The sequence below is a fragment of the Miniopterus natalensis genome, chromosome 1, assembly GCF_054644295.1.
Source record: "Miniopterus natalensis isolate mMinNat1 chromosome 1, mMinNat1.hap1, whole genome shotgun sequence".
In the NCBI taxonomy this organism is placed as follows: domain Eukaryota; kingdom Metazoa; phylum Chordata; class Mammalia; order Chiroptera; family Miniopteridae; genus Miniopterus; species Miniopterus natalensis.
The window spans coordinates 81,634,782-81,778,960 of record NC_142081.1 but is presented as its reverse complement, the minus strand read 5'-3'; the positions used below and the strand labels follow the sequence as shown (position 1 = coordinate 81,778,960).

Genomic DNA, 144,179 nt, shown 5'->3' with positions numbered 1-144,179 from the left:
CTGGGGGACTGCAAATTTAATCAACAAAAGACATAAACAGGAGAAAAGGGATATATTATTATAATTATTTTATTTTTTTAAAGTATGTTTTTATTTATTTTAGAGAGAGAGGAAGGGAGAGAGAGAAACATTGATGAGAGAAAAATATTGATCAGTTCCCTCCTCCCTACTGGGGATTAAGCCCAAAACCCAGGCATGTGCCCTGACCAGGAATTGAACTGGAGACCTCTCTGTGCATGGGACAACACTCAACCAACTGAGCCACACTGGCCAGGGAAAAGGATGCATTATTAATATTTATATTTTTTACTTGCATAGGAGTTCTTAGAAAAGAAGTGAAATTCAAAGAGGCAGTTAGACTTGATTTGGGGCTTATACACCATCTTTAACAAAGGAGCGGGGTTTGGGCTTCAAGGATGATAAGTTGTGGAGAAGTCTTTAGAATATAGATGTGAAACTAACAGAAAATAAAGGTGGTTTTAGTAAGGTCTGTTTATGTAAATTCATCCCAGTGACTACTCTCATCTTGATAAGAGTCACTCTCCTGTTCCTAGTACAGGAGGGTCACTTTCACAAGGGAAATTCATGTCCTACTTTTAGGCAGAAAGGGAGAGGGAATAAAACTCTTCTTGAGTCATGTTGATTCTCAGTTGCCTTAACTTTAAAATAATCCTTATGCCGGAATGGCATATTTTTGGATGGCATATCCTGATTCCCTTCCACTTGATCTTCAGAAGGCTAGGCAGCAAGATGTTCTTAGAATGAGTTTGTCAGTCATAACAATTACTTGACTTGTCAGTGCTGTGCTTCCTTACCTCTACGATGCTTTTTGTGTCCTGGTGCCACCCTACATAGCCAGTGCAGGGACAGAATCCAGGGCTTGGAAGCCAGGAGGTGGCCTGAGCCTCCCCAACATAGCCACTTTTAAGCCCAGTTGGTGAGATGCACAGGAAAGTCCCTAGAGGGATGTTTCCAGAATCTGTGATCAGTCCGGTAAGCAAAGGGCCCTATTAGAGGTTTCAGCAAGAGATATGACCTGCCAAACCGGTTTGTAAACCAGCTCCAGCCACCTAGGGGCAACTGCTGTGCTGTCTAGATGAACACAAATCAGGATGCTCAATGTTTGGCTTGATTTTAACTTAAGAAGGGCTTTCACTTTTCTTCCCTTTTTATCTTTTTTGCAGCTGGTTCTTAGATATGCTGCAGGCCAGGTTATTCATCTTGTGAGCTGCAGAAGGACACACACCCCCCTCCCTGTCCCAGGGCTCCTTCCCCATCTGATTACATCTTTCCTTGGTAATGGGGTTTTGACCGGCCTTTTGTATAATGCTAAACCACGATGGGACAAGAATATTCTCTCATTTTTATCAGCGTGTTTATTTCCTGAGTTGTTTTTGTAAGTGTGCCTGTTTCTGATTTTGCTCCTGGTCAGGAAGGGGGCCCGGGATTCAGGAAGATTAGATGCCCTGATGTGGCAATTGGTCTTTAAAAGAAAGAAGACAGAAGTTGGTCACATGCTGAAACTCAGGGCCAATGCAGAGCTGCCTCCCAAGAGACCAATCAATTTCAATTAAGGAGATTAAAAGCCCCGAGCACAGAGAGGCCCTGTCACAGGGTTCTGAATGCTGAGCTCCTCCAGCAGCCTGTAAGCAGGCAGTGGACACCAGAAGCGCTGGATGTTGTCCTCTGAGCCAATATCAAGTGAGGGCTGGCTGAAGGGACTCCGTGATGCTTCACCAGGCTCTACTGGCATTTGGGGCAGCACTGACCTGTCAGTATCCTGAACTCCTGTAGGTCCCAGACCCAAGTACTAGGCCAACCCAATCCTATGCCCCCACACATTTCTTGGGGCAGAACCAGATGCCTGGCAAATAACTCTGATCTGCTCTCTAGGGGTAGGGCAAGCCTTCTATGGTCCCTGGGTGCAGAGCTGGTTCTCCTGGTCTGTACCCTCCCCCTCACCTGACATCACAAAGGGTTCCAGGTCCCCACCTTCCTAACTGCTGGGGTATTCTAGAGCCCAGGCCACCTTGGGGCAAGGGCAGGGTCATAGCAGGAGGCCTGGTGGAGGAAAGGGGCTGTGCCATTACACAGGCCCAGGGCTGAGCCCGAGTCAGCATGTGACCATCCTGTGTTTGTTTCTTTTTTTTTTTAATATATCTTTATTGATTTCAGAGAAAGGAAAGGAGAGGGAGAGAGAGAGAGATAGAAGCATCAATGATGAGAGAGTCATTGATAGAGCCCGCAACCCGGGCATGTGCCCTGATCGGGAATTGAACCCCGATCTCCTGGATCCCAGGTCGATGCTCAACCGCTGAGCCATGCCTGGCTGGGCATGTGTTTGTTTCTTTTTAAGACTGGTCGACACACCAGGGCATCCTGTCCGCACCCAGGCATCCAAGTGAGCCTAGCTTTCCATGTTTACAAAAAGGGAGTTACAACCCGCAACACGGGTTGCCAGGCTCACAGGAGGTATTGTATGTATGTAAAGCCTGTGATGTCCCCTAGCCGCTCCCCTCTGCAGGTGGCCATGCCAATGACAGTGGCACTGGGGAGAGAGTGCAAAAATTACACTCAGCTCCCCAGCTCTGTTGACTTTTGTTCAGGATCCAACAAGTCAACGATATTGTAAGGATTCAATGAACACGCTTTGTCTGCTGTAAATGCTATGTAAATCTTGAGGATGTGTCACAGGATAGGGGCAGGAGAATAGGGCCATAGGAGGAGGGTATGCAGGGATGCAGGAGCTGGGCAGCGCAGGAAGGAGGAAGAGGAAAGGCACTCCAAGAAGGGGAGTAGCCTGGAGCTGACAGAAACCACAGGTACTTGTTGGGCAGGAAAAAGAAGTGGGCTGGGTAGAGGCCAGATGCAGCTTTGTGGACCTCAGCAACTACAATGATAAGTTCAGGGCTTCCTGGCAAACTCCAGGAGGCTGAGGCCACCATTCACTATGCCTGCCCTCGGTGGGGGGGTAGGTGAGGTTCTCTCTAGGGACTGGCTGTTCGTCATGGGGTCTCTTCCTTCTCTCTGTGGCTTATCTTGTGGCTACTTTTCTCTTTAACAGGACAGCCTGGAGAATGAACGAGGCAGAGGGGGAGGCTCAATTCAGGCTATCTGGCTGCTTATCTGGTTACCTATGAGACAGGAGGGGCACTGTTGAAAGTGACTGCATAAGTGTGGGGTCGCCAATGTGGCTCAGTTGATTGAGCATTGTCCCATGCACCAAGAGGTATCCAGTTCAGTTCCTGGTCAGGGTACATACCTAGGTTGCAGGCTCGATCTCAATTAGGGAACAATTGATGTTTTCATCTCTCTCTCCCTCTCTCTCTAAAAAAATCAATACAAACATATTTTAAAAAAATATAGAAGCGTGGGGTCACAGAGAGCTCTAAATCCTATGGAGTCCAGGTGCAGGGTGGTTCATGGACTTGCCCAAGGTTACCTTAGTCAGTGGCAGGGCTAAGCTCTTGCTGTCTTACTATATCCCCAGCCTTGCAGACCTGCTTTCCTTCCTGACCTACTTCTCTCAATATAACTGAGAGGGAAGGACTGGAGCTGCAGGAAAGGTTTGTTGTGATGAGCTGCTATGGCTATTCAATTTTGAAAGCATCTGGACCTTTTTCTAAAACAACAGCAAATGGATTGCATTATATTAAAATGGCCTTTTTCTTGATACAAATTTATTATACAACTATGGAAAAATGGAACTTGTCATTTATATTAAAGAAGAGGAAACTATTGTTATAAGGAACTTTAAATTGCAAAGGAAGGGGTAGAAGACTGTCCAAAAGGAACCTCACCTAGAGATGGGCTCAGCTTCATGGGAGGAAAGGGGACATGAACTCCAGCCCTTCCCTCCAGAGATAGAAACCTGTGGGGTGGCCGGCACAAGAAGGCTCAAGGGCAGGGTGTGGCTACCATGTCAGGAGTGGGAGGAAAATGTGATGTGATGTGCCTTGGGACCTACCTTTAAACATAGCACTGTGTAGGGGCAGGTGTGTGTCTTGGGGAACTGGCTTTGTTCTGTCTTGTCAAGGGAACTGAGGCCAATTTTGATAAAGACCCAAGGGAAGAAATGCTGCCAGTGGAGGTAGCACCAGACAGCAGGAGGCTTTGCCCAAGCCACGGCTCCTTGGGTTGTCAGAAGCAGAGCAAGGTCTCAGTCCTTTCGGCTGCCACAACAGGCTGAGGGGCTTAAACAACAGACATTCATTTCTTACAGCTCTGGAGGCTGGAACTCTGAGATTAAGGTGCTGGATATTCTGATCCTGGTGAGGACTCTATTCCTGGCTTGCAGATGGCCGCCTTCTCATAGTGACTTCACATGATAGAGACAGCTCTGGTCTTTTTTCTCCTTCATTTAATAACACTAATCCCATTATGGGGACCTTACCTTCATGACCTCATCTAAACGTAAGTTCCTCCTAAAGACACCACCTCCAAATTCCATCACACTGAAGGTCAAGGCTTCAACATAGGAATTTTCTTTTGGTGGTGGTGGGGGGCATGTTGGGCAAATATTTAGTCCATAATGCTTGGGCTCTGTTCCTCTCCATTATCTTTATGTCTCCTCAGTCAGTTTGTGCTGGCCTCTGGGCAGCGCTTCTCAAACTATGTGGTGAAGGACAGATTTGTTCTTATTTGTAACAGGGTATGGCGTGTGATGAGAAAAATGAAATTACTGTATAAAAAAGATGTATAAATTCAAGCTCATTTCTTTTTTGATTATTAGTTTCCACCAACATAGCATAGGTGCTAAATTGGCATAGATGCTTCTGAATACTCACTTTCACCTCTGTATTCACCAGTTGACCAGAAAGCTCAAATTTCACATCTTTCATTAAGATTTGCTTGGGAGGCAACCCCAATTGAGTAGAAGACTGAAGCTTCAGGTTCCTCGTTCCTCCAAACTGTCCAAGATAATCATGAGGCTTAGAGCACCAAACACTGGTGTGTCTGAGGTTTCCAGGCTCCAGCACAGCAAGCTTCACAGGCCCCATCATGGGGCAGGGGGCTGCATGTCGGGGACCTGAGCTCTCTGACTCATCATTGATAAAGTGGTGGTGAAGGCCCCTGTATTAGTCCGCTCAGGTGGCCATAACAAAGCCCTGCAGACTGGGCACCTCAAATGACAGGAATTTATTTTCTCACAGTTCTGGTGGCTGGAAATCCAAGATCAAGGTGGGGGTAGAGCTGGTTCCTTCCAAGGACTGTGGGGCAGGGAGCTGTTCCAGGTTTCTCTCCTTGGCTTGTAGGTGGCCATCTTCTCCCTGTGGTTTCACATAGACTTCCTTTTGTACAGTTCTGTGTCCAAATTCCCTCTTCTTATAAGGAGTCATGTTGGATTAGGGCCCAGCCTATTGATCTCATTTTAACTTAATTACATTTTAAAGACCCTATCTCCAAACAAAGTCACTTTCTGAGGTACTAGGACTTAGGGCACCAATATGAATTCCAGGGGAGGTGAGGCGAAAGCAGGCAATTCAGCCTATAATAGCTCTTTACCCATCTGGCCTCAATTTCACCAGCATGGAAATAAGGGTTGAGCCACTACTCCCGAGATTCCTTTTGATTAAGGCTAAGTGTAGAACTGTGCATTAACCTTCCAAATATAGCTGAGTGTGTGACTGAGGCCATGTAATCTTTCTAGGTAAAATTTTATTTATAAAGCAGAGGTAATAAAAAGAACATCTATTTATCTCCCTAGGTGTTAGGAGCCTTCAGTTCTAGTTGCAGTGACGATGCATTGAAAAACCAAACAAATTAGTCCTTAGGACAGACAACCCAGAGGCAAATCAACCAATACCACCACCACAACAAAAAAAGCTTTCAAACCAAGAGAAGACAAGATTATAACGCCTTCTAACAATGTTGCTTTATTGATGTAATGCAAGGAAAACGACATTAGATTCTATTGATTCTCTTTGAGATCTAATAATATGCTTTATTCAGATCCTATTCACATACCACTTTCTCCATGGGTCTTTCTCAGGAGCTGAAATTGGCTAGTTACAAAGAGAATTGATTCTGCGGCACTTTGAAATCACAGAGGTGGACGTGTTTTAGAACACAAAAGATACCAAGCTTTCTTTGGGCAACAAAGCATAGTTGGAAAAAATATCTCCCCTCTAAACAAAATTGAAAGCACTCCTAACTTTAGATTTATTTGATGACAAAGTCTTTCTTGGGGCTAATCAGTTTTAGAATCCATTTCTATCGGCACCAGTGAACCAATAAAAAATCCAGAAGGAGAGAAGCAGTATAACAACAATTCAGAGAAGCAAGGTTGTTCTTTTTTTTTTTTTTTTAAAGCATTGAATTAATGTTTACAATGTTGAATCAGATTATTTATACATATGCTATCAGTTTTGCATCTCCAGAATTTGTTAGCATTCAGAGTATGATAAATTGTACCTGACTTGCTTGTGAAAACTCATCTCGAGAAGAATTTTTTTCCAGTGGGAAAATATGTAGATGATATGGTGGGCTTTATGGAAACTATTCTTCAGGTGCAGCCAGAAAGTCTCAGCAGACGAGAAAGGGGTGGGTTTTGAGATGTCACCGTGGATGGTTCAGAATTTCGGCTTTGGGGCAGTATTATAAGACTCATCAGGTGACTTCACCTTTGAACCTCACTTTGTTCAACTCTAGAATAGGTTCCCAACTCAGGGTTTTCTGTAAATATTCAATGGGATAGTGCATGCAGAAAGAGCTAATGAGTTTTAGAATCCCAGAGTTAAGAATCCAGTAAATGTCAGCTTTTGTATCATTGTTGTTGTTGTTGTGGTTGTTATTAATTTTATTTATTGATTGGAGAGAGAGAAATATCGATTTTTCTGTTCCATTTATTTATTCTTCTTTTTTTAAAAATATATCTTTATTGATTTCAGAGAGAGGAAAGGAGAGGGAGAGAGAGAGATAGAAACATCAATGATGAGAGAGTCATTGATCGGCTGCAGCCCGCAACCTGGGCATATGCCCTGACCCGGAATCGAACCCTGATTGCCTGGATCCTAGGTCGACGCTTAACCACTGAGCCACGCCCGGCCGGGCCATTTATTTATTCTTGTATGCGCCCTGACTAGGAATTAAATCCACAACCTTGGCGTATTGGCATGATACCCGACCAGAGTGATCCTTCCAGACTCTTATGCAAATACATACATCTTTAAAAAATAAATGGGATCATAGAGAATATACTATTTAGTGAAAGCTTTGTTTTCATATTACTATTACTTTTCCTTTCTATATTAAGAAATTGCCTCTCTACACATTGGTGACACCCAACTCGAAGTCTTCTCAAATATCTTGCCTTTCCACACTTCTCTGCCAAGCTATGTTCCTTCTCTTTCCAAAGGTCTTCTCAGGAGGACTTTCAAACAAATCTATTTACCTCAGATCACCAGAGGACTTTCAGTGCCTGCTGTCACCATTTGCCCTATGTTAGAAGATATTTCATTAACATCTATGATTTCAATGGAATGATTTCTAAACCCCTATTTTTAACTTGACCTCCATCCCATAGACTAGTTGTGGATTGTCAAATGCCTACTGGAAATTTCCACTTGGAGCCCTGGCTGGTGTTGCTTGGTGGTTAGAGCATCAGCCTGCACACTGAAGGGTCTTGGGTTTGATTATTGGTTAAGGGCACATACCTGGGTTGCAGGTTGGATCCCTGCCTGGTAGGGGTGTGTGCAGGAGGCAACCAATTGATGTGTTGCTCTCACAATGATGATTTCCTCTCTCTCTCTCTCTTTCTCTCTCTCTCCTTCCCTCCTTCTCTCCTTCCCTCCTTCCCTCCTTCCCTCCTTCCCTCATTCCCTCATTCCCTCCCTTCCACTCTATCAAGAATCAATGGGAAAATATCCCCGGGTGAGAATTAACAAAAAAAATTTCTACTTGGATATTCATCACTGACATTATCATATGACTAAAATCGAACTCATTATACTCTTCAATGCCACAGAGGAGGATGTGCAGAATTTTGAATCTTGAGATGGGAGTTTATGCCCACACTTAGCCCAGCCTTTCTGATTTGTCAAGCTTCTTGGAAGCCATGGAAAGCTACTCAGGCTAGCTTAGAAAAGGCATGTATGGGGGACTGTGGTATAGCTCACACAATAGGCTGGGAGGAAGGCTGGAGAACAAGATTTGGAAAAGAAGCAGTAGGCGTGGAATTCTAGGGGCTACACAGCGGTTTCCATAGCCCGGCCTGAGCGCAGTCTGGGCAGGAGCTGCTGTTGTCCGGGATGCTGATGCTCCTCCTGTTTGTCCTCTCTCTCAAGGGAGGCTGGACCCTGGCCCACTAGTAATCCCCAATAGTGAAAAGAGGAGTTGGCTACCGGGCAGCACCAAGAAAAACAGCACCTGTCCACTACGCTTAGCCTTGGTTTCCTTAGACCAAGAAAAATGGAGATGAGTATTTTCTGACCTACCTCATGGGATTGTAAGGAAGACAGAGCTGGTATTTTGGAAGATATTTTGTAAACCGCAAGTGTAGGTTGTTTCTACTATAAAATGAGGTTTTCCTTTCAATCTCTGTTCTGTTACTGACCATTTGCACCTCTCTTCCTCTCAGCACTCCCATATCCCGTTAGCATCCCCATGTCTCCTCAGGTCCTCCATATTCCAAGCCATATGGTCTTGTTCATTATTCCTCCACCTTTCCCCCCCACCTTTCCCTTCCCATCACCACTGGCACCTCAGAAGTCAGCTGCAACAATGAAACCATTCTCAAACTTGATTATACATTTGACTTACCTGGGGCTGTACCTGGGCTCCAGAGGTATGTTATAAGCCCTCTGAAGCTGTATTCTTACCAAGCTACTAAGGAGATTACAAAAGGAACACACCTACCAACTGGAATCTATAAACTGAGTGTTACCTGGAGCACAAGACTGGAAAAGGGGTTCTGTATTGAATTAAGTTTGGAAAGTGTGGCATACAACATCTGCCACTTGGAGATTCACAATTCAAGAGTTCCTGCAGGACAGAGACCTATGAAACTGTTTAGTCCAAAATGTCTAAGGCCTATGAGGCTGCAAACTCTTTTGTCTTGTGATATATAATAAGAATAAACCATGTTCATGGGTTGGTGGAATTAACATCATTAAAATGTCCATTCTACCCAAAGCAATCTACATTTTCAATGCAATTCTTATTAAAACACGGCATATTTCACAGATCTAGAATAAACCCTCCAAATATTTATATGGAACCAAAAAAGACCCTGAATAGCCACAGCAGTCTTGAGAAAAACAAAACAAAGTTGGAGGGATCATAGTACCAGATAGCAAGTTATATTATAAAGCCACTGTAATCAAAACAGCCTGGTACTGGCACAAGAACAGACATATAGATCAGTGTAACAGGACAGAGAAGAACCCAGAAATCGATCCAAGCCATTACACTCTATTTATACTTGACAAAGGAGGCAAGAGCGTACAGTGGAGTAAAGAAAGTCTCTTCAATGAATGGTGTTGGGAAATTGAACAGGTACATGCAAAAAACTGAAACTAGGCCACCAACTCACACCATACACAAGATTAAACTCAAAATGGATAAAAGACTTAAATGTAAGTCATGAAACTATCAAAATCCTAGGAGAAAACACAGGCAGCAAAATATCAGACATTTCATGGCGTAGAATTTTCATTGATACATCACCTAGGGTAAGAGAAACAAAGGAAAAACTAAAGAAATGGGACTACATTAACTAAAAAGGTTCTGCACAATGAAAGAAACCAGCATCAAAAGGAAAAGGGAACCCACTGTATGGGAGAACATATTTGCCAATGATACATCTAACAAGGGGTTAATTTCCAAAATATATAAAGGACTCATACAACTCAACAAAAGGAAGGCAAACAATCCAATTAAAAAATGAGCAGAAGACCTAAATAGACACTTCTCCAAAGAGGACATACAAATGGCCAAGGGATATATGAAAAAGTGCTCAACATCACTAATCATCAAAGAAATGCAAATTAAAACGACAATGAGGTACCACCTCATGCCTGTCAGAATGGCTATCATTGATAAATCAACAAACAAGTGCTGACAAGGAGGTGAGGAAAAGGGAACCCTAGTACACTGCTGGTGGGAATGCAGACTGGTACAACCACTATGGAAAACAGGGTGGAGTTTCCTCAAAAAATTTAAAATGGAACTGCCATTTGACTCAGTGATCCAACTTCTAGGAATATATCCTAAGAAGCTAAAAATACCTATCAGAAAGAACTTATGCACCCTATGTTCATAGCAGCATTATTTACAATAGCTAAGATCTGGAAACAGCCTACATGCCCATCAGTAAGTGAGTGGACAAAAAAAGCTATGGTACATTTACACCATGGAATACCATGCAGCTGTGAAAAAAAAAAGGATCCCTTACCTTTTGGGACAGCATGAATGGACCTGGAGAATATAATGCTAAGCGAAATAAGCCAGTCAGAAAAAGACAAGTATCACGTGATCTCACTTATATGTGGAATCTAATGAACAAAATAAATTGATGAACAAAAAAGATCCAGAGACATGGAAGCATGCAACAGTCTGAAGTATTTCAGAGGGAAGAGTGGGTGATGGGAAGAGATTAACCAATGAACTTACATGCATATATGCATAGCCCATGGACAGACAATAGTTCAAGGAAGGCCTAGGAAGGGCATGGGAGCAGGGTGGAGGTGGTCAACCTGAGGGAATAAAGGGGACATTTGTAATGTTTCAACAGTAAAGATAAATTTAAAAAAAGAAAAGAAACACAGGCATACCTTGTTTTATTCCGCTTCACATATATTGTGTTTTTACAAATTGAGGTAAGACCCTCCACCAGCAAAAAGGTTACAGCTCACTGAAGGCTCAGGTGGTGGTTAGCATTTTCTAACAAAGTATTTTTTATAGCTTGATGAAATTTTATGTATGTTAAAGTATTTTTAATTAAGGCATGTACTTTTTAGGACATAATGTGTGCTGGCCGATGTGGTTCAATTGGTTGGGTGTCATCCTGTGCACTGAAAGTTTGCCAGTTTGATTCCAGGTCGGGGCACATGCCCGGGTTGTGGACTCTATATCCCAAGAGGGGGCATTAAGGAGGCAGCCTCACATCGATGTTTTTTTCTCTCTCCCTCCCTCTCCCTTCCTCTCTCTCTCAAAATCAATAAAACAAAAAAGACATTGTCCTGGCTGGTGTGGCTAAGAGGTTAGAGTGTCAGCCTGCACACCAAAGGTTCGATTCCTGGTCACGGGCACATACATGGGTTGCAGGTTCTAGCTCCGCCCCCAGTTGGGACATGTGCTGGAGGCAACCAGTCTCTCTCTTTCTCTCTCCCCCTCCCTCCTTGCCTTCCTCTCTTCCACTTTCTCTGAAAAGCAATGGAAAATAATATCCTCAGGTGAGGATTAACAACAACAACAAAAACATACTATTGCACACTTAATAGACTATAGCATAGTGTGACTTTTATATACATTGGGAAACCAAAAAATTTCTGTGACTTGCTTTGTTGTGATATTTGCTTTATTGCGGTCTTCTAGAACTAAACCCACACCATCTCTGAGGTATGCCTGTATATATTTGGTTTTTGCCCAAGTTTCTGGCTCAGTGCTCCCCAAACCCTTTGGAATTTCCTAAATGTTGGGAACCACAAAGGTGTTATGCCAATGAGGTGGATTTTGGAAAGCACTCAGGAGGGGGGCTGTTGCCTGAAGAACCAGCCATGAGACTAGAGGGTTGGAACTTTCAGTCCCATCCCCCCTGACCTCCTGGAAGGGGAGAGGGGCAGGAGAATAAATCAGTCATGGATGGCCAATGATTTAATCAATCATGCGTATGTATGGAAGCTTTCACAAAACCCCAGAAGGACAGGATTTGAAAAGTGAGCTGCTGGATTGAGGAACATGTAGAGATTCGGGGAGGGCAGTATACCTAGGGAGACAATGGAAGCTCCTTACCCTTTCCCCATACCTTACCCTAGGCATCTCTTCCATCTGGCTGTTTCTGAGTTATAATTGGTAATCTAGTAAGTAAAATATTTCTCTGAGGTCTGTGAGTCACTTTAGCACATTAGTTCAATCCAAGGAGGGGGTCTTAGGAATCTCTGACTCATAATTGGCAATCAGGAGCACAGGTGACAATCTAGGCATGTAATTGGCATCTGAAGTGAGGGATGGGGGGAACATTCTTGTAGGTCTGAGCCCTTAATATGTGGAATCTGATGCTATCTCCAGACAGCTATTGTTAGAATTGAGTTGAATGGTGGATGCCCAGCTCATGTCTGAGAATTGCTTGTTGGTTTGCAGAAAACCCTTCTCTGTGTTGGAATTGGTACCAGACTCCATTTAGTTCCATAATATCTATTAAAATTCTACCAAGAGAATATTCTGAGAAATATACTTACACTTTGGAAAACCCTGGCCTATAGAATAAATTTTAGAATTCTATAGTCCAGTTTTCAAGGTTCTTGACCACGTGGCTCCAAGCTTCATCTCCTCCCATTTCTCTACATATACCTACAACTTTGCCAAACTTCCTGCCCTTTGAGATAGCCGACTTCTGAGATCTGCATATGTTGCCCTTTCTCACACCTAGCCTTCTTGTACTGGCTGCTTTGCAGGGGTGACTCCCACCACTCTTCTCAATCTGTGCAAGTTCTCTCCGTCCTCCAAGACTCAGCTTGGGTCCCTCCTGCTCCACAAAGCCTTCCAATGTGTGTCCATCTCTGAACTCCTAATTTTGTTGATTGTCTGGTACATCCTTTTGGCCAGACACCATGTGGTGCCTTGTGGCCTCTTGTACAGTTTCTGGAGCTTGCATTGCCGTTGTAATTGTGGTGGGTTTTCATCTTGTCTCCTCATTGACCCCTTGAAAGCAGTGACCAAATGTAGGTTCTTTTAGTCCTAGTGTAAGGCCTTCTCACAGTAGGTGCCCAGTAAATAGTTATAGGTTTATTTAATGTCTTTTGGATCTTGTGGTTTTTATTTCTTCTGCAGCTGGTGCTGCCTGACCTCCTGGAGTATAATGGCCATGGGACTCAGGGTCCTTCTAGAGGGAGGAGTGCTGATCAAACACTGAGTGGGTTATGTGGCTTTCTAGGGCAACCATACAAAGGAAGATCCAGGAGAACACAACCACTGAGAAGGATTTGGGGAAGGGGGTGACAAGCTGATTGGTGTAAGGGAGTAAGAAAATTCTGGTGTCAATTTCTGCCTCTAATTCCTTTCTGCCCTCTGGGGCCTCAGCCTAGCAGCCAATAAAAAGGGGGCTGTCTCTCAACTTCTCCCCACAGCCAACACCAACTGTCCACGCTCGAACACTTGCCCTACCTCCATGGGTCACTGAATACTGACACTTTCAGTACTTCTGTGATGCCACCCAGTCCCCTCCACTCATAATGTAAGGGGAAGTGATGCTATCACAGGCAAAACTTTGACTCTACTCTGACTCATTAAGGAAGTTGTATGGTAAATGGGAACATGGGCCCCTTCCCATGCTTCAACTCCCCTTCCCACCATGTGGGAAATATAGTGAAGGCTATCTGTAAGCAGATTGTGAGACCTTGGAAACCTGGCCAGCAACTCAATCTAAGAAAGGCCAAAGAGAAACTGCTTCTAAATGTGAACCTGGACTGTAAACAGCTAGTGTTTTGATCTCATACATGTCCCCCTGCCCCTGTATGCCATGTTTTCCTCTGTTTTCTGTACTCTATAAAACCTTCTATTGGGAAAGTCTGGGGTGCAGCAAAACAATAGCAGCTAGCCACCTCCAGTGCCCCCCATCTGCAGGTCAGATGGGACTTAGCAGAACAACTTCACTGGTAGACCACCACCGGTGTGCACATAAGTCCTAATAAACCCATGACTTTCACAGCCAGTTCTCCATGTTATTTCTTTGGAATCCACAAACAATACTCTGAGGTTTTCTGGGACCTCAGCACTTTGCATAATAGGAATGAATTCACACATTGTTCTCATTAGTCACAAGTAACTTCATGGCTCTGAAGTTGGGGCCCTTCCATATCTCCCAGGTGTTCAAGGGCTGTGGATCCCAACCTTTACTGTGCATCAGGACAACCTGCAGAGCTTAAAAGACCTAGGTCCTATCCTAGAGCTTCTGGGTCAGCAGATCCAGGGCAAGGCTAGAGATTTTGCATCTCTAACAAGTTTCCAGGTGGTGCTGATGCTGCCAGTCTGGGGACCACACTTTGAGGACCACTGGTTTTTGGTATCACCTTCTTCCAGCTCCTCTAGACTTGACACCTGCAACTAATACCTCCACAATGAAGTGGGGGGTTCTCAGTGATTTCAATGGCTTTCATCATTCTGTGGATGTTCTGACTTCCATTTAAATCTCTTCTAATTCTTTTGGTGGAATGATAGGCAATGGAAAGTGACAGGAAATCGGGTATAAAAAGATACCAGAGCTGAGTAAATGGTAAAGCCAATATTTAAACTCTTGTCATTCAGATTGCAAAACTCCATCTTTTACCCGCTCTGCTATGTTCTCTTGGAAACCTTTTAATAAAAACCTGTGTCAAGTGGAAGATAACAGCTACTTCCCCATCTCTTTTTGGCAGTGGTTGGGGATATTTCAAATGAGATGATTCAAGTAAAACACTTACAAGGCCTGACATAGAACAAGCATCCAACAAATTCACATGGAAGGACATCCTATTGCACAGAGATTAGAAGCACAGCTTCTAGGTCAGGGTATCTGGGCTTGAGTCCTGGCTCTGTGACATATTTTTAAAAATATGTTTTTATTGATTTTAGAGAGAGGGTAAGAGATAGAGAGATAGAATCATTGATAAGAGAGTAACACCAATCCTCTGCCTCCTGCATGCCCCCTACTGGGGATAGAGCCTGAAACCTGGGCATGTTCCCTGACCAGAGATTGAACCGGTGACCTCTTGGTTCATGGGCCGACATTCAACCACTGTGCCACCCCAACCAGACTCTGTAGCCAGACTTAATAGTCAGACTTAATAGCTATGTGGCTTTGGGCAAGTTAAGCTCTCAGTCTCCTCATCTGTTAAATGGGGCTGATCACAGTGCTTCTAGGGTTATAAAAGGGTTCAATTGAATACCTAAGTGTACAATACTTATGGCAGTTCCTGGCTCATAAGAGGCACTCAATAAGTATGTGCTATGATTCCTGATTCAGTGCTTTTGTGCAAACTAAGTAGAAAGATCCTTGTAAGGCCAAGCAGTCATTGGGGTTATTGTGAACACTTCTCTCCACTGAATGTGGAAGCTGGGGTCATATTTCTTCGGTTCTAATCTTGTCTAAATCTCCCCCTTAGTTATGTAAGCTGAAACAAGTTGCCTCTTTTTCTCATTTGTTAAATGGGGATAATGGTATGTACTTCTTAGGATATTTTGATTATATGGGTTGAACTGTACATTAAGGTGTTAGAACTGTTCCTGGAACATACATGTTCCACACATGTTAGCAGGTGTTCTCAGAGTTGGCACAGCATGTGGGCTTGACGGCCACAGGTCTGTTTCTCAGAAGCACATCACCTGTGAGGTCATAGCAGAATCACACAGGTGAATAAGCCTGTGTGAGAACAGACTATCATCCTGACAGCTGAGGTTCTTGCACTCATTTGTTAGAACAACCCACCCCATGTTTTCTGTTTCTTAGGAAGTAATTTTCTCCAAATTCCAGAGGGCCTGAGAGAATTGTGTTTTGTGTGAACTGATGTGTCAAATGCACTTATATCTCAGATGGGTTTCTTCTTGTCTTGCAACTAATACATTTTTTATAAAGCATCCAGTTTCCTTTCAAGCTGCAGAGAGGATATCCTTTTTCTGCTTTTTCTTTCAAGTTTCAGAATGATTTTTCCCCCCTTCAAAGTAAAGCATTAACCTCCAGAGTCCTGTAAATAGGTTCAAGGTATATATTATTGAAGTGACAAGGAGTTACATGTTATTGGAGTAATGAGGAGGTACATGTTACTGGAGTAACAAGGAGGTAACATGTTATTGAAGTAAGATGAAGTTTTCACTGGCACTTAAGTGATATTTCAGAAGCCTGTATCATAAGACTTTACACTGATATTTCAACGATTTCTTGACTAGGAATCAAACCTGTGACCCTTTAGTCCTCAGGCTGATGCTCTAACCACTGAGCTGAACAGGCCAGAGATATTAGTATTATTTTTTAATAACCACTTTATTGAGATATAATTCACATACTATATACCCTTTTATTATTATTTTTTTAATCCTCACCCAAGGGTATTTTTTCCATTGCTTTTCAGAGAGAGTAGAAGGCAGAGAGAGAGAGAAACACATTGATCTGTTGCCTCCCACACATGGGGCTGGGGATTGAACCCGGGACTCTTCAGCCCGAGGGCCAACAATGTAACCACTGAGCAACACCAGCCAGGGCACTATATACTGATTATTTATTTATTTATTTATTTATTTATTTATTTATTTATTTATTTATTGTTGAAAGTAATACAAATGTTACGTTTTTTCCTCCATTGATCCACTCCACCCTGCACCCCTTCCCCCAGGCCTTCACCACACTATTGTCTGTGTCTATGGGTTATGCATATATGCATATAAATTCTTAGATTAATCTCTCCCACCCACCCCTGCCTTCCCTCTGAGATTCTTCAGTCGGTTCCATGCTTCTATGTCTCTGGATCTGTTTTGTTCATCAGTTTATTTTGTTCATTAGATTCCACATATGAGTAAGATCATGTGATACTTATCTTTCTCTGACTATTTCACTTAGTGTAATACTTTCAGGCTGTCTCAAAGGGTAAGGGATCCTTTGTTTTCGCAGCTGCATAGTATTCCATGGTGTAAATGTCTGAGAAGATGCTTGATATGATTTCAATCTTCATGTACTTGTAGAGACTTGTTTTGTGTCCTAACATGTGGTCTATCTTTGAGAATGTCCCATGTGCACTTGAGGAGAATGAATATTCTGCAGCTTTGGAATGAAATGTTCTGTAAATGTCAATTAAATCCATCTGATCTAGTGTGTCATTTAGAATCACTGTTTCCTTACTGATTTTTTGTCTGGAAGATCTATCCAGTAAAGTCAGTGGGGTGTTAAAAGTCCCTTACTGTGACTGTATTGCTGTTGATCTCTCCCTTAAAGTCCTCCAGAAGTGTTTTGTTTTGTTTTGTTTTGTTTTTTCAGCCTGTGTGAGTCTTTTGTTCTCAGGTGGCTCTCTTGTAGACAACACATATTTGTGTCTTATTTTCTCTCTTTTTCTTTTTTAAAAATATGTCTTTATTGATTTTAGAGAGAGGAAGGGAGAAGGAGAGAGATAGAAACATGATGGAACATTCTCAAAAATAGACCACATGCGAGGGCACAAGACAAGTCTCTACAAACATAAGACGGTTAAAATCATATCAAGCATCTGCTTGGATCACAATGCCATGAAACTAGAAATCAACCACTATAAAAAAACTCAAAAATATTCAAACACATGGAGGCTAAACAGCATGTTATTTAACAATGAATGGGTTACCAATGAGATCAAAGAAGAAATCAAACACTTCATGGAAAGTAACAAAAATTGAACAGACAACAACCCAAAATCTATGGGACACAGCGAAAGCAGTCCTAAGAGGAAAATTCATAGCATTACAGGCCTATCTCAAAAAACGAGAAAGGATCTAATGAACCATCTAACACAACAACCAAAAGAACTAGAATGAGAACAGTAAGAAAAGCCCCGAGGAAGTAGAAGGAAGGAATAATAAAAAACAGAGCAGAAATTAATGACATAGAGACTAAAAAAACAATACAAAAATCAATGAAACCAAGAGCTGGTTCTTTGAAAAGGTAAATAAGATTGATGCACCTTTAGCCAGACTCACGAAGAAACAGAGAGAGGACCCAAATAAATAAAATCAGAAATGAAAGAGGAAATATAACAACTGATGCAACAGAAATACAAAGAATTGTAAGAAAATATTATGAGCAACTATATGCCAACAAATTGGACAACATGGGTGAAATGGACAAATTCCTAGAAGCATACAACCTTCCAAAGCTGAATCAAGAAGAGGCAGAAAGCCTGAATAGGCAGATAACAACTAATGAAATTGAAGCAGTAATCAAAAAACTCACAGCAAACAAAAGTCCTGGACCAGATGGATTTACAGGCGAGTTTTACCAAACATTCAAAGACAAATTAACACCTATTCTATTCAAACTATTCCAGAAAATTCAAGAGGAGGGAAAACTCCCAAACTCTTTTTATGAGGCCAGCAGCATCCTAATCCCAAAACCAGGTAAAGACACTACAAAGAAAGAAAATTATAGGCCAATATCCCTGATGAACATAGATGCTAAAATCCTCACTAAAATACTAGCAAACCGGATCCAGCAATGCATTAAAAAGATCATACATCATGACCAAGTGCGATTTATTCCGGGGATGCAAGGCTGGTATAACATCCGCAAATCAATAAATGTGATACATCACATAAACAAAATGAAGGACAAAAATCACATGATCATATCAATAGATGCAGAAAAAGCATTTGACAAAATTCAGCACCCATTTCTGATAAAAACTCTCAGCAAAGTGGGAATAGAGGGATCATACCTCAAGATAATAAAGGCCATATATGACAGACCTACAGCCAACATCATACTCAATGGGCAAAGCTAAAACCATTTCCACTGAATACAGGGACAAGACAGGGGTGTCCACTTTCACCACTCTTATTCAACATAGTACTGGAAGTCCTAGCCACAGCTGTCAGATAGGAAGAAAACATAAAAGGTATCCAAATTGGAAAGGAGGAAGTAAAACTGTCATTATTTGCAGATGACATGATATTGTACATAGAAAACCCTAAAGACTACATCAAAATATTACCAGATTTGATAAACGAATTTGGCAACGTAGCTGGATACAAAATCAACACCTGGAAATCAATGGCATTCTTATACACCAACAATGAACTTTCAAAGAGAGAAACTAAAAAAGCAATACCATTTACCATTGCAACTAAAAAAATAAGGTACCTAGGAATAAACTTAACCAAGGATGTAAAAGACCTGTACTCAGAAAACTACGTTACACTGAACAAAGAAATAGAGGAAGATTTAAACAAGTGGAAAAATATACCATGCTCATGGATGGGAAGAAGTAATATCATTAAAATGTCCATACTACCCAAAGCAATCTATAAGTTCAATGCAATTCCTATTAAAATACCAACAGCATATTTCACAGATGTAGAAAAAGATTTCTAAAATTTATATGGAACCAAAAAAGACCCTGAATAGCTGCAGCCATCTTGAGAAAAAAGAACAGAGTGGGAGGGATCACATTACTGGATTTCAAACTGTATTACATAGCCATTGTAATCAAAATGGCCTGGGATTGGTACAACAACAGGCATATAGATCAATGGAACAGAACAGAGACCCCAGAAATAGACCCATGCTATTATGATCAGTTAAGATTTGACAAAGGAGGCAAGAGTATCCAATGGAGTAAAGACAATCTCTTCAATAAGTGGTGCTGGGAAAATTGGACAGATACATGCAAAAAATAAAACTAGACCACCAACTTTCACCATACACAAAAATAAACTCAAAATAGATAAAAGACTTAAATGTAAGTCATGAAACCATAAAAATCCTGGAAGAAAACATAGGCAGTAAAGTCATAGATATCCCATGTAGTAGAATTTTCACTGATACATCTCCTAGGGCAAGAGAAACAAAAGAAAAAATAAACATATGGGACTACATCAAACTAAAAGGCTTCTGCACAGCAAAAGAAAACAGCCTCAGAATACAAAGGAATCCCACGATCTGGGAAAACATATTTGCCAGGGATGTATCTTATAAGGGGCTAATTTCCAAAGTGTACAAAGAACTCGTAGCACTCAGCAAGAGGAAGACAAACAACCCAATTAAGAAATGGGCAAAGGACCTGAATAGACACTTCTCCAAAGAGGACATAGGGATGGCCAAGAGACACATGAGAAAATGCTCAACATCGCTAATCATCAGAAAGATGCAAATTAAAACCACAATGAGGTATCACTTCACACCTGTAAGAATGGCTACCATCAACAAATCAACAAAGGACATGTGCTAGTGAGGATGTGGAGAAAGAGGAACCCTAGTACACTGCTGGTGGGAATGCAGACTGGTGCAACCACTATGGAAAACAGTATGGAGGTTCCTCAAAAAATTAAAAATGGAGCTGCTTTTGACCCAGTGATTCTACTCCTAGGAATGTATCCTAAGAATCCTGAAACACTAATCAGAAAGAATATATGTACCCCGATGTTCATAGCAGCACAGTTTACAATAGCTAAGACCTGGGAACAGCCCAAGTGCCCATCAGTAGATGAGTGGATAAAAAAGCTGTGGGACATTTACACCATGGAATACTACGCAGCTGTAAAGAAGAAGAATCTTGTACACTTTGGGATAGTATGGATGGACTTGGAGAAAATTATGCTAAGTGAAATAAGCCAGGCAGAGAAAGACAAACATCACATGATCTCACTTATGTGTGGAATCTAAAGAACTTAATAAACTGATGAACAGAATAGATTCAATGACATGGAAGCATAGATCAGACTGACAAATGTCAGAGGGATGGAGGGGGGCGGGTGGGTGGAGGGGGAGACAGTAACCAAAGAATTTATATGCATATATGCACAACCCAAGGACACGGACAATGGTGGGGAGAGGGTTTGGGGAGGGGGATGGGACGGGGTGGAATGGGTCATTGGGGAGAAAAAGGGACATCTGTAATATTTTAAACAAAAATAAAATTTAAAAAAAAGAAAAAAAAGAAACATCAATGATGAGAGAGTCACTGATCAGCTGCCTCCTGCACGACCCCTGCTGGGGATTGAGCATGCAACCCGGACATGTGCCCTGACTGGGAATCAAACTGCGATCTCCTGGATCATAGGTTGATGCTCAACTGCTGAGCCATGCCAAACAGGCAGGTCATCTTTTCTTATACTTTCAGCAACCCTATGTCCTTTGATTGGAGCAATTAATTCATTTATATTTAAGGTTATTACTGATAGGTACTTATTATCTATTGCTATTTTATTTCTTTATGTCTATGTTTCTCTTTCTCTCTATTTCAACTTATTACAGCAGTCCCTTTAACATTTCTTGCAGTGCTAATTTGGTGCTGATAAACTCCTTTAGCCTTTTTTTGTGTCTGGGAAGCTCTTTATTTCATGATTTATTTTGAATGATAGCCTTGCTGGATAAAGTAGTCTTGGTTTCAGATCCTTGTTTTGCATTACCTTGAATACTTCATGCCATTCCATTCTGGCCTGTAGAGCTTCTGATGAGAAGTCATCTGAAAGCCTAATGGGAGCTCCTTTGTAGGTAACAGATTGCTTTTCTCTTGCTGCCTTTTAGATTCTCTGTTTGTCTTGAATTTTTGACATTTTAATTATGATGTGTCTGGGTGTGGGCTTCTTTGAATTCTTCTTGCTTGGGACTCTCTGTGCCTCCTGAACTTGTGTGACTTTTTCCTTGACCAGGTTAGGGAAGTTTTCTGCCATTATTTCTTCAAACAGGTTCTCTAACCTTTGCTTACTTTCTACATCCCCTGGCATTCTTATGATGTGAATATTGTTATGTTCTATGTTGTCCCACAGCTCCCTTAGACTGTCCTGTTTTTTAATTGTTTTTCTTTTTGGTTTTCTGATTGAGCGATTTTTTCTACACTGTCTTCTAATTCACTGATCTGATCCTGAGCTTCTCCTAATCTGCTGTTTATTCCTTCCAATGTTTTTGTATTTCTATGATGTCATTCTTAATTTCCTTCATAGTTTCCATTTCTTTTCTTATGTTGTTGAGTATCCTTATAATCAGTATTCTGAACTCTATATCTGATAGATTGCTTATCTCCATTTCATTTAACTCTTCTTCTGGAGAGTTCTTTTGTTCTTTCATTTGGGGCTTTTTTTTTTGTCTCCCCATTTTGGCTGCCTGTTTGGATTTGTTTCTATGTATTAGTTAGATCTGCTAGGACTCCCAGTCTTTTTGGAGGGTCTCTGGTGCAGGCCAATGTCAGATTCTGCTTGTGACTGGCCTTGAGTACTGTTTGAAGTTTTCTGCACTGCACAGCTTGTGGTTCCCTCTGCTGGGGCTGGGTGTTTTTAGATAGGACCGAGATGCACACTAATGTCCGCTTTTCCAAGCCCTGGGTCCAGAAGCAGATCAGGCAAAGACTCAAAGCACCAAGAGGCTGGTTGTTATTGTTTCTTAATGAGCCTTAGGCTGTAGTAACTCCACATGGTGGGGGTGGCTGATTGCTATGAGTCCCTTAATAATCCTCAGGTTTTGGAAACTCCACAGGGTAGGGTGAGAGGTTTTCCAGCAAAAAGCTGCTTGGATGGTAAATGTCTGCCTTAGAAAGATGTCCTCTGCCATATAGGGGAATGACTCAGCACAGGAATCCAGATGTGTGCCCTCTGATCTCTATTCCCCAAGCCAGCACCTCTAGATTATCCTCATACAGCTCTAGTCCACTATGCCCTCCCTCTGCCAGTGCCCAAGGTGAGTGACTGCCCATGAAACTTTGTGTGTTGGCCCTTTAAGAAGGTACCTGCATTTCCAGCCCTCTCTCCCTGACAGACAGAAACCTCACTGCTTGTCACAGCCAGATGTTATGTGGGCACCTTTCTCAGTTCTGGTGCTCTGGGCTGGGAAGCCCAGCATGGGGTTTAGACCCTAGAGTTCTCAGTGGGAACCCCCCACAGCTGAGATATCTCTTTAGACCTTCAGCTGCTGCCTGTGACTCAGCCAGCTCTCTTGCACCTCCACACTTCCTACCAGTCTCTACGCTGTCTCTGCTTTATGTCCTTGGTTATGAGGGTGCTTTCTAGCTCATCTTCAGTTGCCGTTGATTATTTAGGATGGCTTTTCTACATTTTAGTTATAATTGCAGTTTAGTTCTGGGAGAGTGTCAGTGTAGCTTCCACTCAGTCTGCTGCCATCTTGGAATCTTCATTGTGATTTTGATTTGCATTCCTCTAATGACTTATGATGCTCAGAATCTTTTCATATGCTTATCAGCCTATTGGCTATTTTTATGTCTTTGAAGAAAAGGCTGTTCCCATCTTTTGCCTACATTTATTTATTTTTAAAGCATCTAACTTAAAAAAAAAAAGATATTAGAGAGAGGACAGAGAGAGTGAAACATCCATCTGTTGCCTCTGGTATGCACTCTGAGCACTCTGACCAGGGATCAAACCCGAAACTCAGGTATGCGCCCTGACTGGGAGTCGAAACTCTGACCTTTTGGTGTATAGGACAACGCTCCAACCAACTAAGCCACACAAGGCCAGGGCTTGCCCACTTTTAAGTTGTTGGGGTTTTTTTTTTTAATTGATTTTAGAGAGGGAGGAAGAGAGAGAAACATCGATGTGAAAGAGATACATCCATTGATTGATTGCCTCCTGTACACACCCTGAAGGGATCAAACCTGCAACCTAGGTATGTGCCCTTACCGGGAATAGAACCTTGACCTTCTGAGCACTGGACAATGCTCCAACCAACTGAGCCACACCAGCCAGGCCATTTGTTTGTTTCTGAGTTGTAAAAGTTCTTTATATATTCTGGCTTTTCTTCTGAACTCAGTCGTTCAAATGATTTCAGACTAATTTGATTCAACTTCTACCACCTCCTCCTTCTCACCTCATAAATTACTATTTTCTAATTAAAAGTCATTCTTGGTCTTTGAGAGTTTTGTTCATTTTCTAAAGCTGTAATGCAAGCCTAGGCATAATCAAGGTGCATTTTTGTTCCTTTTAGTGTGGTCAGCAGCCAGTGTCCAGGAGTCAGTCTGACATTTAAAATACGCCCACTCTGCCCAGCTGGGCATGGCTCAGCGGTTGAGCATCTACCTAGGATCCAGTAGATTGCAGTTCGATTCCCAGTCAGGGTACATGTCCTGGTTGCAGGCTCAATCCCCAGTCGGGGGCACGTAGGAGGTAGCTGATCAGACTCTCTCATCATTGATGTTTCAACTCTTCCTCTCCCTCTTCCTTTTTCTCTCTGAAATCAATAAAGATATATTAAAAAAATAAAAATAAAATAAAATACAGCCACTCCACCATAAGTGGTGAGCCAGTCCCACTGGGACAAAGTAAGGGAAAGACGAGCTGCGGTTATTGCTTCCAGGAATCAGCAACATGGAGGTGGGTAGGACAAACACACTTCAACAAGTACATGACACAAACCATGGAAACAAACACAATCTTAACGATGTAAGTCCATGTTAGAGGGAGTGTCGGTGACGGGTAGGAGTGGAGGAAGGTGGCATTGCTTCACACCAGTGAAACATTTCTCCTAAGGACAGTGCAATGTTACTGTGTCCATCACAAGATGGTGGTGGGGTTAGTGTCGGGGTTGTTAATTGAGTCACTTCTGACTTTCCCTATCCGTTGGTTAGAAATACATCACTTTTGGAGGATGCTTAATTCAGTAATATACAGAGTAAGTGCCACTTATTATAATGTATTCCCTTTCTCCCTTGCTAGAGTACACCAGAAAGTAGTTTTTCTACCAGAATGTGCAATTGGTCCCCCACTTCATTGAACCAATTTAGGAGGCTCGATTTCCTTTATAAAATTGATTTTTCTGTCCATATTTACATTGCCCCCCACATTTTCAATCTGCCTGGCATCATGGTGGAGAGCAGGCTCAACTGGGAGTCAAGAGAGCTGGTTTCTGACTGGCTCCCCCATTGAACACACTTGCAGCAACTTCATATTTGGAAAGTATTTTAAAGGAATCATTTAAACTCACTTAATTTCAAAGTTTAGGTTTAAAATATCCTCCAATTTCTCAGCATTAACAGATAAAAAAAACTGGCAGCCCCCCTGCCCCATTAAAAGAGCCCTTGGGTATGTGTGTCTGGAACATCACACTGTGGGGTTTCCCACCAGGCTCCATACCTAGATCATTCTTTGGCTTTTTCATGTACTCTTTTACATCCTTTCAATTTCACTGATAACAAAATGGACATAAATAACTAATAAATACACATATACATATAATTTATATCTATTTTATGGGGCACTATCAGTTTCATACTTTTGAGGTTACATAATGAGGCATTGATTTGTCATTTCCAAGTGTTGCTTGAAATCGTTAGTTATCAAATTCTCATGGAGCACACCCAGCATCTCTCTGGTGGATCTACTGACACAATTTCACCACCATTTATGAAGAGTGGTGATGTAGGGACAAAGGAAGTACACATGGTCGAAGACCAAGGGAGGGAAGAAGGGAGGTGTGTAGGAACTAGTGCTGCTCATCTGTCCCAGCCCACTCCTGCTGGGGAAGAGGGAGGGGGGAGTCCTGAAAATGTGTTTTCACCAGGGCCTGAAATCTTAATGGCCTTACAGATAAGATCCTTGACATCACGAGGCTTAGATTCCAGAGGAAAAATGGATGATAAAAAACACAGAAGTAGCACGACAATTTCAGAGTGGCAAGGGACACTGTGACTGGATGGTGGAGACTGCTGGTTACTTGTGAGGTGATAGTCACAAATCCCTGTGATGATGAAATTTAGTTGAGACTTGAATTATATGAATGAATAGTGCTTGACATCTTTATTGCCTCTAGTTTGGGGCAAAGCTACCAAGTTTAAATTCCCATTGCTATTCAGGAACACAACGTGCCTTATATGATGGTGTTTCCCCAGGCACAGCCATGAGTGATAGTCAGAATGAGCTCTGACTGCTGTACCCAGCCCCCAGCATAGTGCCATGCACACCCTGGGTGTTCAGCAAATGCTTGTTGAGTGAACGAATGGAGTAACATCTGACCCTGAACTCATGTGTCATCCTCCAAATCGCTCCTCCCAGTGTTCCCAGTCTTAGCCAAATAGCACCCTGGTGTTAGCGACCTGTGTCAGCTCCAGTACTTCCTCCTCCTTCCCTGAAGCTACACTCCCCTCATCCACCCTAAGATGGCCTGCCACCAAGTCCTACTGGGTCTTTCTTTTGCTTGGGCATTTGAGGATTTTTCCTCCTGGGTCCTCTTGATCTATTTCCTAGCTATTCCAACAGCTTAGGGCCTCCTTGCTTAGGCTTGCCCCTCTCCTTCCATACTTCGGCCAGATGGAGCAATACAGCCTGTGAATCCAATTAAACCTCTTAGGATTTTCCAGGGTCCCCCATAACTTCCCAGCTTCTTGGAATGGTTGGCGTGGTTGGGTCCATGCCAACCTCCCCAGCCATGCCTGGCTTTCACTGCCTTCTCTTGCATCCCAGCCCTGGTAAGGACCGGGAGGTGAACGAGGCAGGTGTGTGAGCTGTTACTCCACGAGAACACCTGTCTGGTGGAGCCTCCTGTGGTGGAACTGGGTCCCCTCATGCTGGATGAGAGAGCTCGTTAGGGCTCTCAGCCAGGCGACATACACAGATCCTCACCAGCGTGTGGGAGCAAGGGCATCCCAGGTGCCTTGGGCCACATAACAAATGATTTCATGGCACAAAGGACCACATGAAGCCTGGGAGGCACTGTGGTGGGAAGGGCAGGCTCGTGCCAGGCTCCCAGCTTCCACAGGTGCAGGTACGTGAAAGACGCTGTAGTTCAGATTTTCTATTTTTGCAAGCAAGTCACGCTGTTGCCTCCTCTTCTGCAATTCAGCCGTTTGCTTAGGTAGCTGTTCCTCCCCACCTCCCACCTCCCCCACTCCCGGCAGCCTGGGGGTGCTCTAAGCTGGGGGGCTGGGAAAGCCTGTGGATGTAGGAGGAGCAGGTACCCAGGGAGTAGCGCCCTCCTGTGTTCAGAGAGGAGAATAAAGCAATCAGGTTTTAACAGCCACTCTGCATTAGAGAAGATTGATTTGTCCTTCTGATGTGTTGTTTCCATAGAAGCAGGGCTTAACCTTTTAAGTGAAGATTATAAAGCTACCTCATTCATGTAAAATTAGGCTTCAAGCATATCAGTGCTTAATGCTTAAGTGTTACTGGGGGACTTGCTGCAGCCATTGATCGAGCTGCCAGGCAGAGCCTGTGACTTTCCACGTTTGAAGATGCTCTCTCTGGTAGCAATCTAGTTTATTATTAAAAATTTATCTCCTTCAGAAGGAGATAAAACTTCTTGGGTAAGATCACCAGAGTATTAATAAATACCTTTTATTAATGACTAGCACTGACTCCTCTTCATAATCACGGGAGGACTGGCACACGGGCACGAAACAGGCACTTTCAATTAAAGTAATTTATTGTATTCTTCCAGAATGGACATAAAGAGCATCTTGGGGATGGATATCACAACACGATGTCATACACCATTTTCACAACTAGTCTTGTGTAGAATTTTTTAAAAGAACATAGTAATTTTAAAAAATCTAAATATTTACATATTAATAAAACATATATACAGAAGATTGAGACATTATTCATAGATACGGAATAATTTGTTTTTGCTAAGAAAGCCTATAGAAAGGATTTCTGAATAAAGTCTGAACAGTAGTCACAGTAAGTAAACACAAATACAATTTGAATTTACAAAATATGATTTCACTCTTGCAGTTGTATGATATGTACTTCCAATTTGGGGATCCATTGCACATACTCATGAGCTGAACAGTCCCCTGCTCCTCAAGGGGTGAACACTCCAAGCTGTCGCCCAGTCTTGGAAGGACGTGCTCTGAACGTTCATAGTGTGTATTTAACAGATGCCACAGTGGGAAGATGAAAGTTTCTACCTCTATTAGCAACACAGTCATCGTATTGTAATAAAGTTGAAAGGTCACTAATTAATCTTTTCAATTCCCTTGAGAAATATTTTCTTCTGAGAGGCAGCAGAACGGTTTGAAAATGTATGTTGCAGAAAAACACAAGCCCTGGTTCACAGTATCTCACCAGACACGTGGCAAGCAGAGGGGCTGGTTAAGGGGAGGGGTTACTAGCAGGCCTCCAACGTAAAAGGCTAAGGGTGTGATGGAAACAACCACTCTGAACCTTCCTGGGGAGCTTCAAAAAGACAAACAAAAGACACACATACATGAGATGTAGCTGTCTAGCAGTTGGATGGATGCCACAAGCCACACCTAGCACCAGCTTCCTGTCACCGTTGGTTAATGAGCTGGGCTTCAATAGAAAACTGATTCATCCCAGAGCTCCCCTCCTCACTCAGGCTTAGCTGTTCAGTGTGATGTGGCACAAGTACCTTGGACAGGGGAGTAAGGCATTTAGGTGCTAAGCCTGGCCAGGCCACTGATGGGATACCTGCCCTGGGCAACCATGACCCTCACTCCTCAGCTGCCTCACCTGCAAAACGAGGGGGTGGGACTAAGGGACGTGTGTACAGTAACTCTGAGGTCTAACACTCTCACTTGATAAAATAAGTGCTACCAAAATGTGTTAAACAGTAGCACAGCAATTTTTTCCCCTGGGGTTTGGTGCTTCTAGTCCACATTTCTTTCAAGCCAAGTTTTGGCCTTTGGGTCAAGTGCCAAAGATTCAAGGTAATTTGCTTTATGCAATAAATGAAGTGTAAATGCGGTGTTTCTTAACAAAATGGTATTTTAAATTCACCATCTTATGAGAGAAAGAAATCCAGACCTAAATATTTCTGTAAAACAAATAACCACATGGCATGGTATCTCTAAAATGAATCCAGATTTTCGTTTGTTGGATTTATATAAAGTGGAGTGTAAGTGTACTAGGAAGCAAATAAAATACATAACATTAATGAAATACATGTGTTGCTGGTTGCCAAAACACTGAACCATTCACTCAGCTAAAACCATCTCTCAAAATAGTTGGTAGGTATCACGTAGATAACTGCTTACTTTGACTTTCTCACCTTTCAATGAGTTATTTTGTCACTGTGTCGACAAAACCTCCTGAAACGTTTTTCTTTCCTAAGAATTCATATATCATTTGCCCTTATTCAGTTACAAATGGTTATTTTGGGGGAAGTGATGTCACAAATGATTTCATTTAACAGAGCATGGCTATCCTGTCTCCCAAAATATCTTTTTTATCTTTTAAGCTGACGAAGGTCTAATTAAGTTTGGCCTTAACAACTGTTCCCTCAGTACTGGGAAGTGCCATTCTCCCTTTTACAGCATCTAAGCAACTTATGTTAAATAAATATGCTTCAAAGCTCCACATATTCACATTGAGGTTACGGGAAAAAAACAGGGAAAGAAAGCTGCTGCTTTTTAATGGACAATGAACTAACTGGATCAAGACATTGGACTTAAGGGTGATAAATCAACTCTAGGAATAATTTTTAAAAATCTTATACTCGCCCTAGCTGGTTTGGCTTAGTGGATAGAGTGTCGGCCTGTGGACTGAAGGGTCCTGGGTTAGATTCCGGCCAAGAGCATATACCTCGGTTGCAGGCTCAATCCCTGGCCTGGTCGGGGCTCGTGCAGGAGGCAACCAATTGGTGTGTCTCTCTCACATCGATGTTTCTTTCTCTCCCCCTTCCACTCTCTCGGAAAAGCAATGGAAAAAATATCCTCAGGCGAGGATTAAAAAAAACAACCTTATAGCAAGTTGGAGGCTTGCTTATCACAGATGACAAAGATAGTACATGGAAACTACTCAAACAGGATGGGTAAACTTCACAGAACACACACTCTGCAGTAAACGGAAATGCTAATGTGGATCTTTGAGGAAATTCAAAGGGAAGAGGTGCATACGCTAATGGACACTGCCACTAAATGAGAGTCTAGGCAGTGAAATCTGGCTCTCTGTCTTCCATGTTTTCTCTCCTGGTGTCAGATATATTACCTACAACAGAGACAAGAAAATGAAGGGGGCACTTCTCTAAAGGAGAGGTGTACACTTTCCTATGACATGGCTACAGGTAGGATGGGTATGTGAAGAATGCTCTTGTTGAGGGGTCTGTGTTTCATGTTTAAATAACAAATTTTTAGCCAAGACTTTAGTTGTGCTAAGTGAACAATTTTAGCCATTAGAAATTTGTAATGATTATTTTTGCAAGAAAGTCCTTGAATGTGTGTCACTATTAGAGTATACCTATATGTTGTCCAGTAACAGAAAATGGCCAAATAAAATATGATTTACTTGTAAAATAGAATGCCATACAGCTATTAAAATACATAAAGTATATGAAAAATTGCAATAAAATGGAAAATGCTTATTAGGTTAAAAAATAACTCAGTAAACAGAATTTTATATATTTGATCTCCATTGGGTAAATCAAGTAAATATAGAGAAAAGTCTGGGGCAAAAACACCCAATAAAGATTGTCTCTGGGTAGTAAAATTTACATTTTCTTCCTTATACTTTTCTTAATTTTTACAACTTAGGTAAAGGAATGCCAATTGGTGACAAAGATTGCTAAGCCCAGATGAGCTCTGAACTACTCTATTTCAAATCAGAAGCCTCCTTATTCAATTTTAGAAAGCACTGTTACGATTTTACTTTCTCTCTACCTTTTTTCCCCCCACCACAAATTGTTCCCAAGTCCTGGATGGTTTTTGTCATCATCAGAGAGCTCTCTCCGCACCAGGCTGCTGTGTGTCCTGCCCCTCCTGTCACAGTGGGCGGGGCTCTCTGAGGGCCCTGTTTGTTCACTACAACCTAACACAGTGCTGATTCCTGGAAGCTGCTCAAAAATGCTCACTGACAGGGTTGGGGGAAAAGAAAATGTTTTTCCACTATAAAGTCGTATCCATTTTTGGTAAGACTAGACACAGAAGTTTGCTTCAATGAAATGGACTGAAACAAATGTCATTTGACTGCCTGACCTGCTCGATTCTGGTTCATAGATTTACACCTCTCCCCCACCCTCCTCAATCTACATGAATTTGGAAGGAAAAAAAGACCTAAAGTTAATAAAAGAGTTGTTAAATCTTTAAAAAGGCCCAACTGTTGCCAGATCAGATAAATGCGACAAAGAAGGTCTGGCCAGTGAGCCTCAAGTCCCAGGAAGAAGCTCCTGTACAAGAAAGGTGAAGTTCACCTCCTGGCCGGTCTCCCTGGGGTGCACCAAGGAGGGAGGGATTGGTAGTAGCCTTATGTGCAGAGAAGCCACCAGACTGGGGTTTTACTTCGGTGGCAATCAAGAGACAGGCTACTCTAATCAAGATTATTTAATTTCATTACTGGAAATTTTGGGCACCAATATGGGAATTCTTTTTCTCCTTTTCTAAATGGTAAAGAGTATATATACTTTTTATCATGCTGTTTAGTAGTTTGTGTTAAATATCCATCAAGTCTAGTGAAAAGACCTGCAGGGCCGTTCTACTCCTGTCTTCATTATGACCTCACAGCCTCAGGCAACATTCCAGAAAGAGTTCCATGGGTTTGACACTGCTTCGGACTTCGGGGGACTTACGATGGACATTTTAATTGTGGAGACTGTGAGACACTGAGATGGAATCCTAAAGGGATTAGTACACCCAACAACTCGGGATCTTTAAGAAACATGCAGAGAAAAGCTGGCTTTGGCTTAGGTGTAAGAAAGCTATTCGGTGTAATGGCGGGGAGTCGAGAGGCCTGGGCTCTGGCCAGGCCATCAACCAGCTGTGAGACCTTGAGAAAGTCATTTAGTGTTTCTGGGCCTCAGGCTTTTTTACCTGTAAAATAAAAGGACTGGATAAAAAGAAGGTATGGGACTAGATGATCTCTAATGTTCCTTCGTTCTCAGATTCCTTGAAATACTTTTCAGTTTCATGAAATCGTTCGACCATCCTATGTTCAATTTTCTCATCTGAAACATCTCTCTGCTCCATCTTCACAAAGGAAAATGCAAAGGGGAATGGTTTTCAAGTAATAATTTTTAAAAGCCCACTGTGTCAGATGACAGGTAGGCAGTGCAAATGGGCTGCAGGGAGAGGAACCTTGGACAGCACAACCAGAGCAGCATGGCATTCCTCCAATGGGCCTCCTGAACTGTACAATTTCATTACTATCAGTTGTATTTTGTGAGCCTACTGGGAATGGGCCAGGGGCGATAAGCACACAGCTAATAGGAGTTGTCCTGATATTTGGAGGACAGATGGGAAGGAACAGTAGAGATCATGTATTTCAATTCTCTTGATTCATAAATGTGGAAATATAGTCAAACAAGAAGAGAAATCCCTTTTATATAATGACTAAATGGTAAACCTTGATATAAGAAGGTCCTTTTTTATTTGTCCAGTGATCTGTTGCTTAGCTACTTAATGACAGAAAGCACTATATCATTTACATGGTTGAGCTTTCTCACTGCTCTGAAGTTCACTAACATACATCTGTCCTATACCTGTGAACTCTGCTTTGATTGCCATCTCAGGGTAAGTGCTACCAATGAGCACATGACCGAGTAGACTGCTTACACAGACTAGCTGCTCCATTCACATTTGCTGATTTCCATTTAAAACTTACGAGCCAAAATCTAGAGGAGAAAACACTGCGTTGAACTTTTTCACTTAGAGAGTTTTTTGGGTATCTGGGTTTTGTAGGCAGAAAATCTTCAGGTATTCTTTTGAGGGCAGTCAATAAAGAGTCCTGAGGTCAACTGAGGGAATAAATTGTCTGCCACATGACACAGTGATCAGACACCTGTCCTTCCGGCTCTCGGGTATGAACTGATGCAGAGGCAGGAGGCCAGGGTCAGAAGTATATCACTTGTGAATTAAATCATGTGGTCAGAATTATGTGTATGGCTTAATATTGTAGCAGATGCTTCAATGAAATGTTGCATTTGGGCGACCTGGTTATAACACTGGTAATGTGCCACCCGTGCCAGATGGACTGGCTTATTCAGTCACACAGTTAAAACACAGCATTCACTGGGTGCCCATCGTGTGAAGAGTGATGACTGCCTGCCTCTCAAAGCCCTCTGGGGCAGGTGGGACATGAATTTCATCATAAAAGTAGTGATCCCTGTTCTAAAAAGAAATGTCACATCATCATGTTAAAATATTTTTTAATGCCCAAAGGTTTTGGGAGGCAAAATCTTGTGACTCTAAAGTTTTAGGACTTGCTTTTCTGAGCTTTTTAAGAATGTGAAACAGTGTGAGGAAAATGTAGCTTTTCAGCTTCACTGTGAGAAATCTGAACATAGGGCACTGAGCACCTCTGATTACTAGAGTCTGGGTCTGTTACGGAAGCACTTTGCTCACACATCTGCATCTCTAATGCTAAAAACATTTTCAATGCAAATATTTTCCTGGGCTGTATTTTGCAGCGGGTGATGAAAATGTAAATGTGTTTTACCTGTTGGTGGTAGAGAGACGCCGTCCAGTCTTTCATCACCGTCAGCTACCTCTGCTGGTTACAAACATAAAACACAAATCTCATTAGTCTCAGGGAGCACATCCATTTCACTGAATACAGTCACACAGTTTAAAATCTCCAGGCTTTCACTTTTCTTTTCCTTTTCAGCTCCAGTCAGTTCACATTACAGATTTTAGTACCAATATTTAAATATTTTAAAGATGATATACAATCAATTTTCCTGTATTATTTTTTTTTAATATCTTATGAAGCTTATTCTATCATTGATTATTTCAGTGCATGTCACTTATTTACATAGGCTTCAATATCCACCCAGAATTTGGGGTGACTTGTTTAAATATGATGCATGGAGGTCAGTGCATTCCTGTGGTAGAGTTTTGCTTGTCTACATTCCTGTGAGGTGGGCTTACGAAATCTTCAGAATGAATCTTGCTTTGGAGATGACTGGAAATTCAGATCCTGGAGTTGTCAATCTAAGTTGGCATCAATTCCATCATAAAGAAAATCAGAAGGAATAAGCATTTCTTTAAAAGATCTGTCACATCCCTGTTTTAAAATGCAAACCTTTGCTCATCTCTGGATATGTTTCAATCTCCTTAAGAGTTTCCCAAAGGTAGATCCTTCAGTCACAGAAAAACTTCCACTAATTACATAAAAGCAGGTGCCCATCTGTCTTCCGAGAACTGATGCACTTGTCTGTCTCTCCAGCATGCTACAGGACAGGTCAAAACGTTTCATTACGGCCACCTGCAGTTTCAGCGGGGCTCCCTGTCCAGGGGCAGTGGCCCAGTGGGAGGGGTTTCCTGCCTGAAGCCACCTCCCGGCCCTGCATGTGTGCACTTGAGGCTTGTCAAATGAGGGCTGCATTTCTATCTCACTGAAATGCTCAGTTGGTGGGAAGCAAACAAATCCTATGTTCTTGTGTTTTATTGGTGTTGCTTTAAACACAATCAGGGTTCAAAGAGTTCCACTCTAGTCCACGCTCTCACATCCTGTCCTCAGACTGCTAAACACTGACTCTGAAAGATCCACTGTCTGCTCACCTGCTCAATCCACCACAAAGAGAGAACGCCGAGAAGAGACAGACTGTCCAAGACCCATTTTGGTTGGAAAACAGTAGAAACCACTAAAAATTATGTTGTAGATGAATATTTAACAACAAAAGCATTCAAGTCATATGGTTAGAGTAAAATTTTGTATATAAATTTATAGACAAAATACAGGACAAACTAAAATGTTAACAGGTTTCTCTGAATGAGACATAGTATAGGTATTTAAAATTTTGTTGTGTTTTTAAAATTATTCTGTATATTTAAAAAATAACAAACATGTTTTTATATTTAGAAGACATTATTTTCTTCCAATCGGTTTGTGTGGATTTGAATAGGTAGATGAACATGATCGTTCTTTCATTGTCTAGGATTTTAAAAATTCTCCAGCAGTACCAATAATAGCAATGCTAGCCACCACCCTTTATTAGATACTTTCCATTTACTGAGCACTTTACATACATTGTATCATACAACTCTTAGAAAATCCCACAAGGCAGGTCTGTTATGATGTCCATTTTAACAAATGAGAAAACTGAGACAGAGAGGTTAAGAAATCTACCTAAGGTGATCTAGCTAGGAAGTGACACTGCCAAGGATTTGACTCAGGTATATGCCGGGGCTCTTAGTCTCTGCTGTTAATCGTCCAAACATATACCGCATGTATCATTATGAGCTAAATTTTTCAATCTTCAAGTTTTAGTTCATTTTTTTATACTTCAGTAACTTTCTCCCCTTTCCATGTACAACTGCTTTTCATTTAGTTATAACAAAAATCAGTTCTGGGTATAAGTTGATTTTCCCTTTGTAATTAAGTCATCCTTACTTTTAAAAAGCAGGCCTATGCAATTATGTGCTTTTGTAAGAACAGAACATATATAAACAGAAATATATAAGTTGGTATATGCCAGCTCCATGAACTGGGCACAGTGTCATGGAGGAAGAACATGACTGTGTTACTTAAATTTAATTATAACATCTGTCTGTAACAATGGGCTCACCATCTTTCTTCCCTGGTGACAGTCAAATTGTGAAATTTGGAAAAGACTGAGCAAGTCCAATAAAAATTTAATAGCAGTGACAGCTTTACTCTTAGATCTAACACACACACAAAATTGTGATTTCAGCTCTGAGGAAATAACCTAATGAAAATGATAAAAATCCACACCAGGAAAGGAATCATTCCAGTTATAGAAAAAAAATTATTGCATGTAATGAGAGCCCCAAATGAATTTGTTTAGATTCATATAACAATCTTTCAGACCTGCATGGGGCACTTTTTTGAGAGGTGGGGGAGCTTCCTTTTGTTGTTGTTGTGTTAATCCTCACCTGAGGATATTGTTTCTACTGATTTTTAGGGAGTAGGGGGGAGGGAGGGAGAAAGAGAAACATCGATGTGAGAGGGACGCATCAATTGGCTGCCTCCCAACTGGGGCCAGGGTTCGAACCTGCAACCCAGGTATGTGCCCTTGACCAGGAATCGAACCCATGACCCTTCGGTACCTGGGTTGATGCTCTGACCACTGAGCACACCGGCCAGGGCAGTTGGGGCTTTCTTAAACAGTGAGTTGATTAGCTTGCCCAGGTGGAGTCTATATTTAATTCCAGGAATTGAGCCAAATATGATAAATAAGGTTAAAGTTGTGGAATATCTATGAGACACTGTTTGGATTATCATTTAGACCGAAAATAATCAAGATAAAAAGCAGGCGAGCAAGCAATATTATTGAGAGGCCTCCAAGTTCCTATCAGCATGCCAGTGGAAATGCAAGTGGCTCTAGTTTCAATTTGCTGGGGTCCCACTTGTGTTGCTTGAGGAGAATGAAGTGTAGCAGGATGTGAAAAAATTGGGAGACAAAACCTCTTTGGCAGGTCACTGCTGATGTGCTGTCGTTCTGGTCTGGTCTGTGTGTCAGGGTTGGTTCTGTAGGTTTTGTTTTTAAAAAAATTGATTTTAGAGAGAGAGGACGTGGGGGGGGAGAGAAAGGAAGAAACATCTATGTGAGATAGAAACATCAATCAGTTGCCTCCCCTTTACCCTCCAACTAGGGATTGAACTTGAAACCTAGGCATGTGCCCTGACCAGGAATCAAACCTGCAACCTTTTGGTGAACAGGACAATGCTCCAACCAAATGAGCCACCCAGCCAGGGCAGCACCTTCCACTTTTCAGATGCTATTAGAACCTACGAGAGAGGCAGAAAAGAGCCAAAGTGCTGATTCCAAATATCTAGGCAGATAATTGAAACCCACTGGTCCAAGTAAAAATGTCCAAAATAAAATATGATGAGAACTATGGAGCAGGGCACACAATGTTCTGAGCACTTGAGAGGCTCCCCCTGGAAGGGAAGGGTGTGTTGTGAGCAGTGTATGGTTTGGAACCCATTCTGTAGAAATAGGCATGGGCGTGTGGAAATGAACCTGTGTCACGTGATTTACTAATATAAATGCTGAGTTGGTTAAGAAATGTGTTCACTGGTCAGTCTGTTTGTGGGACAGAGAAATAGGAATGTGGAAAAAAGTCCCCACTGCATGCATGTATGTTTGTTGAGGCGGGAAAGTGGGGAAAGGAATGGAGATCAGAACTCATAATAACTGGTCTTATTATCTAAAATAGGGAAAAAAAGGTGTGTTTATGTATAAAATACAGGGTGTCCCCAAAAATGTATACACACTTTGAATAATTATTAATTCCAGATTTAATTATTAAATCTGAAAAGAAAGAAACATCAATTGAGCTATCATAAAAATGTTTGTGTATACATTTTTTGGGGGACACCCTATATATAGTATGGGGTAACAGACTTTAAACAGAACTTCCTATTTCAGTCACGTGGCCTACTGCCAGGAAGGTTGTTTCTGAGTCTCTGACAAGAGGCCTCCCCCATACACTCAGTAGATACTCCACAGTCTCCCCACCTTTTGTCTTCAATGTTTCAGGTCCTTTAGGGACTTGTAATCACCTCCAGCTAGGGGCGCATATTCTGTAACACAAAGCCCTCTCCTCCCTTTCTCTGGGTTGTCTCTGCAGTACCTAAATTAGTAACATCAGCATTCTGGATTTATAGCTCTTTTCCTCAAACTCCCAAGGAGCTCCAAGTATTTCTCCCGTTTTCCATTTACTCCTACCTGCCCCTGTGAAACAGGAAGGCACCGGCACGCTTCTGTGGCTTGAGCGGAGGAATGTGCTAGCCTACCTCAGGCTAGAAGTTGGTACAGTTGGGGCAGAGTGTGGAGAACCAAAGGATAGCTGGTTCTTGCTAATTTGGCCCTTTGACTTTCCTTTGGGCTGAGTATTAAATTTAGGTCTCTTCAATATGACAAACTTTATATCTCTTTCAAACCTGAATGTTATATTTGGTGTCCTTTTTCGTTGGGGGGGGGGTTGTGTCAACAATTTCCCCTGCAAATCAATAGATATACGGAAGTTCTCACATACCCAACAGTCAAGATTGCCAAGGCAGAATTTAGACAACGCAAGACCAACTTAATTCTAGCAAGCACACCACTCAGCCTTCATACTTGAAATCTGATTTGGGATATAGAATTGAAGAGACACAGCACCCAACGTGGTATCAGTGCTTAAACATTACTGCATAAAACAACTGGGCAATTGTCTTTGATAACACTTGTCATTCACTGCAAAGCATTTTTTCACTCCAATCCTTTCCTGGAGCCTGAAATCTAAAGGGGCTTTGTGAAGTGGCTCAAGGCTGAGGCAGGAGACCTTTAGCATGAGAAGGGATAAGAGACTCTGCTGGCAGAAGTGAATCTTGGTCTGTTACTCAGTTAACCTCCCCGGAATGAGGTCAGGCACCATGACTCAAGACTTAACCTTTGGGGGAGGAAGGGAGAAGAGAGGAAATTGGGACGTGGAGGTGCAGAGATGGAAATGAGAGAAAGATGGGGGTACAGAGAAGGAAATAAGAGAAAGCGCTTGAGGAGGAAGAAGGGGCGCTCTGGGATGGCCAGGTGAGTGGCCTTGGCATACCCTAAGGACCTTGTTCCTGAGGGCAGAGCTCAGGGACATTGCTGCCCTGTGGTTTTGGGGTAAGTATTTGAACCTCAAGGAAGAAACTGATGAAGAACATTCTCTAGGATCTCACATGACCTAGACGAGCTAAACAATAAGACCTTTTTGTTGTGGACGATTGTCCGTTCTTTACCACTGACTGATTGGCTGGTTCATTTGTTGGTTCCATGCTGTGCCACACACTGTTCTAGATACTTGGGATAGAAACATGACTGAGATGCCATCTCTGCTCCTACGGCTCTCATGGTCATTGGAGCAAACAGGTGGGTCACTATTCAGGTGGCAGACTAACGTGCTGCACTGCCTATGAAGGCTCCAGGAGAAAGCACCTTGGTGCTACGCTCGGAGGAGGCCCAGTTTTCCAGGCAGAGGGAAAGTTTGAAAACATATTTCAGAACAGGGAGAGGGTGCAGGAGCTAAGGATGGTGAAGGGGCTGTGAAGAACCTTTGCCACACTGAGGGCGGGGGAGGGGGGAGGGGGTTGTAGGTAGAAGGAGATTTTACTCTGGGAGTGACAGGGAGCTAGCAGAAGTGTTTCGTTGGGGCGGGCAAGACCAGATTTCATTAGCTGAGGCACAGAGAAAGAAGTCTAGGGTCTCGGGCCAGGGCCATGTCTGGGGCTGCACACCTGAGAGCCACTGATGATGGGACAGTTCAAGTCAGGGGGACTTAGATGAGAGCAGCAGCAAGGACGGAAACTTGGGAATGCTGGGTTAGGAGACAGGCGGAGGAGAGGCAGCGGAGAACCAAGGCATTGCCAGAACTTTTGGAGGAGAAACAAAGAGAATGAAGTCATAGAACCCAAGGGAAGAGAGTTTTAAGAAGGATGAGATTCGGCAGAGTGAAATCAACATGGAGGTCAAGTCAGAGTGTTAACATAAATAGAAAGCGAACTCTGATCATCGGGTGTGAGTCCAGCAAGAGCTCACGCAGAGGAGGAGGGCAGAGGGCAGAGGGCAATGGATTCTCAAGTGAGCTGGGGTGGGGAGCCCTCGGATGCAAACCCTTCTGGAAGAATTCTGACCAACGGTTAGGAGAAGGAGAAGGTAGTGTTTTTATGAAGCGGCGAGGGTAAAGGAGCTGTTTTGCTTCTGGTGGGCAAAGGGAAGGACGAGGCCATGGACATTTTTTAAGCATCATTATGTGTCAGTTCTCTGTTAGGGGCAATAACATTGTCTAACTCTAACTCTCAAAACACCCCTGAAGTAGCTGTTAGTCTCTTTAAATAAATGAAGAATGCAAGGCTGCTAGAGGGTGAATAATTTGTCCAAAAGTCCCAGGAATTCGTAAGTGGCAGCTCAGAGCTAGGAATTCAGACCTGTTCTTTCTGCTGTATCATGCTGTGTTCACTTGCGGTGACTTGTAATGAAGGAGGAGGCAGTGAACACTGAGACCCGAGAGGATGACCAGCTCATTTATCCAAGTCTGAACACCTTTGAGAGTGAAAGGTGTTAATAATTATTAATAATTACGCCCGGACGGCAGTGGGAAAGCGAAACTGCCCAGGCACAGCCAGGCTGGTGTCCCCCTGACTAGGATATGAGGGGCCCACGGGGTTATGACTTCCTCAGCGACCTCCACCGCCGCCAGGCACTGCTGTGTACGGCACAGACATCCTCAGAGAGGATACACTAGCTTCATACATAAAGATATTCGTGTACAACATGTGTCTGTAGCCTCCCAACTCTGAGGCAGGCTTTATTTTTATGTCCACTTCATGAGAAGGACACTGAGGATTAGAAAGATGGGGTGACGTGCCCAAGGCCCAGAGCTGGTAAAGAGCAGATGTAACACCTGAAAACCAGATCATCTGACCCCATTATGACTTATTACTTGATTTGATAATACATTTTTTACCAATGAAAAATACTAGTCTGTTGCTCTTTATAAAAAGAGCATCCATTAAGTATAAAAGAAAGCAAAAGGTTAAAAAAGACGAGAAGATTTTTAAGAAAAAATCAGCTACAGCCCGGCTGGTGTGGCTCAGTGGTTGAGTGTTGACTTATAATCCAGGAGATCTTGATTCGAGTCTCGGTCAGGGCACATGCTCAGGTTGTGGGCTCAATCCTCAGTGGGGACCTTGCAGGAGGCAGCCAATCAATGACTCTCTCATTATTGATGTTTCTATCTCTCTCCCTCTCCCTTCCTCTCTCTGAAGTCAATAAAAGATATATATTTAAAAAAAATCATCTACAGCTAAATATTTTCTTTTTTGGACATGACCTTGGGACCTAGAGCTTTGTAAATTACTTACATAACTCTATCATTGGTAGGTCAGAGGATGCTCAGGTAGAGCCTACATAGGTGAGCCTATAGCTGAACAGTTTAGAGCCCTGATAGCTATTTCTAGAGAAAAGAGTTGTAAGGGTTTTCACGCAGAAAACCGCTTGGTCCCTTGATGCCCATGTGTCTTGTTGATGCAACCTTGCCTTCCCAGCCTATATGCCAGGAGCTCTCCCCGAAGCCATCAGCTGTGCTCCTCCACAGGCTCCGTCACAGTGCCTAGTACTCATTGTGAGTCCACATAAATAAAGGGATCTGTTAGTGGCACAGCCTCGTGATTCTGCACTGCTGCTCTCATGGACCCCACGACATCCAAGCCTGCGGCATCTCGGCACATAAGGTCCGTCTCCCTCCCAGACTCTCACATTCTAGCCACAGAAGCACAGAAGGCTCTGAGCAGGCCAGGCGTCCTAAGTTTGATCAGGATTAAAAAAAAATAATAATATCTAGAGGTTTGTGAGCTCCTGGAGATAATTATTTTTACATGATGGCAAAAAAACTGACCTCAAAGGGGCTCCTCACTGTCACTGGGGAGGCTGAGACTTCAAATGAATAAATAGTCGTAATTCAACTAGTGTTCACTTTTCCTGGAAGAAATCCCAGAATCACCAAGCCCAGATTTAAAAAAAAATTTTAAATAAATTTAAATAAATATATATTTGACTTAAAATCTCCTTCTATTTCATGTGGTGTTTCAGGTGAAATGATCACTATTATTTTTGACCTTAAACTAACAGTACATTTTATAATGTCAGGCAGATCCAAACAAACAAAAATCAATAGGCAATGGAAGCAAAACACAACAGAGAGACCCACTTTCATCCATGACACGTAAGCCCACAGATGAGGTTAACAAGCCTTCCCCTTTGTACTATTCAAAGCGAATGGCCTGACATATTCTCACTATTTAATCTTCAGGTGAATTTCAAAATTCATTTGGATAAGACTTTGAAATACAAAACCACAGCACATTATATAGTGCATCTCCTTGAAAAGACAGGCGACAGAGCACCCGGGAGCAAAGCCTGTCCTTTGCCATGCCTGAGAATTCAGTAAGGGGCTCCTGCGATTATTTTCTTGTAGCTTATCCATACCTGAGCCTCTTTTTAACCTTCTTCTGGCCAGCTTAATTTGATCCTGTAGAATCTGTACCCAGTCTCTCGGGCCAGGAAGTTTATCCACGTGATTAGCAGTACAGTACTTTTCAGTGAAGACTGAAAGAAAATGTAAAATATTGTTAAATGCTTCAACGAATAAAACAGACAGACCCAAAACAGGAATATATCCCAAGAAGAAAAAAGAGCACATTGCTAAAAGACATCGGCTCTGCAGCAGGTAGCTTCACTATCCATATTACAGTCCTTTGGTGAAGGTGGAGTGCGGCAGGGCCCTGACTATATAAAATGTATTGGGCTTCAAAATGAAAACAGCTATAAATATTTAGTAGTTTTCACGGAAAGGGCCTTTTCTACTTGTTCCATGTCCATGTATATATGTCTTATGAACAGAGGAAAAACATGTTTCCTATGGATCCTCTGGTCTCAGGACAAAATTCAGCAATGTATTAAAATATTTCACTTTTTATTAATTCAAAATCTTATGCAAAATTACACAAAAAAGATGATGTTTGCATAGTGATTCCTACTAACTCAATCCATTCTCAGAATAAACAGAATGCAGTTCTATCTTTTTAAAAAAATGTATGTCTTTATTGATTTCAGAAAGAGGAAGGGAGAGGGAAAGAGAGAGAAACATTGATGAGAGAGAAACATTGATTGGCTGCCTCCTGTATGCCCCCTACTGGAGACTGCGCCTGCAACCAGGGCATGTGCCCTGATGGGGAATTGAACCAGTGAGCTCCTGGCACACGGGCCGATGCTCAACCTACTGAGCCACACTGGCTGGGCAGAATGCAGTATCTTAATGAAAGTTCCAATTCTATTTTGAGGCAACCTCTTGCAATATTCTATTGGCATCTATGAAAGAGTTATCTATTAAGCACAAAAGAAACTATGGAGAGTCATAGGACAGAACCAAAGGGAGGCCACACAGTGTGTGACCACACATACAGGCACTGGTGCTGAGATTGCTGCCTCACGTGCCATTCCTGGGTGCTTTTCAACATGCTTTCGGTAAGGTGAAGACCAAGTATGCATCACATCATACTGCCTTCTTGGTATTTAAAATATTGGTAATTTTAACGTTTTAAAGGCTTCTTTTAAAAAGAAATGACAAAGGAAAATGCTGACAGATTCAACTACTATGTAAAGCTATAAAACTTCTATTGAATGGAAAATAAACATTCACTAAGGTGAGAAAAGCTAATTGCACTAAATGTGACTGAAAAGGTTCAATATCCACCACCATATAAAGCACTCACTCAAATAAAAGAGCAACTTCAAAAGTCTCTGTAGATAACAAAGTGTATTTAGCAAAAAACATTAGGAAAAATGTTCAACAAATATGCAAGCCCCCAAGTTGCAAAACACACTATATATCTACTTAATTAAAAGAACAATGTTAAAAAGCTAATACTTAATCTTGATAAAATTGTGGGGGACCTGTCACATTCAAACATTACTGTTGGTATAAGCTGGCAAAACCCTTTTGGGAAATAAGATGGTAACCCATAATGAGAGGCATAAAACTTACACCTTTGGGTTGGAAATCTTACTCCTAGAAATTTATCCGAAGGAAAATACTTGAAAGAAGGGAAAAAATCCACACACAAATGTAAAGAACCCAGTTGTGCGGGAGGAGATGCCCAGCAGCAGTGGGGAGGATGGGTCTGGGGAATGAGAGCAGGGTCCCTGTGAGGAAGCTGCTGCAGTGGTCTGGGTTTGGGCCATGCTAGTGAAGACAGAGGGGTGACCAGAACCGTATCCAGATGGGCATTTCTGCTCAGTCACATGACCTGGCAACTAGAAGAAAGGAGAGTTTTGTGAGGGGCGCAGCAGGTGTACTCGGCTTGGTTTGGGACATGCCGGGTCTGGGGTATCTGTGCAGCACCCATGTGGAAATGGCTGAAGGTATCTCTGTATAGAAGCTGACAGGGAAGGGTCCAGGCTGATACCAGTTTGAGAGGCACATGCAAGTGGTAGTTAAAATGAGAGAAAAACCATTGACCAGGGACAATGTGTCGAGTGAACAGAGCTCTGGGCCAAGCAGAGCCAGCGGTTTGAATGGCGATGGAGGCGCAGGAGTGCCTGAAGGAGCCCAGGGTGGGCAGTCGGGGGACCCAGGAGGGGTTCTGTGAAGGCCAGCGAGTGGTGCTGCCAGAGGACCCCCAGCCTGAGAGCAGAGGACGGGCCAGGAAGGGAGGCTTGGGAGGTGTCCACTGAAGGTCATCGAGGAGTGGTGGGGATGGCCACAGATGACACTAAAAAATCTGGGTTCAGAGGGAAAAGGAAGAAAAGGGCTGCAGGGGGAGGAGGGCCGAGGGACAGGAAGCCCGAGCACATTCACAGGCTGAGGGAGGCAGCAATGTTGCGGGGAAGACAGGATCCAGAAAAAAGGCGACAACCAAATGAACCGCCCCAGAGGAACTGTGGGGTGATGGGTCAGGACAGAAATGGAAGCGTCGTCCTCAGATGGAGGAGCTTCTTCCCTGACCCGAGGAAGGGAAGATGGGGGCCGGTGGGGAAGTGGTTACAGGTTGGAGTAATCACTCCGGAGACCTCCCTGAACGTCCGGGGAGGGGAATGGGGAGTGTGGGAAAGTCTGGGGTTGCCTCTGAGAAGAGCAGGAGGGGGAAAGCAGGACTGAGGGTGCGAGGACACCATGCGAGGACGACAAGCCGTAGGGGCAGGCTGTTTCTCCCAGGGCACCTGGCAGCCCCTCCTTGGGAGTGGAGACACTGAGTGCAGGGCTGCTCTTGGGTCAGAGTCTCGCTGGACAGTTTTGGCAGAAGGACAGGGATACAAAGCATTTGAAGATGTTGGTGAAGGTGCCGCCTGTAATGAATGACTTCAACTTTCCTTACTCCCCTTTCCCACCCAAATCTGGGAAGGAAGTGAAGCCAGAAAAAGGCTCACAGACTTGGAAAATCTGTAGAGACCAGGGAATGGAAATGTCAAGCGGGTTGGCAAGGAGCTGCCAGGAGTAAGGGCAATCGGGAGTGTGGTGCTGGAGCATGAATGGTGGCAGCGGAGCAGCTGGGGGTGAGGGTGCTAAGGTGTGCTCAGGGATGGGGCTGAAGCGGAATAGAGGTGAACGTGCCTGTGCATGAGGTCTGGATACTATGTGGCTGGGGCGCCAGATGGATCTTTCAGGTGGACAGTGAAGTTATCCGAGATCACAGCACGACAGGGCAGCAAGAGGAAGACGTGTAGCTGTGTAAGATCCTTAGTGGAAAGGACCCAGCCCAGCTGAGTAGAGGAAGAGTGATGGCTGGGAAGCAGAATTAAGGACTGGGGAAAATATCAACCAGGCCGCCCAGTATATGATATGTGCAATGGACGAGTAAGCAGTCTCCACTTGGGAGACATGCAGTGGGAGCGATGCCTCCAGGGGTGGGGCGTGCGTTTGAATCTCCCACACCAGATTATAGACATCTCAGGGGTTTTGTTTATTTTTTCCCCCTCAAAGCATCTACGACAGTACCTTGTACTGAGTAAGAACTTAATTACCATTTGATGAGAAACAAACACATTTTCTAATTTTGTTTCTAATGGAAGTGAATACAACAGGTCACAAATGTAGGATAATTCGGGGGGAAGGCCAATCTGAATTAGTAGAAAGTCTTAATTAATAGAATATAGTTAAAGAAACAAGGTTTTATTACCTTCAAATGCCCACAATAACATTTACTTATCAGAGAATTGCCAAAAGGTCTCAAAGTCCTGTTTCAATGAATATAACAAATATTTGTATTTAGCGCCCTATTAGTTTGTATAAAATGTGTACCACCAAAAGGATTGAATATACCGTCTCAGCAGATAAACATCTCCCTTCTTGCAATATTATTTATATAATTAATTTCCATAGCAACCCCTCCTTTCTTAGATTGTGAAATACAGGTGTCCAAATTAGCACCCACTAGAAAGTAGTGGCTCCAAGTTAACAAAATAGATTTGGGTTATGCCCACATCAAAATGACTCCAAGCCACTAAGTGTATCAATGACCAAGTTTAGGAGAACCAGGGAAGGTTCTGGAATGTTCCTCCCACTCTGTGAGGAGCTTCCAAACAGACTTTTGAATCTAATCTTGGGCTCAGGTATTCTGTCACTCACTAAAAAGGCAACAATTTCTGGTTATTTTTCTTCTTTTCAGTTAAAACCAATCCAGTTTCAATAAAAAGAAGCCAGGAAGTCTCTGTCTCTAGTGTCTGTGTCTGAGACCATTGAAGGCATAGCATTAGGCTTCTCGAAAAATACTGATACAGATACTTCTACTGGGTCTATCCCTGACATTCTATTTCATGGATTACATTCACACTTAGAAGTGACTTTCAACTAGAATCTACCTGCTGAAGACGAAATCCTATTCTGTTGCAAGTACAGATGTGGCCTTAGGAAAAAATATTGTGATTGTATTGACCTGAAAATGCTCAATATGCTATGTGAATAGAGGTACTGAGTAAGCAGAATATATTTTTCTATCTGATTCTATAGCCAAAGGTCAAGCTATTATCCTGGTAACAGTTCCATTAGGAGTAACGATGTGAAAAGAGGTACTGCATTAATGTACTGGGTTTTCTACTATGTTAATAGTGGGTCATTAAGAATCATAGAACAATTTGCATTCATCCTTAGTGCGTAATAGGTCCTAAAAAGAAATTTTCTTCCTTTTTTAAGGGGAAGCAAGGGCTAATTTTAAACAAGTCCAAGTAATCTGAGCAAGTGGATAAAGGCCAACAATTAAACTAAAAAGAATTAAAGCATCTACTCTGCTTAATATAATTTGAGGTCCCAAGGCACAAAGAGTATGTTAAATCACTGGAGAAATGACAAATGTTCAATTTGATCTGTACATGAATAATGACTTTTCTCAGATGCTTGCATTCATCTGAGCCATGCCCTTTAATTGTATATAAATAATGAACAAACTAGTGGTGGCTGAGCAGATCCTTCCTTCCCCAGGAATGTGGCATTTAACATAATCATCAATGAACACAGCAGTGTGTGGTGTGTCTGAATGCAACACGCTGAGAAGAGAGCGGACTGGCAGCGTTCCCCCAACAGCTGTGTGTTCACACAGTAGTTCCTAGAGGACTCTCTATTTGAAATTTTCTGGCTCTCTATGCTGGGAAAAGCAGAATATGGTATGGATTTTTAAAGGGAGTGACTGGATCATACAGACATTTGAAGAGGAGTTGATAGCAGAGCTTTAATTTCACTATGAAATCCTCTAAATAAGGCGAAAACTCTGGCCAGCAGTGAGTGCCCAACTTCTGATCTGATGGCTCAGTTTTAATTCTGGTCAAATAGACAAGTGAAAGTCAGGTTGCCATCAAGCAGAACTGAAAGCTGGGTCCTCAATAGATCCGCCAAACTGCCAGAGCTTGAGGGGGACCAGGGACGAGGGTTTGAAAGAGCTGCCTGTAGCAGGGTCCTGGGTACGAGTGTGGCAGGGGTGTGCAAAGGAGAGGGAACCCTGGGACCAGCCCACAGATGGAGGAGAGGGAGGCCAGGTTCCCTGCAGGCTGCTTGAATTTCACCTCCTCACATTTGAGGGCATGGAAAACCAGCACCCTCCCACATTTTCCTCTTTCCTGTAACTCTTTTAAAGATGTTATTTGAAACTTCCCACGAGCCAAGCACTTTATATCTATCTCATTTAATCTTTGCAGCAACCTGATGGAGGAGATTTTGTGATCCCATATGACAGATGACAAAAATCAAAGTATGAGCAGCCCAAGTATAACTGGCCCAAGATTGCACAGCTAAGAGGGGTTACTTTCCACATGAATTCTAAATATAAGCAAATGAATAGCTAAGGTAATATTTGCATGTGAAAGAAAGTTGTCAACATTAGTGTGACCTTCGACTGCACGAAACAGAAGCATGGCAGGCAATGGGAGAGAGGATGGGGCCTCCTTCCAATGAACCGGGCAGGGCCTGTGGCATGGAAGGGAGACTGGGCCTGGGCAGGATGGTGTGTAGGTATTTTTGGCTTGAGATTGATGGCTCTGGTCCAAATTTTATATGGTTCTAATAGAGTATATATTTTCTTTGATGATATCACGGTGCTTCATTCCCTTATTTCATAGAGAGAGCTGAAACCTAGGCTTGACATCCATTCTAATAATTTATTAAAATGACAATAGACCTGGCAGTTAAGGCACTAGGAGAGAAAGGAAAAGAGCTAGAATAAGTCTGGCTACAGTGCAAAGCCTTAAGGTACTCCGTATCTTGGTGCAATTGTTACTGATCTAGGGACTGGCTCAGCCATTCAGATTCAGCAGGGGCTCAGGCCTAGAAACCAGCTCACAATAACTAAACCTACAAAAGATTGATAAATAAACTAGGTTAACAATTAATTAATGTGTAATGGGGTGGATTATCTTTCTAGCATCTGAAACATTTGATGTCATCACCCAGTACTCCCACTTCTTGGAATCAAGGTGCTGGAATGAACGTAACAGCAAGCTGCTCGGTGAGAACCAGGGGTTGCCAAACGGTGTGGAGCTTGCTGTGCTTAAGGACGTCTATGGGAAACTGCCCATCCCTGCCCATTCCTGCTGCCACTGTGGGCAGGAATGTTTCACACCAGTGCCCTCCAAGCCAGAGCCTGACTGCAGCAGAGATGGACATGAGCTCAGGAAAGCCAGGCCATAGACTGTCCAAAAGAATGAGGACCCTCTGGCATCCTCCTCAGAAGAGCAAGCAGTGAGAATGAGCAGGCAGAGCTGTGGCACGATGCCGTGAGCGGCCCTGGCACCCTGTGCAGACTGTGAGGGGGCAGAAGCAAAGTGGAGGAAGCCAGCTGGTGAGGAGAGGAGGGTGAGGCAGATGTGGAGAGAGCAGCAGAGAGACAGAGAGACTGACAGCGTGGCTGGTGAGGCAGGGATGCGGAGCACAGGCGGGCCTGTGAGCAGCCTCCATGCCTACCACCTCGTCAGCCTCACAGCACTCCTGTTTCCTAAGGAACCTGAGTGACACCCTGCTTCTTGAAGAGAGCATTTCACAGAGGTTGGAGTACAGCGTCTTTTTATTTTATTTTTTAGAGAGAGGGGAAGGAAGAGGGGTAGAGAGATAGAAACACTAATGAGAGACATCGATCGGCTGCCTCCTGCACACCCCCTACTGGGGATTGAGCCCACAGCCTGGGCCTGGGCCCTGCCTGGGCACCAGGTGACCTCTTGGTTCATGGGTTGACGCTTAACCACTGAGCCATCCTAGCTGGGCTTGGCCTGATTCTTAATCCAACACTGATGGCCTATCAGCGACCAACACTCTAATTCCTCAGACCGCTAGTACTGAGTGGGCACCGGCAAGTTCCTGTACATTCCTGTCACCAGCCTCTGGGCATACAGATCTTCAGGGCACATCCTGAGATACACATTCTCAAATGATCTTTTGGGGTGCGATTACTTCGGTGTATGGTTTCTCTCACCTGCTTGTGTTGTTCTTATTAAAAGCAATGCCAGTGGATGATGTTTTCTGACCTCGTACAGAAACTGGGGTGCTTCACATCTAGCACCCAAACCCTACTGTTTTATTATAAAAATAACATGCATTCGTTTGAGAAGTATTTACCCAGCACTCAGCAGACTATGCTAGGCACCAGTGAACAGACTGTCCTTGTCCTCAAACGGCTTCGAGTGAAACGGAGGACGAAGGCACAAAGTCGAGAGGCGTGCAGAGCGAAGCCGCCATTAGAGGCGGGCGTGGGACGCACAGGAGCGCTGCCGAGCCCACTCCCGCTTGGGGAGGTATCTGGGGAAAGCTGTTCGACAGAGTGGTGGCTAAGCTGAAACCCAAGGAAGAGTGGAGGCCAGATGAAGAGTGGGGAGAGGAGGGGCTGCCCCAGGCAGTGCAGTTGCCCTGAGCGGGGATGGAGAGAGGCAGTCTCAATAGTTGGGAAGCTCAGGTTTCTACGCCTGTAAGGGAAGAGAGGAGGCCCTCGGCCTGTATGGGGAGGTTAGAACCGAAGTCTCTGCATGAAGCTGAGAGCCTGGAAGGGCTGCTCTGCAGTGAAAAGGGAACCATCTACCCACCAGTACAAGGAGCTCTGTCTAGTCTTTGGAGGGAGGAAAAGAGTTTCCTTGGAAAATTCTAATGTTTGGCCTGGGCCTCGAATAGATATGGAATTTGAAATTATATACCTTGCATAAATGGACATAAGCTATTGATAGGCCTGGGTTCCAGACAAAAGGAAATGCAGAATTAATTCTACAACCTGGGCCTCAAGAGATTCTCATTGCAAGCAAAACAAACACAGGCTCCCTGCAGATGAGCGCATATGTGAAAATAGGGCAACACATAAGGAAAAATCCACTATAAGCAAGAAACCGGGATTAAACCAGCAATAACTTAAGGCAATAGAATTACAAAATAAGTATGTTTAAAATGATGAAAGATATTAAAGGACTTAAATCGTTAAGAAAACAATGACATGACTGATTTCAAAAAGAACCAAAAGGAACTTAAAGAAATTAAAAATATAGTAACTGAAATTTAAAAAGTCAAAGACCAGGTTAGTTAATAAATTAGTATCACTGAATAGAAAAGGGAGATAGATCTGAAGAATTACCCAGAATGTAGTCCCAAGAGATGAAGAGATGGAAAACAGACAAATTAAGAGGCATGACGGATAGAATAAAAATACCCAGTTAACACTAATTGGTGTTTCAGAGGAAGAGAAAGAATAAAGGAAAGGCAAAATTTAAAGAAATAGTAAATGAAAAATGACCAGAACTGGTAAGTCATGAACCCTTGGTTTCAAGAGGCACAACCACCAAGCACATTAATAAAAATAAAGATATATCTAAATGTAAAATAAAGACATTGGAGAATGCCAAAGGCAGAGAAATCTTAAAGGCAGCTAGACAGAAAAGACAGATTATCTACAAAAGAACAACAGATGCTAGATTCACAGCAGCAAGGAAATCTAGGAGACAGTGAAATATTTTCAAATTGCTCTGAAAAAAGGCCCCAATCTAGAATAAATTACCCAACTAAACTTCACATCATTCAATAATGAGGGTGAAATAAAGAAAATGTCAAGACAAAAATGGAAAGACTATACCACAGAGCTTACTAAAAGCTGTCCTGAAGAAGAAGAAAAGTGAAGGCAGAGGAAACAACTGGGGGCTGGAGAGAAGAAAGGAGGACATGACCTGCAAGATATTAAGAATTATTACAGTGCCAAACTTGTGAAAACTGTGTAGTATTGGCTCAGAGGTAGATAACAGATCAAGTGTCAACATGTGAGGGAGCTCAATATGTGACAGAAGTGAAATTACAATTCATGTAAAAAAAAAGGATGGTGTTAGACTGATCGACTATCCATAGAGAAACGTACATTAAATTCCTCCCTCACAGTTTACCCAGAGGTAAATAAAAGATAAAACTTTAAAATAGTTAGAAAAAATTTAAGAGAATCCCATTATATAATCAGAGTAGGGAGACTTTCTTAAAACAAGCACATAAAAAGCACAAAGTGTAAAATAATCTGATTTTTCCATCTGAACTTTGGTATGATAAAAGACATCATATGCAAAGTTTTCAAAAATTGAAAAATAAGAGAAGATATCTGTAACACATAGACTTGACCAAAGGATTTATAGAAATCAATAAGAAAACCACCACCTAATGAAAAAATTGGAAAAGGGTAGAAATTCACAGAGGAAACTAACCAAATAGTAATAAATATGAAATAATCCTCAACTTTATTCATAATTAGGGAACCAACCACTGAAGTGTCATTTGAGACCAGTCAGACTGGCAAAAATCAAAGTTTGTCAACACCAGATGTTAACAAAAATGAGGAAAAATTGGGTTTTTTTAAAAATATGTTTTTATTGATTTTAGAGAGAGAAGGGAGAGGGATTGAGAGAGAGAAACATCCATGAGAGAGAGACATCACATCTATTGGCTGCCTCCTGTATGGCCCCTACTGGTGATCGAGCCTGCAACCCGGGCACATGCCCTGAAGGGGAATCGAACTGGGGACCTCTTGGTTCATGGGTCAACGCTCAACTACTGAACTACGCTGGCCGGGCAGAAAAATAGGATTTCTTATACACTGCTGGTGGATGGTGAATTATATTGGTCACTTTAGAGAGCCATTTGGCAATGCTTACTGAAGTTGAAGAAGCTTCCACCCTGTGGCTCAGTTCCACTCCCCGGTGTGTCCCCTAGAGGTACTGTCCCACCTGAGCCCAGCAGACACGAAGGTGACTGCACTGCTGCTGCAGGTAATTATGAAAAAGGAGAAGCAACCTAACTCTCTTCATAGAAGACTGGAGAAAGAAATTGCTCTATTTATATGAATAAATCTTGATTAAAAGGACACAAAGGTGCAAAAGTACAGCATGAGGCTGTGTATGTAGATTCACAAATTCACAAAATAATAGTAAATGTGATTTATATTTAGTGAAATACAAAAATACAAATGGGAAAGATTCACATCAACTTCAGGTTACTCTGGAGCAAGGGGGAGAAAGAGAAAGGGAATGGGTGGTACATGAACAGTTTGATTCTTACCAAAAAACAACAAAGGAAGGTGTGTATTAAGTAAACAGAATCCATTTTAAATCCCAGTGGTAAGGCAGAGAGAAAATGCATCTTGGAAAATGTCCTCAACACACTCAAGATGAAGAGAAATATAATTCTACTTCTGACCTAAAGACGACTGCTAATGGGGACAAGTGTCATTCTTCAATCAGTGTCTGAACAAATCAGGAAATTTCTCCCAGGATGATGCTGTGAAAATGTCAATATCGACCAGATGTCAAGTATATGCCTTACAAACACTCTCTGCTGGGATAAGCAGCAATAACTATCTTTAAAAGAGAGCTTTAAAAGCTCTTTTAAGCTATCTTTAAAAGGGATTAACAGGGTGAAGACACAAGGGCTTCATCCTTCAGGTCCCAGCTGAAATGTGACCTTTTGAGTCAAGGCCCCCCGAGTTTGTTAACCAGTGATTTTTAAGTAATAATGTCTACCGATCATCTAGACCATACACTCAACAAGGGTAGAGATCCCAGTTCTCTTGTTTATGGTTGGCACGTAATATAGGCAACACAGATGTGCAGTTCATGAAAGGATAAGCCTGGGATACTCTTTTTCTTTGCTTGTGACTTGACTTGAAAGGATGAAAGAAAGAATTCTTCAGTAAATAACCACAGGTCTTGAAGTACACTGAGCCCTGAAGTTCATTTCAGGTTTGATTTAACAGTAAGATCTAGCAGGGTTCATCAACTAATGCACCTCAAATGAAATCTTTAAATTAAAAGTAAAGGAATACAATAGTGCACACAATAATGTGGTTATTGATGAAATTAGAATACTCTACTGAATTATGTATGCAGGAGACTGCAGGGCAGTCAGCTGGTCAAGCTGGGTAAAAGCTGACCACGATGACCATCGAGTGTAAATGCAGATCTTTGTATGGGGCTGTCACTTTCAGATGGTTTTTGTAATGAAAAGGGCCCCAAAGACCCATAAAATTGATTCCCAGTCATATTTATTTCATTCTATAGGCTCACTTCTGAAAATCTGGGCAAAGATTACTGAACCATAGAATTTCTGAACTGGAAGAGGCTTTAAACTTTAGCCAAGCCATCCTGTGTTTGTTTTGTTTTCAAGAGAAGGTAATGTTTCAAGATCTTAAATAGCAGAGTCAGGAGCAAATCCACATCCTACAATGCTCCTTTCACTGTCCCCAAACTGGTGGGACTTTGAGGTTTGAACAATCTTGTTTAATCACAGCGATTCTCAAATATTTGAGGCCAGAGTCGTCTGGAGGAAAGAACATCCTTGTCTTCCTTTGTTCGGTGTTTACTACAATGGCATCTCTGTCTCAAACAAAGTGGCTTCAGTAGTTTCTCAAATTAAATAGTTAATTTTAATTTGCTTCAATTTAAGAAAGCACACAGCAGAGCTCATTTATCATATAGCTATTAGGAACATGATGGACACTTTCCTTTGGTTAGATGAGTTATAACACACGTTTGTCTAACTGTTTTGTATATTTCAAGGGAATAAATGATATCTGCTAAATATTAAGATCTGGGCAACAGCAAACTCTGATGTAATGGTGCCTTATTATTTACCCTTTTTTTTTTGGCAGAGATGTTTCAAAATCAGAGATTTATAGAAATTCTATTTGGAAGGCATCTTGGAAATAGTACAACTCATTTATTTTATAGATCAGTAACTGAGGCTCAAGTGGAATAAAATTTAAAAGAATGGGAATCATTAGCTCAAATAGTTATTAGGCAAGTGGCACAAAGCTGCACGCACACTAACGCTCCTCTTTGCAAAGCACTGCCTCGCAGAATACATCTGTTTCTATCTATTCTTTATATAAATGAAGTGAGAAAGTACTGAGTTTTTCTCTCAGATTTTAAAGCTAGAGTTTCCTGGTATACGAATTTTCCAAGTCATTCTCTGAGGTACTGAGATCACCCACTAACCAGAGTCTGGAAATAATAGCCACAGTGCCAGAGTGAGCTAGGGCACATTCAAGAAGTTCAGATGCCATCCTGTCCCTCACAACCACCCCAATTCAGAGATGGCCGTGACTGGAAGAAGAATGAGTCAGGAGAGCAGTGGTGGTGATGGCATCTCTACACTCACTCCATCCCCGCCGCCACTGGGGTGAAGATGCTGAGCGTTAAGGACAAGGCTGATGCCTCGGAGGAAGGATTTGTTTTCTGTTCGCTTTTAATGGTGGGAAGTCCCTTCTAACTGAGATCAGCTCTAGGAAAATTTTGGGCTTGCATTTTAAGGCTGATTATAAAAAAGTTCTCAAACATGCCTTTGATACTCTCTCTTTGAGGCACAAAGTTGCTATGACGATGTTTTAAAAACACATGGAGGATAGGACAGCGATGTATCAAGTCCTGAAATGGCAAAAACAGGAAATGGCACATTAAACCTGCTTATGGCTTTTATTATCGGATTTAAATCAAAATCCTACAATGCAATTATGCTTTAACCTTTTGAAGATGATTTCTCTCTGGTATGAATAAATGCATGATAAACTATACCGTCCATATTGCACACTGCGTAGGCTCCTCTTTGATAATTAACAATAATCAACGCTTTCAGACCCCCCACTGGATACAAATTGGGTTTATATGGGGATCCCCTTGATATTTTTAATTGTCAACATCTGTACCATCCTTGACTGCTGGGCACCATTTGGTTTGTCTGTTGCTGTTGTCTCTTCAAGTCTTCAAACTTATATTCTGCCTGCTTGAATGTCAGCTGCATCCTTCCTACTTGTCATGGAGAAGCTGCGTGCTATCTTAATTGTGTCCTGCATATATCAATGCAGTGGAGTGGAGTTTTGGTTTTTAAGAAACCACCTTTTTCAGTGAAGGTAAACTGCCTGCCTGATTCCCTCCACCTCTCCTTCCCGTATTTATTAATCGTTAGTTCTGTGAGTGGCACTGTTTCACGTGCCAAGGAATATGCAAAGCAAACACGGAACACAGGCTCCGCCCACAGGAGCTTACATTCTTGTTGGGAAGACAAGATGTCTAAACACAGCTAGGATGACCATGTATCTTGATCTGGCCATGACAGTTCAAAATGAGTTTTCCCAGTGAAATGATTAACAGCATCATTTTCACTCTCTGAGGTATCCTGGTTTGGGACACAAATGATTTAGTCATCCTCCACATAAGCCACCAATAGCAAAGCAAAGGGTTAATCAAGATTTATTGCCGGACTATATAAAGGTAACATGTACCATAGGAATTTGGAGAAAGGGGAAATCAATGCAGGCTAGGACATCTGGAGAAGATCTCACGGTAGAGGTGATGAGACTTGGGCTGGACCATAAAGAATGAGTTAGATTTGTCTACAAAGAAAGGTGAGCATTGTAGCCCCGGGGAACACAGCATAAGCACGTCTCAAATGAGTATGTGATGCCTGAGGAATTAGTGCCAACACTGGGCTGGTTCACGGGGTGGAAGCACTGGGAAATACAGTTGCAAGGAAAGAGAAACCAAGTTATGGGAAGTTTGGAAAAGGCCCAAGTTTGAACTGGATTTAGTAGGCAAAGAGGAGTTAAGTAGAAAAAGGTCACAAAATTTTGTTTTACAAATGTTACTTGGCTTAGTATACAGTATGGAAGGGGAACGTGAAGGGCAGGGAGGATATTTAGAGTATTTTATGGTGATGGATGTTAACCAGATGTACTGTGGTGATCATTTTGCAATACATACAAATAACAAATCACGTTATACACCTGAAACTAATGTAATGTTTTAAGTCAATTACATCTCAAAACAGAAAACCAGTGTTTTGCAGAACTTCAAGGACGAGGCGATGCACAGCTGGACTAGGATGATGTGAGAGAAGCTGAAGAGTAATGAATGAGCAAGGACGGACGCAAACTGACAGGGCCGGGTTGCCAAGCGGGCTTAGTGGTAAAGGGGAAAAAAGGCACGGATGCTGATTCTGAGATTTCAAATTTGCGAAGCAGGAGAATGCTGGTGTGTCTGTCAAAAATAACATGGCTGCAGGGTGGTGTTAGTGTCAGAAGCCCCATGCCACCTTTCAGGTGACACACTGTGTGTGTGGAGAAGAGGCCAGAGCAGGCCCCAAGCCCTGTACAAGTTGGAATGTCCTGTATGCCTTCGTCCCCACTGTCAACTATCTCACTTGCTCCTCACTTCTGTCCACATTTCTATTAGGATTTGTCCCCACTTAGCTGTTCCTAACAAGCTGATTTAAAACAGTGCAGGTGGTGATAAAGAGGTGTGGGGAAGGATCTACTTAAAATAACCAATACTGGATTTACTCTGTGCCAAAGGGCAAGGCTGATGAGGGATGCTAACTAAGGGTTCTGAGTAATACCAGGAGTTGACCATGGAGAGGTGTCAAAATCTAACCAAGAGCCAGATGCAAGAAAGAACCTGGAAACACAGTCAACGTAACAGAAGATTTGACTGCAGGGAGCAGTTGGTGGGAAGACCTAATTCCAAGGAGCAGCACCTCTCTCTTCTAGGTGCTTTTAACAGGACAGATGTAGCCATGCTTGCTCTTATACAAAGATGCCTTAAAGGCAGCCAAATCGAAGCAGCTGTCAGTTCAATATTAAATGAAGGCCTATGGATTTTTAAGGGGTTTCCTTAATGGAAGCTGGCATATATCCTTACTTTTTCGTGTGAGTTCACCATTAGCCCATAGTACTTCAGTAACTAAAAACATTCCCTGATCATTTGCTTATTCAGCTTTAAGGCAAAAATATAAGCAAAGTTCAGTTTTTGAGTCTCTCAGATTTTTGACGCAGGCCTTGTATGAGATAGTCAATATTTGTTCATGGAATTGAAACATTTGCCAGATTACTGGTACCAACTATAGGTCCAGGAGAAAAACTATGAAGAATGTAATTTGGCCAATTCTAGATGTATTATGCAATTCTGCTTCCCTGCAATGAAAAAGAAAATAGGAGAGATGTGGCATTACCTTAAGATGCTGGTGTGCATCTTAGATCAGCCAGATAATTCAGAGATTTAGAGATAAAGGTGATGGGCTGTGAGAAAACACTGCTTTCTATGTTCATGGTCATGGCTAGCCCATATGGTGCCATTGTGCAAGTCAGAAAGGTGTCCCTTCCTCAGGACATTTTGCTGGAATCTACCAGAAAACTGTCATAATAAACATGCAGACCAACAATGTCAACAACAGGAAGGGTGCCCGTAATGTTATTCAATGCACAGTGAGGCCGGCCCTGTCTGTGCTACCGGACGTCCCTCTTTGGACAGAAAGCTGTTTTATCAACCCTGATGGTGGTGTTAAAACGCAGGTTTTGTAAGAATTCAGTAACTGAGAGTTAGTTGAATCCTTGCAAATTAATCCACAACTGGTTCCCATCCATTATATGACAGGCTAAAGAAAGATCAAGAAAAGCCACAACCTTAACAAATTTCTCCACATTTCCATTCGCTCCTTATGTACCAAGAAGATGGATCTATAACTTTGAGGAAGATAAGATTCCTTTTCTGGGCTTAGGGAAAGCCAGTGACAAAGCAGGGACAGTCTTTCGACTCGCTGTGGCCTCAACCCCAAGGGTTCTGATTCATTAGGTCTGGGATGGGGCCTAGGAAGCTTTCTGAGCAACATTAGGCAGCACAGCTCTGGTTGAAAACCCCTGGGTGGAAACAGTATTTGAGTTCATTTCATTGGTATTTATATTCACAAAGTTAAACATCTGAAGGTAAACAGGTTGCTGAGGACTCAAGCTCCATCACTTAGAATTGAAACAGTTCTGGAGGCAAAAGGCTTTCACTCAATGCTTTATTTAATTTAAGCTTCATTAAACTTACTGTGTGGCTAAGCTTTTCCATTTTCTTTGCATTTGATACACTGTTCATCCTTCAAGATCTAGTTCCTTGAAGTCTTCTCCTAGAGGGATTTACATCCTCTGTGCTTTCCCCTTCCATTCCGGATTGGGCATCTGACCTTTCTTTCTTTCTGCCTCAGAGTATGCTTCTGTATTGCGGCTCACTGCTTATGTGTCTACAGAACGCACATTCCTTAAGGTCAGAGGCCATGTCCCACTCATCTTTATGTCACCGGTTCCTGACTCACGGTGGGCAGTCAATGGTAGTGCTGTGAACAGAAATTTCATGCCTGCTGCGGATCTGTAAGTTTGCAAGGTCAATGAAAATACTGCAGACACTTTGGTGTTTTCATGACTCATCCAGTACCGGAAAAGCAGCAAAAACCATGTCTTCTGTATCACACTGTTTGGTGAAGAAACTTGGTTTCAAATATGCAACCAGGGAGACTGGCTGGCCTAGAGGGGAGACTACATGTTTTCAAGGCTGTAATGATAAGGCCATAAGGAGAACAACACAGCATTTGTTTGGTGATCCATCCATTTGAGTCATGCTGATGTCTGGAACGCCTTCCTTCCAGCTTGGTGAACTAGTCAGTTACCTGTCAAGACCTGGAGAGGCTCTGCAGGCATGGCTGAAACAAGGACCCTTTGCGACACGACAGAAAAAATCATTTTAAGCCCCAGAGGTTCAAAGGATGAGGGCCACTGACACATGCTATCTTCCCATTGTTCCAGGAGAGAAGTAGGGCAGCCTTCAGAAAATGGGGTGCCCTTAAGGAACAGCGTAAGGAACAGTTTCACAGGAGGGCTGTCGCATCTTGCCCATGTAGATCGTGACTCGTGAGGATGGGCTGTTAGGACCAGGGGCTGGGTAGCACTGCTTCTCAAGGTCTGAAAACCACCTGTGTCAGTCACCTGCAGTTGCCTGTTCAAAAGTCAGATTTCTGGCACTACCCTGTGCCTATGAAACCACTCTCTGAGGATGCGACCCACAAATCTGAGTTTTGAACCAATACCTCAGGTAATGCTGATGCTCACTAGACTATGAGAACTCCTGTGAAGGAACTGAACATATGCTCTCAGAGAGAATGGCCAGGGTTCAACACCACCTCTCTGTCACTGGGCCGCATAAAAAGTGGAAAGACAAAAATCACCACCATCACTAGGTAACAGTCACAGAGCGGAGACACGAGCTATGTATCTGATGTTGTCATATGGTTGTTATATATTATTTTGTTGTTACATATTGTGCAGTTCTGTCCTGTGTTAAGCTGATCTAACATGTAAAAATATGAACAGATAAGCTGACAATGATTATTCATCTTCCAAAAGGATTTTTGAATTAAAGTATTCATCAGTGGGTTCCAACTGCCAAAAATTAAACTAGAATTTAATGTACATCCTTTGGAAGACTACTTACATGCAGCGTGGCTTCCAAGCTCTTTCTTTGTGGTTCTAGGTCTCCTTCCTGAGGGAAGGGGTCACACTTCTGTTTCCTCCCTAGCGTGATGGGACTGATTCTCACTGGCTTCAAGGGAAGACGTGCCCTTGTAGCTAGTGAATAAACTAAGGCATGGCTGTACTCTACCCCACATTCACGTCGAGTATGCTTTGCAAACACAACTGACTGGTTGTCTTAAATAAGTAGTATGACGGTCTTCCAGTGGAACTTCTAAAGAATCCAAAATGTTAAATTTTAAGATAGAAATTTAAAATTGGGATACCTTTCTCTCTTTCTTTTCAAATACTCCTCATAAAAGGAATGAAACATGTTAGACAGTGGCTTTGGGGTCAGAGAGGCCTGGGGTTAAATGCTGGCTCTACCACTTACTAGCTGTTTAAGTTAATTTAAGTAAGTTTAATTTCTCATAGCTTTAGTTTCCTCTCCTGGAAGTGAAAATAAAATCAATATTGTAAGGATATTCAAATGCAAGCTGATGTTTCAGCCTCGTACACAGAGTTCTGAGAAAACCTAGAAGTTACTATCAAGAAATAACAAATCAGATATAAATTACATCCCAACCAAATTAATTTAAGTCTATGTGAGATAAAATAGAAAACAGCTATTCACTTTTCTTGATTAAATCCAAGGAAATGAACAATGATAGGCAGTAAAAACAGAAAAGGAAAGGTATTCTAAAATGACAAATATGGACCCTGCAAGTCTTGAGAGTTGCTGAAATGAGATGAGAGGTTTTGGTGGTCAGTTCAGCAGAGCTCATGACAGGGGGATGTCCGATGTGGTCAGGGCTTTCTAATCTTGGAAGATTTTGGAGTACCACCAACCAAGGAGTGTTCCCTCCCGGAGCTGTTCTGACCCCTGGTGTCTATCTGGGCAGACCATCACACTGACACTTGCAGGAGCAGTGTGTCCTGCAAGTGTGTCTTGCCCAGAGCAAAATGAAGAGTGGCTGGCTAGCTCTTGCACTTGACAAGCATATGTGATTTCCTTTGAATGTAAGAGGATTCAAGAAACTAGTTTAGTTTGACACTAATAAAACTTTCTCAGCTTTAGTTTATGATGCTGAACTAAAAATCGTAACCCAGGTCCTAAAAATGGCTTTGCTGTAACTATTTTCTACAGAGGATTCAGAGAGCCAATGATTCCATCAGTATTTAGATGGCTCTCACTCAGTCAAACTCATGGTCTCCTGGTGTATGATATCATGAATCAGATGGTCTTCAGCAGGTACAGCATGAAGTGAGTACACATAACTGGGCACTAGCTTCGACTCTGTTCTGGCTGTAAAATCAATTCCAAATTAAATCCAAGATGCTAAACTATCCTCAGCACCAAGACCTCAGACTCCACTTAATAAGAGCACACGTTGCTTCTTCCCAGTTGAACTCAAAGTGTTCAAGTGTGTTTCTAATTGGGATCCTTAGGTCATACCTATAAATGAACTTTTAATGAATTACCAGTAACTGTTAGCCACCATAAAACAGATGAGACTATGAAAAATGTGATCTCTACAAAGATGATTATATTTTATTTTCAAGATACTGTCATTGGGAATATTAATGATCACTACAGAGAGCTCTGTATTTATTGCACAATAAACTCTTTTCTTTTTCAGTCTATTTCTATTTATAAGCATTTTATAGGTTTATACCCACCTTTTTTTCCCAATGCTGTCTTAGCAAACCTAATCACTGTGAACCAAAACCTAGCCTCCACTGTTATTTTTACTTCTAAAATTTTATAAAATCTATTAGTCTTCATATATTCCTAGGTTGTAGAATGTTTCACATCAATACAGTATTGGTGCACTATGTCAAAGGACAGAGTAAGACTGAATAATTAGTAGTTACAAAACCTTTTCAAAGTATGTGGCAGACAGCAGTAGTAATGTGAGTGGCCTTGCCACTGTTATGTAGAAAGAAACTATTTTATCACTTTCCCAGTTTGCTCAGATTCAAAAGACCTGGGATAGGGAAATACATTTTTCCTTTTATCTCTACTAATAGCAAGAAAAACTGAATATAGTTATTCTAAAAGACCTTCAATTAATAGCTATTTCCAAAAATCACTTTATACTGCAATATGTAGATTAATAAACTTTTAAAGTATAATAGGTAAAGGAAAAAAGTATTAGGGACTTAAGAGGAGTGTATTCAAATTTATATTCAATTTTTGTTTCCATTTCTTTTTTTGCTTTCATGACATTTTATTAACTGGTAGAAATTTATAACAATGTTTTGATGTTGATCGTTACAAATGAGTTGGAAGAAGACATAAGGATCTATGTTGAGTACTAGACCCATTAGGTCAATAAATTAAGGACAAAGTCAAGATGAAAAATAAAAACCTATGTCTATTCACTCACCCAATGTATATTTTCAGAAACCCTACTCTGTACAAAGCTCTCAGTAAAGTGTAACAAGCAATAAAAGATATTTAAGACAAAGCTTGTCCTCAAGATGATTCCAAGAAATTATCAAAATCCATCAGGTGAGAATGCTAGCTGATCAGCACAAAGAGAACATTCTAATAAGAAAGACAAACCTGATAGATACTACATTCATACTTTAAATAAAGATTGTAGGAAAGTACACAGTAACCTCTGCAGGGTGAAATTATGGAGGCTTTTCCCCTTTCTACTTTTTTTTTATGGTTTGGAATTTTTACAAGCATGTATTATTTTTGTAATCAGGAAAAAGACAAAATAAAAATGTCTATGAATAAATACTATAAGGAAACAAGGAAACACAAATATTTGTTGACTTCGGTTGTTGGTGGCTTATGGGTAGATTTCTGTTTCATAGTTACTTTGTTGTTCTAAAAGAATTTTAATGCAGATTTAATTCAACAATATAAGAAGTGCATAGAAACTTTAAGTTCTTTGATTTACATAATCAGTTTTATTATCCATTGGGAGCAGTAACCTCGCAGCCATATTTATTTCTAGCTAAAGAGTAGGGCTGTGAAGAAAATTAAGGCATCTTCTCTACTTCTGTTTGTAACATATGTTTTCAAACTACTGTATGACGTCCAGTCTAGATTGGAAACCGCAGAGTAAACCCATATTAGTCTACTTGTAATGATGTATTTCATTACTATCTATTATTAGGGTAACTCTTGTTATTAAATTGGAACATGGTCATTTATGGTTCCCCAATTTCCAAATGCTTTCATAATCTTAATATACTGTAATGAAAAAAAGAAAATTAAAACAAATCCAGGCCACATTTCAGTGTGTTTGAAAGCCTCAGCAGTGAAAAGCACCACCAGCCGTGACCTTCATGTTTCCGGCAGGCCCAGCCACACTAAATCGAAATAGGACCCTTCTTCACTTCAGCAAGTCCTAGTTACACCACTGACCATTTTTCAAGTTCCATAATCTTGTTTTTAGTGTCACTTCAGGCTGAATTATTCTTTTCAGAAATGACACCGACTGTGATATCTCTAGCTTTTTTTTACTTAGTACAACTCAACTGTCACTTTTAAGTGAAAGAAATTCTGTTGGAGAATGAAAAATTTTCTGTTAATGAAGGCTTATGTCCTTCTGGCCATGAACAAAGTGTGTCTGGAACTTGCTGAATCCATTTAAAAAAAGTAGTACTTTGTAAAGTTAATTGTGGGTTTTAAAGTATCCTTTAATTAATTTACTCACTTTGCAGAATAACGGGCACAGGGGTGGGGAGGGTGGGTTTCTGCATCCAGTCCCAGGCCACAAGCCAAAAGTGCAGGAACTGAGGCAGTGAGTCTAGTATTCATTAAAGCCTGATGCACAATTTCATTTTCATGGTAGTTGTATTTAATGTTGATAATTTATTTACATTAAAAAAATATATATATATATCTTTATTGATTTCAGAGAGGAAGGGAGAGGGAGAGAGAAACATCAGTGCTGAGAGAGTCATTGATCGGTTGCCTCCTGCATGACCCCTGCTGGGGATCGAGCCCGAAACCCGGACATGTGCCCTGATGGGGAATCGAACCTCAGATCTCCTGAATCATAAGTTGATGCTCAACCACTGAGCCACGCCGGGCCGGGCTCATTTACATTCTTAAAAAAAATAAGTTATAAACTTCTATTACCTAAAATAACATTTATCAGAGATCTAAGTAGGAAATAGGTCTAGGATGTGGAACTGGATGTAAATGGATATCTACTCATACATGCACCTGCATGGCTATTGTAACGCAGTGAAATTCAAACACATGTCCATAGGCATTAAAGGGAAGACACCCATGTCTTCTTTGCATGTAACTGGCATGCCTCCATGTCAAAACACCAGGAAAGCAGAGGAGACCAGGAGTGTGCAGGGATGGACAGGGTTTGGTTTCACAGTGGGTTCACTTACATTTAAAATGTCTTTAGGAGCAATGACCTTCTAAAAACAACTTCTGACCTTTGGAGAAAACTGTTTTTACTTTCTTTTCAAAAAAAGCGTCATAGCTTTATTCTTATTTGCAATTAAAAATTTAAGTTGAAATTATATTTGATGAAGTTCTTAGTTAGAAATTACTGAGAGGAAAAATACCTTCATTTAAAAAATCAGTTAAGATAACAACTTCTTTTTGGTTCTGCAGCAGATTAAACTAGCTCTTAAATTATGATTTTAACAGACGAACATCACCTTGAATTACCAAATTCTAGTGGTATTTGGGGTGGCGAGTTACAGAGCTCACACTCAAAAACCATGCCAGTGGGTAAAGTGCCAATGGGCCATTAAATGAGCCTCTACTTAGTCTACTACAATTTCAGCTGCATCTTTGTGGAATGAAGCAAAGCTCAACAAAGAACCCATAAAATGAAATGATGCAGACCAACCTTTTATTGCACCCACAATATTTTGGTCTAGTCCTTTCCGGTTGTCATTGAGTCCTCTTTTCCTCTTCCCATTGGGTAGGGAGTTAGCCAAAGTCTTGTCATCAAAAAATGCACACACCAGTTTTCTAAACAGAAGGCTTCCTGAGCGAGTGTAGTTTGACAATATAGAGTCCAGCTGAGATTTAGGCATAAACACATCAAAGCCTTCAGCAAGTTGCACTTCTGGCTACCAAAAGAACATAAATATTTTATTAAAAGCAAGATTTGAAGCATTTGACTTTGGGCATATGTGCAACAAAAAACATCACTAGCTATTACAATGTCCATAGCCTACGAACCACACAGTCTCAGCTTTGTGTGCCAGTATTTGCAATTTACAAAACCAATTATTAGTTATAATTCACAAAACGAGATGCTTCAATTTCAATATTAAGTCTTGTCAAAAGCAATGGAAAGGAGGACACTGAAAAAGTGTTCTTGTCTTTAGAAATAGTCAAGGGAAAGCTGGGCGATCACGAAATCATAACTCTAGAGCTACAGGGGACTTGAAACTTCTGGGTGAAACACCCTCATTTTTTAAGTGAAGGAATTCAGACCCAAATGACTTAAATATAATTTAAATATACTCAGTGCATTACAGTTGACAGATCACTTTCTCCTACATTAAACAATGTGATTTCATTTGCTTAAGGACACAAATAAGGGGCTTTCCTACAGGTCCCATGCTCTTTGTACTAGGCCAGTAGTTTTTAGCTACAGAACTGTATTATTTTTCTCCAATGAAAACCCATGCAAACTAATACACGAAATAAATATAAATGATGGACAGGTTCCTCAGGCAGTTTAAATCCCCTTGACCCCTACTTTGGAGAGGAATCTGAAGCTATAACCCAGGGCACCAATGGAAAACCAATGTACCAGCCACACTGCTTCCCTGTCAGGGATTTCATGACTGGGACACCGGATCAGAAGAACTATAAGGTGCCTTCCAACTTGGACTCGAACTCATATGCTCCGACACTAATAATACATGCTCTGTCATCACATAATGTTTACAACTCGCCCTTTCATTTTTCCACCAGTTCACATCATTTCCTTTTCAAAGCCTTTCCTAGCTCCTTCCTTCCCAAGGAGGTGGCTGTGCGCTCTTTGTCACTGCTAATTATGTGACATGCTTATTATGATTGCATTTATTACAATGTATTATAATTATTTATTAGATTGCAGTCCTTCCTGATGCCTGGAACTCTGACTTTGTATCTCTAGGGCCTGGCACATAGCAGGCACTTAAAAAATTCTTGTCCAATAGATAGAAACTCAGTCATAATCTAAACTCTTAAGTCATTTACTGTTGATTGTAACATGACTTTAAAATAATAACTTTAATATGAAGAAATGCAACTAGTAAACTTCCATTTAAAAAAAGCTCAGAAGGAAACCTTACTTAAGTAAGATGTATTATAAAAGCTTATTCTCAGTTAAACTTTACTTAAGTAAGATGTATTATAAAAGCTTATTCTCAGTTATCATATTTATCACTTTGCAAACCTGGCACTACTTTCAATTTTTCTAAATCACATTAGAAACGTGAGAATTCAGGATTAGTTTTTCTCCTGGAGAGAAAAATAGGAATTAGTATTTTTGTTTGTCCTATTGCTTTTCAAAATGCCTATCATATTATGGTCAGAGTAAAGAGAGCTCAGAGAAGGGCTTAAATTATTCAGATGATGTGGGAAGGAGTTTGGGCCTGGCCCCTTCCAAATGGAATTCCCAACTGGATTGTCCAGAGTGACATCTCATTTCTCCGCTTCGCTCTGCCATTCAACGTTTGGTCTCTGAATGCTTGGCATTTATCACTATGAAAACAGTGCTGTCTGACTGTTTCCCGGCTTTTGCATCTCGCTTCTGGTAAAGGTCGGCAGAGGAGGCTGATGGGAGCTGGGGGCTGGACCCCTCACTCCTAGAGCAGAAGCTGGCACACCCCAGGCACTCGGTGATTCAATGTAGAAGTATTAGAACTGAGAGAATTGTACCAACATAATCTCAGATGAAGTTTTGTTCATAACCAGAATTTTATTTGCACATTCTATAGCTGCATTTAGACCTTTTTATTCTAAATGAACTGATTGCAGATTTTTGCTAAGTGCTTCTGTATCTTTTGAAAGTCATGAAAAAAGAATACTTGTCTACTTTGAGAAACAGCTACTCACAGCTATTTGAGAGTCTAGGGAGAAACAGAAGCTCTTAAATTGCAAGAGAGGGAAAGGAAAGATACCGACTTGTCTCATTTACATACCTACCTCTGTTGGATTCTGATACTATCTCACAGGATCTGACCACTTAGCCACCAAGTACTGAGACTCCCAGAACCTCCCCTGGGACTCACCTTGTAGGACTCGGTCCCCTGACCTGAACTAGCCACAAGGCAGAACTAACCACTCCCTTCTTCATGCACAGTATTTTCTACGAACGACATTTACGGCCCTTTCCACACTGGATTCATCTAGCTGGGAGTTTGTGTTTCTCATATGAAAGAATGAGCACTCTTTTGTATTCATAGTGCCAACCCCAGAGTTAGTGCCTGATAGATATTTGTCAGAATACACAAAATGCTATGTAGAAATTCATTTAACTTGACTAGTACTGATTTAGTGATTTTTTATCCCTGTATAAATGAGGAAGTAGGTTTGAAAGTCCGAGTGACGTGGTTCAGTATCCCAGCCTTCTCATAACAGTAGCTGCGCTGACACAGAGCAGAGAACACTGACCTGCCTGAATCAATACATGTTTACTGAGCATCCTTCGTGTGTACAGACTTTAAAGTTGGGCTCAGTAGATGAGACATATACACAAACACCTACCATACACAGTAGAAAGTGATACATGCTACATATAAGAGAGGTGCAGAGCATTAGGCAGCATTTGACTGGTGAGGGGTACAGGGGTGCAGGAGGGGACAGGACGGCATTTCGTCAGGGCCTTGGGGGAGGGTTTAGGAGACAGAGATGCAGTTGCTGTTTCTGGCCTCTGCTGTGAGTCCTAAAACTAAATATCTGGACGTTTATGTGGCACCAAGAGACTCCCTGTGAGATCATAATGGTATTTTGATTTCTGAGACACTATTCCCAAACAGAAGTTGTCAGTGCTTCCTGTTCCACTTTCTATTGGCGGAAAAATATTATTTTGAAGCATTCTTTCCAGATCAGGGAGCATGAACTCGCTGTTACGCGCCCCTTATAAGAAAGTCAGCTTTATTAGTTGAGGCAGCAGCCAGCCAGCAGCAGCCAGAGCAAAGGTGATGAATCTCTGCCCCCTTGCTCTTCAGGTCCTTTCTCTTACGCGGATTTCTTAGCTGGTGATGAATGGGCACTAACATTATATCTACGATGTGCCACAAAGCAAACCAATTTCTTAAAAAAATAAAAGAGGGCAGCTTCACTTTCTGAGACATAAAGAAAAGATAACAGGTTAACTAATCTCCAATTTTCATATGAAACCTTTTTATTTCCTCCATTTTAGAAGTATAACCACAGTGGATTACCAACATCTAATGATCCTCACCTTTGTACATATATTTAAAAACAGGCTAAAACTCTTTAATTGTAACTTTGAACCTCTTTTTTGTTTACTGTCTCTAGTATAAATGAGGTCTCTCTGCTTACTAATCGTGGCTATGACAGAAACCACCATTCCAAATGAATATCCTTCTAAAAACTAGACTTCCTTTGACAGAATCACTATTTGATACTCGAGTGAAGACAGATAGCTGGTACACTAATTTTAAGATTCTATTGATTACTGAACTAATAATGTATTCAATAAATTCTACTGAATACTTAAGATCTTTGAATGATGACATCCAAAGTATGGGGCAGAATTGTGAGGGGGTTTTGTGTTTTTTAAATCTTCTTTTCATAAACTGGAAATACACCTAATATACTGCTAAAAAAAATACTAAGTGAGAATAGAGAATCAATGTACATAATAGTATTGTGAACAGAAAGACTAAATTCACAGCCTTTAGACATTCTTATAAATTCTGTTATATGTTTTTGGTCCAAAATCAGTTAGTTTTACTCAACAAAATCCTGCCTCTTCATTCAGTTTTCTTCTAGGTTTCAGTCTTGAGCCAGTCTGAAACTTGACTAGATAGCCTGCCAAGTATACAAACTATTGTGTCTAATTTATTAGTTTACAATTGAAAATCTGGGACTACTGCCCAATATGAATATTCATGCACATAAAGCCTTTTGCATGTCTTACTAAAATTTGGTATTGATAATACCTCATATAAAAAGCCTGTGTCAGGAATGTTCCCTCTGTGATTAACTTGTATCATCTCTTTCAAATTGTTTCACATACTTTTCTTTAGATTATACAGGGGAGTCGCATGATATTCTCATAGGGACTTAGGGGAGAAAATTTTTAATTTACCTGGCTAGAGGGTCTCCTACCCATGCTAGGTTTTGACCCAAACTACAGTTGGCCCTTAAAAATGTGCTGGGTAGGGGTGCCGACCCCCACACAGTAAAAAATCCACATATAACTTTTGACTCTCCTAGAATTTAACTATACAGTTGTTTCTCAGTACCTGAGGGGTACTGGTTCCAAGATCCCTTGTGGATACCAAAACTAACAGATGCTCATGTCCCGTGTAAAATGGCACAGAACAATACATACGGCAGACCCTTCACATCCTCGGACTCCCAACCATAGATCAAAAACAGTACAGATATTTATGAGAAAATCCACACGTAAGTTGACCCGTGTACCACCTTTGAGCACAGGTAGTCATTATCAGTGTTCTGCCTGCTATTATCTACGGCCCCACATGCGTGCTTAGGTTTGTGTTTGTGCAGATATACAAATTTGTATTTGGGTGACTCTAAAAGTCATAGCATAAAAGAGATAACTTAATACATTGTGAATTTTAAAAAATGTACAGGTTTTTTTTTTTTTACCTAAAAAAGCAATAAAGCTTAAGTTTTATGTGTCATTTTTCATTGCTTCTAGCTCTAATCTTTCTCCTGTGCTCCAAATATCTAATGAACATTCTGAGATACTAAGCTTACTTTTACGTCCCATCCAGAGCTGAAGGCTACTTCTGCTCTCTTTCCCTCTCAGTTAAAGAAGTCAGGACCATCTAGTAACCAACCTAGTTTTTTCTAAGATAGAAATTGGGGGCTACTTCCTACTAAGTTACCAAGTCTTCTGTGTGGGTACCTCCTAAATGTCTCTCATGTTCTCCCTCCAGGGTCACTGCTCCTGTATAGACCCTCCCAATCTCCTGCCTGGCTGACTATAATTACCTTCCTCTGGTCTCTTTGTATCTAGTATCTTCTCTGCATCTGTCACCTACAACGCTGTTCCAGTTTCCATTCTAAAACACAGGTGTGATTATTCCTCTACTGGAAACTTGCAATGGTTCCCTAGTGTCGGTGAGATAAAGGCCAAGGGCATCGGCAAGCCTTTATATAGCGCTCACTATCTGACTCCACCCGACTTTTACATCATCTGCCACCACTTGCCCAATCCTACACCTTTGGCCCTACTCCTCCCAATGCCAGGTACTTCTCAGAGTCCATCTTCAAATACACAATTCCCATCTATATATATATATATATATGTATATATGTATATATGTATATATGTATATATGTATATATGTATATATGTATATATGTATATATATATCTCCAATTACATTTTCTCCAATCTGTTTTATAGAAAGATTCCTTTAAGATTATTATATAAATTGTTTTCTCCTCTAGACTTCCACCAAATTTTAAAGGGCTCAGGGCTAAGAAATAATAAGACTAAAAGGCACCTAAGTTTGGATGCCTTAGCACTGATGGTCCCATCATCTAAGGAAGTCAGTCTCCTCCACCAGGGACTCCGCAGCCCAGCCTCATGAATGCCAGTGGACAGAATTTCTTTATCCACTGATGGGACTCATTGCACAGTTCTCTAGGTGCAGTGGGTTTCTGTTGAACAGATGAATCAAATGGCTATCAGCTGGGTAATGTAAAGAGAATATCCATATATAGTTTTTGCTTTTCTTTAAAAATACGTTATTTTTCCATCAAGGTAATAAGCACCTGAGTTTCATGGACAATTCTGAATGCACATTATTAAATTTAATCACTTGTGTTAGCAAAAAATAATCATGAATAAAAAGCAAATTATATTTATTTGGTATATAAATAAAATTATAATACTGATATTGATAAAGAGAAAAAATTCTGCTTCACTAATGTACATAAGGCCTTTATCAGCTAGTCCTCAATTTATCTCTGAAGTACATTTGGAGCTTAAACATTTAAAAGGAGAAGTTTCAGTTATTAGAATTAGATCAACCCATTCAAGCACTGATTTATACAACTCACGTGATTGATCTTGATGCATCAATGCCTATCAGAAAAGGATACTAAGAAAAATATAAAAGTATTAAGAAAACTGCTTATGATTGAATGTACTCTGTGTTATGGAATATGTACCTCTGTTTCCAAATATGTTATCTACATGAATTTTGAAACCAGAGCCTTAGTTTCAATAACAATATGATCTAATCGAAGGAGCTGACTGGTCCAGAGTAGAAAGTTATCATTATTAATGATGTTTTTAAATTAAGTTTTAATGGACAATTAAATGAACTTCTTAACAATTATAGCATGTGTTCAAAGATAAAAAACTAAAACAAGCCCTCGGCACTGAGGACTGAATAAAAGTTTGAATGATTTTCTACTCTAAAAAAGTCACACAATAATTACTTTTGTTACCTCCTTTTATTAAAGACCTCAAGTGTATACATGATAGCAAACTGTCTTCCTGTGCAATGTGAAAGGGAACACTTTTAAAAACAACAATTTATTTCTTATTTAAAAATCAGGGCTAAACTCCAATGCCATATAGGCCTGTGGGAGTTCTCAGCAGGATTCTCATTCTATGCAATCTGATAACAGATCACTCATTCTTGTTTATTTTAAGAACTCTCCCAATAAGTTGGGGTTCACAACATCAGTGTACTTAGATATTGTAAAGAGAGTATGCAATTGCACATATAGCATACTATTAACAAAATTAGTTTATAGTTATTGAATATAAACTGGCAAGTCAGATGGATATCTTAGATATCATCCAACAGCTGGATCTGCAACAACATTCTGGCTATAATATTAAAATAGAAAAACCTTTGCAGAGCGTTAACCTATCATTACACAGAGTAAATGACACGGCACTGCAGCCTAATTAGCAGTGTACCTTGCATCTATAAAACAGAATTAGCATTACTGCTCCTTTTTTATTATTAGTTTGTGTTTCTAGAAAGGTGTGACCTTCTCTCTAAGGTTTGGTTCATTTATGTCCATGTACAAAGGATTTAATTATGTTCTTTTAGCTCTCTACACTGAGGAAATTGAAAATGACTACTTCAAAATTAAAAATGTTAAAGAGATTACTTACTCCATCACCCTTCTTTCAGAGATACAGAATAGAAACATGTTTAAATAAATAAGGCATAAGATTTTCAGAAGAGAAAATTCTAGGGAAGGAAATTATTCATCGTCTTCCTTTCCTCTTTCCAACGTGTATTCTGCAAGTTTTTCCAGAGTTAAGGGGAAAGTGTAATAATACGATAAAATTCCTGACAGTTGTATCACATTAGTGTCAGCAGCCAGAAAACATGAACTTACATCTGAGGAAGGTGATTCCAGAACAATGCCAAATCCTAGGACGCGGTTCTCCCCAGCGGAGGTGCGCTCAGCTGCCTGGAGGGCAGGCTGCTCTGAGGCCACAGCCGTCTTCTTCTCAGTCTCTAACACACTGGGCTTCTGTTTCACAGTAAGAGGTTCAACAGTCTTTGGGGGCACTTTTTTCTTTTTATTTCTCTTGCGTGAGACGGCAGTTCGCTGGGAGCATATAAGGGAAATTGGGGGTTGTTGTCTGTTTTGGGTTCCAACTGTGAACAATAAACAAAAATATGATACAGGCACTTGTGTCCAACTTAGGAAAATGTATCACCTGTCTATGTGCATGCTCCACTAGCTGAGGCTGTGATGGGGCTCACTCAGGGACGAAGCGCAGCACCACAAAACAGAGCGCGCGGGACCTGAATTCACCGCATGCAGGCTCTGGAGCACTCTAAAGTCCTACAGGCAGAAACACACCCAAGAGAGAACCCTGCTGCAGGCGCTGGCGAATAACTGGATTGTACTGCTACTGCCAGGTTCAATGGAAGAAAAGGATGCTGAGCTTCGAGGAAACATCTGAGCATGATTTTACAAATCGTGTGATGTTGTATCAATGAGAACTCCGGAACTTAAAATGTGGTGTAGGTGTCCACGCTTTCTGGTGAGCCAGTCTCAGGAATATTCCAATTGTCATTTGGGGTTAAACTGATCAGCGGCTAGTGCTGAAATGGACAGAGACTGGACAAGGACGGTCACTTGGCTAAGACTGAGCAAACGAATCTGTCTAGAATGACACCGGTATGCGTGTACCAGGAGGGACGTGGGCAAAGCCTGCTAGTCACTGGTCAGGTCCCATAACTCCTTCCTCACAAACCAACACTGTCCACACATCAAGATCTCCGCAGCACTACGCTGCTGGCTCAGACCTGGCCGCTTCTCCATACCTCGTTTTATGCGGCTGAAAAATAGAAATAATAGAGTTCTACACGAGTGAAGTAAATGAGTAAAATCCAGAAACAGTTTGTGTTCCAAAGACAAAAAGCACTAAACAAGTACTAATACTGAAAATATACTTAAAGAAACAAGGTGGGAATTATAATTTTTACAGGTGCACTTTGAGAAGTAATGTTTGTTAACCATTTAAAAATACTCTCATGGAAAGTTTAATAGAAAAATATGAAATTCTCATGTGTTAATACTGCTTACTAAATGTGACCATAGGATATGCCTGCCTTTTTATAGAAACACACCTATAAATATGTCAAATGAAAACTGAAGATCTTTAAATACAGAAAATGTGGATCATTTCCTATCAGTTTACAAATAAAGAATATTTATACTTTAAATTTGATATTTTCATCTCCAGCTTGGAAAGAAATTTATAACTAAGTGTTAGAAACAAACTACTTGCACTGCACATAAACTGAAAGGTTTTTAATCACCCATGCAGTAATTCATCGAGCTCACTGGTTCCTCGACCCTGGCTGTACATTACAATCACCCTGGAGCTTGAAAAAATCTCAGTGCCTCAGCCTCACCCCAGACTAATTGAATCGGAATTTCCAGGGGTGGTGCCCAGGCACTGAGATTTTTCTAAAGGTCCTCAAGTAATTCCAGTGTAGAGGCTGGAGAGGAGGACTTTTTTCTGTTCTCTCCAAATTGTTCCCAAAGTCAAGTGGACGACTGAAGCAATTATCAAGATAGTCTAGAACACACGCCTCTCTAAGCCTCATTATTCTAAATTACAAGTGAAAATGTTTTTGGTTTCAAGAACACAGGGACTATCTGAGTTTTCTTCTCCTTTTGCAAGTCTAGACATAGCTGAAGTTTCTTGCATCCAGATCTTATCGCTTGATCCTACTACCTTAAAGTAAAGGTAAAACTTTCTAAATATATGTAATTTAAATCTGAGTCTTACAGGCAATAAACCCTACCCACACAACACAAATTCTTTTTGTTTGTTTGTTAATCCTCACCTGAAGATATTTTTTCTATTAAATTTTAGAGAGAGTGGAAGGCAGGGAGGGAGGGGGAGAGAGAGAGAAACATCCATTTGAGAGAGAGACATGGATTGGTTGCCTCCCACACGTGCTCTGACGGGGGCCGGGGATCGAACCTGCAACCCAGGTACGTGCCCTTGAGCAGGAATTGGACCTCAGACCCTCAGTGTGTGGGCTGATGCTCTAACCACTGAATCACACCAGGCAGGGCACTCATCTTACTTTCATGTGATCTTGGGTAACTGAGATGTCTTAAGTATTGAGCTTTTTAATATCAAAACCACGTCATTAAATATAAAAATTTTACTAGAATTCACTAAAAGACACCACGTACAACTTCTGAACAATGGCCTTTGTGAATACCTTTAGAATGAAAGGAGGGGAATGCTATTCACACATGATAGTGCTGTTTCCTGTGTTAGGCCAAGGTCAAGGAGCAGTTTTCCCTGACAAGAGGAAAAGCTTAATCAAATGATCAATTATTTTTGGTACCTGTAACAAAAAAGTTCTCTTCCCCCTCCAATTGTGAAGATTAGAAAACAGCTGCCATCAACAATATTTAGACTTCCAGACTTCTATGAAGGTCTCTGTGGTCTTTATAACAACACTAATGAAATAGCTCACGCTCATGCCATGCCTTACAGGGTTCATTTACCATCTCATTCTCCTTTGAAAACAACCCTGAGAGTGAGATGTCAGTACTCCAGAGACAGAGGAGAAATCTGAGGCTCAGAGAAGTTGCACAGGTGTAAGAGGAGAAACTGAACTCTGACTCCAAACTGCAAATGCAGTGCTCCACTCTCCTACGACCTAACAGGACAAAAAAGGCATCATGTAAATTATGACGACAAAACGTGTCTTTGAGCTTCTATGTCCTGAATGTTAGGAAGAAAAGCCACCAGCAGCACCTATGCTTCCTAAAGGGCTCCTCCACATCTACACAAATGTGTGACTTCCCCACTGTCAAGCCAAGCCCCAAAGGGACTCGTACAGGAGTGGAGGTCGTCAAGATGCAGGCAGCCCCCAAACTGAGCACCTAAGGGACCAGATAGGCAGCCTCATTTTCTTTCCTGATCAGAACCTCTTTGTCGATTCACATCTGGATTAGCTGAAGAACTTTGCCCACCTTCATGTATAACTGTCAAAATATAATGAGCTCACATTTGTGAGGTGCTGGGAGATCCGGGGCTGAGGTATACAGAGCACATGTACGCAAGTATAGTAGTATTATTAAAAATAAAAATTTCGTTATTTTCTAAAGGGAAATAGGTTGGAGAAAAAGCTGAGAAAATGGACACTTGAAAAATCATATAAAGACAACACAGAGGGAAGGACTCAACAAGAGAAGCATAATAAACATCCCAACCGAAGATGTCAGATATGCATGAAGAATCAGGGGGCTCGATCTGATGTGTAAGCATTGTACCTGCTTGAATTTGCATTAATTTCCGCATGGTCTTGAGCTCTTGGAGAATGGCCTGCAATGTTGACTGGCAGTTACAAGTACAGCAGTTTGATCCAACTGAAGAATTCACCACTGGAAGCTCTCCTAAGCATGAAAGAAAAGAATGACATACTCCAAACAACACCAAAATTATAAAGAGAGAAAAAAAAGGTATCTTGATGGGACTTTGAAGCCTGTGCAATTATGAGACTGTGCCTAAGGAAAATGTACCCAATAATTCTCACAACTTAAATTTGGGGGTCTGACTTGATCTAATTATCCAGGCTTCTGTATTATAAGGTGTGAGCTGTTGCACCAGGTGGTGGAGTCTGCATGAATGTCTGCACACAATGCACTGTCACAGCAGGCCTCTCTATCGCCACACCGGGTCATCTCAGATAACAATAGCTTAAAAACTCACTAGAAACATGCTCGTGCTCTTTTGTACAAAAAACTAGCTCGAGAATAGCTTTACAAAAAAACTGGTAGCTGCACCTATTATAAGAGTTCGTGTTAAGAATTAAATGGGTCTAACTATTAAAAAATAGTTTTAATATTAAGCATGTTATTTCAAAAATTAAGAACTGTCAACACACTGAAACTTCTAGGGTACTCTCTGAGTGTGGTGTGCGTGGGGTGGGGAAGAATGGGAGAGCAGGGTATGGTGGACACATCTGAACTTGATGGGTTAGAGGGTGTTGATGTGCTCGGTTTTCTCCAACTTAATAAAGGCAATGTTCCTGTATCTTTTTTCCATTCCCATTTCTTAGATTTCCCTCATTTTAGTCTCTTTTTAACTGTTTAAATCCAATACATTTTCCTTAAAATAACTATTCTATAGTTTCCCTTACAAGTAAAGACAATCTTCCTACCGCCCTTAGAATAAAATGGAGCATTTGGAAAATCACTGATTCAGTGGCGTTCCCTCTGCATCAGTATCCAACCCACTACCATAAAATGGACAGTATAAGACTGTTGCCACAGGTTTTTTTTCATAGGTGGAAGAGGTAACTTCTTAGGTTTTGGTCCAGTTATATCTTTTATTATACATTATATGTAATTTATTATTTTTAAAATTTATCTTTATTGTTGAAAGTATTACAGATGTTCCCCTTTTCCCCCCATTGACCCTCTCCTCCCCATTCCCGGCCCCACTCCAGACCTTCACTGCACTATTGTCTGTGTCCATGGTTATGTATATATGCATCTAAGTTCCCAGCTTAATCTCTCTCCCCCTTCTTGTAATTTAAGTCCCATGTGGGTACTATAGAAAAATTCACCACAGCAAAAGCACGAAATACTTAAAGATAACTTAATGTTTGGATTAGCACAACTATTTACATTCTAAGTTGTAGCAAACTGAGATGCTATAACACCTTGAGATTGCAAATAATTTCAATGAAATACCAGCCACAGTTATATATAACAATGTGAAAACAAATACAAAAGAGATCTATTTTCAAATGAATATGAGGGAATTTATGTTTGTAGCTTTTAACATAACATTTTCCAAAGTAAATGCACCTTCCTTGTTGTGTACTGGAAACAGAACTCTGTTCACCCGAAACCTATTCGTGTGGGGTGTACTAACTCTCTCCACACCTGAGCGCATCTTACGTCTCCTTTCTTCCATGGCTGGAGGATCGGGAGGGCCTTGTAGAATATTCCTAGTCACTATTCTAAGAGCTGTCTCTATCCTTTTTAGAGGATAAAGCAACTCTTTTCAGCGTGTTATAAATCATTTTCTAATTTGAAAGAGAACTGCCTTTTTATTTTTATAGAGGAGTCTTTCAAGAGCCATCTCCCTCCAACCTGGAAGCATGCCAGCCTGTGAATTCGATACTGACTTATGTAATATTGAGGGAAAGAGAAGACACCAGTACATCTCTTGGGGTCCCTTGCTGTCTCATCAGCAGTGTCTCAGGATGGCTTTTCATGCCTCTGGACTGGTTACTGGAAACTGTGTTTTAAAAACAACAATCAGCCCTAGCCGGTGTTGCACAGTGGTTAGAGCACTGGCCTGAGCACTGGAGGCCACGGATTCAATTCCCCATCAAGGGCATGTACCTGAGTTGCAGGTTCGATCCCATATGGGAGGCAACTAATCAATGGGTCCCTCTTACACGTGAATATCTCTCTCTCTCTCTCTCTCTCTCTCTCCCCCCCTCCCTCCCTCCCTCCCTCCCCCTATACCCCCTTCCATTTGCTCTAAAAATCAATGGAAAAAATATCCTCGGTGAGGATTAACAAAAACAAACAAACACAAAACAACAATCAAAACAGTTCTCTTAATCTTAAGGATAATAAATGGGAAAAAAACCCTTTACTTTTCAAGGAAACTAAAAATGCATTCTTACTTTTTTCTTATTCTCTTTGTGTGAACTATAGAGCTGCACATCTAGACGTAATTTGTAGAACAAGTAACATCCAATGTCACTGGATGGAAATTAACATGACCGGAAAAAATCATCCATTTTCCCCTTAAGCTTTGGGGGAAAAAATCCCATTTAATTTTGTTCTAAACAATTAGAAACTTAAATTAAGGAAATGTTACTTTAAAGGGCTACATTTCAACTCTAATGAAGCAAGTTATGAAATATGGATCATTTGGTTCAGTAGCTGGGATGTGAGGTTAAAACGAAGGTACTAGGGTGCTAAGTTATCCGCCCTCCTTTTAACTACAACTCTTCTGATAATGAAGAAAAGCTATGATGTCAGCAAGAGAATGTATTAATAATACACCACATGACCAGGAAGCTTCTTTTAATGACAAAAGGGAGCTCTTTCTGCCCTAATGTTCAGTCTTTTGTGACAACATTTGTCCATCAGCAAATGACAGCTTATACTTCTTAAGGGACTAAAATCACTACTAAAAAATCACCACTTCTACCACAGAACCCCCAGCCTCCCCTGCTTCTAAATTCTGGTATTTTATAGTCTGCAAGTTTTTCCACGATATAGCCATGTCTTTTAAAAATAACTGAATTAAGGCAGGTAATTAAGGGAGGGTTTAATGTACAGCAGGTCCTCAAATAATGTCATTTTCTTATAATGTTGATGAGAAAGAAATCGATTCCCAGCCAAGGCAACTATCAGTGTGGAGTTGGAATGCTCTCCCACATCTGCATGGGTTTCTCCAGGGACTCCAGTTTCCTCCCACATCCTAAAGATATGCACCTGAAGTTCACTGGCATGTCTATGTTGTCCCAGTGTGAGTGAGTATGGGGTGAGTGGCCCTGGGATGGAAGGGCAACCTGTCCAGGCTGGGTCCCTAGGGACCTTGTGCCCTGGGCTGCTAGGAGAAGCTCTGGCTACCTGTGACCCTAAACTGCAATCAGCAGGTTGGCAAAGAATCCTCTTACTTGTTTTTATTCATCTTTCTTAAATGTATGGATAGCTCAGATTTACTTCAATGTGCAATATTACAAGTATTTTGGGTCTTTATTTACAAGTTTGGTGATGCTTTTGTGACCAGAAATAGGCCATAGGAACTTAACTTTTGTTTAAATCAGTCTATGGTAAAACTGATTTCGTTATTTCACTTAAAAGTCACAGTTTCCAAGAACCTACTGACAGTGTTAAGTAAGAACTTACTGTTTTGAGCTCAAAAAACATAGTGAACATTTAGGAATAAAACAACATTTGGACAGCCCCCCCATAAGAGCATTCTGAATGTCTGATAACAGTCATACCGTTGGAGCTCCTAGTAGTGTGGGGTTGACTCTGGAAGGTTCTAGAGCGGGGGCCAGACTGCCCTGAGAACTGCCCGCTCTGGGCTGGGAACTCGTTCCACGCACCCCGAGAAGGGTGGAGGCTCTGCGGGGCCTCAGCAGAGGAGTTCAAACGCTGAGGCCAGATGGAGTCCAAATCCTGGGGTTCTTCTTTTAGCTTTTCTCCTTCCTTGCCAACACGCTGATAGATCCTCCCGGTGCTATCATTCAGTAATCTTCTCATTCCTGTAATTTGTTTTTTAATTTCCATGCTTTCACCTCCTAATGGGAACAGGGCCAAAGAGAGCACTGTAAATCAGCACAAGAAAAAACAGTCCTCTACCAAAAATGCCACCACTCCTTCTCTGGAAATGGCAACGATTACCATTCCCTGATGCAAGCTTCTAGATACTAAGTAATCCATAAAAATTAAAGGCAAGGAAACGGGCTATGGTCTGAAGAAACTGATTATATTCCTGGTGCATCTCAGTTTAATCTCTTTCTGGCCAAATTCTCTTATGATAAAAGAGATTTCCTGAGTATATTTCATCTGGGGCACACTTAAAATTCCCTCCTTGGGAGTGTTTTCTGGGTGAGGATGTCATAAGAAAATAGCTGAGGCAGAAGACGGAGGGTGGGACTACAGACTGAAATCCCCGGCGTGAAAGCGCTATAGCCACTCACTTGTAATGGCAAAACCTGCAGCGCAGCTCGCCCCCCTGCCGGCAGGCGGTTACAGACCTCAGGAAGAATGTGTGGCACTGGCTGGGATGCAGAGCTTTTTGAGGCTGTTGGCACAGCAGCAGCGCTATTGACCGACACAGTGGGGGGAGACATCACCCTCAGAGGTGACAGAGTAGGAGCAGAGGGACATCGAGGCAAGGGAGGAAGGCTCTGTCTTTCTCAGCCCAACTCACAGCGGACGTGCCCCTAGAACTGTGACTCAGCCTAGTGATGTCCAGGGTCCCTGACTGCGCAGCACCAGAGGGGAAGTGCAGGCCCCCCCGCCCCCCACCCTGGACCTACCTGGACCAAATCCACTGCCACCTCCACTTGGTAACTATAAACAGAACAGGTTGTTTCAAAGCCCAGCTCACCTATGCATTGACTTTTAAAAAAAATAGTGGTAAAACTCACATAACATAAAATTTACCATCTCAACCATTTTTAAGTACATAGGTAAGTATAGTCACATTGTTTTGCAACAGATCTCCAGAAGTTTCACACTGAGGTTTTTTTAAGATTCTTTTTCCCTCAGGGATTTTTTTTTTTTTTTTAATCCTCAACGGAGGACATTTTTTCCATTGCTTTTCAGAGAGAGTGGAAGTGGGCGGGGGGAGGGAAGAAACAGCAATATGAGAAAGACACATTGATTGGTTGCTTCCTGCACTTCCCCCAACAGGGGCTGAGCCTGAAACCGAGGTACATGCCCTTGGCCCAAATCAAACCCAGGACCCTTCAGTCCACGGGCCAACGCTCTAACCACTAAGCAACCCGGCTAGGCGGGGATTTTTTTTCTGTTTGAACTAAAGTATCTCTATACTGCACTGGGGGTACTTCATAAATATTGCTTAAAGATGACTGTCAAATTATACAGATATAAAATATTTTCTATAAATAAGAACAGAAGATGCCAGTATCTATTAGGAACTATTTCAAATATACTAACTTCTTAAACTATGCATCAGCCAGGATTTTCTCTAAGGTTAAAAAAAGTAGATCCCCCCCCCCCCCAATCTGGGTGTTAAAATAAAAGTCTTGTCCCAGGGTATGTATACACACTCATGCAGTCACTCTATTAAATGCTTGAAATTTAAACTATGAGAAATAAAGCCCACAGAAAGTACCTATTAGGAAAAACATCTCCTGCAAATAAATCCAGCATGTTTAATATAATGACGTTTTAATGCACTTAGTATCTTGTAAGCCAGATTTCTCTGTAGAACTGGTAACTGCAAACTCTAGGTATTTTGTGTTGTCTAGTTAGATACTTAGTTAATATATAAATACATTACTGACTAAAAGGAAACTTTTATACGCTGTTTTGAAATAAGTATCTTCCTTTTTTAAAATGGCAATAAGAATGTTAATTATGCCTTTAATATCTAATGTGGTTGAACACAGACGTGATACAGATTTCCAAATTATGGTATTATGTGCTGCTATATGCTTGAGAGGAGAAACACTTTAATTTGTAATAAAACCATTTTTACAGCAAACACCTGTGAAGATTACAATATAGAAACAATAAATCATATTCTAGATTTTATGAGAATGACCAAGCAAGATTTAAATGACGCAGCCAGCAGAATTTACGGCTTCAAGATGTCTAGAACAGGGTGTGTCTGGAGGAGCTCCCGGAGGAATTCTGTAAGATGCATCTGTGGGCGCATGTGGTATTTGTTTCGGTACCCAAACACATACTATCCTGGCTAGTTAACAGCATGTTTTGGGCAAGAAGGAACTTCTTTCCTGCGGGGATCTTGTCCTCAATCTTCTAGATCAGGGACGCTGTGTACCCACCAAAGGCTGCAGCACACTGATCTTCACTGGCATTGGCTGGTGGCTGCCAGTCCTTTCCCTCCTGACTCCCTGGCAAGAGCTGCACGGTGATGCCATACTCTGCCTGGTTGAGTCAGTGCCAGCTTGCTTCTACACATCCCAGCAAAAGGCATCCTCTTTTCAAAGGTTCCACCTCTGCCCTGGAGATCAGATGCTATGAAAAATCACTGGTTTTAGGCGGGGGTCTGAGGATTCTGGAACTTTCTAAGAGCAAATCTGCTTTGTCAGGATCTTAGTCTCCTAGTTGCTGAAGTCATACCTCTGAAAATCACAAGAACTGAAAATTCAATGTGAGTTTTCCATACTCTGTACTTTCACGTGGAAGACCAGAATCCTGAGCTGCAGGTTGAATAGAGGAAAGAAGGGAAAAGTGGAAAGGGAGATTCTGGTTGTTGGCTGCCCCTGCAAAGTTTAAAAACATTTCTTCCAAAGTCAATACAAAAACCAAACAAATTGGGACCTGGGGGACCATGGAGAAAGAAAGAAAACAGCAGAGGCCAAGGCACCCTTGACACTTCACTCTGCAGAGAGCCCACAGTCTATCTGACTGCGGGGAGTTTTAAAGGGCAGAAAATAAAAAACTGCAGAAGCCAATGAGAGGAAAGTGAAGAGACTGGGGAAGGTGGAAGAAGGGCTGACTGGGGGATAGCTTCTTAGAGGAGACAGGCTGGGCATCCCTACAGGACAACTGGAAGTGTACGAATGGTCTCTGGTGTAATTGTCCTACCTTTAGCCAAAGAAGCAGGGAGCAGACCTGAAAATGCCACCTGTGGGGACAGGTCCTGGAGCCCAATTACACATGCAGGTGACCATGGGCTCTGGCAGAGCGAGGCAAGTGTTTCCTTGCACATTTGGGAGAAAGAGCAGAAGGTCAGAAAGGAGACCTGAAGACTATAAGCAGGGATGACCAAAAAAGCTGAGTCAACGCACATAAATGGGAGGGAGTGGGTGCTGACCGCAGGTGATTAGGTGAGCTCGCAGAAGTTCAGCCCCCAGATACTGGGGTGGGGCATGGACAGGCCTGGTGGGTATTCCTGACACCTGGACTTGCTTCGTAAATGTGCTACCTTGTTATCTGATATGAGACAAGTCACCTGCTCTTCTCAGACTTCAGCTTCCCGAGTCATAAAATGAAGGTCCTGATGCCTCTGAAAGTCGTGTGTGTCCTTCTCAGAAAAAGTGGGCTGATTCCATCCTCACCATGGAGCCCAAGTTGTGTGTTTTTTAACTGAAGGAGCCCAAGTTCTCTGCTTTTAAAAAAATGATACAAAGTACGTAATAGATTGAGATTTGAAGCAACAATTCCCCTCTATTGTCTTTCAGGTTTGAATTGTCTTGTCCACAGACAAGGAAACTCTTAGGGGCAATGGGCTTTCTAAAGCAGCAGGATTCCATATGGAAATCTGTGCCCTTTCTTTATTTCTTTCCAAACCTATGTCTTTGCCTAACCCCAACTCCAAGAGGCGGAATGTTTCTAGATGAAACAAAAAAGAAATCTTACTAAAATAAATCTATGCTATGTGGCTCCCTTATGGATAAAACAACCATAACTGAAATCCTTTTTTTTTTTTTCTTTAATTATGTCTTTATTGATTTTAGAGAGAGGAAGGGAGAGAGAGAGAGAGAAACATCAATGATGAGAATCACTGATTGGCTGCCTCCTGCATGTCCCCCCCCAGCTGGGGACTGAGCCCCCCACCCGGGCATGTGCTCTGACAGGGAACTGAACCAAGATCTGGATCACACGTCGATGCTTAATGCTGCGCCACGCCGGCCGGGCTGAAATCTTTTTGAGAGTTCAGTAACTATGCTCCTTGGACAAGATCCAAAAAGATTGCAGGCTGAATTCTACCCTTCGCTAAATTTCAAGACTCTACCAGAATACTTTCCTTCACACAAAGAATTTATATAACACATAGAGTCTTGCGAGAAACGAGATGGCGGCCTACGGAACAGCGGTACCCGCCGCCTCCCGCAACCACATCAAAATTACAACTAAAATACAGAACCACCATCACTCAGAGCCTCCTGACACCTGGCTGAGCAGAAGCCCTACAAGGAGGGAACTGAAGAAGCACTGAGAGCAGTAGGAGGGGTGGAGATGTGGGCAGATTGGGGCTGAACTGTGGAGACGCGGCCGCGGGCCCACACCCAGTGCCGCGGTTAAACCCGGGAGGGGTATCTCGGCGGTGGGGGTTTCCCAGAGGAGTGAGGGGTCCCAGCCCCACATCAGGCCCCAAAGCCCAGGGTCCCAGGGCTGGGAAGAGAAATCCCCACAACTTCGGGCTGTGAAACCAGCGGGGACTGTCCCTGAGGGTTGCGGAGGCCGCGGGAGCCCCAGCAGCTCCTCATAAAGGGCCCGGCACGGACTCACTAGGACGCTCCCTCTGAGCCCAGCACCAGGCAGCAGCCGGAAAGGACCTGGGACACTTGGGGAGGAACTAACCTGCCTGAAATTGGGGCGAGAGCTGGAGGGACAGGTTTCTCCCAGGCAGAGGGGCTGGCAGAGGCCGTTGCTCCTTTGGCGAGTCCTCCCCCCCCACAGCGGGCTGGCAGGGGCCATATTTGAATCGCCAGCGCCTGACTCCCAGCTTTGGCCCCGCCCCAAGATTCCCGGAGGCCCCGCCCCTCCCCACCTGCAGGCTCATCCAGGCCATTTCCAGTGGCTTTTCTATGCAAGTGGCATCTTGAGCCTTATGCTCAGGACTTTCCTAAAATTTCTCCAACAAGCAGCAGAGTGCCCCATACACTTGATAAGTGGCCCCAGGCCTGGCACTAGTGGCAGCCTGCACTGGCTCATAGCTTGGCCTCTCCTGGACACCTCCAAACCCAGCACAAGTAGCAGCCAACTACGGTTTGCTGAGTAGCTCATGCTGGGTGGCCCTGGGCAAGGCACTGGCAGGGGCTGACTTTGCACCTCCCGGGAGGCCCCAGAGACAGTGCACCTGGTGGTCAGAATCGACCACGCTGGATTACAGCCCTACCACATCCATGAGTAACACACTCAAGGGGCACACTTGGTGAACACCAAAGCTCCACTGAAATAAATCCTGCTCCATAGGGGTGTCTCCAGCACAGCAGCTCTTTGGCTATTGTTGCAGCTGGTCCTCACAGCTGATTGGCCTGGGGGTCAATTCCTCCCATCGACACCAACAGCAACCAAAGCTCAACTATAACAGGTCAGAGCACACAGCCCACACAGAGGAGCACCTAGAAGGCCCAGCTTAGGTGACTGGGGAGGCTGAGCCACTGGACTCTACAGGACACCTACTACACAAAGCCACTCTACAAATTCCAGGAGACACAGCAGCTATACCTAATACATAGAAACAAACACCTGGAAGCAGCCAAAATGTGGAGGCAAAGAAACATGTCACAAAGGAAAGAACAGAAGAAATCTCCAGAAAAGGATCTAAACGAAATAGAACCAAGCAAGCTACTAGATACAGAGTTCAGAATAATGATTATAAGGATGCTCAAGGATATTAGTAAGAGTATTACGAAAACAAGTGAGACCATTGATAACATAATAAAGTACCAATTTGAAATAAAGGCTACAAGAACTGAAATGAAAAATAATTTACAGGAAATCAACAGCAGAGTAGAGGACACTGAGAATCAAATCAGCAATTTGGAACATGAGGAAACAAAAAACACCCAACCAGAAGAGCAAAAAGAAAAAAGAATCCAGAAATATGAAGATGTATAAGGAGCCTCTGGGACAACTTCAAGAGGCCCAACATTCGTATTTTTGGGGTGCCAGAAGGAGAAGAGAGCAAGAAATTGAAAACCTATTTGAAAAAAATGACAGAAAACCTCCCCTACCTGGGGAAAGAAATAGACTTACAAGTCCAGGAAGCACAGAGAGTCCCAAACAAGAGGAACCCAAAGAGGCCCACACCAAGAAACATCATAATTAAAATGCCAAAGGTTAAAGACAAAGAGAGAATCTTAAAAGCAGCAAGAGAAAAGCAGTTAGTTACCTACAAGGGAGCACCCATACGACTGTCAGCTGATTTCTCAACAGAAACTCTGCAGGCCAGAAGAAAGTGGCAAGAAATATTCAAAGTGAAATATTCAAATATGAAAAGGAAGGACCTACAACCAAGATTACTCTACCCAGCAAAGCTATCATTTAGAATCGAAGGTCAGATAAAGAGCTTCACAGATAAGAAAAAGCTAAAGGAGTTCATCACCACCAGACCAGTACTACATTAAAAAGAAGCGAATGAACAAAAGAATCTGATGAACTAAATAGATCCAGGGACACTGATGCAACAATCATATTTCAGAGGGAAGAGGGAAGGGGGATGGAAGGTGGAAATAGATTAACCAAAGAAGTTATATGCATATACACATAACCCGCGGATACAGTCAATAACAGGGTGAAGGCCTGGGGAGGGGGAGGGAGTGAGGAGGAGGGGGTCAATTGGGAGAAAAATGGGACACCTGTAATGCTTTCAACAATAAAGATAAATTAAAAAAAGAGTCTTATAACAGAGAAGTCATCATACAGGATCTCCCTTCACTTGGCCAGGAGGATTATAAAAGAAAAAGACAGCAACGTACAAACAGTGAGTGGTTGTACATAAAGATTGTATGTCCATCTATGTAGGCTTCTTACGAAGGCTCATGAAGAACAGTCATCATATTGTTGCTCTACAAATGAACCAGTGTTAATGTATATTAGGTATTCTGTAAACCTTTCTTAAATTCATGAAAGAAATGGCTGATCAGAACTGGAATGAATCTAGTAGAATTATATGTAGTACTAAGGTTATAAACAAACAGTATCTTAATAGAATGGAGTAAAAAAGTACCAGAAATAAATTGTTCAATAAACAATTATCAAGCACCTCTTAGACCCCAGAGATATAAAGATCACCTGGTACAAGTTAACAGCCCCCCCAAATATTTAAACATCTTTTACCCAAATCCCTTTATATTAATTCTGAAAAATGGTCCTAATTTTTCCCAGCCTATTCATCCCTACCTCTTTTAACTGTATGCCCCAGAACTCCAGTGAGCAAAATGTGCTGTTTGAAGATGACCCGGCTTCCTTGCTAGACCTAACAGACTTTCCCTGAGGAGACTGCTTTCCCAGAAGCCCCCTGCATGAAACTTACTCACCTCTCATTCCCTTGGGGCTGGGAAGGGTGGCTTCCCTAAACATCACTCTTCCCATCCCAGGAGGAAGCTCAAAGTCAGCTGATCGATGCCACAGGGCTGTACTATCACCCACTCTTCTTCCTGAACAACAGTCTGTGTGCTGGAATTTAAGATTCTTAAGGGGAAGTGGCAGGTGATGAAGTTGAAACATATAGGGAGGTCATCCCATTAAGGGCCTTACCTGCCAGGCTAAGGAAGAGTAATTTTACACTGGAGATATTGGGTTATTATCCAGGGTAATTTTAAATTCATTATCTCTTTTAATATAAGGATAGTAAATAATCAGATCTATCCTTGAGATGAACAGTTCTGGCAAAACTACGGTGAAAGTAGTGTAGGAAAGAAAACCAGTTAGAATATTGTTGTTAAAGGTTACATGAGTGATGTGTGGTCTGTACCAGGATTCTGGGGGCAGGACGGGAGAGAAAGGCACTTAAGAAGTTTCATCATACAGGTCTGGTGATTAACTGGATGTAGGGCTGGGGCTCGGGGTGGTGCAGAGGAAGAATCTATTAAAGATAACTTCAAGTTCCTAGTTGGGGTGACTGATGGATACTAATACCAGTCAGAAAATTAGGGGAAAAGGCTGTAGGTGAGTGGGGATAGAATGAGCCTAGATTTGACAAAGGAAATGTAGACAATAAGCAGGCAATTGGAAATACAGCTGTGTGGTACATAAGGCTGACGATGAAGCGGTACTCCAAAACTATTGTTAGTGTCGTCACTGCTACTACCACCAGAGGCCCTATGGTTCACTAACAACTCTGGGGGTGAAAAGGCGCCTTCTATGAAGATACCAGGTGTCTTATGAACGCAGCATGTAGAGAGCTCAATACACCCGTTTCAGTACTTAAAAAGCTGTGACCTCATTTGTTTCCAGGTTGGTAAAGTGAGTCAACCTACCCCCCCCCGACTTCGTATCTCTGTGACCTGTAGCAATCACCATGGTCAGGACAGAGTCATCTCCAGCTCCTTGCTCTCCCTACCCCCGACATCAGATCCTTCACCCAGGGGTGCCGCCCTTGGTAACTCACCTCAGCAGAAGGACTGACAGAATCTTAAAAAGCTGAAGGACAATTCCTCTGCTATATTCAATATTGATTGACTTTATTATAGTATCATGTCTGGTTCTGTATTATTTTAAAGAGACTCCTGAGAATCTTTAGGGGATAATGAAAAAGTCAACAAAAAGATTAAAGGAACAAGGAAAGATTAAAAGAAATAAGTTGTTTCATTGAGAAATAAATGGCTACTGAATGACTTAATTATCTTCAAGTATACTATGGGTTATTATGGGTAGGACATTGTTCTGTATCAGCAAGGAAAAAATGGATTTAAACTGTGGCTTCCAGGGAGGAGGGTGGGCAACATATGGTCGTAAGGAGCTAACCCTTCCAGTTCATAGTACTAGGAACTGCAGAGAAGCACCTGAGAGGATATGCAGAAGTGACAATGAGAACGCTTTTCTGAGTGGGATGATGGAAAAGTTCTGGAAACGGAGAGTGGTGATGGTGGCAAAACCCTGTGAATCTACTTTAAAAAAACAAATGCTTTGAAACTTGCAGTTTTCAGGTACTGACATGCTAAAATAAAGAGAAAAAGTTGAGTGTATCCATGAGGGATACTAAGATAATCAGGATTTGTACTAAATGGTTCAAGTATCTCTACTCAAATACCAGAAGTTGGTATGGAGCCATGGTGCAGAAACTGAACTGCAGCCTGTCACATGGTAGCAATCAGAGGAGGAGCGAGGAGGAGGAGACGGTCCTTCACGCGTGCACTGCGGCCCTCACCACAAGTCTCAACCAATGAGCCCGCAAGCAAAGGAATTGAAGACTCAGTGCCATGAGAGGACCTGGGGTTGGCACACTGATTCCAAACCCATATTGACACACAGATGCTATCAAGGACCCACCTGGCTGCCCTCATGGACAACAGCCATGTTTATAAGGGAGAAACAAGACTGGGATCTTAACTCAGCATAAATGGTCTGAAAAGCATTAGTTCGTAGAACAGGGCAATGGTTTCTAAGTGAGACCCTTTTTCCAATGCAATCTTAAGCGAAACTCCAATAAATGAAGAGGAGCATAGTTCTGTTGAAGAGAATGTGCTAGAACACACATTCCTGAATCAGTGCCTGCAATACATTCAAGAATTCCAAGTGCGCTGCACAACATAGTCTAAATGTCACTGAGAAGGAAAGAAGCGAGGAAGCGGCTATGGAATAATTTAGTTGGTTGGGTTGAATACTATGATAGGGCACATATAGACTGCAAATTCACTGCCATTCTTTGAGGACACTGTTAAACTGAAAATCATAGCTAGAGAATAATTAAGTAGCCCAATGTACACATGGCATTTTCACTTAAAGGACAAGCAAATTTCTTTCAAATCTTTTTAGATAATATTCAGTTCATTCATCCATTTAATACATATTTATTGTACTACTACTAAATATGAGATACTATGACAAAAAAAATAAAAATAAAAATAAACAGTCTCTCCCCTTCAGGGGTTTGCAGTCTAACATGGGAGACAAATGAATGCCCAAGTAATTCTAAGAATACAATGCCTCTCTTCTAACGCATGGGCAGGCTTACCCAGTATGGGCCGCCTGCTGCCAGTGTGGGAGGCTGGAGCTCTTCAAGCAGGCTGAGAAAGTGAAGCCAGACCAGGACAGGTACTAAGAAGGAATGCTGTGGATCCGAGCTGGAAAACAGGTTTTCAGAGCAAAAAGGTCTAAAAAAGCTTGAGACCTGGTATTAAGGGCCAAAGGAGCAGAGAAATACCAGGAAATGAATTAAGAACCAGCAGTTAAAATGGGCTGTCAAGCTGCTTCTCAAATGTGCTCTTCAAAGAACAGTTACAAAGGAAAAGAAACATCCATGAAAAGTTTGGGGGCAACGTCCTAAGAGGGGGATAAGGAACAATATTCTTTAATGCCTTTGCTTTATCTTAAAAAATAAATGCAAATATTATACTATGCTAGGCACCCACCAAGATGTGAAGATTCCTGCAGCCCGTGGAACAACACAGGGCACCCACAGTACACACCTGGCAGTTTAAGATGCACTGTCCAGTGGAAGAGTGGGTTGGACCATCACAGAAAGCAAAGGGCTGCTGCTTTTAAACGTCCCCAGCTACACTTTCTAGGAATACATTTGTAGCGCCCAGGATGCAACAGGCAAAGCCAAGAGGATATATGATAAATGCCTTGGACACTGCATAAATAACAAGTGATCCAGAAATTAAAGAGCGGAAGAGAGCATTTAAAATGGGAGGATGGTGGTTGGCTTCAGGAAGATGGTAAGATTTGAGCTGGTCAATAAAAGATGGTCAGCATTCCCATGGGCGCTTTTGGAAAAAAAGGGAATAACGCTGAACAAAGCTTGAGGGCGGAGGAAAACAAAGAGGATGATGGTGAATAAACTTAGCTGGAGGTAAAGCACTGAATGGGCAAAGTCAAAGACAGAGCAACCTTGATGATTTTATTTTATCTTGAAAATAACATGAAACCAATGAAGGTTTTTCATAAGAGAATGGTATGACACAGCTAGAACTACCCAACCAATTCAGTTTATCTACTTCCGCCTCCTCCAAATGTTCTTATATCATGGACAACTAATTTTTATTTTATAACAACTATAACATGGTTGCTCTACCAAATGTTCCTTTTGTATAACTCCAGTCATCAAGCGACTAGGTTAAAAGCCACCACTTCAAAACAATGTTCAGGAGCAACAGAGCCAAAGAGTTAAAAATCCCAACTACAAGGGAGAAGTGTTATAAATCAATGAAGAAGACAGATACTAAAATGGGAAAATGGGCGAAGGACATGGACATGTAATTTACAAGAGAAATAAGTAGTTTAAATCTCTTAACCTTCCTAATTATTAATGTAATGAAAATTAAATAATGTGAAATTCTTTGTCTACTAATTTGGCAAAGTCCATAGATTCATAAAGCCCATTTCTGGTGAAAGCGTAGTGTTATAGTCATTTTCATATATTGTTGGTGGGGAACCTTTTTGGACAAAAATTCAGCAATTCCACTTACAGAAATTTATCCTACAGAAATAGCCAAACAAGTACCCATGACATATTTACAAGGATATTCACTGCAGCATCATTTTACTAGGGAAACATTGGGATTAATCCAAACAGTATTTAATGACTGGTGTGAAAAGTACTGCCTTAAATGTCAAAGTTTTCAGGACTCTGCGCTCCACAGCTTCTGGATCTACTGATCTCTCCCCTGGCTCCAGTAACTCTCTCTCCATGTGAGGACTCCAGTCCTGACCACACTTCGGGTTCCAAACCCACATACCCAATTGCCTACTGAACAGCCCACTTGGACATTTCAAAATCAACCTTAAAATTATGTTCAAAAATGTATTTGTTAAAATCCTCACCTGAGGATATGTTTATTGATTTTAGAGAGAGAGAAACATCGATGTGAGAGAGAGACATCATTCGGGTTGCCTCCCATACACGCCCTGACAGGGGATCAAATCTGCAACCTAGGATGTACCCCGACCGGGAATCGAACCTGTAACCTTTTGGTTGATGGGATGATGCCCCAACCAACTGAGCCACCCAGCCAGGGCTCAAAAATGTATTTTATGATCATCATTCACAAGCCTTAATAAACGGCACCTACTCTACTGTCCAAGCCAGAATCACTGGACTTCTCTCTCCACCTCTCCCTCTCACAGGCTATTAATCACTGAGTCCTGCTTATTATAGCTTCTCAATTACTTTGAATCCTTCTATTTCTCTCCACCCCCATTTCCATTATCACTTGATGGGGCTACTGCCAAAGGTCTTCAGTGTTGCTTCCCTTGGATCTGAAGCCGGAGTGATCTTTCAAACATGCAAATCTCAGTACATGACTTACCTCAGCAGAATGCCGGCAACTCAGGGTGCCTGGCTCCCCACCGGGCTTACCCGGAGGCCCTCCGTGTCTGGCCTTCCTCTCCTCTTCCTCCAGCTTTGGCTCTGGCCACCCATCTTGCCTTATCTGAAGTAGTGGCGCTCAGGTCTCGCTGCACATTTGGATCATGGGGACAAACTTTAAAAATACCAGTGCCCAGGCCTCACTTCAGGACAATTAAACCCGAATCTAATTAGGGACCATAATGGATAGCCAGAGTGCCCTCAGCTTTACACAGTGAAGGTCTTGGAAGTGCTCTCACTTCCTGGATTCACACATCCTCAGCCTCAACCCCACACTTACCCTTCAAGACTCAGCTTAAATGTCATCTCCTCAAGGGTATATCCATTAATCCCCCAGGCCTAGGGAGGCCCCTCATTCCATGTTCCCGTAGAATCCTTAACTTCCTTTATCACAACCTAGTAGGCTTTAAATTGTCCTAGCCTGCCATGAATGGCTACTCGATAAACACCTACGAAATGAGTACAAGAATAAGTAAATTCTAGTATAAGATGTGACGGGGAAACAAAAACAGATGTGCAAGACACAAACCAACATCTGTGACATCTCTGAAAGAATTTCTCCTCACTTCTATGGAATTGTACAGCAGCAGCAAGCAAAGGCCACGTGGTGCCTATATTCAATCGTGTCTTCTTAGGAAAACTTTCCCAAAGGAACACATTTCATCGTCACTGTCTTCCTAGTTCATCAAAGATGACAGACAGGAAGTTGTTTCTCCTATTTGGCAAATGAGAAGACTAAGTTGCTTGTCCAAGTGACCAAAGTAAACCAGAGGAAGATATCAGATCTGAGCCACACATCTGCTGTTGCTCCAGGCACCAGATTCTCTCTTCCAGAGTAAACAGTGGAACAGCGGACTTATCGAGATGCTGAAGCTAACATTCCTATAGCAAATTCTTCTGAACTGTATTTCATGCAGTACTTATTAAGGTGCCCATTAAAGTCTTTCTAGTAATTGAAAAAATTATATATGTGCAATGAGAATGAGTTAATATTAACAGAAGAACTTTAACTTTTGCATCTCCTGACTTTTTACTTTTATGTTGTACCTTGACCTTGCATTTTCTGTGGAGTTCTTTACATTTTATATGTAGGTATAAAGTCATATTTGAGATATAATTCCATTAGCCATACAAGCAACTTCATAGGCTATAATGTTGCATCAACTTTTTCTGTAGAAATAAATTGTTAAAGATATTATTCCTGGAACAGAATAAATTCTTGGAATTACTGAGTAACTTATGTGCCGTACCACTGTTCCAAGAACACATTACTTATTTTATCATGACAAACTAAAGTTATTAATCTTCTGGCTTCCATTTCAACAATGAGAAATGCTGGGAGATGCACAGGCACCTGCATTACATTTCGGTTCAACTTTATATCATCCATAAACATCTCTGTTTTGGACACCTCGTCCAAACAAATGCTCACAGAATATCCTATGTAGCATTCCATTTTATGAAACTATAAAAGTTCCTTGCTGTTAATTACAGAGACAAATGTCTCATCACACATTTGGTTACCAGATAGCATAATTAGTTTTCTCCATTAACCTTTCAGATATAAAATTTGATTTCCAAGTAAAAAAACATTGTAAAGCCCTTAGAATTCAAATAGCACAGTATATTTGTACATGTTTGAAAAAAATAGGCAGCACTAAGAAAACAATTTTATGGATGATTATATATAAGGATACTGATTGTCTGGAATACTGGAATAAAATCTGTTTAAAGTTCTTAATGATTTTATAATATATGATCAAATGTGCATGTAATAAGCTGTCCTTTGTATAGAAAGGAGGCACAATAACCCGACCATGAATGGAATGTGCCCTCTGATCTCTCTCTTTTGGGTATGGTGATGGGCTCAACTGATCTACCACAGCCTCTCCTTTGTTTCCCATACCGGCATCTGAGAGACAACCATTAGGTAAGGGTCTCAGGTCTATGGCAATGCAATAGTTTTTTTTGTGTTCAAAGCTAAATGACTCACAACCTTGCTAAGGACCACGCTCTAGCTTACTTATGTCGGGGTGTTTTTCATTATCACAGTGACTAGATGGGTGCTCCCAACATCTGGGTATATTTATGCTGCCAGCGTTCAGAGGCTGGAATCAAGACCTCCTGCAATGTGCAGACAGTCTGCACAAGACTGTCCTGACTCAACACACCGTCCCACTCAGATTAGCTAACTGATGGTAATTACATTTTAACATGTTTTTTAAAAAGATTTTTTTTCTGATTTTTTAGAGAGAGGAAGGGACAGGGAGAAAGAAACATCGATGTGAGAGCTGAACATTGACTGGCTGCCTCCTGCACACCCCCTACTAGGGATTGAGCCCGCAACCTGGGCATGTGCTCTGATGGAGAATCGAATCGGCAGCCTTTTGGTGCACCGAGACAACACCCAATCAAGCCACACTGTCCAGGGCAATTTGAACATGTTTTAAGGGGTACTCATTCATTTATTCAAAATTACTTATTGAAAGATTACGCTGTGCCAAAAATTGTGCACTAAGAACACAGTAAACTCAAGGTCTTGTCCTGTAGGAATTCAAGCTGAGACCTGAGGGATATAAAGGATCATATAGAACAGGTGGTAGAGGCCATTCTAGGCAGAGACCGGCAGAGCAGATGCCAGGGCCACAGCACTGCAATAGTCCAGAGCCACCTTCGCATTGTGTGGCGAGTCTGCAAGGCCCCAGAGGGGCTGGTGCCCACACAAGGGCACAGTGGTGCATCCTATTTAAGAGTTCAAGCTTAGAAGGGGCTTGCCATTAACCTAATGAAAAAGAAAAAATACTTGATGAAAAATAAACATTCCCTCGTCAGCGTTGACATTTTACTCCTGATTTGTGAGGTCCAGTTAGCTACTAAGAGGATGTATAACTTTTCACCTCGAAAGCCAGGGCAGGAGCGTAGGGGTCAAAGAGTTGGATAATAAAGTTTGAAAATGGCTGACCTCGCCACTTTATTTTGAATTTAAAACTGGACTCCTCACTCATTCACCGAGCATCTACTGATGTTTGTTATGTGACCAGCAGGGAGCTGGGCAGTGCGGGCAAGAGATGATCTTTGGGGAGTTTCTAACCCAGGGGAAGAGGTATGTAATAAACTTCGATAGAGACATGCTCAGGATGCTGTGGAAGGGCAGGTGAGAGGGGAATCAGAGAAGACTACCCAGAGGAGATTATATCAACTTGGAGACTTTATGGATGACAAAGAACCAAGCAAAGGAAGGGGAGGGAGGTGCAAGTGTGATATCCAAGCAGAGAAGGTAGCACGTGTAGCTGCTGAGGTGAGAAAGTGACCGGCCTAAAAAGAGAGGAAGTAGGACCCATTGCAGGAAAGAAAAGAGGTTAGGTGTGGCTGAAGACCGGGGCGTAGAAGGGAAGCATCAGGAGAAAGCTCCAAGTAGACAGGTGGCAGTGCATGCAGGGTCTTACTGGTTATGCTTACGAGTTGGAGTCCTAACCTGAAAGCCACAGACGACAATAGAGCTCAGGCAAAGGAGCAACCCTTAAGAGTTGTGCACATGCTCCAGGAGCTAAAGGCAGCTGGCGAAAAGCACTGCAGGTTCCTGTGTGCTCCTCTCCCCACCCACGGCCCACCCCTGCCACTGCTGTTACACGCCTTTCCAGGTAATGTTCTCTCCAATCATCTGTTGACTTATGAGAACAGACTTGCCGAGTAAACTCCTAGATCTATTTTTAACCTTGAGATGCAAAACATACTGTTCCCAAATCTTTATTTTATCTTATAGATGGCCATGTTATTCTCTTCCAAAAGTAAAAATCCATATTCCCATGGGAACCAGAGAGGCTAAATTGTTAATACATCTCCTTAGAGTCTGTCCTTCATGGGGATTTTTTTAATGCTTTGGTCAATACTGGTGGAGGAAAAGCAAACTCTCACAACACATCACACGTGTCAATCACAGGGTGGGGGCTGAACCACACCAGCCTTTATGAGACAGAAGGAGGCGGCTTTCCCTCAAGACACTGCCTTGGGGAGCAAGCCCCACTCTTGCAGCTGTATGCAGGGGCTGTTCCCACACAAATGTGACTTTTGCCAAGGTCTGCTGTTGCTTAATGCATGGCTTTGTTTTCTTAAATTGAGGTGGGAAAACTTGCCTCCTGTGGACCTGAGAACTAGACAATGCCAAAATCAATTTATAAACAGGTCAATATTATCTTAAGCACCTCAACGTTACAGCAGAATTCAGAACTGACAGAGCATATGCTATTTTTCAATTTTGCTTTTCAACATGTAGCTGGCTTTCAAAAAGATTTCAAGTTGAATCTCACAAATCAACATCAGAAACCCCAAATTTCTATGCTAGTTTAGTATATTTAAAGAGTTTCTTCCAGTTAAATACAGTATATTTTAGTTTGGCTCACTAAATGTCACTGAAGTCTCAATATAGCAGTATATTTTAAAACAAATCTTCAGAATCCTACAAATGTCCATTATATTCATGCATTTAGATAACAAAGATTTGAACTTTTTCTTGAGATACCCTCCAATTCAGAAGAAGAGGGAGAAGGAGATAAGCAGAAGAATACAGCATTTTCTACTTTGAAAAAGTGTTTTACCATACAGGATTTCCTATATGCTGTAGGGAAACCTGATGAGAGGGTAGGGCCAACGTTACTATCATAAAAGATAAAACCCTCAAGAGTTTTGTCCGTGCTGTAATTACATGTTCACTTGAGATCCAAACCAAGGTTTTCTAACTTTAAACCTGACTTCTCTCTACTATGCTTTATAAACTGAAAAGGCTCCTGGGTAAGGCTCCTGGGCTTTAAAGACTGATAGGAGAGACAGGGCTGTAATAGATGAAGTGTGGACTGGGGTAAGAGATGGGAGGAGACTGGAGACTGCTATGGAGAAACATGAATGGTGAAAGGAACCATGGTGGGAACAGGAAAGGTGTTTCAGGAAAGAATGATGAGAGACCAGTTGGACACAAGCAAATGTTCTTACTAAGGGGGAGGAGGGAGATAAGACTGGAAAGTTAGATACAGTCAGCCAACAGCAAAGGAGGGAGGAGAGTGGGGCTTCATTTCCTCAAAGGCTGCACCGCCAAGGCCAAGTGCAAAGAATGTGGCAAGCCAAGTCGAAATCCAGGCTCTTATCTATGAGCTATATGACCTTAGGCAAACTGACATTTCCAATGGCCCATTTTTTCATCTAAAAATGGACATAACAATACTGACTCAGAATTGGTGGGAGGCATAAATAAGATACAGTAGGGGAAGTGCCCAGCATACAGGAGAACTGAGGTTAAACATACCTCAGTTCTTCTCTTCCCAAATGGGTCCTGGGATTGTCCCATGCCCACCCTTCTCCTTCTACCTATGGTTCCCCTTCACATCTAGAAGTCCCACTCTACAGAGGAGAGGATGAGGGATTATGACTAAGATCAGTCCATGTGGATAGAAAGGAAGGGGTGAGGACTGCAGGCAGTTCTGACATACTGAGGAGTGAAGAGTGCAGAACTGGATGTAACTAATTACTGTGTGACCTTGGACAAATCACTCCCATCTCTGAGCTCAGCTTCCAGTTTGTGTAACAGATAAAACACAAACCTTATGATGTAATTGTGCTATTAACTAAGTGATTAATAAGACAGGCCTAACTGCAAATGCCTCCCAAACTTTGGGCAGTAAGTAGTATCTAAGAACAACTAAGTCTACATCTGTAACAACAGAAACACATTAATCTGTGCACTTATGTTCAAAGATATTTCCTCAAGAGGATCTCTCATCTTTCACTTTGCTTACAACTGTAGTGTGTATGTGGGGGGAGAGAGAGAGGGGGGGAGAGAGCTTTTTTTCCCCCCTACATTGGTTAACAGAAAAGTTATTAATTAAATGTTTTTTTTTATCTCCTGCATCCAGGAGTGAACTCTTTACATTCTCAGACAGTAATCCAAAACAATAGGTCCTATTCTTAAAATAGCCAAAGTGAAAAGGGACCAAAGCCAGCCTGTCTGTGGTGTTGAAGGATATCCAATGGACTTTCAGGTTGTCTTATGATGAAGAGTGCTGCAATTTTGTGAGATTAGTCAAAATTTAAAACAACACTGCACACAAAAAATCATTCTTGAAGCTCTAAATGCTTCAACAACTAAAATAAAACAACTAAAATAAAATTTGCCTCACAGTACCAAACTTATAAATTACAGCTAGTTAAAATTGAGGGCTATCATGACTTCTCATTTACAAGGTAACTAGTTGGTAAATTAAGAGATGACATACAAATTAAGACTTACGTAATTTTTTTTTTTTTTTTTTACATATCTTTATTGATTTTAGAGAGAGGGAGGGAGAGGGAGAGAGAGAGAGATAGAGACAGAAACATCAATGATGAAAGAGTTGCCATTGATCGGCTGCCTCTTGCACGCCCCCCGACTAGGGATGGAGCTCGCAACCTGGGCATTTGCCCTGACAGGGAATCGAACCATGATCTCCTGGATCCTAGGTAGACACGCAACCGCTGAGCCACACTGGGCCGGGCACATCATTTTTTAAAGGAGAAAATGTCTGATAACCAGGAAATACAGAAAATTCAATGTATTTTACAATAAAATGACTGCTTATACCTCTATTCCTGCAATTGTTTTGAAGCCATGTTTTGGACCCATAGTATAACCAGATATACTTTTAGTGCTGCAGGAAACCTTGGAAACAATCTATGTGGGGGTTATTTTATTTTAGTTTTTAAAATATATCTTTATTTCAGAGAGAGGAAAGGGAGAGGGAGAGAGAGAGATAGAAACATCAATGATGAGTCATTGATCGGCTGCCTCCTGCACCCCCCGAATGGGGATCGAGCCCACAACCTGGGCATGTGCCTTGACCGGGAATCGAACCCCGATCTCCTGGATCCTAGGCTGACGCTCAACCGCTGAGCCATGCCCGGCCGGGCTATATGGAGGTTTTTAAATTGTGATGAGGGTAACCTAAAAGTTCTGCAGAGGTCCGCAGGGGTGAAGAGGAATGTGGGGCATGGTGCAAGGTGCTTTGGGTCTCCTCGACCTCCTCCAAGAAGCTCCATCCCCTTTCACCTGTTAGACATATTGAGGGTTCCACAGGGAGTGCATTAAACAAAGCATTTCATGGGGTTAAGGACATGATTCTGGAGACAGACCCTGGTTTTATCCTGTTTCTGTCACTTAGTAATTTTCCAAGCTCCTCAAATTCCTCACCCATAAATCAGAAATGATAATACTTTTCTTGGGACAATTAATGGGACAACATACACAGTCAGTAGCATAGTGCTTGACACACAGCCAGCTCTCCATAAATGACACCTACTATTATTGGCCACACTTCTAACCCCAAGAGTCACTCTTACTGTTCTGTCCCTTCACTCCACCAAAAAAGGGGAGGGCTGACATGAAAAAGGCCAGGGACATGGGGACACAGTTGGCCATGGTGCTGAGCGTGGAGCTTTAGAGAGAAGCAGAGGAGAAACACTCTTGTTTCCAAATGATGTGCCTTTGGGGGGAGAGGTCTTTCTTTTCCTCTCTCTTGGACCATTTTTTTTAAAATTCTCACCCAAAGATATGGCTTTTATTAATTTTAGAGAGAGAGGAAGGAGGAGAGAGAAAGAAACATCAATGTGAGAGAGAAACATCGGCCTTCCGTACACACCCCGAACAGGGATCGAACCTGAAAACTTCTGGTATACAGGATGATGCTCCAACCAACTGAGCCACCTGGGCAGGGCTTGGACCTTCATTTTATTTGAGGATTCTTCTCTCTCTGAGAACTCCAGCCACAGAGACACTGAACTATCAGAGCTTGGAAGGAGGCTCAGCTCCCGAGCCCTTTGAGGCCAAACAAGAACAGGCAGGAACCCAGGCAAATGGACTCTAGGGGAAGAGCCCCCTCATCTCAAAGGTGGACCCGTCCATTCTCAGGAAGGAAAATTACACTGTGGCCAGGGCCTAACACCCTCACTTGGAACAGTGGGAAGCAATTTTTTGAGTGTATCATTTTTGAGGAGACTCTAAGGACCCTGGTGGGGGCAGCTGTCATCAGGAAAGCCACTGAAAACAGATGCAAAAGTTCAGAGATCTCAACCCTGCTCACTTGGCATGGCTACTATACCCGTGCTTCAGCTTCCGAAAGTTGTATAGCTGAACCAAATATTAAAAAGAACAGGGTCCGACACATAACTGGAGCTCAATAAATATCTTTATATGAATAAATGACTGACATTGAACACCTAAAAAATAGACATGTTTCAAATTTACATCCTATAATAGTAAATCTAAACCAACACCCAACGTATACAAAGATATTTTATTGTGTTTGTGGTGTTGTTCTGAATAATAAATTAATTAACTACCTCATTAAAATACTTTCTAAAAGTGTCTTGCTACCAGCTAAGGTTTCTTTGATGATCCTTGAACTTGCCTGGCTCCACTTGCTTGAGGGAGCAGATCTTTGGACAGGAGATTTGGGTTTTCTCCAGGTTCTGCTGTTTATGAGCAAGTCGCTTAACTGTGCTTGTTTCCTCCTCTGGGCAGTGGGAGTGATAGCACCCACCCTAACTACCTCGCTGGAGTACTGTAAAAATCATGAGATGAAAGAGGTGAAAGCATGTTCTGAACTGCGAAGTGCAGCCCTCCCTTAAAGTCTGATTACAGTGACCCTTATCCTCTGCTGTGGCTCACATCGCCCCTCCCACCTGCAATCGTCACCAAATCCCCTGTCTATCCAAACCTTTCCCTAAGTTCAAGGTCTAGCCTCTCAGGAACTCTCCACCAGACCCTGAGCTGGCTCCTTTCCTTCCAACTCTGCTTTTGCCTGTTGCCCCAATGGTTCACCACTGTCATTTAATTATCAGTCACACAGAGAGGCAGTGTGGTGGCAGACCTGCAGGGGATTCCAGCTGTGCACTGCTATTTGAGGCCTCCAGTAGGCTACCTAGCATCTCTACGTCCCATCTATAAAACAGGATGATAACGGCTCCTACAGATCTGCTCTCAGACGAAATGACATCATTCCCATAAAATACCCAACTCAAGGCTGCGCAGACAGTAAGCACTCAAACAACTGTAGGTGTTATGACTACTGAATCTTGTTCCGTCACTGTGTCCTGAATTTGTCCTATCTCCCCAACTAGATTTTGATCCTTGAGAGCAGGGACTTTGTACCATCCATTTATTTTGTTACTCCTCAACCCCACTTCCATTCCAGAAAAGTGCTCACTTCATAGTATTTTCCCCACAAACACCTGCTGAATTGATTAAAATGAATTAAGTTCTTCTCTAAACAGTGCTCAAATCTTTACAATAGTCCATCACAGCCAGCTTGAAAAAGTCAATGTGCACAGGTTGAAGTAACCTCTGCTGGCCCTGTTATCACACTAAAATGTGTGATTCCCAAAGCACACAGCCCAGCTGTTCCCACTACTGAGCTGTCCTCCCATGTCGGACGCCCTACATAGTCAAGAGCCTAAAAATATTGCAGAGAAATAGATTTCCTGTGGGGACCTCTGCCAAATTCTGGAGCACTCTCTTTCCCCAAGATGTGTACTTTAATCTTATAGGTGCAGATAGCATCATAGGTAACACGTGTGAACACAGAAAATGCCGTACAACAACCTGAGGGCCATGTTTCAGGGCTGTGTTATGGATGAAACAGTTCTTCTGGTGTTTTGCTGACAAACTTCCTTGGATAAACTTCGCACCGAATTCTACACCATAATAAGTAATATTATGGATAGACCCTGGTGACTTAAAAACAAACATGATTTAAATCTATGTTTTCAGAAGAGTAATCACAAACTAAAAGATGTCCATTTTATAACATCGTCAACAACAAAATCCTTAAAATCCTTAATTTTATACGCTCTCCATAACTATTCCCAGTTGCCCTAGAAATTATGTTTGTGTCATCACCTGCTTTTCCACTTAAAGAAAAATTGACCTGGAGATCAAATATAAATGTTCTTTAGGAACCATATCAATCCTTGCCCAGAAAGAGGAAAAGACTGAAAAGAAACCCAGGCACACTCTCATGCTGTTCAGTCTTTTGTCTCTGGGTGTCTAAGGCCTTCCTGCCCAATTTGGAAAGCTTATCCCAATACTTGTCTGTCACTGATGTTCGCTTATCTTCCTGGACTTGAGCTAGGAAAAATGAAAGCAGCAATACGTCCCCCTTCAAGAGTGTACATTTTACTGAATTTTGAGCACTAGGATCTTCTTGTTCTTTACCCTCCACCCTGTCATACCCAGAATTAACCTACTGTAAAGCATCCTTACCATTTTCCAAGTACACAGCAGAAAGGGGAAACTCCTGCTTCACTGGAACATATTAAACCAAGGACATGCTGTTCCATTGGTTTATACGATAAATATAAATGTTCTACTAATAGGCAAATTCTTCATTTCAAATGAATAAATCGAGTGGTATCTAGATACAGAATTCCAACCGATTAAGTTGAGGGAACTGAAAATACAGAATTCCATCTGAGTAAGTTTAAGAAAATGGAAAGAGTACAATCCAAGAATATTCTCCTTCTGGGTCACAGCATTTCACTTGACTATTAACCTTTTGATTTTTAGTTCTCTTAACAGTAAGCAGGTGCTGAGAGCAATGCCGGCCTCAGTAATATTCTCTCCTTGATAGAAAGATCCATGTGCATTCAATGATTGCTTGTGTAAAAAATGTTATGTCCCTCCTATTTTACCTCTGTTAAGTGTCTGCTTGATTTCTCAGTCCTTTGCCACACCCTTTCTCTTCCTCAAAGCAAAAGAGAGAGATCCTGGTGACAGACTACTATGCTGCCTGGCTTTCACATTGTTTTAATTTGTAGCACTACTCACGCTGGGTCTGAGCAGCAATCTGTTTCCTTAAGCTCGGTCAACTCGCCCCAATTCTGACCTTTGCTTTTAATCACTCTTGCCCAGACTTTCTCCCCTTCTCTGCTTCCTTGTTGTGCAGCATCCAGCCCTCCCCTTACTACCAGCAGTGGAAAGGCGTCCAGGATGGGCAAGGTCAAAGCCAAATGTCACCATTTACTCTCCATTCTGACTGTATGGGTCTCTCACCCCTAGAGGCAAAATCCTAATTTTGGGCTTCTGGTCTGCAGATAACGAACTGCACATGCAAGGTACCAAAAACTACGCATAGGAAGAGTGGCAACATTTTGGACTACCTAGTCATTCATCATGCAGCTACATTTATCAAAAGGTCTCAGAGATGCTGCTTTTGCTCTCTGTTTCTGAGCTGAGCCTGGAACGAAGACAGTGAAAGCAAAGCCTGGCTAGACCCTGACCCCAAATGTTGGCATGAAATGAACACAAAGCCAGGAAAATGAGGAGCTGCGCAATGATAACTAGCACTATCAAGAGGGTAGGTTAGGCAGACAATCACACTTTTATTTTCCTTACGCTTTTTGACTGTAGATTTAATTTAATTTTGTCATGGCAGGATTAGCAACCAGGCCACAAAGGTGAAGGGACATAATAATAAGACAGCGTATTAATCCTCTATCCCACCCAAGGCAGAAGCAAAACCAAACAAATAGTGGCTTCCTGGAAATTGAATTTCTGTTATCCAGATGTCAAAGATGTAATACCCCAATTACACAAACTATTGCCAGTGAAGCGTGCCAGCGAATATGCAATGTAAATGGGGTGAGCACAGAGCGACAAAACTGCACCGTCAGCATCTGGCTCTGGGAGTGAGTGATAATTAGCACTGTGTGTAGACACTAATAAACATTTATGTCTGAAATTACAACTTTTACCAATGTTAATAAGGAATATATTGGCAATCTGTAAAATAAAAGGTCTTGAAAAGAATGTCATACATTAAGCAATCGCAGACATTTCCCGTTCTGGCACAATCCCTTTTCCTCCCCTAATTGCAAATGGCTACCTTGTTTTACTGAGGAATTAACTGACATAAGAACCTACCTAAAAAAATGGGTTGTGTGTCTTTGGCCTCCCCATTGACATCGTTGCTGAATTCTGAGATCTTATATACCTCATGATGATAATCTGGGATGAGAAAACAACCAAAAATTAGAATTTTAATGACTTGCACAATATGAATAAACAACATAGACTAGAATCTCATTCTATATAGTATGGATGACCTATACTTTAATTTATAAATATATAATTTTCCAGAACTCAGTCAATCACAGAATTTGTAGCTACTAATAATCCCTAAAACTCTGCTTACTCTGTGAATTACACACACTGGAAATATTACTTTGACTTTAGAAAACAGCTTTGCTTGACCACACCGTTTTCATTGTAAATTTGGCCAAGAGATACCAATTACTAGGCTTCTTTTCTTTCAAATGACAAGGATTTGTATAAGTAAAAGAAAACTGTGCCCAATCATAGGCTGGGGGAGGATTCCAAATTTGTCTCCACAACCCATTTTCATGAATATTTGAATAATAGTATGCTTTAGAGTTACCTGGCATTCTCAGTTTACCCAGAAAAATCTCCACCTTTAAGCAGCTTAGAGGCAATCACACTGGAAAAATACTGATTTGTTATTTCAAATATAGTATAATTTGGATGAGAAAGCAAAGTTCCCATCTTTCACACAAGTGAGTCTTTTGCATTCAGCTACTGTACTTTAATATGCAATAGTTTATTTTCTAAAAAACACCTGCAGAGCAGAGAAGAATCAGATCCATAATTTAGGAGGAAAAAAGAAAAAGAAGAAGAAAAACTTGCTATGCCAGTCAAACTTTAAAATACAATATTCTAGAAGTTTCTCTATAGAGGCTACTGTGCTTTGGCAATCTACTTATAAAAAGCAGGATTGACTAGGTAAGCAAATGGAAGCTCCTTCTTAACAGCTATTTCCCTTTTATGGCCTTGGACCTCACAGGACAAGGTCTACTGAAGTACTCTCACTTTTAAGATAAAGTAGCGAGTCCCCTGAGGTCATAAATAAGAAGGCAGCCTACATTCCTGAATGAATCAGATAGACAAATAGGCCAGTCACACATGGAGAGATTTTTAAAGTACAAATGACTTAGAAATCAACACTGCCGGGGGGAAAAATGTACATAGAAGGACAGAGCCAAATATTTTGAATTCATATAACTATTTCAGACCTCTTTCATTAAACAGTGTCAAACTAAAGATGGGGAAACAAATACGAGAAAATCTTCAAAACGTCTGTAAGAAAACGATTTTCAGACCAACCGAAAGCAGGCTTTATTGACTCTACATCATAGTTAGCTTAGCTTAGCCTGAAAGTCTCTATTACTTGCAATTGCTCTCTATTTTCATCAGCTTATGTGACTCTCTCAGGTTGTTAAAACAACTGCCTTGCCCTCTATTCTAGCCAAAGCTAGATAGAGCAACCAAGGAAAAATGGACAGGTTCAGTGGTTTGGTTTTGACCTCAAATTGATCCAGATATTTAAACCAAGTGGTTCTAAACTCAGTATTAGGACTTGTGACATTGCCATGAAAAAAAGTCACCTGCCTCTAATTTAAAGTGACACGATGCATCTCTGTAGACATTTTTACGCCTGTTCTTCCCAAGTTCTGACCCTTTGTTTTTTAAAGTCAAAAATCAGGAAAATAAAGACTCTAACAAGTAACTGAACACACACTGTTCAAGTGATGACACTAGTCAACTTTCCCCTCTCCGGATAAAATCAGCCCAAGCCCAGACACTGTGGTGCACACCTGTTAAACGGTCAGGAACTGGCTGGCTGATTATTATTTTTTTAATGATACTTATCTGAGTGATAAGTGATCTAAGACACCTTTGCAGCTCCAACAACATATCTAGAAAAGATTTCGGATATAGACAATTCTTATATGGGATTGTACAGCTCATGGGCTTCCTTTTCATTCTTAAAAGAACCACCTCCACCCTTTCCCTTTCTCTTTGGGGAAAAAAACCCCCAAGCGCACAACCATTGGTCGGGATGGGCGTCCGCACGGCCTGATGGAAAGGAGGTTCTCCCCCAGCCCCCAGCCTGGCCGCTGGAGTGGAATACCAAAGAGGGCTCTCTGCTCCCCAAGTGTCATTGTTTGCTAATTTCCTTAGTGGCCTCCGACTTGTTTACGAGGAATAACCACCTCCCGCCTCCTCCAGTACAACTTTGCTCGCCTCCCGGCGCGCGCGGCCGCGGCCCCCTCCGGAGGGAACTCGGGGGTCCCGGAGCCCGGACCGAGGCGCGGGCCGCGCGCGGAGCTGTTTACGCGGCGCCACGTCCTCGCCCGCCCGGCCGGGAGCCGCTTACCTCCGCTCACCAGTTTGAAGCTCTGGGATTTCCTGCTCCTCTTCCTCTCGGAGAACTCCATGGTGCGCGAGGCAGGGCTGCGGCCGGGGGGCCGAGGCGGCGGCGCGGCTCTTGTCACCCGGCAGCGGGAGCGCCGGGACCAAGGTCCGTCTCTGGAATCCGCAGGGGGGAGGCCACGGGAAGGGAAGAACCACCTCGAAGCCGCTTGGGGGCTGCGGCGCGCGGGGCTCGGCAGGAGGCGCTTTCCTGGGAGTTGCCCCCTCTGGGCCGCCGCCCGGGTCCCCTCCACGCGCCCCCCGACCCCGGCTTCTGGGAATATGCGGCCGGAGCCGAACTTTCCGTTGGGGAGCGAGATGGGGGCGGGGGGGGCGGGCCGGGGCGGCGGGCGCCCCGGGATGTCGCCGCGGGCCGGCCTGGGCGCAGCTCCGGACGCGGCGGTGGCGGCGGCGGCGGCGAGCGCGGCCCCGGGGACGCGGCGGGCGGGCCGAAGGCGGCGGCGGCGGCTGCGACGGGGTGCGAGCCGGGTCGGGGCGCTGACCGCCCCCGCGGGAGGAGGGGCGCCGGGAGGAGGCGGTGCCGCCGGGACCCCAGGGCCACCTGCTGGCGGAGCGCGGCCGCGGCCATCCCCGGGGGCCCGGCCGCCGCCACCCACCAACCTGGCCGCGCGCGCCCCGAGGAGGAGCCGGAGGCCGCAGCACCCTCAGCCGGCCTACCCCCGGGGGTCCTCAGGCCGGCGCCGCGGGGTCCAGGAGTCGGGGCGCTGCAGCTCGCCGGCCTGCGGCCGCCGCTCCCTGGGGCCAATCTTGTTATAAATAGTCCTGGGTGTCGGGGACCCTCCTGGCCAGCCCTTTCTTGCCTTGAGATCCAGGATGTCCAAGGGCCAGACTCACTGGTTTCAGGCAAGTTTTAGGAAAAACAAATACCCAAAACTTACCCATCTGCGCTCTGCAAGGAAACGACGAGGTTTTAGAATTTATTGGTGAGGAGAGTATAGAAAGAGTGAGCTTCAATTCTTTACAAAGAGGGATGTAGGAGGACAGAGTTATATTTAAGGAGGGAACTTGGAATGTAGGACTTGGAGAGGATGGAAGGATGAGGGATGGAAAGTCTGTGGGTGCTTGATCGCTGGGCTGACTCTTAGGGAAGAAATGGGCAAGGCAGGGGCAGGGGACTCTGCCATTTGATGTAATAGTGCCACAATCATTGACATAAACGGAATGCTTTTATAAGTTTTATATAATATTATTTTCTGGGGAGCTAACATCTCTAAGGCGGGAATGGAAAGTAATTTACACCACCTGGGAATGGCAGTACAGGATATGACAAGCTTTAAAGTACCTGGCCAAACTGGTCATTTCTAGACCCAAATATAGAGAGTAAAGAGGTGGACAACACATCCACCCCTGTGGCAAATTCAGGTGGCCCCAAAAGAGTAAAGAGGGATAAGAGAAAAGGGTATGTTGATAAATGTGGTAAGTTCTACTGTGAGTCTCACTGAAATGAGGAGACAGCCACTCAGGGTCCACTGTTAGTGAACAGAGATGTTCAGAGTAGGACAACTGGGAGGAAGGGGGAAGCTGAAGGCAACTAGCATAAACATACACACACTGGGAAACAAAACCAAGGGACAGGGTAGCCAACCAAGTAGTGAAAGCAGGGCCTGGTACACATTTTGAGGTCTTAGGAGCTATGCAGCAAGTGCCGGGGCAGTTATACGTGGCCAGGTGCCAGAAGAACTGTTCATTCAGTTCCTTAAGTTCATAACCTTTTTGGTCACTGTCTCCTTTGAGATTATATCCAAAGCTCAAGAAGATTTAATAATTATAAACATTAACTTTTCAGTTTTTTTTTTAATCCTCACCAGAGGATATTTTTTTTCATTGCTTTTCAGAGAGAGTGTAAGCGAGGGTGGGGGCGGGGGGGACATCTATGTGAAAGAGACACATCAATTGGTTGCCTTCCGCACAAGCCCCAACCTGGGCCAGGGATCGAGCCTGCAACCAAAGTACGTGCCCTTGGCTGGAATCAAACTCGGGACCCTTCAGTCTGAGGGCTGATTCTCTAACCACTGAGCCAAGCAGGCTAGGGCTAACTTTTCAGTTTTATGACAGTTGCGCATCACAAGGGTCATGGAAAGAGTAGGCATCCCTACTTTAGCCCCAATTTATTAATTTGTTGTCCTAACTCAAGTTTCCACTTTCTTTTGCTTTAAGGGTTTTAGTGGTTGTAATGTAAAAGAAAGGAAGCAGTATTTATAATGAAATTACTTAAGTGAAAATGAGATCTTGGAATTCTCGAAAATAATATTACCTTATATTTATGTGGGGCTATTCTTAAGGAATGGAAGGATATTTATACATTACCTAATATGTTTGATTGCTATATGAGGTTGGTAGATATTAATATTCCAATTTAGCAAATGAGGAAAATCAGTTTTCATAAGATGATTTTTTTAGTGACACCTGAATGCCACACTATCTTAAATGTGCTACATTAACCTTAATACCTTTCTGTCCTTTAACATAAATTTTTAATGTTCTTTTTTATTAAGGTCTAACTTATATAAAGAACATTAATCTTATGTGTACAGCTCAATCATTTTCTTTTACTTATGTGCACATCCATGTACCCCCCTTACTCCCTAAAAAAGGGAACATTTCCAGCACACCAGCAGGCTCCCCTGTGGTCCCTCCCAGCAGATAACCCCCCGAAGAAACCATGATTCTAACATCTACCACCATAGGTTCCATAGGTTGGTTTTGGCTGTTCTTGAACTTTATATAAATGAAATTATACAGTATATACTATTTTGTGTCAGGCTTCATTTGCTCAGCGTTATGTCTATGAGAGTCATTCATGTTGTTGGGTATAGTAGTACATTCTTTTTCACTGCTGTACATTGTTTTATTATAGAAATATACCACAAGCTTTCATTCATTCTGTTGATGGATATCCTTGTGCATTTTAGTTCATTTCTTTGGGTGGACGTAAGCACACTTAATCTTGTGTATATATTCATGAGTGGGATTTCTGAATTACAGCATATACATATGTTTAGCTTTAGTAGATACTGTCAGATAGTTTTCTTAAGCAATTTACACTCCCACCAGCAATATATGAAAGTTCTAGCTATTCCATATTTTCACCAACACTAGGTATTATCAGGGGTATAGTGGTAGATCACTGTCTCATTGGGATATTTTAAAAATATATTTTTATTAATTTCGGAGAGAGGAAGGGAGAGGGAGAGACAGAAACATCAATGATGAGAGCCATTGATCAACTGCCTCCTACACCACCGCCCACACTGGGGTTTGAGCCTGCAACCTGGGCATGTGCCCTGATGGGGAATTGAACTGTAACCTCCTGGTTCATAGGTCGATGCTCAACCCCTGAGCCACGCTGGCAGGGCTGTCTCATTGGGATTTTAATGTGATGCCCCAGTTCACCAGTGATGGTAAGCACATTTTCATATGCTTATTTGTCATTGGGTATTCTCATTGTAATGATCCTGTTCAAGTCTTTTGCCCACTTAAAAATTTTTACATTGTTGGTCTTTTTTATTAATTTGAAGGAGTTCTTCCTATATTCTGGGTTCTGGATGTAAGTCCTTTGTAGGATATATGTGTTGCAGATATCTTCTTCCGATCTGTAGCTTGTGTTTTCATTCTCAATGTTCTTAAAGTTCTGAATTTTAATGAAGCTGGGCTTATAGATCATTTTATGTCATGTTGAATAAATTATTTTCTGTCTGCATACTTAAAACAATTACTTTTGTTCACCCTCACCTGAAGATATTTTTTCCATTGATTTTTACAGACAGTGGAAGGGGATGAGGGAGAGAGAGAAAGAGAGAGAGAAACATTGATTTTTCATTCCACTTATGCATTCATTGGTTGATTCTTGTATGTGCCCTGACCGGGGATGGAACCTGCAACCTTCACGTATTGGAATGACCGGCTGGGCTACTTGACCAGGGCCTGCATACTTTTCTTTTAAGCTTGAATTTGTCAGTGTAATAGTTTCCTAAGGCTGCCATAACAAATTACCACGAACTTGGTGGCTTAAAATAAAAGAAATTTATTCTCTCACGGTTTTGGAAGCCAAAAGTCAGAGATCACTATCACTGGGCCAAAAGCAAGGTGGTAGCAGAACTGTGCTACCCTCCAGAGGCTCTAGAGAAGAATTTGTTCCTTGCTTCTTTCTGTGCCTTGCTTCATCGAGCGTCTGGAGGCTGCAGGCATTCCTTGACTTGTGGCCACATCACTCCAGGCTCTGCCTCTTTCTTCACAATACCCCTCTATGTGTGTGAAGTGTCCCTCTGCCTCTCTTGTAAGAACTGTTGTGATGGCATTTAGGGCCCACACGATTATCCAGGATTATCTTCCCATCTTAAGATCCTTAATTCAATCATACCTGCAATGACCCTTTTCCATATAAGGTCATATTCACAGACGCCGAGGATTAGGATGTAGATGTTTTGGAGATCCATTTTTAAGTCTCCTAGTCAAATTACCTCTAGAGTAACTAAATCTCAAGGCAAGACAATCATATTATAGACAGGTTTTGGCTGGGATTTCAGAAATGAGTGCAATTACCCAGGCAAAATTTTAATATCTGTGGTCTCAGTTTCTTTATCTGTAAAAATAATAGCATGCATTATCAACTCCACAAAATTGTTTCGGTAAAATCTTAGATGTGATTTGAAATTTAGGGTCATGTGGTATTAGTCTGTTGCATACTTGAGAAGATGAAATTGAATACCTTACCCAGGTATCAAAATTCACATTTTTGCCACTGAGTGAAACTTCTAGGTAGGTAAATACTTCCTGTGCCGTTATAGGTGTCCAGGCCAAAGGGGAGGTTAGCTTGGATTTTATTACAAATGTTTGAGACAGTGTAGCATCGTAGTTTGGAGTATGTCCTCTGTTATCAGTCTTCCTGGTTTGAAGCCCGGCTTGATTGCTTCCTGCTGGCATAATCTTGGGCAATTCAGGGACTGATATAAGAGTACCCTCCCAGCACTATACCCGGGGACAATTTAATATAAAGAATTGTTAACTAGTAGAAGGGGGGTTAGTGCTAAAAGGAGTAAAGGTGTCTAAGGGGTACAGAAGGCATAGTATAGCTTCTGCCTCTTGGCTGCGGGAGAGGGGACAATAAGGGAACTAAGGACAAGGGGAGGGTCCAACCCCATCCCAAGGTTGGGATTCAGTCCTTTTCAGAGAAGCTGTGGCTACTAGAGGAACAGGCAGCCTACTGGTAGCAAAAGATTTTCAAGAAATGGGGCCAGAGCTAGACTGCAGAAGCAGCAACCAGTGAGGAGAGTGGCTCAAGGTGTAGCTGAGACTCCACCAAGCTGGCCTCTGGGCTCCCACATTGAATAAAGACCATGGAGGGTCAGAACCTGTAAGGAGGGTCTTCGTGGGGATGCAGCCTTGCAGTGTCCCTCTGGTGCGCTCTGTTGACATAGCTTAACACCCCCCCCGCCCCCCCACTCCAGCATACAAAGGGCAAAAGGGTGGGTTTGGAGCTGAGAGACAATACAGTGATAACTGTTATTCCCTTATGCCTTGTGTTTCTTTATCTGAAAATGATCCCTCATAATGTACCCCTCACATGGAATTATAAAAAAGTAAATGAATGAATGAATGAATGCATATAAGTGCTTAGATCAGCGGCTAGAACAGTCAACTATTCCAGTTGCCTTTTATTTATTGCCCCACACCAGGCCCATGTAACAAGGTGATATTGATAGAAAATTGGGACCCTGCCTCTGCCTTCATCTATCTATCTATATCTATCTATCTATGTCTATATATCAATATCTATATCATCTCTATATCTATGTCTATATATCATCTATATCTATAGATATATCTAAATCATCTATATCTATCGATATATCTACATCTACATCTGTATCTTACCTATCTATCATCTATCTATCTATCTATCTATCTATCTATCTATCTATCTATCTATTATCTATCTATCTATCTATCTATCTATCATCTATCATCATCATCTATCTATCTATCATCTATCATCTATCTATCTATCTATCTATCATCTATCTATCTATCTATCATCTATCTATCTATCTATCTATCTATCTATCTATCTATCTATCTATCATCTATCTATCTAATCTATCTATCTATCATCTATCATCTATCATCTATCATCTAATCATCTGTCATCTATTTATTTTAATGCTCACCCAAGGATATTTTTTCCATTGCTTTTCAGAGAGAGTCGAAGGGGGCCGGGGAGAGAGAGAGAAACATCTATGTGAGAGAGACACATTGATTGGTTGCCTCCTTCACGCACCCTGACCTGGGCTGGAGATCAAGCCTGCTACAGAGGTACGTGCCCTTGGCTGGAATCAAACCTGGCACTCTTCAGTCCTCAGGCCAATGCTCCAACCACTGAGCCAAACTGGCTAGGGCTCTGCCTTCCTCTTTAGCACTTTTAATTAGATGGTCAGATTTGAGATACTTCTTAGGTTATACTTTAAGGATTAATACTATCTCAAAACCTACCTTTAGAAATGTAAAGACTTCTAATAGTATAACAATTTGGAGGGGGAAGGTCTAGCTTTTTTTAGCAGAGAAGTATGCATGATATCTTTCTGTTTGAGTCTTTAAATAGAGAAATCAGTGCCAAATAAGTTAATTCCGTCAGTGTTTATTAATTGCCTACTCTGGGTCAGGCAGTGTCCTCAGCCCTGGCGATACTGAAGTAAACAAGACAAAACATTTCTGTCCTCATGGAATTTGGATTCTAGGTGGGGAGCTAGGGGAGATAGGCAATAAACAAAATAAATGAAAGTATGGTATAAATGATCAATTTATGGAAAAATAAAACTGGGAATGAGGATAAACTTGGTTCTTTTTCGTGTCTCACTACTTAAAAAGCATTTTTTGTGTGTGTTTTGGTGCCAGTTCCATGTGCATTCCCATGGAAATCAGAAACCCCAGGATCCCAGGAGAGCCTGTGATGGGAATGTTTTCCTTTCCACATAGAGATTTTGGTTAAATTTGAGTTAGGTTCTCCTGTTTTAAATCTTCCCTTTACAATATAAACATGTTCATTTCTCAGTCAATTCAGGTTTATTGTACCAAGCTGCACATATGCTCAGGGGGTGATAAAGTCCTTTGCCGATTGGCAGTAGTCTTAATTCTTTCTTAAGTGCCAGACTGGTGGTGATTATGCCTGATGAGTTGTTAAACCCAGTCTTTGTCACCTGTATGTCTGAATGTCAGTATCTTAAGTCTGAGGAGGACCTCTGTGTTAAATTTTCTTTTAAAATATTTTTCTTTTTAAAATATTAATAGCACTGGTTGATCTCCAACCTATGAAATAAAAGTAGAAGTTTTAAACTAATCTCTTCCATTTAATTACCCTATTCCAAAGACTTTCGAAACAGGTGTGAAAATTATAGGAACCACAGATTTAAAAAAGTGTTAGTTTGATATGTCTGAAATTAATGTTTCAATTTATCCACCACAGAATGTCATTACACATCTATGTTTTCTGTAATTTATACCATATACTGTTTACTCAAATTTAAGTGTAAAGCATGGTTAAATTATGCTCAAGAAGGAATATGAACACTGTCTACAATATAGTGACAGGAAAAGAGGTTAACCAGGAGTAATGGGACAAAATTTAAGTAAGACAAGTTGGAATAGAAGTTTCAGGAAAACGGTCAGGTATCTAAGATGTGTCTAACTGAAATAAGCTAAAGACTATAAAACATTTAGAGGAAGTTTACTGGAAAAGGATTAAAGTTATAGAAAATATTTCTATAGGCAACACGTTGTTGTACATGTGGCCTAAACGTGGACTAGATGATCTAATAAGTTTGTGTCTCATGCCTTAAATTTTCGATCCTTGGTTAATCGTGTCAAGAAGGTTTGGGATAAAGATCAAATGAGCAATTCTATAGAAAAGAGAGACAGATTTTGTCAAAGTGATTTCCTTTGTGCCCTGACCAGGTGGTTCAGTTGGTTGGAGTGTCGTCTCGTACACCAAAAGTTTGCAGTTTGATTCCTGGTCAGGGCACGTACCTAGGTTTTAGGTTTGATCCCCAGTTGGAGGCAACCAATCAATGTTTCTCTCTCTATCTCTAAAATAAACAAAACATATCCTCAGGTGAGGATTTAAAAAAAAAGTGATTTCATTTGTTATCTTTGCCAGTGTGTATAACATGCCGACGGTACTTCCATTCATTTTATCATGGCTAATTTTATGCTGGCGAAGGGGGCCAAACTGATAGCTTGGAGACTGCAGTCTATTCCACACTTCCCTGACCTATACTTCAGTCTCATTCTAAAGGAGCCTGGGTGAGAGCTGTAAAGGCAGGATGGTCTCTATGCCATTCAGTTTTCTTTGATTTTTGAGATTAATAATGCAATACTAATTAGTGTTCTTAAATATTAGCATTTAACTTGAAGATTGCATTCATTAATTCACTGAAACTCCCACCTATGTGCAGAGCCCATGCTTCTAGGTTTTTGGCCCTGTAGGAAATATAGATCTCTGAGATACAGCTCCTGCCTTCAGTGACTGTACAGTTTGGTTAGCTGCTAAAATGAGAAAGCTGTTGTCTTCACATGGGCCATCACTTCTAAAACACTAAATGAAAAATGGGAAATGGAATTTAGATGGGTATGTGGGGCTGGGGAGAGGGTATGTGCTGGAGGAGATTGCCAGGTTGGGTGAGCATAGGTTTATTTCCATCTATGATGTTCAACGGACTTGTTTTTACTCTTGTATTAGAGTTTCCAGAGAAACAGAACCAATAGGATAGAGAGAGATCGATACAGATAAACAGAGTCATTTGAGGAATTGTCTCATGTGATTACAGAGACTGAGAAGCCCATCACCTATATCTGCAAGCTGGAGATCCAGGAGAGCTGATGGTGGAATCCAGTCTGAGTCAAGAGGCCTGAGAACCAAGGAAGAGAATGGTGTCAGTTCTAGTCCAAGGGCAGAAGATAGATGTCTCAGCTCAAGCAGACAAGTAGGAAGCAAAGGGGGTGAATTCCTCCTTCCTCTGCCTTTTTGTTCTATTCCAGCCCTCAGTGAGTTGTTGGATGATCCCCACGTTGGGGAGGTCCATCTGCTGAGTCCACTGATTCAGGAAACAGCATCTGAAATAACATTTAATCTGGGTATCTCATGGCCAGTCAACTAGACACATAACATTTTTTAAAAAAATATGTTTTTATTGAATTGAGAGAGAGAGGAAGGGGGGAGAGAGAGAGAGAAAGAGAGAGATAGAAACAGTTATGAGAGAGAAACATTGATCAGCTGACTCCTGCATGCTTCCTACTGGGGATTGAGCCCAAAACCTGGGCATGCACCCTGATGGGGAATCGAACTGGCAGCCTCTTGGTGCATGGGTCGATGTTCAACCGCTGAGACACACCAGCTCTGCTAGACACGTAACACTTCACCACCACAACTCTGATATCACATTTTAGCAGAATAGCATTCACTTCAAACATGGAGTTCAAAGTGGGGAGTAATTTTTGGACTTGTTTAGAGGAGGCATAAGCAGGAAGGTCTTATCTGTGACTGCCTGCCTTCACTCCAAAGCCTCGTCTCATCCCTTTCCTCTGACACACTAAGTGCCTCTCCCTATTTCCCTGCTCTGTTCTCAGGGCAGCTCTGCTTTCACTCAGGCTGAATCTCGTCATTGACTCAGCCTCCCGATGAATCCCCAAACCACGGGGGCAACAGGGAATAGCTGTGGGCACAGGAGGTAACTCAGCACTCATCATCCTCCATGGAGGCTGCTGCCCCTGAACAGCACATGCCCTGTCCATCCCACTGGGGTGACCAAAGGGCCTCACCTCATCTGCAGTATCCTTTGGAGTAGAACCTTTGCTCAAGAATGCTTTGATGCTCAGCTGATGTAGCTCAATAGTTGAATGTCGACCTATGAACCCAGAGGTCACCGTTCAATTCCCAGGCAGGGCACATGCTGGGATTATAGGCTGGATCCCTAGTAGGGGGCATGCAGGAGGCAGCCAATCAATGACTGTCTCATCATTGATGTTTCTATCTCTCCCTCTCCCTTCCTCTCTCTGAAATAAAATTTTAAAATATTAAAAAAATAAAAGAATGCTTTGATGAGCCCTGTATCTTAATGTAGTTTTAAAAAACCAACAAAGGAAAAATAAATTGATATGTGCTGTGAAACTTGGGTGATTTGGTGATTCATCTGGTTTTATAATTTGATTATTAGTAATTTATATAGATACATTTATTTACTTCTAATAATTTTTACTAATTTAACTGATATACTTTATAGTTATATAACAAATAAAATGTAAATATTTTCCAGATTTTCTTTTAGAATGATAATTTAGTCCTGTGAAATGATGTGACACTGCAGTTGTTCCCATCTTTGAAGAATTAGGGTGAGATTCCTATTTTTCTTTTTTTTAATGAGAATGATCAGGATTGAAGATAAGAAAGTGAGAAATAGCCAGATTAGACTGTATTTATCACCTCAGATTTTTCACTTTTCTACTCAATCTATAGTAGTGTTTTTCAAGGAAAAGAATCACGAGTTTTTTAATTGATTGATTTATTTTAAAATTATAGTTGACATACAATATTACATTACTATAAGGTGTACAACATAGTGATTAGACATTTCTATACCTTACAAAGTGATCACCAGGGTAAGCTTAGTAACCATCTGTCACCATACATAGTTATTATAATGTTATTGACTATATTCCTTGTGCTGTACATTACATCCCTGTGACTTTCTTTTGGCGGGGGAGCACTTTGGCTGATGCTTTTACCGTCACCTCTCTTTACGTTTTCTAGGTAGTGTAGTTCCATTTTATTGTAGCATTTTTGATCTGTATTTTTTCAATTAGGCAGTGCAGATTTCCTTTAGAGTTTTAAACATTCCTATAAACAATTTGCTTTGAAATTCCCAACTCTCTTTCCAGGAGCTGGAGAACGTATTTGAACTCATCTACACATGGTGTACTGACAAGCAAATTTCCATGTGGCTACAGAATCACAGACTCTTGGAGGACAAGTTGACTTGTTCTCTGTCTATAGTAAACCGATAGAGCACTTTAGCTACTTACGTGTCTTAACGATCCAGACTGCCGCTTTCTTATCCTGCTGTTTTGGAGACTGCTTTTTTGATATTCTAGTGTTTTAGGTAAACTGTTTGTGGGTAACTTCAGAAGTGATATATACCTAAGAATTCCTATTTTTAAGCCTAAGGTATTCACTCCTGGTTGATAGTTCTCTCACTGATGATTCATAAATTAGGGTTACCAGATCTAGGGGGAAAATTAAACAGAAACACCCAGTTAAATTTGAATTTCACAGAAAGAATGAATGCTTTTTAAAGGGGGAGTATAAGTATACCCCATCAATATTGGGGATATACTTATACTAAGAAATGATTCATTCTTTATGTGAAATTCAAATTTAACTGTGTGTCTTGTATTTTATTTGGCAACCTATCATAAATAAGAATTTTTGCTCCTGTAGCTTCTCCACTTTCTGATAACCCTGGGTTCAGGGTCCAGAGAGAGAGGGCAGGGGTGGGGATACAGGAAGGGATGGTTGACTTTCATTGCTAGGTCCTCGGCAATTTCTGGGGCTTTTAATTCCCGTCTAGGCCTAGAAAAGTGATGCTGAGGTATCAGGTAAAAGGAGGGGGACCCCAGGAATGAGATAGCTCCTCATGGAACTTTATGCATCCATTTATTTTTATTATTATTATTTTAAAATATGTTTTTATTGATTTTTAGAGAGGAAGGGAGAGGGAAACAGAGAGAGAGCGACATCAATGTGAGAGAGAAATACCGATCAGAAATATCAATCAGTTGCCTTCGGTTGCCTCCCATACACACCCTGACCTGGGACCTGACTAGTGCCCTTTGGTGCATGGTATGACACCCAAACAGCTGAGCCACATTGGCCAGGGCTTTATGCATCCATTTAAGTCAATACCAATTTATCCAGACCACAGCAGGGCCCCAGCAGTATATATCAGTGATATGTGGTCCCTGAGCTGTTCACCTGGACCCTATAGCTGGGCCATGTTATGATGCCCTAATAGTATACCTGGTTAAGATTACTCATCATAATACTGCTATTTAGTGAAATGTATTTCTGCTGGTAAGATGTTGGTGTGATAAGAAAAAATTAATATTTGAGGATGCACAGCCTTCCCCATCCTCACCTTGAACAGGAGAGTTGTGTCTTTACCTGCACTGTGTCCCTGGTCCCAGGATTGCATGGGACCAGGTTAATGGGAGAGGGAAGGAAGTAAATGCAGCCAAGGCCAGTCTGATTGATCTCAAAAAGTGACTAGATGACAAAAGGTGGGGTTCAGAAGACTAGAGAAGTAGGGCAGAAAAAGCACAGGTGGTGCATGTGGAAGGGGCCATGTGAGGGGGAGAGAGAGAGAGGGTGGCTTGGGAGGAATATGTAGAGAAAGAAGAGGCTGGGGGCAGTGTTCCTGCCGGGCCCACTGGGCATATCAGAGGAGAAAGAAAAAGGTGTTCAAGAAGTTTTGCTGTAGGATGTAAAATTTGTCCCTTTTGTCATTTTTTTTTTTTTTTTGAGATACTGTGGTTAATATTTATTTTTATCTAATGCCTTTTTTTGCTGTCAGAGCGATGTTTCCCCTGAATGTGAATTATCCAGAGACACATCTACATATAGCCCAGCTTATGACATCTACACTAAGTGAGGACCCGTTAAATTCTGACCAGATGTTGGGCAACAAAACTGCAAAACTAGCGCCTCATTTGTTCTATCACCATAACATTTCATGGGAAGAGTGAAAACAGTTATTCCCACAGGAACATTAAAAAAAATCAGCATTAATCCGTTCATGTCTTTATGACATTATGGATTTTCTCTTTTCCCTCATATAGTTCAATATACAGGTATGGGCAAACGTAGGTTTAAAGTTGTGAGTATGTGAAACACAGTTTATTCTTGTGTTTTTATTTATTAATTGTTGAATTATTTATTTGCATTACAACTGTAAACCTACTTTTGCCCACCCAGTCTGTGACATGACGTGGGAACATGAGATAAATAAATATATTTTTGTCATGCAAAGTAGAACTTATACTCCAAATTAATGGGATTTTTTTCTTCCTAAGTTTTCTCCATGGATGCTAAAATCTTTGCATCTATGAATCATTGCACTGCATTAGAACATTGTGTTGTTCAAAAATATTGAGGTCTCTGTTTTGGAATTACCTTTAGAGTTTATGTCAAAACATTTGTTATCTCCAGTAATAGAAAATCTTCATCTTTAAAGATGCATTTGACTTTTAGAAACAGCCAACTATAATTTGAAACATATTTTAATGGATAAAATATGTAATCATAGTAGATAACACTTTGATAAAAACAAATACAAAAATTAATGAAACTTTTTATATAGCTCATCAACTGAAGAGAATTATAAGAATAAGTCATTCTAAGTCATTTTTGAGCAATGGATTGAGTTGAATGAAACTATAGTCTTCCAAGAAACTAGTTCATAATAACCATTTGTTTAGAACTGTGTTTATTTACTGATTCATTCAACATTAATTCAATAGACAGGCCTTGAGGACTCACCCAATCTCAGGCACTGGCTCTGAGAATATCAGATGAAAAGACTTAGTTCTTGTACTCTAAGGACTTCTAATTCCATTGAAAAATTGATATATAGATGTATAAGTAGAGTATATGTATCTTATATGAAACCTTTGGTGGGTTTTGGAATTCATAATATTTCACATTTTTTGCAAGGTTATATAATGGAATTTTAGTTTTTATGGCCGCAGAACCATTACCTCAAAACCTGGTGCCTTAAGACAACAAAAACATTAATTTTTCTCATAAATCAGCATTTTGGACAGTGCTTGGTTACACCAGCTTGTCTTTGCTCCACTTGGACAGCATTTGGGGCACCTGAATGCCAAGTGCTGGCATTACCTAAAGGCATCACTCACCTGCACATCAGGCAGTTGAAGCTGTTTGGTGGTTGATGCTGGCTGGTGGTTGAAACCTTAGCTGGGGTTGTGGGCCACAACACCTACAAGTGGCCTCACCATGTGGCCAGGATTCCTCACAATGTGGTGACTGGATTCCCAGAGCAAGCATTTTGAGAGTAAAAGGAAAACAGGCATATCACCAATTATGACTTTGCCTTGAAAGTCATAAAAAAGCAGTGTCATTTTGCTGCTTTTTTTCATCAAGGCAGTTATAAATCATTCCCAGTTTCAAGGGGGTATAGACCTCACTTCTTGATGAGTAGTGGAAGTTCTAGAACGTGTGGGATGAGAAATACTGCAGTAGCCATTTTTGGAATGGGCCACAGGTGCATGTGCTACATTTACATAATAACACCAGTGGGGGGCCGAGGCTTCACTCTGTCATGAAACCCATTAATATTTCTGCAACAAAATTAATGAACGTTCTCATAAAGTGGAATAAATTCAAATTACAAATCTAAATGGTTCAATTCCATTTTTGCCATCAAATGAGTTATGAAAAATATTTTAGTTTTCATAGAATTTTCTGGAATTCAGACTCCAGTAAGTGTTTTTTGATGTGTAATATAATTTGTGCTGATGGAGGCTTTAGGTACCCAATACATATCTGGAGAGATGGTAGAAGGACTAGGGGAGTAAGAAATCACCACAGACGACGTAGCTGAAAAGGGAATAGTGAGCAAGGACACTCCAAACCATAGAAACTGTGTGTGCCGGAGTGTGGTGAATGGAGAAAAGCAAGAGTTTCGGAATATCTGGAATATGCACATGAGAGAGCTTCAGGCCAGATCACAAAGAGCCTTGGATACCATATTATGGAATTTGGATTGGATCTTGTAGAGATCACGTGAGTCCAATTAAGGATTTTAAGCAGAAAAAGATGCAGTCATACTTGCCCTTCGGAAGGATGATTTTGATGAGAGTAGATCAAGGGGAAGAGAATGGGGCTCACTTAGGAAGCTCTTCAGCAGGCAGCTGGAATTGCTGTTTGCCTGAAATAACAGTGAGGAAGAACCGTTGCGTTTAGCTGCCATTTCTTTTTGTACTATAGATCAGAGTAAATCAAGAAAAGGGTGATGTGGGGATGGAACTGAGTTGTCAGATAGTCTCTTTTCTAATTTAATTTTTTATTCGAGTCATGCATATATCTTTCCAATGTACAATAACTAAGGTCAATAAATACCACACCTCATCCCCAGTCTCACTTCCTAAAGGCTCCACTTTCTCCCCTTTTAATGGTTTCTTCTGAGATTTACCTCCATGATCTAAATAATATGCTGTATTTGTTACAAGTCACAGAAAAAACTATGGAAAATGGCTTAAATAACAGCACTTATTCTCACATAACAAGAAGCCCAGATTGGACAGGCTCAGACACTGTGTTTGCCTCCATCTCAGCGGGCTCCTCTCATGATCACAAGATTCATGATTTGGTTCCAAGAGTCACATGAAAAAAAATCCAGTGGAAGAAGAAGAGGGACTTTTCTTGTGAGTCTTTGTTTTATTTAGTTTATCAACAAATCTCCAGAAGCTCTCCAGCTCCCTCTCCTCCTGTGCCCTTGGCAAATTTGGGTCACATGCCCTGTGTTGGATTATCCATAGTTGACTTGGCATCACTACCACCCCTTCTAAGGTCTCCTTTGCTTTGAAGAGGAAAAGCCAGGAGTTAACATTTGCCAGAATTCCCTTTGCTGTGTGGTTTCAGGCTAGAGTGTTGATGAGAGGCACCCTGAGCCAGTGTGGTGGAGAGGTCATCGTTTTACAGTCAGTTGGAGCCAGAATCATGAGTGGATGTGACACTCCAAGGAACTTCAAGGTGAGTTTTGAGAACAACCTGCTTGATTGCTTCAGGTTGAGGTCAGTGGTGCTTTTTCTGACCATTGCTCCCTTATGCCTTTTCTCTGGGTAAGCCACGGATTTCCTATTTGAAAACACTTTATATCCTGACTGTAAAGAGTAGCTTCTGGTTCCCTGACTGATAGATGACCTTTCCTAAACATATCACTGATGCAAGGGAAATGAATTACAGCACTGACATGGACTAATCAAAATTTATTCCCAGAGATATGTGGGAGGATGATAGACATTTGAACAAAATTCCTGTTCTACCACTACCAACACCATCACCTATAACAACAAAAATGGATAGAGAAGGGTGCGTGATTTCAGTATGGAGCAAAATAGTAATACCCGGAAATTTGGCTTCTGGTAATGGTGGTATAACTTAGTTGGATTAACCTTCCCATAGATAATAATGATAAAGTATGTATGAAAACATTGAAAATTGACTTTTGACCACATTGGACAGAGACTAAAAACAGGCAGAAATCAGAGAGGACTCTATTATTAAAAAATTGGAACTACAGCCCGGCCATTGTGGCACAGTGGTTGATTGTTGACCCATGAACCAGGTTGAATTCCCAGTCTAGGCACATGCCCAGGCTTCTGACTGGATCTCCAATAGGGGCCGTGTAGGAGGCAGCCGATCAACGACTTTCTCTCATCATTGATGCTTCTAGCTCTCTCTCTCCCTTTCTCTGAAATCAATAAAACCATATATATATTTTTTTTAAAGAAAAAGATTGGGACTACACCACGGCGATTTTTGAGTTTGCAGTTTTTGCCCAGAGGTGCTCACCAGTCCACTAGGTGGCTCAAGATGAAGTTTCAGCTTTACTGATGATGATATCAAGAGTACAGAGGTCAGAACTAGAAGAGCAGCTGGGAAGCAAGGGTGGGATCCCAGAAGGTGGGGAGCTATAGAGGTGGTGAGTCCCCAAATCTGCATATAAACCTTGTTCAAATTCTGGTCTAACCACTGAAGTATGCATCAGTGTGGGAGACCACAAAGCACCCAGTGGAAAAGTGGCAACTAGAAACTGAAAGAATAGAGCAGGGATTTCAGCTATAGCTCATGGAGAGAGAAGCAGCAGGTGGAGATGGGGGGAAAATACAAAAGTTAGAGATAATCATTTAAACACAATCCCTTTATATTTTAAAATACATAGCCCCAGTTAACATGCTTGTTTAATAATTCTCCCATACAAAGAATGTAAAAATAATTTTTTTCATGAATCCAAGTGGATTATTGTAGAATAATTATTTTAGTGCTGCTTAAAAATCTGTTCATCCTCAAGAAAATATTAGCAAATTAAATCCAATAATATATAAAAAATTATACAGTACAACCAAATAAGATTTATTGCAGTTATGCAAGGCTGGTTCAACATTTGAAATCAATGTCATCTATCACCTCAGTAGGCTAAAGAAGAAAAAGTCATATGATCCTATGAATAGATGCAGAAAAAGTAGTTTTAGAAAGTCTAACACTCATTTATGATAAAATCTCTCAACAAAGTAGGAATAGAGGGGAACTCCTCAACTTGATAAAAATACAGTAGTTCCCTCCGCCTTATTTGTGTTTTTTTCTCATGATTCCCCTTTCCTTGGTTTCCATCACTTGTGCTCAACCGTGGTATGAAAATATTAAATGGAAAATTCCAGAAATAAACAATTCGTAAGTTTTTAATTGGGCACCATTCTTAGTTTGTGATGAAAACTTTGCCCTTCTGCTACATCCCACCCAGGACATGAATCCCCTTTGTCCAGCGTCTCCATACTATATACACTATCCAGCTGTCAGTCACTTAGTAGCTGTCTCAGTTATCAGAATGGCTGTTGCAGTATTGCAGTGCTTGTGTTTAAGTAACCCTTATTTTACCTAATAATGGCCCCAATAACTTTTATTACAGCATATGTTATAATTCTATTTTATTACTATTTATTGTTCATCTCTTACTGTACCTAATTTATAAATTAAACTTTATCATAGGTATGTATGTATTGGAAATAACATAGTATATAAAGGGTTTGGTACTATCTATGGTTTCAGGTATCCACTGAGAGTCTTGAACATATCCCCCAGGTATAAGGGGGGATCTACAAAAAATATACAGCTAACATCATACTTAATGGTAAGAAACTAGATGTTTTTCCATTTGGGAATAAGGCAAGGATGTCCATTCTCACCACCCCTATCCAACATCATTTGAAAGTCCTGGCTAATGCAATTAGATAAGAAAAAGAAAAAATAGGAATGCAGGTTGAGGAGGAAGAAATAAAACTCTCTTTGTTTGCAGATGACACAATCATCTATGTAGAAAATCCCAAGGAATTAACAACAACAACAAAAAAGCTCCTGGAACTAATAAATGATTATAGCAAGATTGCAGGATACAAGGTTAATAAAAAAAAAAAAAAATCAGTTGCTTTCTTATATAACAACAACAAACAGTGAAATTTGAAATGAAAAACATAATACCATTTAAATTCACACCAAAAATGAAATACTTAGGCATAAGTGTAAGAAAATATATGTAGTATCTATACAAGGAAAATTATAAACTCTGATGAAAGAGATCAAAGAAGATCTAAATAAATGGATGGGTATTCCATGCATATGGATAGGAAGACTCAATATTGTCAAGATGTTGGTTTTTCCCAACTTGATCTATAGATTCACTGCAATCCCAATCCAAGAATAAAAAGCCAAGAAATAGGGCCACACAAATATAGTTAAATGATCTTTGATAAAGGAACAAAGACAACTCAATGGAGAAAGGATAGTCTTTTCAACAAATGGTGGTGGAACTGGACATCCACATGCAAAAATATGAATCTACATACCTTTCACACCTTTCACAAAAAGTAACTCAAAATGAATCATAAGTTTAAATGTACAGAATGACAAAACTCCTAGAAGATAAATTAGGAGAAAACAAAAGTGACCTTGGTTTTGGTGATGACTTTTCAGTTAAAACACCAAAAGCATGATCTAGAAAGAAAAAAACTGATAAGTAGGACTTCATTAAAATTAAAAGACCTCTGTTCTGCAAAAGACACCATTCAAAGAGTGAATAAAGCTAAAAATTTGGAGAAAATTTTTGCAAAATACATATTCAATAAAGGATTGGTACCCAAAATATATAAAGAACTCTCAAAACTCAACAATAAGAAAACAAACAACTCAATTTTTTTTAATGGGCAAAAGATCTGAGTAGGCACCTCACCAAAGAAGATACAAATGGCAAATAATTATAAGAAAGGGTGCTCAAGCCCCAGTTGGTTTGGCTTAGTTGGTTGGAGCATTGTCATGTACACCAAAAGGTGGTGCGTTCCATTCCCCAGCAGGGCACATACTCAGGTTGGGGATTCCATCCCAAGTTGGGGTATGTGCTGGAGGCAGCCACTCATTGTTTCTCATATTGATGTGTGTGTGTGTCTCTCCCTCTCTCTAAAGTCATTTTTAAAAATTAAAAAGAAAAGGTGCTCCTATATCACGTCTTTAAGGCATTGCAAATTAAAACATAGCACTATACATCTATTAGAATGGCTAAAATTCAAAACAGTGACAACAAATGCTAGTGAGGATGTGGAGCAACAAGAACTTTCACTGCTGTTGAGAATACCAAAGAATATAAGCACTTTGGAAGGCAGTTTGGTAGTTGTTCTGTTTTTGTTTTTGTTTTTTCAAAAGTAAGAATATTCACCTTAAGATCCAGCAATCAAGTTCCTTGATATTTAGCCAAGTGAGTTGAAAATGTCTACAGAAACCTACACACAAATGTTTATAGTAGTTTTATTCATAATTGCCAAAACTTAGAGGCAACCAAGATGTCCTTTAGTAGGCGAACAGATAAACAGGCTGGGGTATGCTCATAAAATGAACATTATTCAGCAATGAAGAGAAATGAGCTATGAAACTATATAAAAACATGGAAGACACAACTGCACATTTCTAAGTGAAAGAAGCCAACTGGAAAGAGTTATATACTGTATGATTCCAACTATTTGACATTCTGGGAAAGGCAAAACTATGAAGACAATATTATCAGTGGTTTCCAGAGGTAAGGGGAAGGGAGGGAGGGGTGAAGAGGTAGATCACAAGGGATCCTTAGGGCAATAAAACTGTTCTGTAGGATACTGTAATGGTGTACACATGTTGTTATACATTTGTCAAAGCACATAGAATGTAAAACACAAAGAGTGAACCTGAAGGTAAACTTTGGAATTAATCATAATGTGTCAATAGTGGCTAATCAATTATAACAGATTTACCATACTCATGCAAGATGTTAATAATGGGGGAAACTCAGTGCAGGGAATGAAGGGGTATATGGGAACTCCTTACTTTTGCTCATTTTCCTATATACTTAAAACTGCTCTGAAAAATAGTCTATTAATTTAAAAGATAAAGAAAAAATCAAGAGAAGAGAGGAATGGGTCATGTTTTCTTACCATTCAGCAACCCTATGTCTTTTGATTGGAGCATTTAATTCATTTACATTTAAGATTATTATTGATAGGAACTTACTGCCATTTTAATTTTTATGCCTATGTTTCTATATATTTCTTATTATTACAGCAGTCCCTTTAACATTTCTTTCAATGCTCCTTTGGTGGTGATAAATTCTTTAGCCTTTTCCTTTTGTCTGGAAGCTCTGTATTTCAGCATTTCTGAGCAGAGTATTCTTGTTTTCAGATTCTTGCTTTTCAGTACCTTGAATATTTCATGCCATTGCCTTCTGGCCTGTAGAGTTGCTGATGAGAAGTCTGCTGACAGCCTTATGGGAGCTCCTTTGTAGGTAACAAATTGCTTTTCTCTTGCTGCATTTAAGATTCTCTCTTTGTCTTGCATTTTAATTATGATGTGTCTGGGCGTGGGCCTCTTTGGGTTCTTCTTGCTTGAAACTCTCTGTGCCTCCTGAACTTGTGTGACTTTTTCCTTTATCAGGTTAGGGAAGTTTTCTGCTATTATTTTTTCAAAAAGGTTCTCTACCCCTTGCTCACTTTCTTCTTCTGGTATCCTTATGATGTGGATATTGTTATGTTTCATGCTGTCCCACAGCTCCCTTAAACTGTCCTGTTTTTTAATTGTTTTTTCTTTTTGGTTCTCTGATTGAGTGACTTTTTCCTACCTTGTCTTCTAATTTGCTGACCCAATCCTTGGATTCCTCTAATCTGCTGTTTACTCCTTCCAATGTATTCTTTATTTCTGCTATGCCATTCTTCATTTCTAAATGGTCATTTTTCATAGTTTCTATACCTTTTCTCATGTTGCTGAGCATCCTTATAATCATTACTCTGAACTCTATTGGATAAATTGCTTATTGTCATTTCATTTAGTTCTTCTGGAGAATTCTCTAGTTCTTTCATTTGGGGCCTGTTTTTTTGTCTCCCCATTTTGGCTGCCTGTTTGGGCTTGTTTCTATGTATTAAGTAGTTCTATGACTCCCAGTCTTTTTGGAGGGTCTCTGGTGTAGGCCAGTGTCAGAGGCTGTGACTGGCTCTGAGTACCCTGTTCAGAGCTATCAGCAATTCACAGCTTGCAGTTCCCTCTACTGAGGCTGGATGTGTTTGGAAAGGACCAAGATGTGCATCAAGGTGTGTTTTTCCTAGCCCCAGGTCCAGAAACAAATCAGGCAAAGACAAAGCACCCAGAGATCTGCCTCTGCCTGCAGGCCAATTGTTATTCTTAGTCTCTGAATGAGCCTCAGGCTATAGGTGTAAACTCCACAGGGTGGGGTGAGAGGTTCTCCAATGTGCGGCACAATTGCTTCCCCCCAGGCAAAAGCTGCCTGGATGGCTAAAGGTATGCCTGAGAAAGATGTCCTCTGCAGTATGGGGGAATGACTCAGTATAGAAATCCAGGTGGCTGCCCTCTGAGATCTATCCCCACATCCACCAACCCTGGGTTCTCCTCACACACCTCTAGTCCACTATGCCCTCCCTCTGCTGGAGCCCAAATTGAGTGGCTGCACACGAAATTTTGTGCATTGGCCCTTTAAGAGGGTGCCTGCATTTCCAGCCATCTATCCTGGCAGACAAAAATCCCACTGCTTTTCACAGCCAGATGTTATGTGGGCACCTTTCTCAGTTCTGGTGCTCACTGCTGGGGAGCCCAACTTGGGGCTTAGACCCCAGAGCTCTCAGTGGTAACTCCTCTCTCCCTGCCTGCACAGCTGAAATATCTCTTCAAAACTTCACCTGTTGCCTGTGGGAGCCCAGCCAACCCTCTCATGTCTCCGCACTTCCTACCAGTCTCTATGTGGTCTTCACATTATTTATTTTTATTTTTTTTTATTTTTAAATTTTATTTTTGTTTAAAATATTACAGATGTTCCTTTTTCTCCCTAATGACCTGTTCCACTCCATCCCATCCCCCTCCCCAACCCCTCTCCCCACCATTGTCTGTGTCCTTGGGTTGTGCATATATGCACATAAATTCTTTGGTTACTCTCTCCCCCTCCACCAAACCGCCCTCCTCCATCCCTCTGACATTCATCAGTCTCATCTATGCTTCCATGTCATTGAATCTATTCTGTTCATCAGTTTAAGTTCTTTAGATTCCACATATAAGAGAGATCATGTGATGTGTGTCTTTCTCTGCCTGGCTTATTTCACTTAGCATACTTTTCTCCAGGTCCATCCATACTGTCCCAAAGGGTATGAGATTCTTCTTTACAGCTGCGTATTATCCATGGTGTATATGTCCCACAGCTTTTTTATTCACTCATCTACTGATGGGCACTTGGACTGTTTCCAGATCTTGGCTATTGTAAACTGTGCTGCCATGAACATAGGGGTATATATATTCTTTCTGATTAGTGTTTCAGGATTCTTAGGATACATTCCTAGGAGTGGAATCACTGGGTCAAACGGCAGCTCCATTTTTAATTTTTTGAGGAACCTCCATACCGTTTTCCATAATGGTTGCACCACGCTGCATTCCTACCAGCAGTGTACTAGGGTTCCCCTTGCTCCATATCCTCACCAGCACATGTCATTTGTGATTTGTTGATAGTAGCCATTCTTACAGATGTGAAGTGATACCTCATTGTGGTTTTAATTTGCATCTCTCTGATGATTAGCGATGTTGAGCATTTTCTCATATATCTCTTGGCCATCTGTATGTCTTTTGTGGAGAAGTGTCTATTCAGGTCCTTTGCCCATTTCTTAATTGGGTAGTTTGTTTTCCTCTTGCCGAGTAATATGAGTTCTTTGTACACTTTGGAAATTAGCCCCTGATCAGATACATCCTTGGCAAATATGTTTTCCCAGATCTTGGGGTTCCTTTGTATTTTGAGGCTGTTTTCTTTTGCTGTGCAGAAGCTTTTTAGTTTAATGGAATCCCATATGTTTATTTTTCTTTTGTTTCTCTTGCCCTAGGTGATGTATCAGTGAAAAGTCCACTATGTGGGATGTCTGTGACTTTACTGCCTATGTTTTCATCCAGGATCTTTATGGTTTTGTGACTTACTTTTAAGTCTTTTATCCATTTTGAGTTTGTCTCTTGCCTCCTTTGTCAAATGTTAACTGACCATAATGGCTTGGGTCTATTTCTGGGGTCTCTGATCTGTTCCATTGATCTATAGGCCTGTTGTTGTACCAATACCAGGCTGTTTTGATTACAATGGCTTTGTAATACAGTTTGAAATCCGGTAATGTGATCCCTCCCACTCTGTTCTTTTTTCTCAAGATGGCTGCAGCTATTCGGGGCCTTTTTTGGTTCCATATAAATTTTCAAAATGTTTGTTCTAGGTCTGTAAAATATGTTGTTGGTATTTTAATAGGAATTGCATTGAATTTATAAATTGCCTTGGGTAGTATGGATATTTTAATGATATTAATTCTTCCAATCCATGAGCATGGTATATTCTTCCACTTATTTAAATCTTCCTCTATTTCCTTTTTCAGTGTCGTGTAGTTTTCTGAGTACAGGTCCTTTACATCCTTGGTTAAGTTTATCCCTAGGTATCTTATTTTTTTAGTTGTAATGGTAAATGGTATTTTTTTTTGTTTCTCTCTCTGAAAGTTCATTGTTGGTGATATAAAAATTCCATTGATTTCTGGATGTTGATTTTGTATCCAGCTACCTTACCAATTTCTATGTACAATATCATGTCATCTGCAAATAATGACAGTTTTACTTCCTCCTTTCCAATTTGGATACCTTTTATGTTTTCTTCTTGTCTGATGGCTATGGCGAGGACTTCCAGTACTATGTTGAGTAAGGGTGGTGAAAGTGGACATCCCTGTCTTGTTCCTGTTTTCAGTGGAAATGGTTTTAGTTTTTGTCCATTGAGTATGATGTTGGCTGTAGGTCTGTCATATATGGCCTTTATCATGTTGAGGTATGATCCCTCTATTCCCACTTTGCTGAGAGTTTTTATCAGAAATGGGTGCTGGATTTTGTCAAATGCTTTTTCTGCATCTATTGATATGATCATATGATTTTTGCCCTTCATTTTGTTTATGTGGTGTATCACATTTATTGATTTGCGGATGTTGTACCCACCTTGCATCCTCAGAATAAATCCCACTTGATCATGATGGACGATCTTTTTAATGCATTGCTGGATCCGGTTTGCTTATATTTTAGTGAGGATTTTAGCATCTATGTTCATCAGGGATATTGGCCTTTAATTTTCTCTTTGTAGTGTCTTTATCTGGTTTTGGGGTTAGGAGGATGCTTGCCTCATAAAAAGAATTTGGGAGTTTTCCCTCCTCTTGAATTTTCTGGAATAGTTTGAAAAGAATAGGTGTTAATTCTTCTATGAGTGTTTGGTAAAACTCACCTGTAAATCCATCTGGTCCAGGACTTTTGTTTGCTGGGAGTTTTTTGATTACTGCTCAATTTCATTAGTTGTTATCTGCCTATTCAGGTTTTCTGCCTCTTCTTGATTCAGCTTTGGAAGGTTGTATGCTTCTAGGAATTTGACCATTTCACCCATGTTGTCCAATTTGTTGTCATATAGTTGCTCATAGTATTTTCTTACAACCCTTTGTATTTCTGTTGGGTTATTTGTTATATCACCTCTTTCATTTCTGATTTTATTTATTTGTGTTCTCTCTTTTTGTTTCTCAGTGAGTATGGCTAAAGGTGTATCAATCTTACTTATCTTTTCAAAGAACCAGCTCTTGGTTTCATTGATTTTTTTTGTATGTTTTTTTAGTCTCTATGTCATTAATTTCTGCTCTGTTTTTTATTATTTCCTTCCTTATACTTCCTCTGGGCTTTTCTTGCTGTTCTCTTTCTAGTTCTTTTAGTTGTTGTGTTAGATGGTTCATTAGATCCTTTCTTGTTTCTTGAGATAGGCCTGTAATGCTATGAATTTTCCTCTCAGGACTGCTTTTGCCATGTCCCATAGATTTTGGGTTGCTGTCTGTTCATTTTTGTTACTTTCCATGAAGTGTTTGATTTCTTCTTTGATCTCATTGGTAACCCATTCATTGTTTAATAACATGCTATTTAGCCTCCATGTGTTTGAATATTTTTGAGTTATTTTGTACTGGTTGATTTCTAGTATCATGGCGTTGTGATCCGAGAAGATGCTTGATATGATTTCAGTCTTCTTATATTTGTAGAGACTTGCCTTGTGCCCTAACATGTGGTCTATTTTTGAGAATGTTCTATGTGCACTCAAGAAGAATGTGTATTCTGCTGCTTTGGGGTGAAATGTTCTGTAAATGTCAATTAAATCCATTAGGTCTAGTGAGTCATTTAAAGTCTCTGTTTCCCTGTTGATTTTTTGTCTTGATGATCTGTCCAATGCTGACAGTGGGGTGTTAAAGTCCCCCACTATGATTGTGTTGCTGTCAACCTCCCCCTTAAAGTCCCCCAAGAAATTTTTTATATATTTAGGTGCTCCTATATTGGGCTCATAAATGTTTATAAGGGTTATTTCCTCCTGTTGGATTGATCCCTTTAGTATTATGTAGTGACCATCTTTGTCTTTTGTTATGGTCTTTATTTTGAAGTCTATTTTGTCAGAAATAAGAATTGCTACTCCAGCTTTCTTTTCCTTTCCATTTGCATGGAATATTTTACTTCATCCCTTCACTTTTAGCCTGTGTGAGTCTTTTGCTCTCAGTTGGGTCTCTTGTAGACAGCATATATTTGGGTCCTGTTTTCTTATCCATTAAAGTACTCTGTGTCTTTTGATTGCACCATTTATTCCATTTACATTTAAGGTTACTATTGATATCAACTTATTTAATGCCATTTTCCCCCTTTATGCTGATTTACCTTTCTCTCACTATTCTTTTTTTTTCTTAAAGCAGTCCTTTTAGCATTTTTTGCAATGCTGGTTTGGTGGTACTGAACTTCTTTAGCCTTTTTTTTTTGTCTGGGAAGCTCTTTATTTCACCTTCAATTTTAAATGATAGCCTTGCTGGATAAAGCAATCTTGGTTGCATGTTCTTGCTTTTGATTACTTTGAGAACTTCATGCCACTCCCTTCTGGCCTGATGAGTTTCTGTTGAGAAATCAGCTGTCAGCCTTATGGGGGTTCCCTTGTAGGTCACTGCTTGTCTCTCTCTTGCAGCCCTTAATATTTTCTCTTTGTCCTTGACATTTGCCATGTTAATTGTGATGTATCTTGGAGTGGATCTCTTTGGGTCCCTCTTATTTGGAACCCTCTGTGCTTCGTGAACTTGTGTGACTTTCTCCCTCACCACCCTAGGGAAGTTTTCTGTCATTATTTCCTCCACCAATTTCTCTATCCTTTGCTCTCTTTCCTCTCCCTCTGGCGCTACTATAATGCGAATGTTGTTTTGCTTCATGTTGTCCCAAAGCTCCCTTAGACTGTCCACATGCTTTTTAAGTGCTTTTTCTTTTTGCTGCTCTGATTGAGTGATTTTTTTCTACCTTGTCTTCTAAGTCACTTATTCTATCCTCTGCTTCATTGAGCCTTCTTTTAATTCCTTCCCGTGCATTCTTTTTTTTTCTTTTTCTTAGTATATCTTTATTGACTTCAGAGAGAGGAAAGGAGAGGGAGAGAGAGAGCTAGAAACATCAATAATGAGAGAGTCATTGATCGGCTGTAGCCTGCAACCCGGGCATGTGCCCTGACCGGGAATCGAACCCTGATCGCCTGGATCCTAGGTCGACGCTTAACCGCTGAGTCACACCTGGCCGGGCTCCAGTGCATTCTTGATATCAGATACAGCATTCTTTATTTCTGTCTGATTTTTGTTTATGTTATGTTATGTATCTCTTTTTTCATGTTTTCCCTAAAGTCCTCGATCTTATCCTCTATTTCTTTGTTTTTCTCTTTAAGTTCCTTGAACGTCTTCATCATCAATACTCTGAACTGTGTTTCTAATAACTTGATTAACTCCATCTCATCAAAGACTTCTTCTGGCAATGATTCCTTTTCTTTAATTTGAGGGTTTCTTTGTCTCCCCATTTTGGTAGGTCTTAGTGTTTGTATCTATATATTAGATTTTTTTGTTGTCTCTCAGTCTTGTGGGATGGGATTTTGTCTTGTGGATCCAGTGGAGCCCAGAGTTGTGTTTTCCTTATACTTCTGAGCTATTTGCTCTAGGTGTGTCCCTCTTGCGGGTTTCCCTTTTGTGGTTTCTTTATGTTCTCCTGTTGTGGTTGGGTCTAGATTGTCGTTGATCAGTCCTTGGGAGGACCCTCCTCTCAGGTTGGCTAACTGTGTCTCATCCCCAACCTTGTCATGTAAGCTGTTGTATGGGTGCTGGCAAAGCAGGACAATACAAAACTAAACTTCCAGGAAACAGGAGGTATCTTACAAAATATCTTGACAGTCACAATAAAAACAACCCACGTGAAAATAGAACTGGGAGAGTGAAGAGAGAACACACACACACAACAAAATGCTTAAAAGAAAGAGAGAAAGAAAAGTAACGCTTAGAGAGGAAGATGTATATTGTTGTTAATAGTGGTGAAAATTTAGAAAATAATAATAAACTAAAATGTAAAAAATAGAGAAGATACTGGGAGATAAAAGAAGCAGAGAAAAGATTCTGAAAGAAGGGCCAGCAGAAAATTAAGGGAGAGAATAGGAATAGGATAATAGTTGAAAATGAGAAAACAAAAATACAATAAAGAGAATAAGAGAAACTAACAATCGAACAAAAAAACAGGAAGACAGAAGGGAAAAAAAAGAATGAAAGAAAAGTGAAAAAAGAAAAAAGAATTATGCCAATGGATCGAGAGGAGAGAGAGAGATACAGCCCAGGCAGGGAGGGAGTTCGGTAAGAGATTTAGTGGAAACTATAGAGGAAAGCAGTAAACTTGGTTATAATGATAAAGTCCCAGTTGTTAAGGAGGGAATATCAAGAAAGTCTTGATAGTGGAAGCAAGGATAAAACAAAACAAAACAAGTAAAACAAAATTAAAAACAAGCTAAGCAAGACAAAATTCTTTTATAAAAAAAAAGAAAAGATTTTAGTTAAAAGTGTTTTTTTTAATTTTTTTTTAAATTATAAAAAAAAATTTAAAAAAAGAATAATTTTTCTCCCCTTTCTCTTCTTCCTAAGGAAAAGATCATATGATCATATCAATAGACACAGAAAAAGCATTCGACAAAATCCAGCACCCATTTCTGATAAAAACTCTCAGCAAAGTGGGAATAGAGGGATCATACCTCAACATAATAAAGGCCATATACGACAGACCTACAGCCAACATCATACTCAATGGACAAAAACTAAAACCATTTCCATTCAAAACCGGAGCAAGACAGGGATGTCCACTTTCACCACTCTTATTCAGCATAGTACTGGAAGGCCTCGCCATAGCCATTAGACAGGAAGAAAACATAAAAGGTATCCAAATTGGAAAGGAGGAAGTAAAACTGTCATTATTTGCAGATGACATGATACTGTACATAGAAAACCCTAAACACTCCATCAAAGTACTACTAGATTTGATAAACGAATTTGGCAGGGTAGCTGGATACAAAATCAACACCCGGAAATCAATGGCATTCTTATATCACCAACAATGAACTTTCAGAGAGAGAAACAAAAAAAGCAATACCATTTACCATTGCAACTAAAAAAATAAGATACCTAGGGATAAACTTAACCAAGGATGTAAAAGACCTGTACTCAGAAAACTACGTGACACTGAAAAAAGAAATAGAGGAAGATTTAAACAGATGGGAGAAGATACCATGCTCATGGATGGGAAGAAGTAATATCATTAAAATGTCTATACTACCCAAAGCAATTTATAAATTTAATGCAATTCCTATGAAAATACCAACAGCATATTTCACAGACCTAGAACAAACATTTCTAAAATTTATATGGAACCAAAAAAGGCCCCGAATAGCTGCAGCCATCTTGAGAAAAAAGAACGGAATGGGAGGGATCACATTATCAGACTTCAAACTATATTACAAAGCCACTGTAATCAGAACGGCCTGGTATTGGTACAACAACAGGCTTATAGATCAATGGAACAGAACAGAGTCCCCAGAAATTGACCCACGCCACTATGGTCAGTTAATATTTGAGAAAGGAGGCAAGAGTATCCAATGGAGTAAGGACAGTCTCTTCAATAAGTGGTGCTGGGAAAATTGGACAGATACATGCAAAAGAATGAAACTAGACCACCAACTTTCACCATACACAAAAATAAACTCAAAATGGATAAAAGACTTAAATGTAAGTCACGAAACCATAAAAATCCTGGAAGAAAACATAGGCAGTAAAGTCACAGACATCCCATGTAGTGGACTTTTCACTGATACATCTCCTAGGGCAAGAGAAACAAAGGAAAAAATAAACATATGGGACTACATCAAACTAAAAAGCTTCTGCACAGCAAAAGAAAACAGCCTCAAAATACAAAGGAACCCCATGGTCTGGGAAAACATATTTGCCAAGGATGAATCTGATAAGGGGCTAATTTCCAAAGTGTACAAAGAACTCATATTACTCAGCAAGAGGAAGACAAACAACCCAATTAAGAAATGGGCAAAGGGCTTAAATAGACACTTCTCCAAAGAGGACATACGGATGGCCAAGAGACACATGAGAAAATGCTGGACGTCGCTAATCATCAGAGAGATGCAAATTAAAACCACAATGAGGTATCACTTCACACCTGTCAGAATGGCTCCATCAACAAATCAACAAACAACATGTGCTGGTGAAGGTGTGGAGAAAGGGGAACCCTAGTACACTGCTGGTGGGAATGCAGACTGGTGCAACCACTATGGAAAACAGTATGGGGGTTCCTCAAAAAATTAAAAATGGAGCTGCCGTTTGATCCAGTGATTCCACTCCTAGGAATGTATCCTAGGAATCCTGAAACATTCATCAGAAAGGATATATGTACCCCAATGTTCAGAGCAGCAGAGTTTACAATAGCTAAGATCTGGAAACAGCCCAAGTACCCATCAGTAGATGAGTGGATAAGAAAGCTGTGGGACATTTACACCATGGAATACTACGCAGCTGTAAAGAAGAAGAATCTCGTACCCTTTGGGATAGTATGGATGGACTTGGAGAAAATTATGCTAAGTGAAATAAGCCAGGCAGCGAAAGACAAACATCACATGATCTCTCTTATATGTGGAATCTAAAGAACTTAATAAACTGATGAACAGAATAGATTCAATGACATGGAAGCATAGATGAGACTGATGAATGTCAGAGGGATGGAGGAGGGCGGTTTGGTGGAGGGGGAGAGAGTAACCAAAGAATTTATGTGCATATATGCACAACCCAAGGACATGGACAATGGTGCGGAGAGGGACTGGGGAGGGGGAAGGAACGGGGTGGAATGGGTCATTGGGGAGAAAAAGGGACATCTGTATTATTTTAAACAATAAAAAAAGAAAAGAAAATACAAACAAACACATAAACAAAAAACAAGCCAAAAACCCCCCAAAAACAAAACAAAACAAGAAAAAAAGACAGTCAATCAGGTGGGTTTCTCCTTGGCAGTTTATGTTGTCTGAGGCTCACTGTTTTGTGTGCTGATTTCCGTTCTCCTGGGAGGTACTTGTGTATCACCCACTGTGAGGAGCCGTCTAGGTTTGGTCTGGTGTCTTTAGGTGGATGGTTGATCTGAGGCTGTCCGTGGACCACCTCCTCTTGTCAACTGTTTTGCAACCTTGTAGTTGCCTGGTCTTACTCCAGAGTCTTCTGTAGAGTCTTTAGGGTGCAGGGTGGCTAGTGTAGCCCAGGGTATCACTCCCCTTAGCGGTGTCGCTGTCAGGCACTCACTGTGTGGGAGTTAGTCTCTGCTCCACTGCCAGCTCCTCAGTCCCTACCCTGTCCTCTGATTCTAGTTCCCCAGGCTCTGTCCTGCTGCAGTTTCAGATTGATTTCAACCTGTTGCCTTTTCTGTATGGGCCGTTTCTGCAGCCTGGGCTCAGTGGGTTCGATTAAAAAAAAATTCTGGTGAGCCCTTTGCCTGCCCAGCCCCCAGCAGGGGTTTTCAGCTTTTCCTCCAGCTCCCAAACAACAGTCCCTGAGAGTCTTATTCTTGTAATGCCCTCCTGTGAGCTGCTCTCCCTTCCCTCTCAGGACTGTGCCCTGTGGGTGTATCTGGGGCCTCAGTGAGCGGGACCCGCCCCTTTCCTGTTGGGGGCGTATGTGGTCTTCACTTTATGTCCTTGGTTATAAGAGTTCTCTCCAGCTCTTATAATGTGACTAATATTTAAATCAGTAAGTCCGTGTAAAGCGAGGGAGATTACCCTCCATAATGTTCCTTAAGAAAAAATGAAGGAGGTTCCCTAAAAAGGAAAGAATTCTACCTCCAGGCTGCCTTGGGAGCCAGGACTGCAATATGAACTCTTTCCTGGGTCAGCCTCCTGTCCTGTCTTGTTCTGCAGATTTTGGACTTGTCAGCTCCCACAATTGCTTGAACCAATTCCAGTTCCTTAAAATCAGCCTCTCTCTCTCTCATACATATATTTCTAGATATATATTTCTAGATACATATCTATATATTCTATTCATTTTGTTTCTCTGGGGAACCCTTGCTCTCTGGCTAATACAATGGCTAATAGTCCACTACCTATTCTGAATCCCTCTTACCCTCTTTTTGCCCTCAACCTAAATCAGCTTTCAGCTAATTCTCAATTTGTGGAGAAACAGATAATCCACATTACAGTGCGGTTTGTGTGAAATTGATAGGGCATTATGTATGGTTTTCACAGTATAGTGTCTTCAAAACAAAAGAACTGAGTGCTAAAAGGCTGGTGGACTGTACCATACAAGCATTTGATTATATATAAATTCATTTGTGTTTTACTTATTTTGTCTTTGTTGGAGAATCTTCCTGGATGTCAGTTTCTACCACCTATAGATAGTGAGTACCTACATCAGGCTGTCTTCATAGTCTCTGAGTAATAGATTTTCTCAGTCCACAGGTAATAGATTAGGAAACCTTGTCCACGAGTTTCAGATGTACTGCTCTCAACCAGACATCTACTATGGTGAGTCCCTCAAAATCTGATTGTTTACAAGCCTACCTGATGCTTGTGGGCACAGCCTTCCCTACTACTCCCCACGGAGGCCTGGTTTATACAACTGGGCTTCTGCCCTGGTTCCACTCTAGCAATGTGATAGTTCTGGAACCATGCCACAAACCTAGACCTATTCAGCTGGGCTCTGATTCCGTCTGGTTTTTGCTGACTCCTGTGCCCCAGGGTATCTGACACTGCTCACTCCACCCTAAGGCTAGTTCATCCTGGATAAAGTTCTCTTAGATTCTGACTTTTAGTTCTGCTTGACTCTGTGTGTTACCACTACTCAGGGACCATCAATGCTGTGCCCTCACTTACTGTATGGGATCTCCTGGGTGGGTCCAACTTGAAATGGCCCAAGTTTTTCTCGCTCCAGTGGACACTGTGGCATGTATCTTGGGGCCCAACATTTCTAAGTTGGTGTACCCTAAATCTATTCTCACTAGCTCCAGTTTATTTTCTGATTTCTGCTGCTTAGCCTTTTGGGGCCTGACCTGCTTCACGTTTTGGTCTGAAAGGGTTATAATAGTAGTGAAATCATAATACTTGAAAGACAGGCAGATAAGCAGATTTTGAGTAAGAAGGGGATGTGATGAAAGTGGCATTTTAGGATGACTAATCTCTTGGTGTTATGCAGGATAAAAGCAGGGAAGACTGGCCAGCATGTTAATCCATTAATTGAGGTGTGTGGTGCTTAAGATCTGGCCTAGAGTGGTAGTGAACATAAAAGTAATGGATCTAAAACATTTAATACAAATAAAATCTTATTTGCATGAAGATGTTAACTGCAGAATAATTTATAATAGCAAACATTTGCAACAACCTAAATATCCAGCAGCAAGGGGATGATTTAAATAAATTTTGGTTATAGACCACTTAATGAAATATTATGTAACTAAGCAAACTGTTATGAAGACTTAATCAAAATGGAAAAGTGCATATATAATGTTAAGGAAAAAAGCAGGATATAAATTAATATGCACACACAGTCTATAGATATGCACATAAAATACATAAATTGTATTACATGGTAACAGTGATTGTGTGATGGAGTTGGAATAGTGTGATCATATATCCTCTATTTTCCAAATATCTATAATATGGTTATATTGTAATTCTAACTTCCTATTTAGACTAATTCCTTCTCTGATTTAAATGATTATTTTGATAAATTAAAATGTCTGATGTTTCCTAGATCTTGGAATAAACCTTGAGTGAATATAAATGTAGCCATTTTCAGCAAGTCATTATTTCACCACCAATAGCAGTTTTGGTCCTGATGAAAAAAATAAAAACAAGGAACAACCACCACCAAAAGATCTATTTCCAGGCACCTGAGGGAAGACCTACTTACTGAAAATCTTCGCATTGGATTTGTTATATTGATTTCTAGGATAGCTGGGCTTTAGTTCCCTTCTAGGTCACCAGGTGCCCATAATTTGTAGTAGTCACTTTCCCTTTCCTTATGGCCATGATGGGAATGAATATTGAAATAAACAAGCCCTAACCATTGGCCTTCAGCTGTGCTTCTTTGTCCCTCAGTACTGTTCTTTATCTCTACCTTAACACAGTACTAACATTGTTGATGAGATCATGGACTTTGAAATAAGGCAGACCCAGGTTCAAATTCTGTGTCCTCTGCTGATAGCTATGTGACTGTGGGCAAGTTATTTAATCATGCCATGTCTCTGTTTGCTCAGGGTGTGATGTTATTGACCTTGTGGGATTGGAGGGTGGTTCTAAAAAGGCCAAGGGAAGGCTATTGATAGAGCTGTCATTCAGCCCCACCAAGTTGCTGCTAAGGAAGAAGCAGGCTGGCCCCTGAGTAGGTCCTATACCCCCCCTTCTGGGGAGGTTAGGGCAGGGCTGTGCTCAATGTCTTGTGACTGAATGGGCTCTGAAATATTGTCTGCATTAATGACTCTCCTGGGACAGTTTGAAAGTCACCATCATCCAGTGTCCAGATATTCTTATGCATCCACAGAATTTTTTGAGACAGCAGTATTCAGAGGAGGCTAGGAATGTGGCACTCTGTCCACCTTAATGGGAGCAAAGATGAACAGATAAGTGAGTAGTCCAGAAATAATGCCTGTGTTTGTTTATAATAGCTCTCTGAACTCATCTCCCCTGAATACTCCCTTTTGTGGTATTTATGGCTTTACCACCACCTCTTCCTGGTACTGTCCAGAACCTCTGTGAACCCAGCTGCTGGTCAAATCTATGTAAGAACAGTGGTTGCTCAGAGACACCTATAGCACAACCTCTAGCACTACAAGGGGCATTACAATACCAGGCCATCACCATTAAGTACCAAATAGCAAGGGGAGTGATTCAAATGGGAGATCTCCTGGCTCTTCTTTTACCACTCTTTCCATTGGTCTTTGCCAGAGAATCTAGGGCCCTCTGTAATTACAAAGTTTATAGCTCTGATTGCCTTCCATATTCAGTTCCCCCTGTACATGCTGTTCCACCTCAAATATTAGCACCTGTCCTCTATTACGCACTCTAAAGACTCTCCCAGCAAACATATGAGGCCCCAAATAAATAATTACTGAGGTTGATGTAGCCACAGCCTCCGAGACAAGTTCCAACTCTGATCCAATGGGAGGGGCACACACTGAGGATCCTCAGAGGATACTCCTATACACTCCAAAGAGCAATCTACCCTCCATCAAGAAAACTCAAATGGGCAACCCTGGACCTATCCTGTCTGAAAGGAGGGACCTATTGGAGGAGATTAACTTGACCCTGTGTCTTTAAACTGGCTAGCTCCCCCAGCAGTGGGTCCAGTGCTCAAAGTAAATGGTTGGCTGCTCTGATACATTGTGCACATCCTGGAATGCCAAATGTTTACCCATGATTGCACTCTGCTGCATGAAATAGCTTGAATCCCTTTGGCTCCTGATCCCCTGCCCCCCACCTCCTACTTATGGCTGTATACTCTTCTCTGATCTCATGCTTGATGCTGCCCTTGGGGCATGGACTTCTGATTTCACAACAACTTGCATTTACCCCTAATATTATCTCTGCACCCACCTCTCTGAATTGACACTTCTACCTGGTTCATCCTAGCCCCCTCAACACCTGACATTATCTACTCATGGCAGGTATTTCTACTCTAGGCCTGTTAATAGGAACCACATATAAGAAACTTATGTATCAGAAAAAAAGGAAACTAACATATCAGCCTACTATCTACTATAAGGACTATAGCTTCATAGCAACTTTCACCTCTTTTGTCCCACGAAGTCCCAATCTGGTAACACCCTGGAGAAAGATCTAGAGAGAGCAAAGTCAAAAAGCATTTAAGTATGAACACTCTATAACTGACAAGGTACAGCAAAAAAGAGGTGTGGAGTACGACTAAAACTAGGAAGCTATAAATATATATTTATCTAATTGTCTTGCTAATGGACTTTGATCTCTTCACTGTGTTACCTACGTTTCTTCTCTATTTGTCCCTCACTCTAACCTGTCTGGATATTGGCTGGATCCTTGAACTTGCTGGCTATTTTCCTGGCTTACCTCTTCCACTTGTCATTTTAACAATGGCCCATATTATATTTTCCCACCTATCCCCCACCCTGCCTATTCCATATGGAATGGTCAGGTCTGCCGCCCGCCCTCAACTGCCATCCTTTGCTCTGTTTCAAGGTCTACCTCTCCTTGAACACTTCACCAAAACTGACCAGAAACGATGCTCCTGAGCGCCCCTGCTCCCTCCCATTTGACAACTGATTCCTTTGAATAGGGCTAATACCCCCTATGGGGATTTTGGAAGAAAGGTGGTTAAGTGATAGGGTAAAGGAATTGGGCCAAGAGAGAGTAGGAAGAACTATGGATGGAGAGGAAGGATTATCAAGCCGTTCCAGTAATATTTGGGGGATAAAGCACTTGAAAGAGTGAGGATGATTGGTAAATGGAATTCTACGAGAACAAAAATAGAGCATGTGGAGCTGAGAGTTGAAAATAGGAAAAGATTATTGGTGTACTAGAGGGAGGTGCATGATGGGAGTGAGGGCTTGGAAGACGGGATGCAGGGCCATTCCAAGGTGATATTATAAGGTGGGCGACTAAAAAACAGTTGAAAAAGGACTGACATTAAAGGGTACTGACATAGTTCTTGCCTTTAAGAAAGGTATATTCATAAAGATGGCTTAAATAAGTACAAAAATAGCTATACAATAAGGCAGACTTGGTCACAACAAGGAAATTACAAATGAAGTGTGATGGGGGAAAAAAAGGATGCCGCGACAGTCAACAGTTCTATGCCTTGTATGGAGTATGTATGCACTTGACAAAATCTTTTTGGGAGAGATGACATTGAAAAGTGTATTGTAGCACATGTGTGATATTCTTAGTGGAGAACTGGTGTTTAATTTTCTACTAGTGATTCTCAGCATTGGATGCCCATTAGAATCATCTGGGAAGTTTTTAGAATGACTAATGTCCAGACTCCACATTCAGAAATTCTGGTGCAATTGGTCTGGAATAAGACCCGGGCATTAGTATTTTCCTAAAGCTCCCAGATAATTCTAGTGAGTAGCCAGGTTTGAGAAACCTCTGGTGTGTATTAAGTTTTCCCTTTTGAAAGGTTAAGAAGCTTAGAATTCAAGGGAAAAAATGCAAACTTGGGAAGTAGGAGCTACAGATTCTAGATCTAATGCCAGGGCCCACTAATAAATTGTGGATAATTTCCTCTTATCAATACCACTAAAAAATGGTATGTAAACTCAGAGTAACATATTATTTCTGTCCCTTATTTCTCTTAGGCATTCTGAGACTTAAATTTGGAAATTCTTTTGTAGGAAGTTACTATGTAGACATATTTAATTACTGAAAATCTTCATCAATCAAAATAAAATTATGTTATAGTTTTAATTTGAATTTTTTAATTAAAAAAATTGAACTATAATTGACAGTTAAAATATTAGTTTTGAGTATACCATGTTATTTTTTATAACAAAAAGTATTATGATTTAAAATCTACTTATAAAATAAATTTATGCTTGTTGACCTACATCATCTCATTTCTCTCAAAATCTCTACCAGTTGAGAATTATCTTTATGCTTAATCATCATTAGAACAATGCAAATTAAAACCACAATAAAATATCACCTTATACCCATCAGAATGTCTATCATCAATAAATCAACAAACAAGTGTTGGCTAGGATATGGGGAAAGGTACCCCTCATGGACTGTTGGTGGAATTGCAAACTGGTGTGGCTACTATAGAAAAAAAATAAAAATAGAACTACCATATGACTCAGCAATGAAAAGATAACGTGCACCCCTATGTTCACTGCAGCATTATTTACAACAGCCAAGATACGGGAAGCAGCCCAAGTGCCCATCAAATGAGTGGATAAAAAAGTGGTGGTACATATATACAATAGAATATTACCTGGCCGTAAAAATAATGAAATCTTACCATTTGTGACAACATGGATAGACCTATAGGGTATTATGCTAAGTGAAATGTCAGACAGAGACTGACAAATACCATATGATTTCACTTATATGTGAAATCTAAAAAACAAAATAAATGAACAAACAAAACAGAAACAGACTCATGTTTTTCTAGATCATTGTTGGCATGCTAACATCTGGTATTTTCTATAATGAATCAATAGTATTGGTTTTAATATCAGGAGTAAAACCTCTGGCCCTATTTTCATTTCCAACTAATTGTTTAACTGGAAGGATGATGAA

General features: G+C 41.4%; 1 protein-coding gene across 3 annotated transcripts; it reads right to left on the bottom strand.

The window, feature by feature from the left end:
- Nucleotides 1-28,139: 28,139 nt before the first annotated feature.
- Nucleotides 28,140-106,299, bottom strand: BEND7 (BEN domain containing 7). Of its 3 annotated transcripts, XM_087823586.1 has the most exons (9): nucleotides 106,106-106,299; nucleotides 103,795-103,878; nucleotides 79,150-79,449; nucleotides 75,440-75,562; nucleotides 72,017-72,282; nucleotides 64,326-64,551; nucleotides 41,672-41,791; nucleotides 33,193-33,246; nucleotides 28,140-32,248 (listed from the first exon to the last, which is right to left on the bottom strand). In XM_087823586.1, exons 1-9 carry the CDS (start codon nucleotides 106,164-106,166, stop codon nucleotides 32,175-32,177), a joined length of 1,308 nt encoding a protein of 435 aa, XP_087679712.1. In that variant the 5' UTR covers nucleotides 106,167-106,299; the 3' UTR covers nucleotides 28,140-32,174. The 3 variants fall into 3 exon arrangements, with proteins under 3 accessions (XP_087679712.1, XP_087679707.1, XP_087679708.1); XM_087823581.1 differs by having other exon boundaries at nucleotides 32,175-33,246; nucleotides 106,106-106,298; XM_087823582.1 differs by having other exon boundaries at nucleotides 32,175-33,243; nucleotides 106,106-106,241.
- Nucleotides 106,300-144,179: the final 37,880 nt, after the last annotated feature.

Bases quoted from the DNA above. Each gene is read 5' to 3' on its own strand.
- BEND7 (XM_087823581.1), bottom strand. From the start codon at position 106,166: ATGGAGTTCTCCGAGAGGAAGAGGAGCAGGAAATCCCAGAGCTTCAAA. The intron at 103,879-106,105 runs GTAAGCGGCTCC...TTCTCATCCCAG, and splicing joins CTTCAAACTGGTGAGCGGAG to ATTATCATCATGAGGTATAT. The intron at 33,247-41,671 runs GTATGGATAAGC...GTTTGTAACCAG, and splicing joins AAGGTTAAAAAGAGGCTCAG to CAGAGGTAGCTGACGGTGAT.